This window comes from Megalobrama amblycephala, linkage group LG6, assembly GCF_018812025.1.
Source record: "Megalobrama amblycephala isolate DHTTF-2021 linkage group LG6, ASM1881202v1, whole genome shotgun sequence".
NCBI classification, from domain to species: Eukaryota; Metazoa; Chordata; class Actinopteri; order Cypriniformes; family Xenocyprididae; genus Megalobrama; species Megalobrama amblycephala.
In genome coordinates this window covers 5,539,668-5,683,846 of record NC_063049.1, presented here as the reverse complement: position 1 = coordinate 5,683,846, position 144,179 = coordinate 5,539,668, and the positions used below count along the sequence as shown (strand labels likewise).

General features: G+C 38.2%; 3 protein-coding genes across 3 annotated transcripts in view; 2 read left to right on the top strand and 1 right to left on the bottom strand.

Moving 5' to 3' along the window:
* LOC125269751 (sacsin-like) overlaps positions 1-44,965 on the top strand; it is a 61,935-nt gene extending 16,970 nt beyond the window's left edge. Inside the window, exons 4-7 of the mRNA XM_048192713.1 lie at positions 13,854-14,000; positions 19,366-20,809; positions 37,008-37,096; positions 37,193-44,965. Coding sequence (XP_048048670.1) covers positions 13,854-14,000; positions 19,366-20,809; positions 37,008-37,096; positions 37,193-43,626 — 8,114 coding nt within the window. The 3' untranslated portion in view covers positions 43,627-44,965. The remainder of the gene's footprint in view (positions 1-13,853; positions 14,001-19,365; positions 20,810-37,007; positions 37,097-37,192) is intronic.
* A 6,638-nt stretch (positions 44,966-51,603) lies between these two features.
* On the bottom strand, positions 51,604-125,128 carry LOC125269750 (disintegrin and metalloproteinase domain-containing protein 23). The gene is made up of 26 exons (XM_048192710.1): positions 124,862-125,128; positions 122,914-123,110; positions 119,798-119,874; positions 108,324-108,387; positions 100,872-100,954; positions 99,560-99,623; positions 98,768-98,840; positions 94,493-94,539; positions 93,573-93,638; positions 88,014-88,082; positions 87,596-87,762; positions 87,420-87,504; positions 80,975-81,062; positions 80,816-80,867; positions 78,231-78,330; positions 75,725-75,796; positions 75,304-75,390; positions 72,581-72,661; positions 72,435-72,485; positions 71,676-71,739; positions 69,401-69,506; positions 65,073-65,192; positions 64,736-64,904; positions 64,432-64,543; positions 62,717-62,807; positions 51,604-53,786 (listed from the first exon to the last, which is right to left on the bottom strand). Exons 1-26 carry the CDS (start codon positions 124,941-124,943, stop codon positions 53,741-53,743), a joined length of 2,313 nt encoding a protein of 770 aa, XP_048048667.1. The 5' UTR covers positions 124,944-125,128; the 3' UTR covers positions 51,604-53,740.
* Positions 125,129-137,001: 11,873 nt separating this feature from the next.
* Positions 137,002-142,610, top strand: cmklr2 (chemerin chemokine-like receptor 2). The gene is made up of 3 exons (XM_048192709.1): positions 137,002-137,201; positions 138,132-138,224; positions 140,860-142,610. The coding sequence occupies exon 3, from the start codon at positions 140,861-140,863 to the stop codon at positions 141,929-141,931; it is 1,071 nt and encodes a 356-aa protein (XP_048048666.1). The 5' UTR covers positions 137,002-137,201; positions 138,132-138,224; position 140,860; the 3' UTR covers positions 141,932-142,610.
* The last annotated feature ends 1,569 nt before the right edge of the window (positions 142,611-144,179 follow it).

Sequence of the window (144,179 nt, the reverse complement as noted above, 5' to 3'; positions counted from 1 at the left end):
ACAGTAAACCTTTAGAACTTCCTGATGATAAAACTTATCTTCATTAATAATTTAGATAGTATCTAGATAGATAGCTCCTTTGCTTGCTAACATGGTCACGTCGAGCTAGGCGGGCGTGGTTTCAGCAACCAGTCACATCAGCTCAAACCACCTCCCCGCCTCTTTGCCCATTTTCAGTTATCCGGGAGTGACGTGCGGTGACGCGCAGCTAAGATGGCCGCGTCCTCATTTACGCGTCAAAACTGCTGTTCAGAACTCTATGGGTGACGTCACGGACACTACGTCCATATTTTTTTTACAGTCTATGGTTAACATCCAACTCCCCATGCACATAAATCGACATTCGAGGCAATCTTCCAGTAAACAGCAATTATACACTTCCATAAAAGCGTTATACATAGAGATCTGGATGATATCAAATTACACTTGAACAGCAATTGCACACGCAGCGAAACTCTGTTGTGTGTTCGATATCGGCTGAGGCTGGATGCAACCATAGACTGTAAAAAAAGATGGACGACGCGACGCCGCTTCCTTCCATTGTATTGAACTGAAGCCAAAACGGACGCCGATGGGCGCTGACACGTTACGCAAAAACGTCATTTAAAAAAAGTTTGGAGCCTGGGCATGTGCAGAAAGAATCGTCAGTGGAGCCCGGAGGCGGAGTCACGGTATCAAACTTCCGCCGAGACGATTGCGTCATCATTGATGTATTTTAAATAGGCTATATAAATTATACACAATTTAAAATTCTACCTATAAAATAATAGGCTATTCTGTTTCTAGAGCAATAATATTTTTGAAACAGCAAATTCAGTTGATAAACTTAATATAATGTGCCACTAGAAACAACTCTAAAAACATTCATAAACGGTCCTGCCATTTTAAATAAAGGGTTAAACTAACGTTACAGGAGATCGATTGCTGTAGACAGTGCTCTATAATTTATTAGTGTAGGCTATCATTAGTTTTATCCTAATTATTTTTATTATTTTTATTTTTATTATATTTTTATTTTTATTATTATTATTTATAATTATTATTTTATACTCATAAAAATATTGTAACTGCCAGATAACGATCACCTGCTTTTTCCCGTCATGCTGAACGATAGGCGTGTTATCTTAACTAATAACATTTATTAATTAGCTTATGAAGCCCACATTTAACATTACCGAGAAAAGCTCAGATATCCGTCAGATCCTGTAGGTCAGTTAGTACAGTTTACTGCTGAACAGCTCATTTTGTCGGTGTAAAATAACACAGAAATTGAAAATTAATCGTTAGTTATATATCTTCAATCTCCCCTCGAAGCCCCAACAGTCCTCAGACAAGCTGTCAATCAACTGTGAATCACGACGACACGCCCCGTTTCCATAGCACCAAATTGCTAGTAAAAATCAAACTTATCACAAAAACGAACAATTGAATATAAATCAGAGTGATTACAACTACCTTAAATGACCAAAACTATCTTTCGGAAAACTTTATTTGAAGCATAATTTATTTTTAAGTTTTCACTGAAGTCTCATTCGTCTGCATTGAGAGGGTGGGGTTTATGACATGTACTGCATCCAGCCTCCAGGGGGCGATCAAAGAGCCCGCAGCATCACTTTTCAGGATGTATGAGGCACACCCGGATGCAACCGATCGGCGAGAGTAGCCGCGTACAGGCGGGGAGGAGCTGAAAACGGAGACGTGAAGTCAGACACTTTCTGCTTTTCGTAGTGACGCTCGTGCTGCGTTTGCATACTTTATCACAGCTGAAGTGAAATAAATGCAATATTTGACTAATACACTGATGTTTCAGAGACATTTTCAATTCAATACTTTATGTACTGCTTACAGCGTCTGTTTTTACAAGAATAAAGTTCAACATAAGCATATGTTGTATAAATAACAATGTAGTGGGGTTTACTATTTTATCAGTTTTATTTTGATAAACATGACACAATATAACATCGCGACTACATGAAAAGAGCTTTAACTGTTATTAAAACACAAATTTGTGAGCATTGGTGGAACTGAAGGCGTGACAATAAACACGAAACACACGTGATCATTGTCATGCGGTGAATCCAGCCAATCATGAAACAGCTGTGTCGTCATCAGAGCTTGTGCAGCTCCTCTTGAGAAACTGCGCTGTCTGCATCAGGCGGCTGATCTCGAATCGCTCTTGCGGTACTTTGAAGCCATACGTCACAGTCACATGACGTCGGCGCTGTGTCAAGTCGGACAAAATTTCTTACCGTCATGCACTGCTTCAAGTCAGCCGCCGATCGGTCTGTGCAGCGCTGCATCAAGTCGAACAAGCCTTGTGACTTCCTCATCGTGCGAGTGCTCACACTTTCATACAGATGCCACCTGACGTTTCTTAAAGGAACCTCTCATTACATTCTCCGCTGATATATACTTCACAAACATTAAATGTATTTAAACCCCCTTAACCATCACCTGGTTACAGATTTTTTGCTATAAATCACAGGCATGGCATTAGAGGACTAATTTGCTTCATTTCCAGATTCAATCAAATGCTTGTTCTGACGTACTAGAACAAGTACGCACTCTCCAAAAATGGTGCTTTAAATCTCTTGAAAAACTAAAATATATAAATAGGCTTGTTTGAAATGAGCAAATTCTGCGCAGAACCGATCACCGGTGATCACTGCGAGATGCATGCCGGTTAGAAATGTGTCCGAGGGTGGTCCGCCTTGCTCTGATGTCATGCTGACGTGTGTCAAAAACCTCTCGCGAGGGCGAGGCGGACGTGTCGGATTCTGCAGTCGGGCACAGTTGCTCTCCACCGACTGTGCTGACCAAAAGCAGGATGGGAAACGACTTGCTGACGACACAGCTTAAAGCTTATGTTTAAACAAGAGTGATATATTGATCTTATAGCTTATTGTCGGGAATTTGTTGTGTTGCATCACGCCGCATCCAGTGTAGACAATATCACAGATTATAATGGGTTCTATTATTAAACATGCTGAGAAGATGGTACTGTTTTATGTGATCACAGATATCCCGTACATCACAGCACACACAAGCTTTGAGGCAGTCTGTCTCAATCGAGATGTGTTATAGGCTGCTCACGATAGGCGCGGCAATATCCATTGGCAGCTGTAAGCTCTTTCAGCTGTGGTCTACTAAAAGCCTCAAAGGCACCAGGGCTGAAGTGAAGAGAACAAAGATGCAGATCTTTAGAAAGTTTTATTTGTCCATATTCTTCACAGCTTCCCATTCTTTTCTAGTAAAGCAGTAAAGACTTACATTGCTCCTCTTGAACTAGAACGTACTGTGCACCTAAACAAAATGGCGCTACCCATTGTCCAAATCGGTCCAAATATGTCATGGAGTTTTTAAATAATGTATATCTTCCATGGGTTTTCTACTACAGTGGGTACGGAAAGTATTCGGACCCCCTTAAATTTTTTCACTCTTTGTTATATTGCAGCCATTTGCTAAAATCATTTAAGTTCATTTTTTTTCCTCATTAATGTACACACAGCACCCAATTTGACCTCATGATTCTCATTTGCTCTGACATGCACTGTGAGCTGTAAGGTCTTATATAGACAGGTGTGCGGCTTTCCTAATCAAGTCCAATCAGTATAATCAAACACAGCTGGACTCAAATGAAGGTGTAGAACCATCTCAAGGATGATCAGAAGAAATGGACAGCACCTGAGTTAAATATATGAGTGTCACAGCAAAGGGTCTGAATACTTAGGACCATGTGATATTTCAGTTTTTCTTTTTTAATAAATCTGCAAAAATGTCAACAATTCTGTGTTTTTCTGTCAATATGGGGTGCTGTGTGTACATTAATGAGGAAAAAAATGAACTTAAATGATTTTAGCAAATGGCTGCAATATAACAAAGAGTGAAAAAGTTAAGGGGGTCTGAATACTTTCCATACCCACTGTACATATTTCAGTAAGAGACATCATTTACGTTATATTAAGCCATACAAGTCTTAACACCAGGGGATCTCTTTAAAAGCCGTGCTTGCAGAGTTTCTGCTTGACCCTTTTCATCATTACTGCTATCTGGGTCTGATTTAGGCTCAACTGGATATGGCAATATAGACACCATTATTTACACTTCCACCGAAGCACATAAAATAGTGTTTTTTGTTTGTTTGTTTGTTTGTTTTTTAAACAAAGCATTAAAACACCCATAAACACAATCAAGCCTATAAAAAAAAAAAAAAAACAGTGAACCACCCCTTTAACCCTCTGGAGACGTATAGGCTATTTTTTATGATGGATGGATACATTTATTTTGGGCTTCAAAATGTGCCCCATTCACAACCATTATAAATCTTTGGAGAGCCACACTGGAAAAAATGCTTTTCTTACTTAGTATTTTGTCTTGTTTCCATTCCAAATATCTGGAAATTCTTAAATCAAGATGCTTTTACTAGATAGTTAAAATGACAAAAAGATATTTTTTTCTTGCTTTCTGAAAAAAGTTTTTGCTTAAAACAAGCTAAATGATCTGCCAGTGGGGTAAGAAAAATAATCTTGTGTCTATTTGTGACTTTCAAACAGATTTTAGATTTTTGAATTTCATCTTGGGATTTCAAACAGAAACAAGAATATTGTTCTTGTTTTAAGCAAAAACTCTTTTTTTCCCAGAAAACAAGAAAAAATATTTTATGTAATTTTAATTATCTAGAAAAAGCATCTTTTTTTTTCTTTCTTTTTTTTTTTTTTTTTTACGAAAAAGGCCTGAAGAATCACAGCTCCAAACGCTAGAGATTACATCTCATCTGGTAACAAGAGCATAGTACAGCCATAACTGTAATGATATCTTTACCCCCTGATATTGCATTGATATAAATTCAAACATATTAGAGGCTAAGAGTATGAGCAATGAGTAAGCTGCCCAGATTTCTGTGAAAAATAACTTACATGCCTAAAGTTGTCGACCTGTCTTTAATGTTATACCTTGTTAGATGTGCGTGAAGTCCCTCAGAAATACAGGCGGCCCCGCCAGTTCATCTTATTTGCAAATGCTTAAACACAGCAAGTCAGAAATGAAGACCCAATGTTCCAATCTTTAGGATAAAACCTATACTATTGCGACAACAGCAGCTCAAAAGTATTGAAAAAATATATAAAACAAATACTGAAACAATTGATAAGCATTTATAATTAGCAGATCACTCTCAATTGGAAGCATAGTCAGGGGTTGAACTTCTTTCCATTACATGGACAGACAGTAAAATAGGACTCTTTCAATCGGATTTGTTCAGTGTGGATGAAGAACAACACAGAGGAGCAGAGAGAAAATAATATATGGGTGAGGGAGAGGAATAGATGGAGGAAAGAAGTTGGATTAGGACAAGGGAGAAGAAGAGGTATGGGAGAGGAGGAAGAATGTGTGCTGGATTGTGCATTTCTATGGTTTTCCCCCTTACACATGTAGAACCTATGATAGCTTATTTCTGCCATGAATAGAAAATAAAATTTCACAATTCTGACTTTTTCTCTCAATTCCTATAGTTTATATGTCACAATTTTGAGGAAAAAAGTAGAAAAAAATAGAATTGTGAGATAAAAAGTCACAATTACCTTTTCATACTTTTTTTTTTTATTCTGTGGTGGAAAAAAAGCTTCAACAGTAACCAAAGACCATGTAAGTTGGATTTGTTGTTGATCAATGGCATCAATGTCATGTTTTCATTTCAGTAAAAGCTTCATACTACAACAGTTTTACTACAACAATTCCTCTACCACTGTTCCATATATCCAGAATATGTGGTCTGTGTAGGGCACTATACCAAGGGGACACCATCCCACACTCTATGAGGGCAACATCAACACCACACACCCAACCCCAGAAAGAGATTTCAACCAAGGGGCCACTGAAGTTCTGCATAGGGGACTCATTTGACCAGTAGCTGCCCTGAGCAATTCTGTTACTTTTTTTTTCTTCTATTTTTCTACTGTACATTCCATAAAATAATGACTCGCTTCTGCCAAGAATGCACACATTTAACACTCCAAAAATGTAGAATGGCTTGCATGCATTATACTATTACTGCAGTAAAAGGAAACGGAATTATAAAAACAATGGATTTCATATTTTCTCCAGTTAGAACCAAAACATGACAAGCAATGCAGTTTTCATAATGCCATAAGCTGTTAGTATTTTGACAGTCATTGCGCTGATTGACTATTTGTTCATGTTGGATAGAAAACTAGTGCTATGTTTTGACAGAACGACTCGATTTTGAATCAGGTTTGCTGTGTTTTGATAGGCTAGTGTTAATTTGTGTTGAAAAAGGTTTTTAGCTTTTTGATATGTAGAGTTTAAGTACTTTAAGTATTGCTAAACACTTGTTAGTAACTGAAAAAAACGTCTCAGGTTACGCATGTAATCATGGTTCCCTGAGAAGAGGGAACGAGACTCTGCGCTAGACTGCACTTTGGGGAACCGTCACTCGTGACAGATGTTCGAAATGCCAAGAATCACAACACTCCAATCCTGTTGGCCGGCGACAGCCTATGACGTCGAACGACGCGAACAGTGACGTTTAAAGGGAGCGCCTGAGGAAGCAGTCAACACCTTCTCGTCTTTGAGGGACTGTTCAGCAGGCATCCTGAAGCATGGCAGGGAAGTGCAGAGTCTCATTCCCTGTTCTCAGGGAACCATGGTTACATGCGTAACCTGAGATGTTCCCTTTCTGCGCTTTGGGGAACGATATACCAACGCCGCCATGCTTGAGGAGAGTGCATGCCCAAAATGTCTGGACAAACATCTGGCAGTTCCAGGGAACCATACTGTAGGCACATAGCCATGGAGGCCGACCAGAAGGGGCCTACAACATAACTAAAGTTCTTATAAATGAACTAATATCACAACAAGAACCCAATCTATAAGGTGGTATTCAGGATGGCCCATAAGGCCATTCGACTGAAAACATAGCATGCTAAGCGCATGACCAACCAAATAATTAGGTAGCTGTGAGTGCCCACAAAACAGCCCGTCCAACACAATCCAAGGAGCAGTGTACTCGGTAAAAGCACCTTTCTACTCTTTAAGCAAGAGGAGTACAGCGTACGCCATCACGCTCTAAAGAAGGCCCCATGGGCCTATAACCTCAGCAGACACATGGCATCAGCTTGTTGCAGTGTTATCAAGCTCCAGGCAGAACAAACCGACTACAAAAGGAGGTCATCAGTCAGCCCGAGCCCCGGCCAGCCAGCGACACAAATCCTTTTACTGCTTCAGTAAAATAGTCAGAGAGAAAAACTTTGACAAAGGTAAATGCCAGCATGCTCCCAAAGGAGGCCCTTAAGGCCTACCCATTGCACACGGCATCAGCTAGCGGCCACTAAAGTTCTAGGAGCAAAATAGAACCGAGTAGCAAACAAGGTAGCTACTTAGCTCAACTAGAGCTAAAGGAAACCAGACAAACAGTTGGTTTTAACACAGGAGCTCACCTCGAGATGCAAGCCACTCAGAAATATACTCAGTAAAAGCACCTTTTACTCTCTAAGCGAGAGGAGTACAAAGCCAAACTCCAGCGTGATACTTAGGAGGCCTGTGAAAGCCTACGACTCATAAAACACGCAGCGTCAGCTAGTGGCAGTCACGACTCACCCATGGTGATGAGTCATACAGAAACCCACACAAAGCTGTGTCAACATGCAGACTGAAAGGAGGCACTGATGGGGGCCTACAACCTTTATGAACACATGGCAACAACCAGTGGTAGCTTCATGACTAAGGCCAGCCAACAGGCCAAGTACTCGAAAAAACCCTTAGGTAGGAGAAGTACACACTACGCCACAGAACTCAACGAGAGGCCTGACCTAGGGCCTATTCATACAGAGGTGGGCGTGGCCGATGGCGCCATGAGTCATAAGACATGACTCAACCATGGAACGAGTCTAGATATAACCAACCCAGCTGGGCCAACACAGAGGCTACAAAGGAGGCCTGGCAAAGCCTACTACTTTTAGCACCATGTGGCACCAGCCCGTGGTCATAACAGGGCCCATGCTCAAAGGGGACCAGCTCTAGGCCCTACCCGATAACTCTGGGTAACTAGCTACACAACCTGAGCTTAAGCCTACACATTCCAACAGGCAATGTACCAGTACACATAAATATGCTATCACGGTCTAAGGAAAGCCTATAAGGCCTACCACCTCAAACAACGTGAGCATAAGGCTGAGGCAGTGCTAAAATATGTGAGCAAACTTGTGATTGTAAACCATCAGCACCCAAAAAACAAGCTGTATTAAGAGAGAGGCTACAATAAAGAGCCAACAATCTAACAGCAAATGCAAAACAGATGCTGTGGTCATGATCGACTGGGAGCTAGCAGAGATCATACTATTCTAACCAGAATAAGACTCTCTACACTCAACCTGAGTGTGCAATCCAACAGGTGATGCACTCAATGAAACATAAACCCTAACTGGGGAGTACAACAAAACACCACGTTCATAGATAGAGGCTAAACACAGCCTGCTATCACAGAAACAGGTGTTAACCTGTGGCAGCACTAAAGTAAGCTCACATATGTATGTAGGGCTAAAGCTTAGAACCCAAAGCAAACATGAATGCTTTGTAATACATGCCATCCAAACAGGATAAATGTTTCACAGAACAGATCTGAGATCTGTAATGAACCCTCAGAGAACGAAAGCTAGAATATTTAGCATCGTAATCTCAAACTTGAATATAATTCAAGGGGCTCATGCGAAGACATTATAAGCATGACAAAAGTTCTAAAAAGTTGGGCCTAGCAGCACTGCATAACTCATCTTCTCAAAGATAAGGGCCTACGACCTAGGAACAAAGCACCAGAAAGGCTAATAACAGCCTATAACCTTAGCTGTTAACCTCATAACCTCATAACTTCATTAACCGCCATAGCACCTACATTTTCACATCGAAGGGGAAATGGGCATATGGCCAGCAACTCCCTCAGGAGGAGGCCAGAACTAGGAACTATACAACCTCACAGGGATAGTAACAATAAGGGTGATGTATCAAACAAACACCTAAACCTAGCTCTAGCCTAGCCGCTAGCTAAGGCCTACTGGGCCAAGCAAAGCTTGGGCTTCATTGAAACCTTGTTAGTAATTCATTGAAGCACTGCAAGTAAACACTGCAAGCTACTTTTCTCCGTGTATGTCTATGGCGAGTCATGCAGTTACTGTGATACTCCTCGGCGAGTCCTACCAGTCCGGTCTGAAGTCCGAATATGAACACTTATTATAAGTGTACCATAATGATTCAGGGTAAGACAAAAACACGGTTTGGAAAATGGATTCATGTTGTACATTCTCATGATATAATTTTTGTAAATTTTGAACACAAAAAAAAAGTTATGGATAGCAGCTTTAAGAAAAGTATAAGGAACAGTTTTACATATTATTTGTGTGATTTTATGGACTAAGCTTACCTAAAAGCAGTGAAAACAACGGAGTCTTGCTGCTTGACGTTTCCCCGTTTCTATGGCAGCTCAGACCCGCTCAGCGTTTTGAAAGCGATTTGCACACGCATTAAAACATGCCACAGTCACGCTGCATTTACAAATATAAACATGTAGAATTATAACATTATATAAATAAATACATCTATTATTAAATAATTATTAAATCATGAATTTCAAAAGCATTTTGTAGTTATATCGACTCGTTTGTGCAAAATGAAACAAAGTGAAACTTTAAGAAAAATAACTTTCATTAGAACATTTTATTTGAAAACGTGCCTGGAGTATTTTTATGCCAACACTTTACTTTTGTTAAATCCAGTTTTTCGTGCTTTCAGATTCTCTTTAACTGTAAAAATAAAATAAAAATAAATGTACAATATATTTTTTAATGTCCACTACAATGGGCACCAGTACTGAAGCAAAAAAAAAAAAAAAAAAAAAAAAAAAATCATATTTTAACCATACAATATTATGAGCTAGAGTTCAAACACAGTATGTGAACTAGCGGTGAATATTTTGAATATAACACATACTGAAACAATTGAGTAATGGCAATCAGAATGAAAAAATGTTAGATAGGATGGAGTCTCAAAAAATAATTTTGATTCTTTTTTGTTGGTTGAATGGGTGAACTGAAGTATGTGTGTATATGTCTGAATGTGTGTTTGAGTACTTGCTGGTTTTGATATATGATTGTTTGCATATAGCACTGAGGCATCAGTGTGTGTGTGTGTGTGTGTTGCTTTGTATGCACTATCATTTCACATTTGCTGTTTCTGTTTTTACAAAAACTCACTTGTGAATAGGATTTTTTTTTTAAATATATTTTTTACATATGTACAGGTCTATTTATACATGTAACATGAAGATCAATTTTTAAGCTTTTGCATTTTTAAAATACAAACAGTGTATATATATATATATATATATATATATATATATATATATATATATATATATATATATATATATATATATATATATATTTATAAATACACACACACACACACACACACACACACATATATATATATATATATTTATATATACAGCTCTGGAAAAAATTAAGAGACCACTGCAATTTTTTCTTAAATCAGCATCTATACAAGTATGGAAGCCATTCCATTCCAATGTCTGTTGAATTCCAACACAGGCACACCTCATTCTACTGAATGAGGTGCTGATTAGGTGATCACCTGAACCAAATCTTATTTAATAAGGAAAAGTATAAAAAAAAACACTTCTGTGGTCATCACTATCCTCTTGCAGTGGGACCAGCTGGATGGCAAAAACAGTGCTAGTAGTACTTCAAAAGTAATTGGAATCAAAAAATAACTATTGACCATGCCAAAAAAGTTGAAAAGGAAAGTTTTGAGTGAGGAAAAGAAGGGTTCAATTCTGGCTTTACTGGCAGAGGGATACAGTGAGCGTCGGGTTGCTTCCATCCTTAAAATTTCAAAGACGGCGGTTCATAAGAACAAGGTCAAGCAGCAGACATTGGGGACAACAAAGCTACAGACCGGCAGAGGGCGAAAACGACTCTCCACTGACCGGAATGACCGCCAGCTCATTCGAATGTCACTCAACAACCATAGGATGACATCAAGTGACCTACAAAAAGAATGGCAAAAGACAGCTGGGGTGAAGTGCACGGCAAGGACGGTTCGAAACAGGCTCCTAGGGGCAGGGCTGAAGTCATGCAATGCTAGAAAAAAGCCCTTCATCAATGAGAAGCAAAGAAGAGCCAGGCTGAGGTTTGCAGGAGACCATATGGATTGGACTGTAGAGGACTGGAGTAAGGTCATCTTCTCTGATGAGTCCAATTTTCAGCTTTGAAAATTCCAACACCTGGTCGTCTAATGGTTAGACGGAGGCCTGGAGAGGCCTACAAGCCACAGTGTCTCGCACCCACTGTGAAATTTGGTGGAGGATCGGTGATGATCTGGGGGTGCTTCAGCAAGGCTGGAATTGGGCAGATTTGTCTTTGTGAAGGACGCATGAATCAAACCACGTACAAGGTTGTCCTGGAAGAAAAGGTTGTCCTTGCTTCCTTCTGCTCTGACAATGTTCCCCAACTCTGAGGACTGGTTTTTCCAGCAGGACAATGCTCCATGCCACACAGCCAGGTCAATCAAGGTGTGGATGGAGAACCACCAGATCAAGACCCTGTCATGGCCAGCCCAATCTCCAGACCTGAAACCCATTGAAAACCTCTGGAATGTGATCAAGAGGAAGATGGATGGTCACAAGCCATCAAACAAATCCGAGCTGCGTGAATTTTTGCACCAGGAGTGGCATAAAGTTACCCAACATCAATGTGAAAGACTGGTGGAGAGCATGCCAAGACGCATGAAAGCTGTGATTCGAAATCAGGGTTATTCCATCAAATATTGATTTCTGAACTGTTCCTAAGTTAAAACATTAGTATTTTGTTGTTTAAAAATTATGAACTTATTTTATGTCCATTATTCGAGGTCTGACAACACTGCATCTTTTTTGTTAATTTGACCAGTTGCTGCTTTCAGCAAATAAATGCTCTAAATTACAATATTTTTATTTGGAATTTGGGAAAAATGTTGTCAGTAGTTTATAGAATAAAACAAAAATGTTAATTTTACCCAAACACATACCTATAAATAAAACCAGAGAAACTGATAATTTTGCAGTGGTCTCTTAATTTTTTCCAGAGCTGTGTATATATATATATATATATATATATATATATATATATATATATATATATATATCATACAGTATGTTGGTTTTCATTAACGCTCCTTCTCGTGTGTTTTATGACCTATCTGCGCTACTGTTTGAGCAATCTTCAGTATGTTTCATTTTAAAATGGATGGCATCCGACAAAAAAAATCACGGAAACTTCGAGGACTGCACATTTTCTCAGTGTCAGTAAGAGCCTAGATTTCACTGCTCATTTATGTGGGTTTATTATAAATAGCCACTTCTATAAACTTGTTTAGATTACTTAAATAGGGTTTTTATAATTAATTAAAATTATATCAGTAAATAAGTCAAAAGACATGTACGTCCTATTCCGTCTGAAAAGGGCTTCATAGTGTACGCAATGTCCGAAGTTTCAACATATATTAGACGTTATGATTTCGATCATATGCATCGGCGTAGCGATCTGTTAATGAAACAACCTCATTTCGACATTGAATCGATGTTATTTTCGACGTAATAATGTTCTGATATACCGATCAAATAGTGAACGTTGAATCAACATTGAAATTTGATCGACGACTGATACTGATCTTTACAACCAAAAATAAATGTTGAATCGATGTCTCTTTGCTATCTTTCTAATGATACTCAGTTTGTCCAGATGAGGAAAGTGTGTTATGTTTTAAAGTGCACTGAATGTTAAATAACAATAATCTGGGGCTGTTGGCAATCATTGACCATTAAGAGGTTAACAGAAGCCAGTGCAGTCAGGGACACCAACAGGATTTTATACTCTACTGACTGCAGAGATCACGGGATCTCAGGCGAGAATCCCAAATTATCAGTTGCTCTGATGTAACATTGAATGTGACTGACTGAAAGGGAAGTAGACTTAAGCTTTCAAAATTATTTTAGAGCCTGCAACAAAAATATTACACCCTAAGACTTTGCATTTGTCCTCATTTATACGTAGTTTTGCAACTCTACCTTCTGCTTTTCTTTTTAATTTTTTTTAAAGGTGCTCTAAGCGATTTCACACGTTTTTAGGCCAAAACATTTTTTGTCACATACAGCAAACATCTCCTCACTATCCGCTAGCTGCCTGTCCCCTGAACACACTGTAAAAAAACGCGGTCTCTGTAGTCGCGACAAGCTCCAAAAACGGCAACAAAAACAAACTGGTGCAGTCTGGACCACGAAACATAATAAACATGCTCCAGCCAATAACTGACAAGAATGATTTGGGGGTGGAGTTTTGGGGTTAGTGCACGTTCGGAGGAGGAGGGAGGGTCTAGCTAGCCTCTGTTTTGTTTGACAACACTTCGAACGTCAACAGGAAGTTACTCACTCCACCCAGGATCGCTTAGAGCACCGTTAATGGGAATAGAGTTTTGATTTCTGAAAGTTAGAGAGTATATTTTGATGCTAAATCTAACTTTTTTCAACATAATCAATATTGTTTTCTTGATATGTAGCCTAATGTGAAAATATGTGCATCTAGTTTCATTTATTTTACAAACTGTTTTTTTCTTTCTGTTTAATTAATAAAAATATAGGTCTAAAATATAAGCCAGCACTATTGCATTTTTCGTTCAGTTAATATGATTGGCTTTATTCTATGTGAATATATCAGTTGGAGTGGATTACTGCTTAATTGAAGTTTTTGACATTTTTGTGTGATCCGCTGTTTGTATCTTTGATCTGGCAGGACCTGCTCTCTATGCCTTCAATGATGCAGCCTTCACAGAGGAAGACTGGAAGGGAATTCAGAGAGCTGGCAGAAGCATCAAGCAGGATGACCCAACAACAGTTGGGAAATTTGGGATCGGCTTCAACTCTGTCTATCACATTACAGGTGAAGTACATTACATTAACAGATTACCTCATACAGAACTTTTTTGTGTATTCTGCTGCCAACTGATAGGAAATCCTACAGCATGTTGGTTTGTTGGTTTATGTAGCATTAACATTGTAAGAGTGGACCGCCTTTAGTTGCAGAGTGACTAAAGGATCGTTATCAGTAAGATGGTCCAAAACTGTACCTTTCTTGTCTATTACCACCCACTGCAACTTATATTGACGACGAAAATAAGCAAAGTTATAATAGCAAAATATAAAAAATCAAAATTATATACCATTAGTCATACACAGCATGTATGTAAAAAGTTACTTGAGAGAGAGAGGGCCCGAGAGTACTCAAGAAAAGCCAAGAATCAAAGAGCCAGAGCAACAGTTACAATCTTCTTTTATCCCTTCCTTGACCTTCAAACTGACTAATCAGAAGATTAAAACTTCCCCCACTGTACTAAAGGTGTGACCATTTGTAGACCCCTGATGTACACACAGGGCTTGATCACTATCAATACCTTTGTGCCTTCCAAATGGCCCTTGTAGCAAGAGGGTTATGTAAAGCAAATGTCTTTGTTCATTTTAAAATATCTTTGGATATTTTCAACCTTACAACATCACAAAATGCCACTTATATTATATATTACACATCACATTAATGATCAAATTAAGCATGTCTTTTTTGTATTGCATTTTTATTTTTATCTTTCTGATGTTTGCATAATCTGTTAGCAACAGATTAGCTTGCTAAATTAACACCATACACAAGTTACAAAAAGGTTAAAATTCTTTCTAGAATGAATAATAATTAATTTTCTTTTTGAATTTTATTATGATGTTAAATTGTCAAAGGTTTGGCCATATGTTTAGCATTATTATGTTACAGATTACAGTAACCTTTTTTCAAGATCCGTCTATTATTAATAGTAAAATGTGCATGCTCATTCCCTATTTTTTTACATTTACTCAAAGTGGTCTTTAAAGTGGAGGTCTAATGCTGTTTCAAGCATTCTGACTTATTTACACTGTTAAAGAGTTGCATTCTCATGCTAAACATGGCCAAAGTTTCAAAACATGAGTTCGACGTATGACAGAATTTTTCTGTGCCAAATACACTACTTCCGTTTTTGAAAAGTTTTTTTCAGAGTATGGCCCTGTATCACGTCTTAAAGGGTGGAATTCTTTGTATGGGCACTTCTCCCTGATAATTGTGCGCAGAGTCGCACACATCACCCAGGGGTGCGTTTGCCGAACAACGATTTAACTCGCAGCTGATCTACCATAATACGATGCATCATTGAACAAATCAACTAGCTAGTCACGACTGTTTCCTGAAACCGTATTGTCGCAAACCTGTCGTTCAATCACGTTGGTGAATGACGTCACGCAGGTGGTGGAGTAATAACTTATTTAAATTAATCTGTTTGAGATCGAAATAATAATATAATTTCTGCTATAAATTACGGACATGGCATTAGCGGACTAATTCTCATTTTCCTCAGTTATTTTGCTTTTTTCCAGATTACGTCGAATGCTTGTTCTGACATACTAGAACATGCGCACTCTTCAAAAACGGTGCTTTAAATCTAAATTGACAAACTAAAATATATAAATGTCACTTGTATATATTCAAAATAAAAGATATACATTGTACTTAATGTCAGCTTGCTTATTTTGCTGACGGTAAAGATTTATTAAGTCCACATGTCATAAAAACAGGAAACTATGCTTCTAACCACAGCTCGAGAGCTGTCATTCCAACCACACAAGTTTGCGATGCAGTTTGTGAATGTTCATTTAAACTATGGTTGCGGGAAACACCAAATCGTTGAACTATGTAAGTAACGACTAGGCTTGGGTATCGAGTATCGAGTATTGATTGGAACCGGGACTAGCTTTGCGATTTTCCCGGAATCGTTAAAAAGTTTAAATTTCGATTCCTAGTTTCGATTCACTGTCCGCCGACTGGAAGAAGAAACCGCTGAAAACCAACAACGAAGCGTCCACCAGAAGTGTTGGTATAACCGAGCTAGTCGAACATGGATAGCGTGCATCGGCGGTCCGCACGCTAGATCTGCCCGAAGTGTGGCTTCACTTTTCTAAACAAAACAAAATCTTGGCAAAATGCAACATTTGCGGCAAGATTGTTTCGTGCATAGGAGGGTGCACGTCGAACATGATAAAGCACCTCCGAGTTCATGAAGTAGAAATAAATGTGTGCCCCGTCTTTGACGCGCTGCGCCGACCGTCCTCCGCTGCCTCTTCCTCTGGCTTCGACCCCCAGCCTGGCACCGCAGTGACTGCACTGCAGTCCGAATCTGGTAAATAAAACAATACATATACAATAAATAATATGTCTTGCGCCAACATTGAGGCAGCTAACAAATTAGCCCACGTATTTTTTCATAGACAATTTACGACCTGAGATTGCGAATGTTAGCCAGGCTGGTGACTCCATGACTCTGCGATGTGCTGAGCCTCATAATTTATAATATTTATATTCAAGTTCATAGATTTGATATTTATATTGTAGTTGAAAACAGCCCTGTGAGAAATTCATAGTAAAGTTCATAAAAAGTAAAAAGTTTATAGAATTAAAATTGATGGAGAAGGTCAGACTATTTCCTTCATAAAAACCATTGGTTAGCTAGCTCATTTAAAATATCCTTTTTATATATAACTTTTATATATAAATATAACTTTTTTTGACCCTGCCTCTTAAAAGAATCAGAATCGAGAATCGTTAAGAACCGGATTCGAAACAAGGAATCGAAATTGGAAACGGAATTGTTCAAATTCAAACGATACCCAACCCTAGTAACGACGGTACTTGCGATGTTAGTTGGCTAACGATGCTTTTGGGAAACGCACCCCAGAGCAGGAGCAAGAGCACACACATCAATGTGGCTCGTTGGGGTTATGGAAGCAGAGAGATTTTTCTACAATGTCACCAAATGAGTGTGTTTTTGGTTGTGAGGGAGAGATGACCTTTTTCAGTTTCCCAAAAAACCCAGCGTTAAGGGAACAGTGGATGCAGTTTGTTTTTCTGGCGCAGTGTCAGGGTATGGTGAGGGAAGGAACGAGGACTCAATAATGCAGGTTGAAGGGCTCTTTCTTTATAAATAAAAATAAAACAAAAACAAACAAAAACTAACCTGTGGGGGAAAACAAGACCAGAGACAAGGCAGCAAGATTGGCATCAAGGCTTGTCACACGAGGGTACCTTAGACCAGTGGTTCTCAAACCTGTCCTGGGGACCCCTAACCACTGCGCATTTTTGATGTCTCCCTCATCAGACACACCCCATTCAAGTCTTGCAGTCTCTACTAATGAGCTGAGTTGAATCAGACATGTTAAATGAGAGAGACATGCAAAATGTGCACTGATGGGGGATCCCCAGGGCTGCGTTCCACTCCAGTTTTAGACATGCACTCACAAACTTCCCTAAACACTTCCCTTCAGGGGAATCCCTGTCACCATTTTGAAGTGCGTTCCACTTCGTGAAGTGGACAAGGGAAGTTTATATGGACAGACCCTCGCTCCCTTGATTTAAACCAAGGGAGCGAGTCTACTTCATATGTACACTTCAGGCAGCTCCATAGCCCACAATGCAACACGTTTATGACGTCACTGCATATCGTGTTTAATTTACCCAACCACAAACAACTCTAAGCTCAGAGACAGAATTGTGGCAAGGCACAGATCTGGCCAAGGTTACAAAAAAAATTCTGCTGCACTTAAGGTTCCTAAGAGCACAGTGGCCTCCATAATCCTTAAATGGAAGACATTTGGGACAACCAGAACCCTTCCTAGAGCTGGCCGTCCGACCAAACTGAGCTATCGGGGGAGAAGAGCCTTAGTGAGAGAGGTAAAGAAGAACCCAAAGATCACTGTGGCTGAGCTCCAGAGATGCAGTCGGGAGATGGGAGAAAGTTGTAGAAAGTCAGCCATCACTGCAGCCCTCCACCAGTCGGGGCTTTATGGCAGAGTGGCCTGACGGAAGCCTCTGCTCAGTGCAAGACACATGAAAGCCCGCATGGAGTTTGCCAAGATGGTGAGAAATAAGATTCTCTGGTCTGATGAGACCAAGATAGAACTTTTTGGCCTTAATTCTAAGCGGTATGTGTGGAGGAAACCAGGCACTGCTCATCACCTGTCCAATACAGTCCCAACAGTGAAGCATGGTGGTGGCAGCATCATGCTGTGGGGGTGTTTTTCAGCTACAGGGACAGGACGACTGGTTGCAATCGAGGGAAAGATGAATGCGGCCAAGTACAGGGATATCCTGGACGGAAACCTTCTCCAGAGTGCTCAGGATCTCAGACTGGGCTGAAGGTTTACCTTCCAACAAGACAATGACCCTAAGCACACAGCTAAAATAACGAAGGAGTGGCTTCACAATAACTCCGTGACTGTTCTTGAATGGCCCAGCCAGAGCCCTGACTTAAACCCAATTGAGCATCTCTGGAGAGACCTAAAAATGGCTGTCCACCAACGTTTACCATCCAACCTGACAGAACTGGAGAGGATCTGCAAGGAGGAATGGCAGAGGATCCCCAAATCCAGGTGTGAAAAACTTGTTGCATCTTTCCCAAAAAGACTTATGGCTGTATTAGATCAAAAAGCTGCTTCTACTAAATACTGAGCAAAGGGTCTGAATACTTAGGACCATGTGATATTTCAGTTTTTCTTTTTTAATAAATCTGCAAAAATGTCAACAATTCTGTGTTTGTCTGTCAATATGGGGTGCTGTGTGTACATTAATGAGGAAAAAAAATGAACTTAAATGAAAGCAAATGGCTGCAATATAACAAAGAGTGAAAAATTTAAGGGGGTCTGAATACTTTCCGTACCCACTGTATACTTCAGCCTCTGGAGTATGACAATGCTCCACTCCATGAGTATTCCTACCGGTACGGACACAGAGACTGGTGCATACACCTGTTCAATTCTCCGGGATAATTGTGGCCTCAGGATTTTGCTCCATGTGGAAATGATGACTGGCTTACACACCTGGTCAGACTTGCCACTCCTAGGTACTGGTTTCACATGCCTCTAGGGCATCTTGGGACAGGAAAAACACACAGAGCCTGTCGTAATGAAAGAGATGGACCAGATCTAAAAACCTCTGCATATGCACCTCGAGGGAAAGATCCTCCAGGGAGAGGAGGAGGATCCAAACTGCTGCTATATTCATATTTTGGTCTGATCTTCTGATTTTTTTTCTAGTTGCAAGTAGTTTCTTTAATGAAAACAAACATTATGAATGATGGATTGCACTTAGACTCAAATACTGACTCTGACATAGAATTTGGCATAACACTGCAACCCTAACAATATTTAAAATTATTATTGTTGTTGTTTATTTACAGATTTGCCATGTGTATTCAGTTCTGAACACCTTGCCATTTTTGACCCACAAGAGAAGATGTTTGGAGATGATGAAAAAGGCTATCGATGGTCTTTGAATGACGAGGAGGATAGAAAGATCCTTCTGAAGTTGACAGATCAGTTTCAGCCCTTTCAAAATGTTGTCAGTAAACTCAGTCAACAGTCTCAAGTCAACAGTTGTTCCTGGGAGAAGGTCATCAGCGAGGAGCAATACTTCAAAGGAACGCTTTTCCGTTTCCCTCTGCGTAATGAGCCTTCTGAGATCTCCGATAACTTGTATGACTCCAAAAAAGTTACACAGCTTTTTGACAGTTTCATTGCTGATGCAGACATCAGTCTTCTTTTCCTGAGAAATGTGTCATCCATTACTTTGCTGCATATTGACACCAATGGCTGCAACAATAGGTTAAAAGTTTCAGTGTCGAATCAATTTGACACTGACCTTTTTCATGACAAGCAGGAATTATTTGACAGAAAAACTTGTTTCAAAACAGCATCACATATTTCCCATCAAAAGGAAGAAACAAGGTCCCAGTGGCTTGTGACAACTTGCCTTCTGAAACATGGATATAAACCAGAGATTGACTCTCTAGCCAGTAAGCTGAGCTTCTACCCTCAAGTTGATGCAGCTTTTCGAATAGATGACGACAGATCACTTTGCAGTGGGCGACTAAGTTGCTTTCTGACACTTCCAAATAATGAATCAAATAAAACTGGGCTTCCCATTCACATCAATGCTTGCTTTGGCCTGACAGATGATCGGAGGTTCATTAAGTGGCAAGAGGAGGATCAGAAGAATGATGAGTCTGCAAAGTGGAATGAGCTACTTGTAAAAGATGTTCTTCCTCATGTGTATCTTATGATGATCCTGGATGCCATTCAGTTATCCAAAAACTCAACCCTGTCTGCTGCCACTGTGTACAATCTTTGGCCTGACCTATCCAAGACTGTACATAAAGACAGATGGCATGAAGTTGCAACAGACACTCTGAAGGGTCTAATTGAGTACAAGATCTTTCACCTTGCCGAAGATGAGAAAATCTGGGTGTCTCCCTCAGATGCAGTTTTTCCAGTCAACAATATATGTCGTGCAAAAATGTCTGCAATATCAAGATTACTGATTGCTGAAGGAGAGAACCTGGTCACACTCCCAGAACATGTTTTGAAAGATGTTCAAGAAATCTTCCCTGAAAGTGATACCTTGACATGGGTGACTCCGTCTTATGTTAGAGATGTCCTTCACAGAAGTGAGACTGAAAACCTCAGTAAAGATGACAAGTACTCTCTTCTTGAATTTGCTCTCAGTGATGAGAAGTACACAGAACTACAAGGCCTTAAGCTTCTGCCTCTCAGTGATGGAACCTTCACTTCATTTAGCAAAGGAACCCAGGACACTGTTTTGATCGACAATGAGAAGTTTCCAAGGTAAAGTGTGATATACAGTCAAACCAAAAAATTATTTAGACACCAGATATAATTTTTATATATTTTTACTAGTGGGTGCAGGACACTATAGTTAATTTATGTAAGTGAGGATAGCACACATATTATGACATATTATACCCAAAAAATCTTCATACAGTGGACTACCATTAAAATTGATAAACATTTGGGACCAACAATTTTTCAGACACTTTGACCTGATCATGTTTTACATAAGTGTTTTCTTTAATTGCTAATGTGAACTTTTTACACCACAGACTGAAAAAAATTAAGCATTGCTTGGTAATTGGTAGACCTAAACTAGAGCGAATAAACTGTGATAATGTGTGAAATGTTGAAGGTGTCTGAATAAATTTTGGTTTGACTGTAGTTGTTACTCTCTTATTTGAATTCTTTAGTGTGTTTATGGGTTGTTCTGCAACTACAGGCACTTTTAAGTCCCAGGAGTGAAATGAAAAGTTTATGTTAAAATATGTCATCTAAAGCTTTATAAATATAAACACAGTGTCACACACCTTGACTTAAAAAATAATGAATGAATAATATGATTTAATGAAAAACTATGAAGCATTTATAGGTAAGTCCCAAACCTGTGGTTTCAATGCTGAGATGTGTAAAATTAGCTAATTCTTTTACAATATGACATTATTTTAAATGAATTAGTTTCATATAAATGTTACTTTACACCATCTTAAAGTTCTATTTTGTTTACTAATCATTTATATGATTTACTTTTCATCTAAATACACCTGTCCTACACTTTATGGAGTCCTTACCGCAACACTGAGAAAAGACTCTTAATATGATACTGGTTCAAAGTCAAACAAATCTAGGTTCTATGGAAACAGAAATTTGCATGTGAGCACATGGCTTACATATTGGGCGACCCCCATTAGGTCACTCACAAAACCCAGAAAACTAAGATAAAGATAATCTTTTCTTCACAAGTATTTATTATGTGATTCTGCTTAGTAATTGTGTATTTTAAACTACATTATAAAAATGAATTTATATTACTGCTGAATACATGTATATGTGGTGCTAAAAGTCAAAACTCATATATCAGACCTTGCTAGCTGCCGGTTATCAGCAATATTAGCAAAAATGTAATTTCCGCAACATGTCTTTACTGCAGCATTTTTAGATAAGACCTTGCGTTGCGGTAGAGACAAATTCAAGTTTTGGGCCATTCCACCGAATGGGTGACATTTCCTTGTAAAAACTCTTCAAAATTACATTTTTTTTTTTTTTTTTTTTTCAACACTGAATCTAATACTACACATATTTAGCTATTAAAATGTGTATTGGTCTATCTCAGGCAATTTTATTTATTTTTTTACAAGGTTTCTAAACAGAAGATGCATGTTTTCTCAGTTCTGTTGCCAAAACTCATGTGCTGTTTATAAAGCATGTTTAAAAACATGTCAGTGAATTCCTTTGTGTTCACCTCAAGAAAGTGTTTATTTTAAAGAAATGGTTTGTTATTTGTTCAAATAATTGAATAATTCAATAATAATTGAATAGTTCAAATAATCACTTTATATTAAGGCAAGATGTATTTTACAGTTTTTTTCAATTGCTAACATACTTTTGTCCAGTCTGTAATCACATTTTCAAAACTCTAAACACATTTAGCAGAACATCAGTCTGTTGTGACCATACCATTAACATTCATGTCGTTTTCACAAAAAATGCAGTCAATTAACACGTTTTTTAAAATGATTACATTTTCTTTTCATATAAGCTTGCCTCATACCAAAATCATGGATCTTTCTCATCTTATTTGCAAACGCTTAAACACAGCAAGTAGAAAAATGAAGACCTAATGTTCCAATCTTTAAATATAGGATAAAACCTATACTTTTGTACTGGAAAAGTACTGGAAAAAAATATAAAACAAATACTGAACCAATTGATAAGCATTTTAAATTAGCAGATCAATCAAATACTTAGCAGATTCCAACAGGAGGGGTGCAAGTATTGAACATTGAGGGACTCCACATGTCATGGATGTCCACTTAGACTTATGATCACTGATACTCACATAATAACCTCTCCCTTCTAAGTATGACCTGAACCATTTAAGGACCATCCCAGAAAGCCCAACCCAGTTTTCCAGCCTGTCAAGAAGAATGTTGTGATCGGCAGTGTCAAACGCAGCACTGATGTTGAGTAGAACCAGCACTGATAATTTACCTGAATCTGTGTTTAGGTGAATATCATTTATTATGAGCACCGTCGCTGTGCTATGATGTGGTCGGAAACCAGATTGAAAGTTGTCAAATTATCCATTCAAGCTTAGAACTTGTTCAGCTGATTGAAAACAACTTTTTCAATGATCTTGCCTATGAAAGGAAGATTTGAGATTGGTCTGTAGTTGCTCAATATGGTGTTATCCAGATTGCTCTTTTTCAGGAGGGGCTTGACAACTGCAGTTTTCAGGGATTTTGGAAAAGTCCCAGAGAGAAGTGACGCATTTACCACTTCTAGGAGATCTGCTCCACCAACTGCTTCAAAAACAGACATAATAGCTGCTTTCTGAGGTTGTGATCTGATCTGTTTTACCCCAGTGCAGCTCAAGGATGTGCTGATCGCCTTTCTGATATTATTAATTTTCTCAGAGAAGAAGGAATCAAACTCACAGCATTTGCTGTCTGAGAGCATTTCACTGGGAATCTGACTTGGGGGGTTTGTTAGTCTCTCTACAGTAGCAAAAAGAGTGCGGGTGTTGTTTAGGTTTCTGTTTATAATATTTGAGAAGAAGGTCTGTCTAGCTTTGCCTAGTTCCACATTGAAAGCATGAAGGATATCTTTATAGATGTTATAGTGGATTTCAAGTTTTGTCTTTCGCCACATGCGCTCAACTTTTCTGCATTGTCTTTTCATATTTTGCACTGCTGTTGAGTTTCTCCAAGGAGCTTTTTGTCTGCCACTCTTCTTCCTGACTTTCACAGGAGAGATATAACTAATAGTTATGAAAAAAGAGCAGATAAGCTAACAAATCAGAAAAAAGACAGTGGAGGATAAACAAATAAACCAGAGGACAAAACCATGGGCGTACGGGACACCCCCGCAGCCCCCGCGGTGCATAGGGGCCCCCACTCAATGATGGGCCCTGTCACAGATTGACCTATTTACTACATAGCCTTTGCTTTTTCTTTTTTTTTTTAGAACTAAACTCAGTTGACTATGAAGATGAAAATAAAGCATCCAAGTGAAGCATAATGTAAAATGCAAGCAGAAGATTATAGAAAATAGTGCTAAATTTCTATTGCATAATTGATTAATCAGTGTTTCAACCGCGGAAAGACATAAATAAAACAGCTTGAGAACAATGCCACATTTACCTCAGAAAAGCTATTCAATGACCATAAACTGGATAGTTAGTTAGAAATAACCCTAAAATAGTATTTAATATACAGCACTGTATATTCATTATATTTTGACTTAACCTGTTGTTGTCTTCGTTAATGTGTGTTAAATATACAGCCATCATTTAAATGTTTATATTTAACCAACAAATTGGAGTAGAAACAATTATGTTATTAAAGCTGTGAGCAGCATTTATCGGGGTTCAAGCATTTGAGGCAGATTACATAAAAAGGAATTGTCTTATTTAGCAAGCATGTAACCACTGAAATCATATATGCTAAAACAAACACACATAAAGAAAAGGTTTAAACAATAATACTTGATACATACGAAGCATGCTTACACACACATAAACAAAAAAAATCATCATTTTCAGGTCTCAATGTAATTGTAATGTTGTATTACTGCAAAGACAAACGTCACATGAACAAATGAAGTGGTAAACATTGACAAATATAATTTGTAATGTTATTATAAGGATTTATATAGTTTAGAAGGGATTTAAAATGGCTAAACCTTGAAACCTTGAGCTATATTACAGTTTTTTTCTGATTGCTTAAGCACAATTTTGAAATTAGATCCCGGTTTGTCAAAACACTACACACAATTAACACAACCCTACACCAAAGTAGCACAACACTTCAGATCATTTGCAAAATGGAACACTTTTGTCAAAACTATACACAACTTTATAAAAACAATATTTTGTTACCATACGAAATTTCGAAACCACACTCATTTCATATGACTTTAATCTTTTTGAACCAGTTACACACTGCTGTTGCTAACCTAAAACACTTTTAGCAAGTCTAATTCACAGTGATTAGAGTACTGTAAATGAAGTACACAGAGAAAGTGCAACTATACAATAGTTCACCAAACACTACACAAGACCAATGCTGCAGACTGAGGAAAATATCACTGATTTCTCTCCATATACCCAAATCAGTCAACATGGAGAATCACGACAAAACATGTCCCTGTTGTCATGCTGCTGCAGTAGTGTGCATAACACTGTTAGCTCAGCAAACAACAGGCAAATGTAAAATACTGTATCCAGTACAGGTTACAATTACAGTAAATAACAACAATAAATATTAAAAAAAAAAAAATCTGAAAAAACTGACAATATTGTACAGAAAATACTACAGTAAACATACTATACATTATCTCATCGCCTAGCTGGATCTGGCCATAGTACTTCATCCACATCACAGGTGATGTCCTCTCTTACAAGACAGTGAGGGAAGAATCTTCTTGAATGGCGAATCCATATTTGCACAGATCCTGCATCAGTGAGGTCAGGCCTTCTCCATGGCTTGAATGAGGCACATCCTGACACAGGGCAGGAGACTGTAAACCTTCCATGCCAAAAAAACAAAAAAAAAAACCCTCCTCAATGGGTTTAAGGAAGGGACAATATGGTGGGAGGTATTGGAGTGAAAATTGTGGATGCTAATGAAACCAGTTTTGGACCAGAGCAGAAATTTAGGCGGAAATTTGCATTGTCCCATATGACAATGTATCTCATCTGCTCTGCATCCATTTGGTCTTCTGCTGTGACGATTTTGTGCAGTCTGTCTAAAATGTGAATATGTGGGCTGTGTTGTAAGGGTCTAAGTTGGCATGCTGGTGGAGGACCCTATTCTGCATGATTGCAACATTCAGGTCCTTCTCAAAAAATTAGCATATTGTGATAAAAGTTCATTATTTTCCATAATGTAATGATAAAAATTAAACTTTCATATATTTTAGATTCATTGCACACCAACTGAAATATTTCAGGTCTTTTATTGTTTTAATACTGATGATTTTGGCATACAGCTCATGAAAACCTCAAAAAAAAATCTCAAAAAATTAGCATATTTCATCCGACCAATAAAAGAAAAGTGTTTTTAATACAAAAAAAGTCAACCTTCAAATAATTATGTTCAGTTATGCACTCAATACTTGGTCGGGAATCCTTTTGCAGAAATGACTGCTTCAATGCAGCGTGGCATGGAGGCAATCAGCCTGTGGCACTGCTGAGGTGTTATGGAGGCCCAGGATGCTTCGATAGCAGCCTTAAGCTCATCCAGAGTGTTGGGTCTTGCGTCTCTCAACTTTCTCTTCACAATATCCCACAGATTCTATATGGGGTTCAGGTCAGGAGAGTTGGCAGGCCAATTGAGCACAGTAATACCATGGTCAGTAAACCATTTACCAGTGGTTTTGGCACTGTGAGCAGGTGCCAGGTCGTGCTGAAAAACGAAATCTTCATCTCCATAAAGCTTTTCAGAAGATGGAAGCATGAAGTGCTCCAAAATCTCCTGATAGCTAGCTGCATTGACCCTGCCCTTGATAAAACACAGTGGACCAACACCAGCAGCTGACATGGCACCCCAGACCATCACTGACTGTGGGTACTTGACACTGGACTTCAGGCATTTTGGCATTTCCTTCTCCCCAGTCTTCCTCCAGACTCTGGCAGCTTGATTTCCGAATGACATGCAAAACTGAGCAACAGTCCAGTGCTGCTTCTCTGTAGCCCAGGTCAGGCGCTTCTGCCGCTGTTTCTGGTTCAAAAGTGGCTTGACCTGGGGAATGCGGCACCTGTAGCCCATTTCCTGCACACGCCTGTGCACGGTGGCTCTGGATGTTTCTACTCCAGACTCAGTCCACTGCTTCCGCAGGTCCCCCCAAGGTCTGGAATCGGTCCTTCTCCACAATCTTCCTCAGGGTCCGGTCACCTCTTCTCGTTGTGCAGCGTTTTTTGCCACACTTTTTCCTTCCCACAGACTTCCCACTGAGGTGCCTTGATACAGCCTATTCGTTCAGAAATTTCTTTCTGTGTCTTACCCTCTCGCTTGAGGGTGTCAATGATGGCCTTCTGGACGGCAGTCAGGTCGGCAGGCTTACCCATGATTGTGGTTTTGAGTAATGAACCAGGCTGGGAGTTTTTAAAAGCCTCAGGAATCTTTTGCAGGTGTTTAGAGTTAATTAGTTGATTCAGATGATTAGGTTAATAGCTCGTTTAGAGAACCTTTTCATGATATGCTAATTTTTTGAGGTTTTCATGAGCTGTATGCCAAAATCATCAGTATTAAAACAATAAAAGACCTGAAATATTTCAGTTGGTGTGCAATGAATCTAAAATATATGAAAGTTTAATTTTTATCATTACATTATGGAAAATAATGAACTTTTATCACAATATGCTAATTTTTTGAGAAGGACCTGTATATTGTGATGTTAACACCAGGTTGGCCCGGGACATTTAAAATGATGTTTCTCCCTCTTACTGCAACATTGCCTTTCATTTTGTTGAAGACACATAAACTCACCTTTTGCCTTTTTATAGTACTTGCACCTGATTGTTGAGTTTACAGTTAAGCACCTAAGTGTCTTCACACCTGACGGCTATGTTTGATCAATTTGTTTATAGGTGTGGTATTTTGGAAAGCAGTGGCTTGAAATGGCAAAGAAGTGACATTATGTTAGATTTCTGTGCCTAATGTAGAGAAGTGTGTTTAGTGTTTTGCAAATCATTGTGTGTAGTGTTTTGCAAACAGTGTGAAGCTGACAATGTGCTTACAGTTGTGCAAATCTAGCCTTGTGTTTTGCTCCTTTTTTTTTTTCTTCTTTTTTTTTTTTTTGTGTGTGTGTGTGTTTTGCTCCTTGAGTGTAAGGTTTTGCCAGTTGTGGGAAAAGTTTAATTTTAGTGTGTAAGCAATCGTAAAAAAAAACTGTAATGGCCTAATGCTGCCATCTGGTGGCGCTAAATGACAGTATCAGGCAATTCACTATAGACCCTTTTACAGCCCACATGATCAAATAGTTGCCCGCGCAATTTGGCAACGGAAGTGGTGTTGTTCCCCAGTGGTTCTAACGTGTTAGCAACTCCGAAAGTTATGTATATATGTGTGTGTGTATATATATATATATATATATATATATATATATATATTATAGTTTATGTATATATATCTGGCCACTGTATATTTGGCCATCTGCTATCCACTCCACTATAGTACACAGACTTTTTAAAATAACTTTCTCTGTCTGTGTTGCTTAATCCGCTCGTGTAGCTTGACACGCTGCTGATTCTCGCCAGTTTCGTTGCCAAAATGTGCACGCATACGTTGCTACATCATCATTGTGTACAAACAGTAAAAGGGTCTATAGAAAAATATGGTTTTAAAGGTTTTTTGACAGGTATAGCTCCACCTATTGCCCGATCTCCACCACTTTTTTGGCTGTCCTCAGAGTGTGTCCATACATATGTGTGTAATTTTTGGTGAAAATATCTCTTTTCGTTTTAAAGTTATAGACACTTGTATATAAGAGAGCATAAAAAATTACTCATGAGAGACTTTGACTGGATTTTTTTGCCACTTCCCATAAAAATTTTGACATTTGGAATTTTAACATTTAGTAACCCATCTTAAGTTCCGTGCACAAAGCAAGGCGAAACCTACCTTGGCAAGGATTCAGGAGTCTAAAGACGTGACTCCCATGAAAATAAGTCGACCACATCCAAAGTTATATATATTTACCTTTAAAACCATTAAAAACATATGTTTTTTAAAGTTTTTTCACAATTATAGCACCACCTCAGGTCCAATCTACACAAAAATTGGCGTGTTTCCTTAGAGTCATATGCATGTGCTCACCTATTTTCATGAAGTTCTGAGTTTTTGTTTAGGCTTTATAGGCTTTTTGGGATATTTATAGCTATCTCAAGAGGCTTTTCAGATAAAAAATGCTTTATTTTAGCAAGTAAACGAAGTGGAACATGTTTTTCTAATGTTAGCCGGCTATCTAAGAGAACACCAAGATTCCGTACACAGTTTGAATTAAAAGCAGACAGGTTACTCAGGGCAGAATTATTAAATTCAAATTTATCAGATGGACCAAAAACAATAATCTCCATCTTGGAGTCATTGAGAGTTAAAAAGTTATTGGCTAGCCAGAGTTTAACCTCATTGAGACAGGAAAATAGAGTATGTAAACCAGAAGGGTCGTTTCTTTTCATTGGCAAGTAGACTTGAGTATCATCGGCTCAGTGGAAAGTGGAAAGATACTCCAAACTTTCTTAGAATCAAACCTAAAAGAAGCAAATAGAGAGAAAAGAGCAATGGTGCAAAATGGAGCCCTGAGGGAGTCCAGATTCAAGGGTAGCAGCAGAGGAGGTAAAGTCGCCAATCCTGACAGAAAAGGATCTCTCAGATAAGTAGGATTTAAACCAGTTAAGAACAGAACCTTTTAGCCCCACAAGGGATTCCAATCTGGACAGAAGCAATGTGTGACCAATAGTATCGAAGGCAGCAGATAAGTCTAAGAGTACTAAAATCACAGAGTCACCAGCATCAGTAGCCACAAAATTATAATTTGAAACTCTCAGCAGGGTGGCAATAATTTCAGTGAGATAGGGTAGCGATATAGAATCGAAAACCTCCCAAGAGGCAAGCAGCTGAATAGGAGCACAAGGCTCATTTTGAGAAAATATCATCTGCGATCGTAAAATTTGAAATTTTATCAATGAAAAAACACAAAAAGGATTCACAAAGAGCATTGGAGGAATTAGGAATATGGTTAACAGGAGGGTTTAAAATAGAGTTTATGACAGAATACAAGACCTTAGGTCTATGACAGTTGATAGAGATTAAATTAGAAAAATAAGCAGCATTTGCAGCCTTCGCAGCATTCTGGAAGTCCCGAAAGCTGTCCTTAAACGATTTGTAGGAGGATTGGAGTCTGTCCTTTTGCCATTTTCGCTCTGCTTTCCTACAGGTTTGTCTAAGTAAGTGAGTGTCAGAAGTAAGCCAGCAGTCAGATTTTGGTTTTGATTTAAACAGTTTAAAAGTAGCAGTCACATTTAAAATGTTCAGCCATGCATCGTTTAGCAACTTGAGATGTTTGGTTGACATCCAGATCAGGAAGTGGCGAATCCAGGAATAATTGTGAACTCAGATTATTAAATAACACATTAAAATCAGAGTTAAAGTGAGATGAATAGTACCGAGACTGAGTTTGAGCTTCAGCAGATGAAAAGGTTAATTCAGGGAGAGAGAGAGAAAATAAAATTTGCTTATGGTCCAATAACAATGAGTCAGATATTACTAGCTCAGAGACAGAGAACCCATAAGTGAGCACAAGGTCCAAACTATGACCATGAATGTGAGTAGGATCTTTTATCCACTGGACCAAGTTAAAAGACTTAATAAGAGTTAAAAACTCCTTTCATAGTGTATTTAACGGGCAGCATACATGAACATTAAAATCACCAACTAATAAAAATCGATCAAAGTTAGTAGTGATAAACCCCAGCAATTCTGTTATTTCGAGGATAAAATCTTTAACGAGATGTGGAGGGTGATAGATCATGGCTATCAGAACCGGGACCCTTCCATTCAAGTCTCAGTAAATGAACTTCAAAGGTAGAGAATGCCCTTATAGGAACCATTTGACAGCGAGAGAGAAAAGTCCGTTTTAAAACAGTCACCAACCCGCCCCTCGACCATTTTGACGTGGAGAGTTAAAAACTGTCAGTCTAAATGTCCGATGTATTATCTTGTCCTTTTAACAGTTAAGGGGTTTTCCTGTGACTGACAGCGCTAGTCAAAGCATTTGTCAGTTGCGTCTTGTTCTGTGTTCACAACAATTCAGTCTTTTCAATGTAAAAGTCTTTGCTACTGACTGACACACTCATAAAGACAGTCTTTGCCGCCATCTTGTGGCATAAAAATGTAACTTCTGTTGCTCTTCATGGTCAGGGACTATTTTTTTCTGGCGGACGGAGGGCTTTTAGTGAAAGTTTACTTCATGAAAGTTGCATTGATACATATTTTTGCCTGTAATGATTGTATTGGTAACCGTTTTATAAAAGCAATAAGGTACTCGAGGCTAGTGCTGTATCATGAATATGTCACGGCTGAAGGGGTTTCATATAATAATATTTCACACTATTACAATTTTACAATATTTGTACTGTATTTTTAAACAAACTTGGTGAGCATAAGAGAATGCTTTTAAAGGTGCCCTAGAATGAAAAGTTGAATTTACCTCGGCATAGTTGAATAACAAGAGTTCAGTACATGGAAAAGACAAACAGTGAGTCTCAAACTCCATTGCTTACTCCTTCTTATGTAAATCTCATTTGTTTAAAAGACCTCCGGAAAACAGGCGAATCTCAACATAACACCGACTGTTACGTAACAGTCGGGATCATTAATATGTACGCCCCCAATATTTGCATATGCCAGCTCATGTTCAAGGCATTACACAAGGGCAGCCAGTATTAACGTCTGGATCTGTGCACAGATGAATCATCAGACTAGGTAAGCAAGCAAGAACAACAGCCAATTCAGAAAAAGAACTTAGATCTCCCACCTGTGTCCATGATTTAGTTATAAACATAAAATCCAACTTGTGAGAGGAGAAGTCGTTTAGTAGAAAGGTCTTGTTTGCCACTGAACAAGCACTGATCAGAGCCATTTTCAGTGGAGGGATGGCGCTAGGCGCAACCGGAGTTTTTCTCAGAAGAGAAAGATTCGCATGATTTACTGTACTCCTCGCCAAGAGTAACGGCCGATGCGGGCAGCACCGAACAGTGGGACCTCATACGAACAAGTGGGAAGGATAGGGCGAAGCCAGCGGCAAAGAAAAACCAGCGAATGCCAGATGTCAGACATTTCGCACGCTGACTTCCCAAACGGGACAGAAAGGCTGAAATCACATCCAGCTCGCAGGTGAACTTTCCGATGGGCAGAGGCCCCAGCCCATTTCCCACGTTCCCCGTTTCTTCAACTGGTGCAAAATGCTGCAGCTAAATTTTTAATGAATAGTCATAAATACAACCATGCCACTCCCATTTTACAAGTGCTCCACTGGCTTCCAGTTCAATTCATGATCAATTTTAAAATTATTTTATTTGTCTACAAATGCTTAAATAACCTCGTTCCAAATTATCTGTCTGATTTATTGTGTCCCTACAACCCTCCCAGAAGTTTAAGATCTGGTAATCTTAACTTACTTTCAGTCCCTTGTTCAAGGCTAAAACACAGAGGAGATAGAGCCTTTTCGGTGGTGGGGCCGAGACTGTGGAATAGCTTGCCTGTCCATCTTAGAGCAGCTCCTTCCTTATCAGTTTTAAAATATCTTTTTAAAACTAATTTATTTCATTTAGCCTTTGATACTTGTTAATCTTTGCTTTTGCTTTGTTTGTTTTACTTCTTACTTATGTACTGCACTTTGGTCAGTCCTGTAGCTGTTTTAAAGGTGCTTTAAAAATAAATAAACTTAAACTTAAGCCATGCCCATTTTTGGTCATGACCAAGTTATTGTGACCCAAAGGGTAAAGTTCAACTTTTTTTGATAATGATTGATCTAGAGAGTCCATAGAATTGTCCTACACTGGTTTCGTTCCGATCGAGTGAAAAAACTAGGACTAGTCCGCCAAAGTATGTTATTAATGAACAATTTGATTGACAGCATTAGTTCTTGAGGCAAAGTTGTTCGACAAGAGGAGATCTATCAAATTATATGCATATTGTGTGGATTTGTGAAACACCACATGATTACTGAGGTGTAAAACTCGTTTGCGCCAACTTGTGGCCGATTTCTTTCAAAATTCTTATAGACCTCTAGGACCATGCCCACTGAGATACACCAATGTCCTCATAGACAATCATGCCCCCTTGGACCAAGACACTACATGCCAAATTTCAAGTCAATCGGCCTAACGGTTGCATAGTTACAGCTGTTTTGGTGCCCCTTAGTAACCGTGAAACTAAATTTAAACTTTTTTTTTTTGATAACTTTTAATATTAAGACTCCAGAGAACAATCCTAGGACTAGTTCGCAAAAGTAGTTTTTGGACAAAATTCAAAATGCCGGAACCTTTTTCCACGCGTAAAAGAAATCGGATATATGTTTTGTTCGTCTTGAGCCAAGGATTCTAAGTGTTATCCAATGATAACACTTGATTCTAGGACAAACGGTCTAGGAGTTATTAGCAGTTTTCATCTTTTGGTTGCCACCTATTGGCCGACTGGGGTCATACTCTGTCAACCTCTCCTCAAATTCTGTACTATCATCTGACAAAGTTTCAAGTCTCTAGGCCTTACGGTTTGGGCTGCACTATCAGTTTTACAGCACCCCTTCACTTACAATCAGTTTTTGAACCCCTAATAAAAATGATTTTCTTCTAAAGGAACCTTGAAGTAACCTCCTGCTATTTTTAAACAATTAAATTGGAGCAGAGGCATGTTTTGCTGCAAAAAGTTCATATAAGATTATTCCTGCCAGGATTTTAGTTCAGCTAAAAAAACTTGGTTGCATAGCCTATATACCTACATATCAAAGTTACATTATGTAATGTTAATAATATTGTAAGCATCAATACAATGATAACTGCATATTTATAACATGTATGCAATTACTGAAGTTCCTTGGGGGGGAGCGGGGAAGATGGCCAGTAGCAGGTGCACGACAAACAACAAATTTTCATACATGACGTCACTGCTGGTGCAGGGGGGCCTCACAGATGTGTGGTACTCCACTAAAAAACCTCAAATTAGTTTGTTGTTATAATATAAGTTCATAAAATTATTAGTTTTTGAAACAAAAAAAAAACAAAAAAAAAAAAATCAGTTTAACCCAATCTTTCCTGCAATACCGCTTTGACAAATTACTTTCTGTTTTTGTCTGTTACTGTTTTTATAGTAACCTAATGTTAAGGTTACATTATTAACATGCATCAATAGCATTGTGCCCTTACTGACACAAACTGTAAAAAATAAACTTGTTCCAGATTAAAATCATAACGTCTACATTCAATTTTGTGTACATTTTTATATGTATTACTATGGAAGTAAATTAATGCCAAATGTTTTTAAAATAAAAAGCTTGTTGAATTGCACTAATTGAAAAAGAAAAAAAAATGCATTACATTTACTGTGCTTGTATTTAGATGCAGTGTATTTTTAAGGCTTGCATTTTTATGGGCTGAAATTCAACATGGTCATATATTTAAGCTGTGAATATTTCAATTAAAAAATATTTCACACACATTTTCATTATTTCAAATTCAATAATTTATATTCACCTTTCAGATTTCACTTCCAAAATATTCATTCTGTTTAAAAATACAACCTATAAAATTTCGACTGCCAATTTTCGGTTCATTTTATTTCACTTTACAAATTCGCTTCCACAAATTCAATGTTTCAAATTCAGCATAAAATTCAACATTTCACATCTGGGAACTGCAGGAAAAGCAGTAGAGTACCGATGCATGTTCTCCATCTGCTGTTAGTCTTCTTCACCAGCAGGTGCCGCTAGCGGCTGTTTACAAAGATGAGCAATGGCTAGTAAATCATCATTCATTCATAAAAACGGATTTACAGAATTAGAGCAAGCGGTAAGTGAATGTGTGATGATTATCAGGGCCAGTATACATGCAGAAAAGCTGATAAAGCCACAAAAGCTGCATTTATGTTTAATTCAGTGTCTTTATGGTTGCTTTCCCTGCATCTAAGCAGCTTTCTCTCCAGTGAATGAGATTATAATGTTATTGCCCGATGCTGATGTACAAATCAAACGTTAAATCTGAGTTAGACATATATTTCTCTCTGTTGTTTAGTTTCCTTAACTTCATATTGCGCCGCTGTGTTGTAATATTAGCGTTTCTCTCATACAACATCGGATTCCCCTTCCATCAGGACATATAAAACCTTTAACACAGCTTAATGGACTCGTACAGTGATATAAAAGACCAAACTCGCACCTCATTTGTGATGTAGGTTATACTATATAGGCTCCAAGGAAGCAGATACTGGCATAAAGTTGGTTTGACGCTGAACGTTTGATGTTCACAAATTTAGGGACCGTCTCTAAAGTTACGACATTGGGATTAGCATTTCTACCTTCAATAGCGTTTAAAGAGAATTACTTATAGTCACAAAACCAACTGTAAAGTGTTCATCTAGGTGTCAGGTATGATGCAAACTTTTAGATTTTTGATGTTTATTAAAATAAAAGGTAACACTTTATATTAACTAGTTCAGGGTTTCCCAAACTGGTTTGCAAGGGAATTGCAGGTGGTTCGTACATTGATGACAAGCAATTAATTAAATTCTAATTAAATTGTTAAAAATCAAACAAATATACTAAATAATATTCAAATAAAAAAATTAAAAAAACATGCTGACAAAAAATATAATTTTCTTTATTCTGCACGTCATGTGACCATTCAGTTACAGAACTGAACGTGTCTGCTCAATTCAGCGTGGGCTGAACGAGTCACAGTACATCTCACCTCACTTCGCCCATTTCGCCTCACCGTTGACTGACAAGATGATGGAGGAAGATTTGATTTCAAAGCGAAATGTAAAAGCGCCTTAAGTGAGTTTTTCATATGTTTTGTTGTGTTTTTCATTAATATTAATGATGAACCAATCATTAAAATGCGTTGCCTGTGCGGACGTGAGCATTTTACTTTCACTTTTAAATTAGCGTTCTAAAAGCTCCCGCCAGTGTTGTTGATTAAACAGGTAACGTTAGGAAAATTTCCCCGCTGTCACGTCCCAAGTTTAAATGTGTAATAACCGTAGCAATGTAAAATACTGATTACTTTAAAAAGGATACTAATAATCAATGTTTTTTGAAGTAAACATACAAATGTGCCATTAAATTATTGAAATATACTTAAAATCTTAGGGGGTACTTCAAGTAAATTATTGGGTCAAAGGGGTTCGGCTGACAAAAAAGTTTGAAAACCCCTGAACCAGTAAATATACAGTTCATTGTTAGTTCATGAGTCAATTAAGCTGTTTTAAGAGTTTTATATGTCCTGATGGCAGGGGAATCCTATGACGAATGAGGGAAACCCTAGTATTACAACACAGCGCTGTGATCTGTAACAACAGAGAGAAATGCATGTCTACCTCAGATTTAATGTTTGATCTGTACATCAGCATCGAGCAATAACGTTATAATCCCGTTCACTGGAGAGAAAGCTGCTTATGTAGACTACACAGGGAAAGTGACCATAAAGACACTGAATTAAACATAAATGTAGCTTTTGTGTCTTTATCAGCTTTTCAGCATGTATACTGGCCCTGATAATCATCACACATTAATTCTGTAAATCCGTTTTTATGAATGAATGATGACTTACTAGCCATTGCTCATCTTTGTAAACAGCCGCTAGCGGCACCTGCTGGTGTAGAAGACTAACAGCAGATGGAGAACATGCATCGGTACTCTACTGCTTTTCCTGCAGTTCCCCGTATGTGAAATGTTGAATTTTCTGCTGAATTTGAAACACTGAATTTGTAAAGTGAAATAAAATGGACTGAAAATTGGCAGTCGAATTTTATAGGTTGTATTTTTAAACAGAATGAATATTTTGAAAGTGAAATCTGAAAGGTGAATATAAATTATTGAATTAATAATAAAAATGTGTGTGAAATGTTTTTAATTGAAATATTCACAACTTAAATATACGACCATGTTGAATTTCAGCCCATAAAAATGCAAGCCTTAAAAATACAATTCATCTAAATACAAGCACAGTAAATGTAATGCATAGTTTTCAATTAGTGAAATTCAACAAGCTTTTTATTTCAAAAACATTTGGCATTGATTTACTTCCATATATTACAGACTATGATGGTTAAAATTGAAATTCATAGAAGTTGATTTTTTTTTTTTTTTTTTTTTTTTTTTTTTAAATTGGGAGAGTCAAAAGTGCTCATAAATGCAGAAGCACCCTTATATTGTGTTGTCAAAGTACTAATATACTATTTGTTTTTTCTTTGTTTAGAACATTGCTGCCATTTTGTAAAGAAAGGTTTTTACCAAATGATCTGAGCCATTTTTGCACTAAGAAACTGAGGGAACTAGCAACAAAGAGTAAGAAAATTGTTTCATTTATTTCATTGGGAATGTTTATAATGATATGAAATTAATATTTTTCGTATTTGTGAAATTTGGTCTAATTTATTTCAGGCACATTCAACATAATCAATTTGGATGCAAATCATGTTGTTGCACTCACCAAGAAGCTCTTACCTATGGATTGGAAGGAATTCCAAGGTCATGTGACATGGAAAACAGCAGAAAATCATCATCCACCAAAGAGCTGGCTGGCTGAATTCTGGAAGTTTCTTAGCACTGAATGGAATGAGTTAAACAGCTTTATTGACATTCCTTTAATACCACTGGAGCCACTACACAGTTCAGGCGATTCTATATTGTTAGCAAAGTTGCAGAGTAACACAACTTTGATTTTTCAGAGTAGCACAGCGTCTAGCTTGTCAGATCATGTTCAGAAAGTGTTAAGGATGGTGGGGTGTACAGTCATAAAAAGAGATGAGTGTCTTAAACATCATGACATTGAGAGGTATGTTCTTCCAGCTTCACCAAGAAGTGTCCTACAAGTCTTTGTGAACTCACACCGAGATCAGGTCATCAAAGGCATTGCCTCTGCTTCATCACAGGAAATAGAGGAGTTGAAAATGTACCTCTCTTCTTTGGATTCTCTCTCAAATGCTGAAAAGAACTTGCTTTCCATGTTGCCAATCTTCAGAATGATGTCTGGGAAATATGTTACAGTTAAATCAAAGCAAGCATTTGTTTCAACCACCAATCCAGCCATTCCAAATAATCTGCCAATGCCTGAGACCATTGTACAGTGTGCAAATGAAGCTGAGTGCAGACTTCTGACTCTTCTGAATATTGAACTCTTAGATGCAGCTAGGGTGGCTGTTCGTTTGGTTGACTGCATTGAGACAGCCTCTTTCCAAAAAAGTGATAAACAGACAGTAATGACCTGGATATTGAATAATGGTAGCATTCTACTCTCACAAAGTGAGCAGCTGCTCATGAAAACCAAAAGTCTCAAATTTATTGAGACAACTCAGGGAGATCACAAACAAGCTTCAGATGTTTTTGATCCAAGAAACGGGACATTTCTGGATCTTTTTGAGGCAGATTTCTTTCCCCCACCTTTTTACACAAAGACCCAAGAAATGCTTCAGAGTTTGCAACGCCTTGGCCTGAAGACAGAGCAAAAAGAAATATCAACAGCAGAAATACTCCAAGTCATAAATCATATCGAAAAGCTTTGTGACCACTCACCAGATAAGGCAATCAAAAAAGCACATACTCTTGTTCGAGTCCTGAATGAGAATGATTTCCTTTCAAAATTCACCAAGGGGCAGATAGAAGAGCTGAAGCAAAGACAGTGGGTTCCCTGTGAAAAGCCAAAGTTCTTGAATGGAAGCATTTGTAACGATCCTAAGAGAGGTCTCTTTAAGCCAGCTGAAGTAAGGGATTCAAAGTATTCTTCAATTGTTGGATATGCAATGCCACTTACATCTGAGCTAACAGAACATGTCTGCAAAAATCTTGGACTTTATGAGCCCCCTCCTGCTGAAAAAGTCTTGGAGAACCTCACTGCACTGAGATCAATGGTCAACCCAAATTCAGATTTTCAGTTTAAACACAAGCTGCATGATATTTACAAATTCATGCAAAACAACATGAGAAATTTCACAAATTTATTGGACACAAAAAGCATCCCCTGGATATGGAATAAAAGTGAGTTTGTCTGTCCAGGAGATATAGTTTTAGCCTATCCACCTGAATTGGATCTAAGCCCCTACATTAAGAAAGTGCCTAAAGAATTTTTGCAATTTGAAAATCTACTAACAAAATTTGGTGTGAAGAAAACACTGTCCGATGAGGAGATTGAAGACATACTCTGTGACATAAAACAAAGAATTGACTGCAGGTGTCCTCCTTATGGAAAAAAGACAGAACTTAAAGTGTCAATTGCCATTCTTGATTGGATGCGAAAGAATGAGAAGCTTTTAAAAGACAGTACCCCTGTGCCTGTTATGGCACAAAATCAAAACTTTACTCTGCAGTCTTTGTCAAAAACAGTCTTCTGTGACATCAGTGCCGAAAGACTTGATGACCTGAAACAAGACAAAGAGGAGATCTATGCCATTCATGAAGAAGTTCTGCCCACCACTGCAAGATGGTTGAAAGTCCCATTATTAAGTACTCGCATCTTACAAGCAGACGTAAAATCATTTGGAACACAACAGTGTGGGCAATTTGAACCAATTACTCTAAGAATTAAAAACATTCTTAAAGAGTATGATGAAGAAAGTGACATTTTCAAAGAACTCCTTCAAAATGCTGAGGATGCTAGGGCAACCACGTGTAAATTCCTCCTTGACTTCAGAAAACACAAAGATCCCCCTGAAACACTCTTTGATGATGGAATGGCCCTCTGTAATGGACCATGCCTTTGGATCTTCAACAATGAGCTTTTTTCAGAAGAAGATTGGAGAAACATTGTCAAAGTGGGATCAGCGTCGAAGGAAAACAAAGTCGATATGATTGGAAAGTTTGGGCTTGGATTTAATGCTGTTTACCATGTGAGTGATATTCCCTCGATTTTAAGTGGAAAAACCCTTCTCATACTTGATCCAAATGTCACCCATTTGGAAAAGCACATACTCAGCAAAGGAAACCCTGGAATTAAACTTGACCCATTCCAGGAACGACTGTACAAAAGGTTTCCTGGACAGTTTAAATCTTATGAAGGAATTTTTGATTGTGATCTGTCAGTGCAAAACGGCAAGAAAGCTTACAATGGCACCTTGATTAAATTACCATTTCGCACTCTGGAGGAAGCCAACAAGTCAGAGATCAGTTCAAAGGTATATGATGAAGAGCAAATTATGAGTTTTACAAATCATTTGACTGACAACTCACAAACACTCCTGCTATTTCTGAAAAACATCACATCTCTGTCCCTTCAAATTGTCCCTGAAAACGCTTCGACTCCTCCATTGAATGATCAGATTCAGACTCCTCTCAAAATATCCAGAGAAGTTATGAATTCATTTCCTGTCTCGAATGACACACTTCTCCAAGAGGTCGAGAACACCTTCAGAAATGGTGATATCAAATGCAACATTATTGATTTCAAGAGAGCACACATTGTTAAAATAGTTCAAGAGCACTCAGAGAAATCCCTCACCCAGTACTGGCTTTTGTACTCATGTTATGGGACAGATGATTCTTTTCAAATGTTCCACAAAAAAAATGAAGAAGAACATGCCTTTTCAATTCCAATTGGAGGTATAGCTGTACCTTTGAGAGGGGAGAGGCAGAGGGAGAGAGAGGCAAAAACTGATGAAACTAACATATGGTCCCCTGATGAAAATCTCTTTGGCCAGGCTTTTTGCTTTCTTTCTCTTTCAATTGAGACAGGTCTTCCAGTCCATGTCAATGGATCATTTGCAGTCGCAGAAAATAGGAAAGGTCTATGGGAAAAAGGAGTGAAGTCTGAGTGGAACAAAGCTTTACTGAAAGATGCCGTAACCTCTGCCTACATTACTACACTGCTTGAGCTGAAGAAAATGGCCCAAAATGGACATATCCAGAACTATTCCTTCCATACATTCTGGCCTAACACACAGAAGGTAAGCAAAGCATTTTTACCCATGGTTGAGTCATTCTACTCAGCAGTTGTGCAGAATGCCAATGGCAAATCTCTGGAGCTTTTCAGCAATGGACAAAATTGGTGTTCAATGGACAATGTGATATTTCTGAAACAAAAAATTGATGAGAACCGAGTAATTCGAGACAGTGTCATGAAAGTGTTCTTGAGTTTAGGAGCTTCATATTCCAGTGTTGTTTCTCTCCCATCATGGGTAAGACAGAGTCTCATCGATTGTGGCTTCAAGCCAATGATCAAAAAGAGAACAATCAACTGGCCTGAGTTTTACAACATTGTTTTTAAGAACTTGAGTGCTGTGGAGACACACAGCAGAAATACTCTTGTGCTGAATGCCATTGACTTGAATGATCCTGCTGTTGATGACCTACTGAAAAGATACCCTTGCATTCCAACACAGAGATGTAAAGAGCTTCAATTAATCAAGCAACTTGTGAATCCTTCTGGCAAAGTGGCTTGTTTGTACGAACTTGAGGAAGGATGCTTTCTTGAAGGAACAACAAATGACTTTCTCTCACCAAAAATGATTCAACGACTTTCAGATTTGGGAATGCTGAGTGACCGCCTCCCTTTAGAGGACATCATAGAAAGAGCAGAGAAGATATCCAGTGTTTGGCAACAGGATCAATCTAAATGCCATAAACGTCTTCAGTGCCTGTTGGAGTCAATGAAAGACTCCACAGAAGATGTGAATTCTCTGCACTGGCAAACACTGTCTCAAATTCCATTCCTTCCTGCCGTAGTTCCTTTAGTTCAGCAAAACAAGAATGCAAATGTTCTCAAAAAACCCTGTGAAGTTTACAGTGACATTTGTCACAATTTAGTAAGCATGACAGAATTCACAGTTGATCATTCAGCCCTTCAAATACACAATGATGATCCAGTTCTCCAAAAATTAAGAGTCCTGACAAATCCACCAGTTGAGACTGTGCTTCAGCAGCTGTTACAAGCACACCAACACTGCAATGAATTTGAAGAGATGGATCTCTTAAACATTGCCCAGTCTTGCTATGAATATCTCAATAATTACTTGTTGGAACAGAAAGATCCAGATCCCATTATTGGCCATGCAAAATCATTTCCATTCATTTTCATAGAGGATCACTTAAATGTGAGGTCACTTGTAAATGTGAGTTTAGTGGCCAGAAGTATAGAATTTGAGGAGAAACCATATCTCTATGTGCTTCCAGTCATCTTCTCCAAATTTGAGAGGCTCTGGGACTGCATTGGTGTCAACAAACAATTCACAAAAGAGCAATTTGTTACTGCACTTGAGAAAATGAAGGCTCAATATGGATCTGATGCTCTCTCCTTGTCAGAACTCCGTAAGTGTATCGCAATACTCACAAATGGGCTTTACAAAATCAAAGTTGAAAAGCCTACAAACTGTCTCATACCTGATGAGAGAGGTGTGTTGACATCTTCTAAAGAGCTGAGATTTAATGACAGCCCATGGATGCCTATTGCAGCTGGTGTCAAGCTCACCCATGATCTGATACCTCGACCTGTGGCCTGTCATTTTGGTGTAATGACAACAAGACACCACACTCTGAAGAGTCATTTAGTCAGTGGGTTTCCCTTTCATGCTGAAGAATTTGGACAAACTGAGAAATTAACTGTCCGAATAAAAAATATAATTGATGCATATCCATCTAAAAAGGATATTCTGAAAGAGCTTATTCAAAATGCTGATGATGCACAGGCAACAGAAATTCACTTTGTATGGGACAAAAGAAAACATAAGACAGAAAAGATATTTGGAAAGAGCTGGGAATCGGTTCAAGGACCGGCTCTTTGTGTGTACAACAACAGAACATTTTCTGATGCTGATCTGGAAGGTATCCAGCAGCTGGGGGAAGGAGGAAAACATGGCACTTTAGGGAGAACTGGAAAATATGGACTTGGCTTCAATTCTGTGTATCATCTGACAGATTGTCCATCTATCCTGACTGGTGACAAATGGCTCTGCATTTCTGATCCAAATCTAAAATATGTGGAAGATGTAACAGAACAGTCCCCAGGCTGCAAGTTGTCAGTTGATGATGAATTAAAAACATATTTTGAGGATGTTTATAATACCTTTCTTCCAGAAATGTTTGCACTCAATTCTGGAACCATGTTTAGGTTCCCTCTCAGGACAGAGGAAATGGCGGGAACATCTGAAATATCTGGACATAAATTCACAAACCGTGACATGAAGGAACTTTACTGTGCCTTGACTGAAGACCCTGAAGTACTAATTGTCTTTTTGAAGCACATCACAAAAATACAGCTCTGGGAGATCAGTGAAGATGAAAAACAACCAAAAAGTTGTTTCCTTATTGAAAAGAAATTCACAGAGAAGAACATGGTAAGCAAGGAAAACTTTCACAGACATGTTCGAGAATCCCTCATGTCAGGAACAGCAGAACCCTGCAAAACCATCTATGACATGCAAATCTCATCTGGAAATGAACAAAGTCAGTGGGTCATTGCAGAGAGCTTTGGCTTCTCAAAACAAAACCATGAGCAAAAAAACAAGCAAGATCATTTTAAAATTCCTCAAGCTGCTCTGGCTGCATGTTGGAAAAGCTCATTTAAACACAAATTTACTGGCAGGGTATTTTGTTCTTTGCCTTTACCTGGACAAACTGGTTTACCAGTTCATGTGAATGCAAATTTTGAAGTAGATTCTTCTAGACGGGACTTGTGGAAAGAAGATGGTGATAGTCTGAAGACAGAGTGGAACCAGTCACTGAAAGTAAACATCATTTCACCACTCTATGCTGACCTCCTGTTACATCTGTGTTCAGTCATGAAGAAGGATACACCTACAGCTGCACGATATTTACAAATCTGTGTAAGACAACAAGATAAATTTTACAGATGTACTGGACACAAAAAACATCCACTGGATATGGAATAAAAGTGAGTTTATTTGTTCAGTAGATTTTAGCCTATCCACCTGAATTGTATCTAAGCCCCTATATCATGAAAGTGCCTAAATAATTTTTGCTATATGAAAACCAGCTAACAAAATTTGGTGTGAAGAAAACACTGTCTGATGAGGAGATTGAAGACATACTTCATGACATAAAACAAAGAATTGACTGCAGGTGTCCCCCTTAAAACCTCAGTTCATACAAGCAGAGCAAGATTCCTTTGGTATAGAACAGTGTGGGCAATCTGAACCAATTACTCAAAGAATTAAAAACATTCTTAAAGAATAGGTCAATGAAATTTTATTATCAAAGAACTCCTACAAAATGCTGAGGATGCTAGGGCAACCACATGTAAATTCCTCTTAGATCTCAGAAAACACAGAGATCCCCCTGAAACCCTCTTTGATGATGGAATGGCTCTATGTAATGGACCATGCCTTTGGATCTTTAACAACGAGCTTTTTTTTACAAGAAGATTGGAGAAACAAAAAAAGTCAAGATGATTGGTAAAGTAAGTTTGGCCTTGGATTTAATGCTGTTTACCATGTGAGTGATATTCCCTCGATTTTAAGTGGAAAAATCCTTCTCATACTTGATCCAAATGTCACCCATTTGGAAACGCACATCAGCAAAGGAAACCCTGGAATTAAACTTGACCCATTCCAGGAACGACTGTACAAAAGGTTTCCTGGACAGTTTAAATCTTATGAAGGAATTTTTGATTGTGATCTGTCAGTGCAAAACAGCAAGAAAGCTTACAATGGCACCTTGATTAAATTACCATTTCGCACTCTGGAGGAAGCCAACAAGTCAGAGATCAGTTCAAAGGTATATGATGAAGAGCGAATTAGGAGTTTTACAAATCATTTGACTGACAACTCACAAACACTCCTGCTATTTCTGAAAAACATTACATCACTGTCCCTTCAAATTGTCCCTGAAAATGCTTTGATTCCTCCATGGAATAATCAGATTCAGACTCTTCTCAAAATATCCAGAGAAGTCATTAATTCATTTCCTGTCTCGAACTTCTTCTCCAAGAGACAAGGTGAAATTTCTGAATCCAAAAATTGAGAAGAACTGAGTAATTCAAGACATTGCCAAGTGTTCTTGAGCTTGGAAGCTTCATATTCCAGTGTTGTTTCTCTCCCATCATGGTTAAGACAAAGATCAATCAGAGAACAATCAACTGGCCTAAGTTTTACAACATTGTTTGGAAACACTTCAGAATACTGTTCCATCAATAATGAATAACTACACAGGAACAAATGAGTAATGCAATATTAACACTCCAGTAACTACTATAAACTAATAAAAAACGTTAACACTTTATTTTACAGTGCCGTAGTTATACATTACTACATATACTTACTATAGTAATAACAGTAAATTACAAGTAACAAACCATAAACCTAACCCTAACTGTAACTGTACAGTAAGTACATGTAGTTAATTAATAGTACTCAGAACTTGAGAATTTGAGTAATTACAATGTAACTATGGCACTGTAAAATAAAGGGTCCCACTTTATATTAAGTGGCCTTAACTACTATGTACTTACATCAAAAAATAAGTACAATGTACTTATTGGGTTCATATTGAATTGCAAAACACATTTTCAGCTATTGAGGTGGGGTACGGGTAAGGTTAGGGAAAGCTTTGGTGGTTTGGGTAGGTTTAAGGGTAGGGGTAAGGGTTAAGGGATGGGTCAACAGTGTAATTATAAATGTAATTACAGAAATTAATTACACATGTAATTACATGCAGGTGTTTTTAAAATATAAGTACAATGTAAAAACATGTATGTACACAATAAGTGCATTGTATCAAATGATTAATTTAAATGTAAGTACATAGTAGTTAAGGCCACTTAATATAAAGTGGGTCCAAATAAAGTGTAACCCAAGTAACTCTGATGAATGAATTAGTAAGTAATAGAGCTCAGGTGAATGTGGTAGTTCACTATTAGCTAATCAGTAACTACTGTTTTTTCATACCTCACTGAGAACTACTATATACAGGTTCATAATTAACATAAATAATGCATAATGTATAATTAATTCTAAAGTGAAGGTCATGGTTCTAAAGAGAAAAACATGATAACTCTAGTAAATACTGTCATTGTACTGTCATTGTAAACCTTTGAGGTTTTTGTACATGTTTGTAAAGTTAGGTGTAGTTATTCCTTTTGATGGTTTTGGTAACACTTAAGAAATTACACTAGTGGGTAACCATGATCTTCACTTTAGATTACTCTTGCAAATAATTAGTAGTTCCTTTAGAATTATGTAGTAACACTTGAATCATTACTATCCAATACTTTACAAAAACCTCAAAAACCAAAAAACCTTCTGAAGGATTTGGTAATACTTCAGTCATTGCTAGTGTGTTACCATGACCTTCATTTTAGAATTAATTATAAATTATGCATCATTAACATTAATTATAAACCAGCAGTTCTTAGAAGTTCTCTGGGAGGTATGAAAAAACAGTTCCATTACATGGAGTTCTTATGGAGCCCCTAAAGGGACCTTTGCAAAAGTAAAAAAATGACAGAGTTTTGCGTACGCATGAGAAATGTATTGCATGAGCATGCGTTACAATTTCCGGTTTTTGTGTATACTATAACCTATTTCATTTGTACATCACTGCCTATGAAGAAGGCGAGAGTATGGATGCACCTGAACTAATAAAGATCATGAAAATTATGAAGAAAATGAGAGTATGGATGCACATGAACTAATAGCGCTGTGTTTGCCTAAAATCTGGCTTTCTTAGACCGATCATCTATGAATCCAGCTAATTTTTTTTTTAATTTTTTTTTTAACATGTACCTCCCTTTATATCTAAAGTCCTTTATGTCAATGGCTCTGCTCGCAATAACGAGCAATAACAGCTCTGCTGTTAGAACTGAATAAAGAAAATAAGCATTTCTCTGCCACCTGTAAGGATGCGTTAAATCTGACAAAGTGGTTTAATAAAAGGTTGTTTTATCTTGTGAAATATGAAATTTTAGTACGCCTACATTTTACAGTTCCAGTATTTTTATATGGGACAATATAAATATGGTGTACTGCCCTAACAAAATACAAAGTTTCATCATTTTTACTGTACCAATGTTTTTTCATGAACCATTAAACGTGGCATTATGACAACACTGAGCCCATTTCCCAGCGCGATTCTCGGATGCCACAGAGTTAAATTTGTTAAAATGGACACAAGTCCTTGAAATATGACGCACTGCCCTAACAAAAGCCACATTTTGAGCACTTTTTACTGTATCAGCCTTTTTTTTTTTCTTGGCAAAAAGAACAATGCACACAGCCATTCATGTCGCGGTTTCCCGACCGTCACAGAGAATGCTTTAAAGCGGACATAAGGCCTTGATATAAACTTTATTAATTTATGCAAATCCATACTCACATTTTCTGCATAATTTTGAGCTAATAGATCATTATTAATTCATGCGGGTCCATACTCTCTTTTTTCTTTATAATTGAGCAATAGATCGTTAATAATTCATGCGCATCCATACTATTCTCTCTTTTCCTTTATAATTTTGAGCAAATAGATCATTATTAATTCATCCAGGCTACTCGCATTTTCTTCATAATTTTAAGCAAGTAGATCTTTATTAATTCATGCTTAATCACTCAACCAAGGTGAACTTCCTGTTATACCCACTGTACATGCTGTTGTCATCTCATCTTTCACTAAAAACAACCACATTCAGAAATTTTAGACAATTTTGCCATACAAGTCAAGGAGGATGCCATACAATTTTAAAATGCATGAAATAAAAGACAACTTCAAATAAGCTCATGTGAAAGTGACAGAAGTCAGTGACCCAGTGAATAGTCAGTGAACTAGTGATTTGCCTTTGCCCATCAACCAGACTTGGATCAATTACAAAACAAGATGTTCAAAACTTCTGAGCCTCTGCTTGACAAATGCCAATGAAAAAAATGTTCATGTCATTTGACAAAAATGTTCATGTCATCCTCATGATTGCCTCATGTCATGTTCATGAGGCAATCATGTGGATATTTTCAAGTAACAATGCTGATCTTTATGTTTCACAAGTTTGCATATTCATTCAGTCTTAATGGTTAATTTGGCTTGGCATTAGGGGTGTAACGATACGCTCAGGTCACGATACGGTACGTATCTCAATACAGAGTTCACGATACGATATGTATCACGATATTTTGAACAAAATGAAACAAAATGAAATTCAAACAAGATTTATTCAAAAAACGAACAAATTTCAATATTTTTCCTTACAATAATTGTACATACAAGATCACATTTCAAGGTTTAATAAAAACCTTCTGTATTCAAATTAACAGTTGAATAGGGCTGTCTGTCACTGAAAAAAAAATGTTAAATTTAACATGAACTTAGAATTATGAATAGGGGCCGTTCACATATCCCGTCTAAAAACGCGTGGAAGGCGCGGCCACACCGCTTCTCCTTCTTTCCAAAGCACTTGCGCTCCCGTGGCGTCGGTCGTTGCTATGCAACCATGAACTGAGCTCTCCAAGAGGATCAGGATGTTTCTGCAAAGGATAAATGATTTCTAGCCCTTGTATTAGTTTTACTAGCTACGAGATATATTGATGGAGATAAGATATAAAAACCACCATGTACAGCTATGATCAGCTGTTCGGCTGAGCTTTTGATGTTTTGTTACGGAAAGGCCATAGCTGATCGGTTGATTCTTGTCACACGACCTGCGGTGCGCTTGCGGCATTCTGAGAAGTTGAGAATTGCATGCGCGTCGCGACCGCGTTGATCCCATTATGAGCGCGCCTGCCGCGCGGCTACATTTGAAAAAAATAACTGACTTGCACGCGGAAAAGACGCAATAGGCCTATGTGAACGGCCCCACAGAACTTCTTAAAGCAAAGCATCGCAAGCGTCTTTTGCTTTTCTGTGAGCACAGCTGTTGCTGTGCACTGCGGTGAAAGAAAGCCACGACTTTTCTCACGCGACCATGCAAGAGACTGACATGAGAAACGTTTAAACCTGCTTGCAAGATTCAATGTGTGCCCGAAACACTTACTGAACTAGAGAGCTGATTGAGACACACCATTTATATGCGGTGACAACCGGCTTCTCTCACTGCCACCTTGCAGAGTAGGTCACGTCGGCAGCTCAACCAATAAGATTAAACTGCCGTCATATCGTAAAAGTATCGCCATCACTCTACGATGCATATCGTAACATGTTTGCATCGCGAAATATCGTACTACGATAAATCGTTACACCCCTACTTGGCATGGCAAAATAAACTTGGCTTGCTGTCCTTGAACGAGGCTCTGCTCGAGCTCCGGGCTAAACCCCCTTATAACAGTACGTACTGTGCAGAGGGAGAATAAGAGGAGGGATGGGGAGGAGGAGGGATGCTGGAAGAATTGTTGCTGGGACGACGCAGTGACTGCTGCTTATATACGCTCATAATGATGATTGACAGGACTGAATGTTTAGGTTCCTCCCGAACCTACATTTGGAACTACATTTTGTACTGCTACCATACATATTAGAAATTCTTAATTCTTTGTAATCATGTTTTGATAATTCTGGTTCCATTTCTGGTTCTCCTCTTGCTTACATTTATATGCAACATTTATATTATTGGACATTCCTGTAGCAAACAGTAGAGTAATGACAAGGTCATGGGTTAGATTTCCAGGGAATGCATTAAATAAAATGTATATCTTAAATGCAGTGTAAGTTGCTTTAGATAAGGTGTCTGCAAAATTTGCATTAAAAATGACTTTAGATTCAAAACGTTTATGCCTATCATTTTTATGCCTATCATTCAAGCTTGTTTTTTTATTAAAAAATATTAAAGCTGTGTCAACCAAATATTATCTTAATGACAGAACTGCAAAAAAAAAGAAAAAGAAGAAAAAAAGAAAAAGAAAATTAACAGTCACACAATCATTCTGTGATACAGATGTTGTATGTGCTTTACAATCCATTTGAGTCTATTGCAATAAAAACAAAAATAATGTAAATTTAAGCAGAATTTGTTTGTTTTTTCAAATTGTGACTTGGCTACCTGAATAAAATTCTTCATCTATTCACTGTTATTACCCTAATTCCTATCCTGCACAGTCTAAAAGCTCACACATAAGTAAAACATTTTAAGTAAGAATGGTTAAAAGAAATTAAATACAAATAACAAACAATTTACATGCATATGAACACACACAGGGAACATTCAACACGCATGTGTCTTATGTGCAGAACAAATGTGCTTGAATAGAACATAATAACTCATAATTGTGTTGCACAAGAAACCAGGAGATGAAATCAAGTCATTTGCCCTGACCACTGAATCAGAGTTTTATTTTCAAGGCATTCTGACAGTTTGATATAAAAAATAAACTGCATAGCTCCATCAAGGACTCTTCATGTTTGTGGAGGAAGAGGCAAGGCTGTCCAAATACTATATCCATAATACTATATGTTGTTAAGGAATTAATACATGATGACACATTTAATTAGGAAACAATTTATATTACTTAATCTATTAATCAGTCCACAGTGTTGGGCAGTAGCTAGCTACAAGAAGCGACTTTCTTAACTTAACTACATTTTTCAGTAGCTTGACGTTACTTTTAGAACAGTGTAGTTTTTCCAGTAGCTAACTACTTTTTCCAGCAAGTAGTGGTGTAGTGCGACCAAAAGCTACATTCCGTTTTGGATTCAAACGAGTCACGAGCCTGTAATGCAGTGAAACAGTGCAGTTTTTTCTTACTAGATCACAAACTAAATTTGTTCACTACCACCATCTGTCGTTATATCACAGATCTTGTGGCTTTACAGTCCTTCCACCGTCAAGAGATCATCTGATGATTATGTAAAGGACGTACAGGAGTGGATATTTCACGAGTCGACTGTAGTCTACGTTGAAGTTGTTCGTTCATCCCATGACAGCCCCATAGAAGAGGCTACTGTCTGTACCAGAAAGAGAAATGATTAGTTCACCTCCCGGGTCTCCGGAGTCAGAAACTAGTTAATAATAGAGATGAGACGTTTACGGATATCCACTATTAAGAGTATTTATTAACAAACGAAGGAGAGATTTCACACAACAACACTTTAAACTAACAATAGGAAAGACAAGGAGTGAAGGGAGTGAGTTCATTATAAAGGGAGTGCAGATGATCAGGAACAGGTGCATGTAATCTGTGATGATGGGGAGACGACGAGGGAAGTGAATGCAGATGTGGAGACAGGAGGATCTTGGGAAATGGAGTTCAGGAGACAAGGGAACTGTTTATTGTCGGGGATTTGTCGTCTTGCGCCCCATTCAGTAGATTGCAACACTGATTTTAATTGGTTCTATTTACTTCTATGTTGCACCGCTAGCATCTGGTGAAGATACGTTGTTTTGGTATTTTTGAATTTTACCTGGCACTGGCAGTCCTTTCACAAACTTGTCCATGCTTAATGCAGAACCATTCATCTTTTATCTATATTTTTACACAGCTCCCTGCAATACTCCATTCTGATTCTTCAATTTATGACTTCTGTGTTTTGTAAAGTTTACACTGTTTCACAATCAAATACTTATTTAATCCCTGCGTGCCACAAAGTCCACAGCCCAGATGAAGTAGCCCTGATGTTTTGGGCACAAAAAGTAGGAGGTTAAGTCCCGCTAAGGCCGGACCGTACAAGCAACCATGTGTTTACCTCCCAACCCCCTGTTCAGTTCCAAGCATTAAAGACATTGTGTTTGTTGCTGATGCTAGGTCCGCACACAAGCTCCTTACTGCTGTTATAACAACTTAGGAAATGAAAATATAAATCATCAACAAGCAGCACTCCACTCTCCAGATCATTAACCAGTGATGGACTATTCACAACTCACCATCTTAAACCATGGAAAATATCCCAGATTAAATAAACATGAGAAACCACAGGCAGAGGTGCAAAATACTGTTGATTTTATTGTTTATTTTGATGACTTTCTCTATACTTCAGAGTAACAGCAGCAGGTAAATGGAGGAACATTTAGGCTAATGAACAGAGATGATGAAATACAGAGAAAATATAAAAGGCAAGTGTCCAAAATCGCACCTGAAAGGCAGAAACCTCGAATGTGAAAAACCTGGGAATTATTTTTATTTAAGGGAAATACATTCATTCCTTTTTATTAAAGGATAATGAGCAACAAAGATGTTATTTTTCCTGATATGTGAAGCTCAGCATAACTATCATATCATGGCTAAAAACAGAGTCAACTGTGATACTTCATTGTGGTATTTTACTGTTTTAACCCTTCACTTTGTGCAGCAAATTCTTTTGCATAGTACGGTAAATAAAATTTTGTAGCTGACATGCACAAACAGCACAGCACAGTCTCTGTATATAATATGGGGTTGGGCACTTGTCCTTCATACTTACAGAGTAATATGCCCACTATAGAGAATTCATGCAGCAAAGCAATCATTTCCAGTAGGGTTAGCAGCACTGACAGCTGAGGGAGATGGACGAGAAAGGCCATATAATAAGGTCTGAATAATGTCTGGACCAACAGATTAGGCGTACAATTGCAATTACGTTAAGCAGATGAAACAAGGTATATTTAAAGGACTGATCAGGGTTATTGCATGTATTTCAGGTGATCAGTTACCATAATAATACCTCGCCCCATCAGGGGAAACAATATCACTGTAAAGTGCTGTGTATTACATCCTAAACTTACATTTTTACCCTAGATCTTTGGCTTAGAATCACCTCCTCATTCAAAGTGCAGCATCTATAGATGTGTTCACTTATATTTAGCTGCACAGCCCCATACCAGAGCAAAACACTGACAAATATCAGACAGCTTACAACATACACACACTATTAAATGAACAGGATTTATACAGTATGAAACCAACTTTCACTTATATTAATGTTCCCTAAAAAAAGTGTAACAATTTAGTCATGAACATTCCTAAAAATGGGCACCAAATGTGCTCCGCAATAAACAAACATAAAAAAAATCATTAATTATGAAAGAACAAAATTATGTTATAAATTATGTTATTCATCTTAAAGGCATAATTCACACAAAAAATGAAAATTCTGTCATCATGTAGCCTTAAGATTTTTTTAAAATTGAGTTATTTTGTATGGAGCCCTGCACATGACATGTGGAAACAAGAGATCTTGGCCATAAAATTTGTTCCCACAATTGAACTATATTAAAATAATGGAATGGATTTGTCATGTTTATGTTCAGTTTTGGTTTAGTTTTAGTGTCCCTTGTCCCTGTTTAAATGTGTGACCATTTGTTTCTGTGCAACCCATTGTGATCACCTGTGTTTCGTTTAGCTCCATCATTTGGTCTGTGTATTTAAATCCTCCGTTCTGGTGTCTTCTACATAAAGGTTGGTTTGTGCAGTTCTGCTGTGCCTTATGCCAGAGTGTACTATGGTCCATTCACTGTGTTATTTTCACCTTATTAGAGCTTATTGCCATTCACTTTCACAGTATACAAAGAGTTGCCAATATATTCTGCTTGACATCCTCTTTAGTTCCCCACTGAAGAAAGAAAGACACACAGTTTTGGAACAACATGATGGTGACTAAATAATGACACAATTTTTACTTTTGTATGAACTATTCCTCTCTGGCCATTTATATGTAGAATCAAGTCCATCCCATAATTCTACTCAAAATGTCTCTCTAAGGCTAAGCCATGCAGCTATCAATTACTTCTGTCAAATAAACAATTGAGAAATGATGGGGGTCTGAGATCGTGTTGACAACATTTATATTCTTCATAGGTCGTTATGCTGTATTCTGCTGAATATGGGCATCAGCCATGCAAACTCTTCAAAGAGGTGCCAAGGCCAGGCTGTTGTGTTGTCATGCTTCTGTAGTGTAAGAATGATCTGATTGGCTGTTGGGGGAGAGGGGGATATATCAATAAATTGGCTCTGAGAGAGAAGGGTGGAGCATATAAAAGGGGGTGGAGCTACACAACTAAGGTATTGTTGGTTGAATTCATCACTATTATGTATAATATTTTCAAGTATAACTAATGCCAGAATACAGAAGCTCTGGAGATTGGAGCGTTCCTTCTGTCCACTAGATGGCAGAAGCATTTGGATCATATCCTCGCCGTTTGACGTTTCTTGTTGTTTGGAAGAAGAGGAAAGAAGAAAAAACGTTATTGGGAAACAAAACACTGCTGTTTTTGAGATAGAAATGTATCATAACCAAGACTGTTTCAGCTCCACAGTACCCAAATAAGAAGAGAATCAAATTCTACAGTTTAATACAGTTTTATGTATCTGCACATGGTCACTGAAATGTGTTGCTTATGTAGTGAATTTGTAAACACATTTGTTACACATTGTGGAACTGAAGCAGAACAATGTGCACTACAGAGAACAAGCCTTACGTCAGCAGACAAGGACATACAGAGTGACAATGGACTATTTCAGTGGAAATGCACTGCTTTAAGAAGAACAGACCACACCCATGTGACCTACTGAAGTGGTGTCGGTCTTGAGGGCGTTTACACTGACAGCAAATTGCAGGGACCAAGCAACCAGTTGGAGTTTGAGGTGACAAAAGCAATGATGTGACATAAATGTGAAACCTTTATACATTGTTGTACAAGTTTTTTTTTAGTTTTAAATTGAATTACTCTAAAATGTCATGTGCTCTAGCCATCCAGTAAAAAGTAAAAGTGAGACTTTACATTTCATTTTTTAACATTATTTAACTACATTAGTTAACATGAGCTAACAATTATTTTTTTTTAACTATTCATTATTAATATATTGGCTAATATAATAATGTTAATTAATGGGACCTTATTGTATAGTGCAGTGATTCCCAAACTGGGGTACGCGTACCCCTGGGGCTATGTGAGGTGACAGAGGGGGTATGCGAACAAAATCCCCACTTTAAAATAACCGAATTAAAACCGATCATGTATTTCTAATAGGAACAATGCCGTAAATACATAACATCCAATCAAAATACCACATCTGTAGCATTCCTGGCTGAACTGATGCAATTTACTCTCAGGAACTGATGTTTATAAAGAATTTAATTTCCAAAAACACCATAAGAGCTGAATAAAAACAAACAAACAATCATTAGATATCATAAAAAAATGAGTGCCATGTCATTGACCCTACTATCAAAATGAGTAAATCGAACATGATCCACCTACAGTTGACGCACACCGCAGTCGAGCAGAAACATCTACTAACAGTACCGTGACTTGCCAACCTCCAGCAAATGTAGTGAATTGCTGTTAGTGTGAACGCCCATCCAAAATGATGCATTTCCTGGACAGCCCCATGCAAATGGTGTAATTGTGCGTGAGAGTGAAATGCCAGCATTTCTGGACGTGGTCATGCAGACCAGTGCCAGTGAGAGCTGTCTGTACCAGGTGGGTTTGCCAGCCAGCAGCTCCACACGGAGACAGGAAGTGAACAGCACATGTCATGTCACAAAGGCTGATACCCTGCTTTCCTCTTGAGTTTACACAAGACTGAAAGAGAGTGTAAGTTAGAGTGAGTGCTGAAAGATTGTTATCATGATATCTCGCCACACTCCTCCATTACTTACCAACACACTTCATCATTTAAAGGAACAGTGCACTCAAAAATGAATATTCGGTCATCATTTACTAACCCTCCAAACCTGGATGAATTCATTCTTGTCTCTCTAGTACTCTGGGCATTCTGCTAAACATTACCTCTTATTGCATGGATGAAAGAAAGTCATACATTTGGAACGACAAGAGGGTGAGTAAATGATGAAAGGATTTTCATTTTTGGGTGAAATAGCTCTTTAAAATTGGTTGTGAATATGAAGCTCATTGTAGAAACTTTGTATGCATAGATAGCTATCCTAGATACCACATTAGACTGCTCCAGATACACCAACGCGTCCGCCATCTTGGAACATCAAAATTTCAGACAATACTCATGTCACATTAAAAACCAATGAATTTTCAAAAATACCACATTCCCTGAAAAATAAGTGCGCTTGGTTGTATTAAATGTGCACTTGTAGTGATCTTCAATTTTTTTTTAAATAAGTCATTTAAGTGTTCTTAAAAAGTGTATACTTTCATGACCGTTTTTAACAAACTTTAGTACACTTTTAAAAATGCTCTTTGTAATAGTAAAAATTTTACATTAAAGTACTCATTTTGATGTTTACTAACATGCTAAAAAACATGTAAAGTACTTGATTGTAACTGTAATGTGTTATTTGATATTACATTTAAAGTTAATTTTAAATGTACTAATTATTACAAATGTGTATTTACAAATATATTTAAATACACAACATTCAAGTTTTAATAGAAATGACATTAAGGTACATTCTAGTTTATCAGCAGTACACTAACCATATTTCAAAGACAATAATTATGAAATCACATATTAAGATTTACTTAAGTGGGTCAAAAAGCACTCTAAAGTTAAGCTAATTGCATTTAATATAAATTTAAACTATTAACTATTAAATTATAACTATTATATAGATTTCAAATATAACTATTAAACTTTTATGCTGAATATGGTAAGGAAAGGTTACAGCAGGGATGGGCAACTCCGGTCCTGGAGGGCCAGTGTCCTGCAGAGTTTATCTCCATCCCTGATAAAAACTCACTTGCCTATAGCTTTCTACTAATTCTGAAGACCTTGATTAGCTGGTTCAGGTGTGTTTGATTAGGGTTGGAGGTAAACTCTGCTGGACAGTGGCCCTCCAGGACTGAAGTTGCCCATCCCTGGGTTACAGGATTCAGTTTGCCTTCCGCCCACCTTGATTCAATGACGCAGTAGCTAAATTGGTATGTCAGAAGTCAGAAAAAGTTTTCTTCAAACAAGAACTACAGACTCTGTTGACAAAAGGGGCCATGGGAAGTGTCTCCCTCCCAGAGAGGGACTTGGGGTTCTTTTATTGTGCCCAAAAAGGACGGGTTGCATCCGATTCTAGATCTGAGGGGCCTGAACCATACTCTTCGGACATACAAGTTCAAGATGCTTTCCCTAAAGTTAGTTGTGTTGCAAATCCAGTTTGAGGACTGGTGTGTGACAATAAATCTAAAGGACAATAAACCTATTTTCACATCAAGATTCTGCCAGAACACAGGAAGTATCTCAGGTTCGCTTTCGGGGGTGAAGCATACCAGTATCGAGTTCTTCCCTTCAGCCTAGCTCTATTCCTCACACATTCACCAAAAGCATGGATGGTGCTCTGGCTCCTTTGAGACTCCAGGGCATCCGTGTGGTAAACTACATAGACGATTTGCTGATTCTGGCTCAATCACAACATCGAGATGTTGTGCTCACCCACATGAAAAAGTCAGGGTTGAGATTGAACGCCCAGAAAAGTGTGCTTTCTCCAGCTCAGAGAACCACTTTCCTTGGGGTGGTTTGGGACTTGAACACGATACAGGCATGTCTTGTTTCCTGCATGCGTAGGATAGTTTCTAAATGCTATGAAAGATATAAAGCTAGGTCAGGAGCTCTCAGTTTTTCAAGTTCAGAGCCTGTTAGGTCTCATGTACTCCTATTCCACCAAGGCAGTTTGAGTGCTGGTTCGGAGCCAGAGCCTAGTTTCAAATCAATTCTTTGTCTTTCGACACCCAAAGCACCAGCTCTGAACCAGGAAAAGTGGTTCGTAAGTAGCACCAAAACATTGCTGGTCTAGAAGTAACAACTGCTTGCATCAGGGGCTGGGAGTGGGGTTACCGTGACCAACAAGAAACTTGAGACCGCCATTTTTGAAATAGCAGCTAATCAAGCTAATACCAGCTTGATTGTAATCTCTGTCTATACAAATTATGGCGAGCCGTGTTTGAATGCCGATGTAGGTTCACAAAGCAATGAGCATCAACAGTAACGAAACGTCTTCCATTGTTGATGGAAGGCTTGTTCGAGATGCATCGGAGCTGCGCAGACTGATCAGCGTCTGACATCGGAGTGCCGCGTGTCCGCGGGAGTGTTTCCAAAAAACACACAACTCCTTGTGCTTTTGGATCACTCTCGTGGTCCTTTGATGTCATGCGGCGATCACAGATGCAACACGAACAAGCTTGGTGTGTTTGTGTTTGGTGATGCCACGCTAGCGTTTCTGTGAAAGATAAGACGTATACAGTGACATAAGACCTGGCTCTGTGTTGGCTCTCTAGCCCATGGAAAAGCAAACCAGTTCTTTTAAGGCTCTTCAGTTGAACCAACTCTGAACTGGCAATAGAACTAGCTCTGAACTAGCACCCGGTTTGTGCTTGTGCAAAAGGGGTAATGGTGGCAGCGGCCAACATCATTCCACTAGGCCTACTGCTGCACATGAGACCATTTCAGTTCTGGCTCAAAAGCAGAGGATTTCATCCTCTGAACCATCCCTTCAGGGTTGCAAGGGTCATGTGCCATGGGCTATGTGCTCTATGACTCTGGAATAAGTCATGGTTCCTGAACAAGAGCCAGGCTCTTTGGGAGTGTTGCAGTCACAAGACTTGAACAGTCTCCCACAGGATGGGGTGCGGTTCTTGACGGTAACCCAGCCAGTGGGCTTTGGGCGGCCTTCATCTTCATTGGTACATTAATTATCTAGAAATCAGGGAAGTCCACTTTCTCTTAGTGGCTCCGTTTTGGACAGCCTTACATGGGACATTCCAGTTCGGAAAGGTCTTGTATCTCAAGTGCAAGGGACAATCAACCACTCTAGGCCAGGGATCTAAAATCTTTGGATCTTGCCCCTGAAGGGTGCCAGCTCATAGATTCTGGTCTCTCAACTGGGGTTGTTGAGAAAATTTCAAGCTCCAGAGCCCCATCCACCAGGAAGGGGTATGCTCTGAAATGGCGACTTTTCATTTAATGATGTGAGCAGCACTACTTGGACCCAGTCAACTGCCTGGTCAGTTCAGTGCTGGAGTTCCTTCAAGAATGTTTGTCAACAGGTTTGACCCCATCTACACTAAAGGTATATGTGGCCACCATCTCAGCTAGCCATATACCTTTTCCTCTGGTGTCTCGGTTCTTGCATGTAGGGCTGGGTACCGAGTTCGATACTTTTTAGGTACCAACCGAGATGCCTCGGTACTACCGAGTATCGAAACATGTCTTGTCGTTCGGTACTAAATTCCGATACCTAAGGGGTTAACTTGTCAACGCCGGTTATGCCTAGACACACCCAGACATGTGGCTCACGTGAAGCGTGTAAGCGTCCCAACCCCCATAGATGTGGCAAAATCAAAGATCGAAAGTGTGGCTAGATTTCATCAGGCTCAATGCCGACAGCGTGCGATGCAGTATTTGCGGTAAGATAATAGCTGCCAAGAGTGGCACTACAACAAATATGATGAAGCACTTGACAGTGTACAAAATAAACATAAGAGCAGAAAGTTGCTCCGTCTTTGACTGCAAAAAGACCGAGCAGGTGCAGTCACACTGCCCTCCAGCTACAGAGCCTTCAACATACCCACCACACGACTCCTCCAAAACTACCGCTAAAGGCAGTGCTATGAGTGGGACTCTGACAGGTAAGATTAATGTTTAGTAAACAAACAAACAAAATCGTCTAACTTACTTGTAATGGTACATGTTTGTGTAACTTACTAGTTAACGTTTCTGTGCACGGTGACTATGCTTTTGCGTGCTTTTGGAATTATTGTAAATGAGTAGTACTAGTTTCCTAGTTAAAAAATTGGACATGAACACCCTTTCAAATCAAAATTTGAATGCAATGAACTAGTAATCACAACTTCATAAAACTTCATTTCCCATAGCAGGTGAAGGCATAAACTGAGACCTACGTAACATTAGATACTGCTTGAATGTATGGCTATAGATAGTTAGCTAAATCTATACTAAAACGCTTTAAGGTTGTCAGTAACTGATCAAGTGAAACTTACAGTAAACTAGTTATCTGTTAAATCGTTGTTAAAAATCTTTTATAATATTAATTGCTGTATTTTTTTCTGTTTTGCCATGAAGATATTCACAGATACTGACATGGCATTAAATAAACTATACTGATAATTTTAATGTGAGCTTATCCTTAAGGTTGGCTGCATTAACAGTTAAGCTTTCTTGTTTTTCCCCCCTCTTCACATTAATGTTATAGCCTCTGCTCCTGCCGACCCTGGCATGATGAGGAGACCATCAAGTGTCAATCCGTTCACACTGGCAGAAAAAGGAAAAATGATAAGAGAAAAGCTAGATGAGTGCCACAGGGCAGTCACAAACTTCATTGTTAAAGGTTTGCTGCCGTTTTCTACAGTGGAGGCTCCATGGTGGAGGTAAGCTGTAAGTGGTGGTGTTGTAGGTTGTTGGCCAGGTGTTTAAGTGATTTCTTAACCTAGATGTTTTTTTAGGGTTTTTTTTTTTACACCTTTTATAGTAAGCAACAATGATAAAACAATGCTATTTGTATGTTTTGTGTTCTGATGATGTCAATTATAGGGAGATGTTAAGGGCCTTAAACCCCAGATATCCGACCCCCAGCCGAGACATGCTCTCAAATACCCCCATACCTGCATGGTATGCTGTAGAAAAAGAAAACATCAAGAAAGAGTCACAAGATGTGAGGCATGTGGCTGTGACTGCTGATGGCTGGACGTGCATTGCACAAGACCACTATCTGACAGTGTCAGTCTGGCTAAACCTGTCCTTAAAGAGAAGCAGCATCTTCTTGGTAAGTAGAAATCAAAATAGATCAACCTTAGTACAAAACTCTGGCCAAATAAATAGTTTAGAAAAAAATCCTTTGCTAAATCATTTATTAAAACATCTCAAATGGCAACCACACACACAGAGACCAATTACTCTCTCTCTCTAGGCCTTGCAGAACATCCTGGATGTGAGGACGACATGGAACAGCCTGTTCCTGGAGCAGTTCCCTGCCATCCAGGCCGCCTCCATGGACCCTCGACTTAAGAAATCAATGAAGGACGGGTAAAGATCTTTGTCATTAGCTTATACCATTTTCAGTGTGAATCATGCTCATAAAACTATAGTCCAGCTAATGAAACTGATTCTATTTTTCAGACTACAGAGAGTTTCTGATGATGACTTCAGAAAAGCTGAAGAGTTTTTAGAAGTGTTAAAGATACTTTACACTTCAACTCTCTGTGTCTCTGCCGAAAGAAGCCCAACGCTGGCTCAGATTCTGCCAATCTTGAATAAACTCCAGCACCACTTCACAGTTACTGATGTTGACTCCTCCTTCACAAAGACCATCAAGAACACCATCTGGAATAACCTCTCAAGAAGATACCAGGTGTGTAATGTAATCCTATTTATTTGATGTCTCACTTGTTTTCATTAGGATTATTCAGGTACTATGTTTTTGCCTTGCAGGTTGACAGCATCAGACAGTTCTTGGAGGAGGGCACAGCCTTGGATCCATGATTCAAGTCAAAAGCGTCAGATGAAGTGTGGACCAGAGTGGAGGAGGAGCTGATCAGAAATACCTCTGAAGAACAGGTGTTGAATCTTATTGGTAATCTTCTACTTCTCTTCAATTGTAGATCAATATATATGGCCCTCATATTCTATTAAATACAGACTCAGGCTCAGGAGAAGGAACAGGGAGAGAAAGAGAGAGCAGATGACCAAGCTGACAGCTCATATGATGAAGAAGCATCTGTAGTAGCAACACTGGCAAGAAAATATAAAGGCATCCTATTTTTCCCCATTTAATTTTCAGAAGAAAATTACCTCGTTTGCATTTACCTCGATAGTGTTTTATATCTCTTTACTCATTTGTTCACAGAAGAAGACAAAGCTCTCTACCCTTGAGGGGCTGTTTGCTCTGGAGGACATGGCAATTGAAGTAAGATCAGAGACCACTAAAGAGAAGATTCAGGCAGAGATAAATCACTACAGATCACTTCCATCAACGCTGTCCTCAGTGAGTGAGTGATGTCCCTGGTGGTGGGACATGAAGCACACTCTGCCATTGCTTTCTGATTTGGCAACAAGGTATCTCTGTGTGCAAGCATCCTCCTCACCGTCAGAGCATACATTTTCTATTGCTGGGGACATATCAGTCAGGAGCGCAGCAGTGAGCCTCTCAAAACTGTTAATTTTGCACTAAAACTTTGTTAAATCTATTTGCACTGATGTATGGTGTTAGTTACATTTTGCCTCTTTGTGCTTTTGTTTATTGTTTGTGCACTGGCTAAGGAGATGAAATTAAGTGTGTTAAAAGAAACGGAAAAACTGAAAAAATAAAACCAAAGTTTTTCTGAGTTAATGTGTTATGTCACCATGTTAAAATGGATTTCATACATGTAAACAGTTTTTTTTAAGATATCAAAAAAGGTATTGTTTAGGTATTGGTATCGAAAATTTCTGAACGATACCCAGCCCTATGAATGATACACTAAGTCCAGTGAAAATCAGTTGCTAAAGACTATTGCGGTTAAGATACTGATGAATGCGAATAACTAGGTTGCAGAGTCACAATTAACTTGCTCTCAAGTGCTCATGGACCGGCTTTGACTGTTTCAATATGGCAGACAGGTTATGCATGGAGCACTGTAGAAACAGTTGCTAATGTGGTATGTGTTGTATGACTAGTTGTGCAAGATGGGTTTAAAAAGTCTAAAAAGATTTCAGCAGTACAATACTGTAGCTGAATTTAATTGTATGTTTAATTGCATTGAACATCTATTACAATTCACTAAATTATTGTCAGAAAGTTTCAGCTGATTCTAAACTATCTATTCCCCACATCAATCGAGAGATTTTCTGCAGCATGTAGATTCAGCCTCCCTAGCTTGTGCTGTGAATGCCAGTTTGTGAGGCTTGTGGTGAATGACAACTGAAGCTGTGTGTCATTTTAACATGCAGGTCAGGATTTCAGCTGGGCCCTACAAGCTGGTTTGAGTTTCTGCTGCAGTGAAATTTAAACCAGGTTTTAATGCTCAGAGTTCTGCATTATTTGCTCTGGCTATCAGTCTGCATCTGCAGAGCGTTTCTCTCCTGGTACAGTGTCTGCAGCAGAAAGCCAAACCGTGTGTGCAAGTGTAAGCTGCAGGTATAGTGTTGCCTAGAGCGTAGAGACATGCAGACTGGTGCTTACTTAAACCCCCAGCCAGTCCCACCCAGGACTATAGCTGCCACCAGGATGGCCCCTGCGATGGACCCTATGATGAGATTGGTGGCACTAGGACCTGTTTGGGCAAGTGTGGTTAGACGGGACATGAGCTTTGATTAGCTAGAACTCTAAATATCTGTTCCAGCAAAACAGATGGTGTTTTCAAAAGATCCAGCATTTTTATGCAATGCTTGCTGTTTGTTATTTCAATTCTTCTGGTCAGACCTAATAACACTGCATGTGATGACAAAGGATCAAACTGTTTTTTTGTTTTTTTTTTACCTTTTGGACTTCCTGTTTATGCTTATTCATTCTATGTTGATCATTATTCAAAAGTTTGGGGTCGGTAAGATTTTAAAATGTATTGACAGAAGTCTCTTTTGCTCACCATGGCTGCATTTATTTGATCAAAAATACAGTAAAAAAGCAATATTGTGAAATAATATTACAATTCAAAATAATTATTTTCTATTTAAATATAATTTTAAATGTCATTTATTCTTGTGATGACAAAGCTGATTTTTTTGTAACTTTCGTTTTATCAGTTGTTAAACAGTTGTGCTGCTTCATATTTCTGTGGAAACTTTTTTTTTCAGGATTCTTTGATGAATAGAAATTTCATTTATTCGAAATATAAATCTAATATAAATAATATAAATATAAATCTCTGAAAGGTAGTACAGTATATCTATGTTAGCCTGTAATGGCCCTGCCTCACTGTAAGAAAAAAAAATGAAGAAAAACAGAAAAGGTATTGGTAATAATTTTGGCACTGCCAGAATATTATCCTTTAAGTTTATAGACATTTTCTTTAATGAAATGTGTAATTCAAAATATTAATTTGGAAAATTCCTTCATATTAACAGTTTATTCATATTACACTGTGCCCAAATTTTTACTGACTTTTCTTAGAGTGAAGTTTCCCTCTCTCCGATTTATTCTTTCCTGTCCACTGGGTGGTGCTTGTCTCTGTTTCTTACATTATGACTTTAGGAATTTGATATGTATTAACTAATATATTTGAAATACATATATGCGCTGCAGTGGACACACAACTAAATTACTAAAATTACTATTACTACTAAAACGATTACTGTTCAAAAGTTTGGGGTCAGTAGGATTTTTTCCAAAATAATTCAAAGGGACAGTAAAGAGTTTTACATTATTTCTATTTCAAATGAATGCTGTTCTTTTGAACTCTCTATTCAAATAATCCTGATTTTTTTTTTTTATATATATATATATATATATATATATATATATATATATACTTTAGTTTAGAGTCCAATTCTTACTATGAGCTAGTTGCTTATTAGCTGCATATTACAAGAATATTGGCTGTTTATTAGTACTTATAAAGCACATAATAATGCCTTATTCCGCATGATCATATTCTACATCCCTTAATCCTACACAACACCTAAACTAAACAGCTACCTTACTAACTATTAATAAGCAGGAATTAGGAATTTATTGAGGGAAAAGTCATGGTTAATTGTAAGAATTGGACCCTAAATTAAAGTGTGATGGAAAAATCTAACCGGCCCTCAAATTTCTAAACTTCTGAGCCTGTGTAAGTCGATCACATTTTTTTTTTTTTTTTTTTAATTTAAAAATGCTTTAAATTGAAATCCTTTCTGCTGGTGTTTTATATGTGTAAGACTATGACTATGTGTTTGTGTAAGAGCAAAGCAACAAACCCTTGGGTTCCTCATCTTCAGAAGGGGCCGGTATTTTTGGAGGGTCAGGCATGCTACAGTCTGTCCCCGCCCACGTTGTGTCACATGTACATGACGCCTCATTATTGCACACCTTTTTACATTTAAAATAACCAAAACAATGCATAAAAAAACAATCACATTAATTATGTCTAAGTATTACTGAAAGTATTACTTTCTAATTATAATGAGACATGGATTTTGAAAAATGTACATCCCGCCCAGAATGACTGAGTAAACCTCAACATGGCATGCATTCAGTGTGTGTAGTCAGGAATGTTCTCACCCCATGACTGGAACAGATGTGTCCGTTGGGTCCGGTGGGACAGGAGCTCAGGTTCAGATACTGAATAGGGAGACACTTCCTGTCCAGACACATCATTGACGGACCACATGGAGTTCCATCCTCCACATAACCATGATCAGTCTGATCATCCAGCAAGACGTGACCACCACTGAGAACACAGTGTGTGTGTGTGTTCAGGTCAGAGCATTCTGATATTGGCAGCATAATCTCAGTATTAACGACTGTGATGTATTGCAATTGGTTGCTACTGAAATGATGCTGATTAACATACACGATTTAAACTTATCGATCATAAATTTGCCTCTGTGCTTCTCACCTGCAGTCGATCAGTCTGCCCTGATGGTTGAAGTTTGTGGGAGTGACTTCTCCTTTCATAATTCCAATCCGTGGGATTCGGCCAGTGTTAGTGCACAACAGATACCCGCAAAACACATCACTGCAAATACAGAGATCACAGTGACACTACTGTACTCAAATATTTAAAAAAAATTACACCAATAGCACATGCTTCTGCTGAAAATCAGAAATCAGTTTACAAGTTTACAAAGTTTATAAAAGTTTACAAGTTTACAAAGCACATTAATATTCAATGCCATAATAAACTCACAGAACTGAAGCTGAATGATCTTTATGTTGTGTCTTGATTTAATGTGTGTAAATATGTGTATGAAAAATAGGAGCAGGTTGTTTTAAGAATTATGATGTGTTTCAAACAGGTGTCTGGGGGCCACAAGAGGGTGCTAGAGGGTCTGAGAAAAATTAAATGGTACTGGTAATGTTTTTGGCATTACCAGAACATTGTCCTTTAAGTTTATAGACATTTTCTTTAATGCAATGTGTATTTCAAAATATTAATTTGGAAAATTCCTTCATATTAGAAGTTTATTCATATTACACTGTGCCCAAATTTTTACTGACTGATACCCCTTTTCCACCAAGGCAAATCAGTTCTTTGTCTTTTGACACACAAAACACCAGCTCCGAACCAGGAAAAGTGGTTCATAAGTAGCACTAAAACATTGCTGGGCTAGAAGTAAGAACCACTACAATGTCAGGAATATGAGACGGTTGAGCATGTTTTAATATCTTGTGGGAGGTTTATTCAAGAAAGACAATAAATGATGACCCAGTTACAGAGTTTAGGACGGGTAGAGGGAAGTGTTAAAAGTATTTTAGAGTGTGCAGAGAAACAAAAAGGCAGGAAATACTTATTAGGTTTTTTAAAGGGGTGGTTCAGTGTTTTTTTTTCTAGGCTTGATTATGTTTTTGGGGTGCAGTTTAACATGTCTTAAAGGGATAGTTCAGCCAAAAATGAAAATTTGATGTTTATCTGCTTATCCCCAGGGCATCCAAGATGTAGGTGACTTTGTTTCTTCAGTAGAACACAAATGATGATTTTTAACCAAACATTATTTATATCATTTTTTACCTCTAATACACCACTATGTCCAACTGCGTTCAGCACTCGGTTAGTGAGGTCTGATCGCGCTCTGTCTGTTCGGTTTCTCGTACAAACCAATCGTTTCGTGTCTTAGGACATCAATGTGTCGTCATGAGCCGCAGGGTTTAATTTGGATTTGTAAAGTTGACTTTGCTATGCTTAAATTACTTTATTTTGAGTAATTTTACTTGATTTAGAAGATTTAAAACCCTTTCAAACTTTTAAATGCAGACTGACCACCCAAATCAAGACTACACTGTATATCAGCTGGTATGTACAGGTGGGCAAGAGGTGGACAATATGAGCATGGGCTAATATGTTATTTGTGTTAGGCTATATAAAAGAACAAAGAAGCAAATTACAAAAACAATATGAAGGAATTTTCCAAATTAATATTTTTAAAAAATACGCATTGCATTAAAGAAAATGTCTAAACTTAAAGGACAATGATCTGGTAATGCCAAAAACATTACTAGTACCATTTCATTTTTCTCAGACCCTCTAGCACCCTCTTGTGGCGAGCTGTCACAAATTACAGTAATTTAAGCAAATTACAGTAAATTAAAACTAGATTAAAAAGTTTGAAGACAAACTTTAAGTTGGCTTGAAAAAGCCTAGCTAGAAAGTTTGAAGTAGTTTTAAAAGTTTGAAGTTTGAAAGTTTAGTAGTATAGATAGAAAGATAGATAGAGTCTCAAGGCTAGGGTACTCAAGGTGGTTGCTAGGGTGTTGCTATACGGTTGCTAGGGTACACAGGGTCATTGCTAGGGTGTTGCTATGCGGTTACTAGGGTACTCTGGGTGGTTGCTAAGGTGTTGCTATGCGGTTGCTAGGGTACTCTGGGTGGTTGCTAAGGTGTTGCTATGCAGTTGCTAGGGTATCCGGGGTGGTTTCTATGGTGTTGCTATGTGGTTGCTAGGGTACTCTGGGTGGTTGCTAAGGTGTTTCTATGCAGTTGCTAAGTTGTTTTGGGTGGTTGCTATGAGATAGATAGATAGATAGATAGATAGATAGATAGATAGATAGATAGATAGAGAGGTTTATGAGTTTCAATTGATTAGAAACAGTACATAGAATGGCACTTGAGTCTAATTGAGTTTGAGTCTAATGGGCTTCCGTAGTTTAAATTTGAATTTTGACAGTAGGAATTTGAAAGTCTTGGCTCATTTGAACATCCCGTCAATGAAAGTCAATGGGATTTTTCCGAGCTTTAATAGTCATTTTTAGGAAAACCGTAAGTCGGATCAGTTAGAAAAGATATAGCACACTAAGTCTGAACAGTCTGAAGGTCTGACCCGAGTTTGGAGTATGTAGAGTTAAAGCTCTAGGAGGAGTTAGAGTTGGAAATTTTAGTCTCAGAAGAAAATAGCATAACAGTAAGTTGGCTTTTTCAAGCCAACTTAATTATATTTTTTTCAGAGAGAGCGCTTCTTTTGTGTCATTCAGCGCAATTCCGCCTATCCCTCCTTCACTAACTGCACGTAAATAACGAATTGTATGATTGGATTGTAATTTTGTGCTATGACGATCTTCGACGATCATTTGGCTGTAAACTGAAATTATATTCAACCCGCCAAAATGGCTAGTGGGAGTGGCTGTCTTACCCGTCACAGCTGAAATCTACCCGCATTTGGCGGGTTGGCGGGTGTTAATGTCAAGCCCTGAATATGTCACTAGAAACAACTCTAAAATGTCAGAAACGGTCCTGCCATTTTAAATAAAGGGTTAAACTAACGTTACAAGAGATCGACTGCTGTAGACAGTGCTCTATAATTAATTAGGCTATCATTAGTTTTGTCCTGCTAATTATTATTTTATAACCATAAAAATAATTAGTAACTGCCAGATAATGATCACCTGCTTTTTCCCCATCATGGTTAACATTAGGTGTGTTATCTTAACTAATAACATTTATTAATTAGCTTATAACGCCCACAATTAACGTTAACGAGAAAAGTTCAGTGATCCGTCAGATCCTGTAGGGCGGTTAGTACAGTTTACTGCTGAACAACTCATTTTGTCGGTGTGAAATAACACAGAAATCGAAAATTAATAGTTAGTTCAATCTTCAATTTCCTCTCAAAGCCCCGACGGTCCTCAGAGAAGCTGTTACTCAACGATCAATCATGATGACACACCCCGTTTCATAGCACCAAATTGCTAGATAAAATAAAACTTACAGTATCACAAAAACGAACAATTGAATATAAATCAGCGTGATAACAACTACCTTAAATGACCAAAACCATTGAAACCAAATTTTATTTGAAGCATAATTTATTTTTATGTTTTGACTCAAGTCTTATTCTTTTGAATGGAAAGGGCAGGGTTTATGACCTGTACTGCATCCAGCCACCCGGGGGTGATCAAAGAGCCTGCAGCTTCACTTTTCAGAACATATGAGGCACACCTGGATTGTTCTCGCGGTGCTTTAATGTCATGTGCCGATCGCTATGCAAGAAGCCGATGCATCTCGAACAAGTGTGTTTGTGTTTGGTGCTGTGGCCCTAGCTTTGCTGTGAAATATGAGGCGTATTCAGTAAGACCTGGCTCTGTGCTGGCTCTCTAGCCTGTGGAAAGGCAAACCGGTTCTTAGAAGGCTCGTCAGTTGAACCAACTCCGAACTGGCACTAGCACTAGCTCTGAACTAGCACCCAGTTCGTGCTGGTGGAAAAGGGGTATGGGTGGTTCTTGTCTCTATTTCTTACATTATGATTTTAGGAATTGTGTAGTTTATTAACTAATATATTTGAAATACATATACGCACTGCAGTGGACAGACAACTAAATTACTAAAATTACTATTACTACTAAAACGATTATAGTACATTACTGTTCAAAAGTTGTGTAAGTAACCTTTTGGGGGTAATGTACGTTAAAAAAAATGCATACATTTGATAATAATACCATTTCATTCTGCTCTCTAAAGACTGTCTAAAGCTGTAGATTAATTGTAATGATTTTATTCTTCAGAGAATAAAAAATTCTTCCTAGTATTTAACAGAGAAATAAATCTGCTTATATCTGTGTAAAAAAATTATAGGTTAACTAATTGCTAGGTGCTCCTGATATCAGCATGCTCACAGTTGGCACCCAAGACCAGAACATCACAGAGAGAGGTGGGGTCTTCAGTCTCTGGTCAGTAAGCATCCACCCAGAATGCTCTATACTGCAGTGGCAAGTTTTGCATGGTTTAGAACTCACTGCTTACTGCACTGGATCCATTTCTTTCCATCTTGACCACAGTTGCCCTTCTCTGAGCCCTCTGTGTTCAGCTTCTCATAACAGAACTTCTCAGAACTCGCAGCGTCTGTATGAAAACATAAAGAAAAAGAGTGAAAGGAGAGAAACAAGGGGGAAATAAAATAAAATTCAGGATATATAAACTTTGACTAACAGTAGTTGTCTGTATGTAGATCTACTCTATAGTATTCAACTTATTTTTAACGTAAGACCAGCGTGGCCATTTGTAACTTGATTGTGTCAAGGCTTCCGGTGTCATCCGCTTACAGTTATTTTGGCTGTACAACAGCCCAGTATGATATTGCGAAGTAGTATTTATCATATTATTTTATTGTCACAATCATAAATGCACTGGTTTATAGAGCAAGTAGTTCCCTTTTGAAGTGAAACTTTAATACTGCATCTTGAATTGATGCTATCAGCATGACCGGTGTCTGAAGCACGTGTGACAAACACACTATTTTCATTGGCCAACGACGGTCCGTGACGTCACTAGTGGAGCAGCCGTGAGTATAAGAAGACAGCTGTAATACACATCATCATCTTTTTTTGTCTTCAGTTTTGTTTATAATTGCATGGAAATGGAATGGAAAGCTCAAGCAAGCATCTCAGGAAATGTGTATCTCTGTGTTTTGACACCTTTTGTTTTGTGCTTGGGTGAGGACAATGGCAGACTGAGATAATTCAGTCCGGGAATTTTACTCCATCCCGGGCCACCTCCGCTACTGCCACAACGCTTTATGACACCCATGTAATCCATCAGACAGCTAATGTTGTAGGCTAACCATATTAGTTGATGTAACAGGTAGACTACCAGACGAATTACAAATTTGGCCACTGAGTTCATCTGGGAGGATTTTGTTACAGATTACAAAATACAAAAAAATGGGACTGACCAACAAGTGTTCTATCTTAATACTAAGTTGTCAAGGTACAATGTATATGTCTATAGGTGAACCCTCAAAAACTCACTAGGAATACAGCATCTATACTACCATAATCTAATATAACCATAAAAACCATGAATTACAGTTCTTATACAGGTACACAAAACAAAAATATTTTATTTTATAAAATTATAAACTTCACATTTCAGCATTTAAACCATTTTTAAAAGGGATGAGTCAAAAGTTTCACTTATATTAATTTAATAACATATAAATATATCTTAGTGTCTTAATTATTTAGATTTTTAAAATGTATTAGCATTAGCTTCTTGTCGATCCACCGGTTCACATTTACAACTGTGTGCTTGCTACGTAAAAATATAGGTCGATTTTCTCAGTGGTCTGTACAAAAACAGCAGAAGGGTTTATTGAAAATGCAAATGCATTCTCTGCCAGCAGGTGGCGCTTTTGGAAATATAGCGGTTTTCCCGGTAACGTCTGTACACAAAGCAATGCAGCACCTGACTTTGTAATGTGCAGCGTTAATTTTTATTCAATGAAATCACAGCCTTTTGAAATTTAATCATAAAGCTATATCGTAGCTTATAGTTATATATAATACCGCCAAACAGCTGAAATCACATGACTTTGGCGCTCCGAACAGCTGTTTTGATACACTGATTCATAACACTCCGAAGCTTCATGAAGCAGTGTTTTGAAATCGGCCATAACTTTATAAGTCGTTATTTTGTTTTTTTGGCGCTCCAAAAATATTCTCGTCACTTTATAATATTAATATTGAACCACTGTACTCACATGAACTGATTTAAACATGTTTTTAGTACATTAATGGATCTTGAGAGAGGAAATGTCATTGCTCCCTATGGAGGCCTCACAAAGCCATCGAATTTCAACAAAAATATCTCAATTTGTGTTCCGAAGATAAACGAAGGTCTTACGGGTGTGGAACGACATGAGGGTGAGTAATAAATGACAGAATTTAAATTTTTGGGTGAACTAACCCTTTAAAAAGCTTATTTTTCAGGTTAGACCAGCCAATACATGTGCAGTTTTAAGCAAGCACCTCAGAATACTGACTGTTTCTATAGCAACCTGGAATTTTTAATGGCACCTGCAGTGATGCGATGACTTTACCAGTCAGCGATTGGCTCTTTTATTTAGAAGGCAGGATTTATTCCGCCATATTGTGTGTTGCACTTTCTCCCATTCATAAGCAATAACAGTCTTTGTATATCTAAAGTCTTTGTATACTCCGTTCATAGGGGAGCAGAGTGCTGGGTTTAAGTGTTCTGATTGTCTGTTTATGATGACAGGAAATGGTCACTCACTTGGACCCCACACATATTTACACTGACTGTCTCTCGTCTTGCACTCTCCAGCGTAGCAGCGACCCTGCAAAAACATCACAGTTCATCTCCCTAATCAATAGTAAAAGACCAACATATATCGATCAGGCAGATTAATCAGCTGAATACTGATGATTAGCATCGACTGATATCAGTGCCTGCTCTGCTCAAATATGCCAACTCTTTATGCCAATGACTAATGCACAATTTTAAATATTTTGTTAAAACATTTTATTTAGCCTAACTATCAATTTAATGCAATGAATGCAATTCACTACCATTATATTTGTTTTTAATTGTTTTTTTTACTAACATTACATTTATTTTATTTATTTACATTTCATTCATTAACTTATCCATATTATAAAATTCTACCTATAATATTACCAACAGAATTGTAATAAAATAAGCAATAAAAGCTATGAAATTACAAAAGTGGAAATATGTGTATTATGCAATAATAATAATAAAAAAAAAAAACCTGGTTACATGGAAATAAGTTTTGTAAAGAAATGTAAATCTATGCACAATTCGTATTTGTCTACAAAACTAATTTCTTGTATTAAAACATAAGCTTTTACATCAGAAGCTCTTTAAGATCATGACAAATTTAGTCTGTCCAGATTGGCCGTTGCTCACCCTGCTTTCTAGATACTGTCATTGGCCATAAAACTTACTGGCCAATCCCTAATAAACAACAAAACCATGTTTGAGTAGAGTAACAGTTTGTGGTGTGTGTACCTGGTTGAGAGAGCAGAAGTAACCGTCCTGCTTGTGTAGATTGGGAGGGCACTGGACAGACACACACAGACACACAAAGAAAGGTTCAATAAAAACATAATTAATCAGACCATTATACTGTATGTGTATAGTGATATGTCACTGACCTGCCCTGAGTCTCCTGAGCACGTCTCTGAAATATCACAGTCATTTACTGCATAGCGGCATGTGAAACCTCGCGGGTAGAACTGAGACAAAGAGAGAAAGAGAGAGAGCTCTCAGACCCCTTGTGAAGAACTAGTACATACTCTACTAGTACACTAGTACATTTTTTTTTAATCACTGTGTTTAAGAATTTTTGTCATATTTTAAAGAAGTACACTTACTTTGATGTGCTTTGATGTGTTATAATTTTAACTGTAATGTGTTATTCGATATCACTTAAAATTAATATGTTAAATGTATTCATTTACAACTTCACTGATACAAATATGTAATTACAAATATGACATTCAAGTTTCAGGAGAAATAACATTAAAGTATATTTTAGTTACCATAAATGATTTTCAGTACATTCAGCTACACTTTAACCATACTTCAAAGACAATAGAAGTAATTATTAAATTATATATTATATATAAAGATGTACTTAAGTCCTACTTAAGTGGGTCAAAAGCACTTTAAAGTTCAGCCAACTGCATTTAACCCTCTGGTGTTGATCGGTCGTTTTAGACCAGGAAAAAAAAGTTTTGAAATTTTGAAAAATCACTTCTTCATCGGAATCGTATGAAACTCAGTGTCTTTTATGGCAGTCGCTATGTGACCACAAAAACATAAAATAAAAAACATTAAATAAAATAAAATAAAATAAATAAAAATGGTGGACTTGATTAGAAAAAGCTAAATTGTCATTAAAAAAAAAATATATATATATTAACACTTGTTCTGTACACGACTGACCGCCACTGGAAATGCATGGGAAATATGCAAAAATATGAAAATACAAAATTTGTTTTGTGTACAATCTACAAATCATCCATGATGTAGAAAAAAAATGTGCACAGCAAAGAAGGGGTGATACTCTAAAATATCAAGAGTGCAAAATAGACACATTGCACCAACCCACCACTGCCCCACAGACACACATATATGGAGCTAGTGTGACTGAAACACAAAGCAAGTTTTTGCAAATGCCTGAAATAAATTAACCTCTGATAAAGCATTTCTGTTTTGGTTGAATTTTGATGTTATGTGTAACAAAATGTCTTTCTCTGTGTTTAGGTTTGACTGTTGTAAAATTAATGCAAAAACTGACACTTCAAATCAACATTTCAAAAAAAACAAAAAACAAAACAAAAAATCTAAAATGTAATGGAAATACATTTATTTTTGTGGTACGTATTCTACAAATACTTTACATAGATATGTGCTTAATTAAAATTACCCTGCAATTGTACTTTTGGTATACTAAACTGGTATATTTAAAGTCTGATTGTGCTAAAGTAGAACTATTGCAAGTATTCTTCAGGTACACTTTAAATATCTTTTTAAAGACTGATGTTATACAAAGACCATACAATCCTTACTAATAGTGATATTAAAACACTTTTTAGGCATAATAAGAAATGTGCATTGTGCAATAAAGAAATACTCCAAATAAAGTTTAAGTATAGATTTAAATAAGTAAGTCTCAAGGGATATGTCAATAAATATGTTAATGGATTTGAAGTATACTTAATATGAAATAAATTTATTTTAAATAGATTTTGGTATAGGTTTTTGGTAACAATAAGGTTAATTAGTTTTTTTTTAAAAAAGGTGTTTTTTTTGTTTGTTTTGTTTTTTACTAGGGTAGAGCTATAAAGGAATCTAGTAGTTACACCATGGCATTAGATGTTTTTCTTTTTTACCCCCACCTGATGGCACTAATCTGCCTTCAAAAATTGGATTTGAAAGGCATTGTCTTTATTTTACCATGAAATACTGCTTTAACTGAAAAGTAAAAAAAAACTTTTTTTATTATTTTCAGTGGTAAAGATGATCATAATTGTTGCATTAGTATTTAGTACAATGACATTCTCTCAAAAATGAACAAATTTGAACAAAAATATATTACATTGAATTAATTGAGAAAAAAAAAAGTTACATTTCAGGTGTTCGGTCACTTTTGACTGCAAACAACACAAGTGTGACCCCCGAATGAACAATACCAGAGGGTTAATATAAATGTAATACATTTTCATTTAATTGTAAATAACATGTAAGTTAAATAAATTAAGTATTAGAAAACATCACATTTAGTATATTCTTTTAAAGTATATTATTTCTATAAGTACTGTTTTTAAAAGTATGTGCCACATTTTAGTTTAATTTTGTTGTTGTCTTGGATTATCTTTTCTTTTTTTTTTTTTTTAAATGAATAAATAATATTGCTGCATTTAGATCCTCCATTCTTGTTTATGACTGACCCACTGTGAAAGTATACTAAAGTGTACTTCTTTTTCACAAGGGACATAGCAAACACTTTTAACATCACTAACGCCACAATGCTTGCACTTTTTGGGTAAGCAATTTACTAAATCTTCACTTACAAGTTGTCTCTGCATATCAAGCTAGGATAGGATATTTTTGCATTTTAACATTGAAAAAATGTCATACTTCACCGTTAACATGTTTTAACCACCCAGCTAAGCATATAAGTAAATGAAATGGACAGATCTGAATATGTATGAGTGTTTCTATAATAATAATAATAATAAACTTTATTTTATATAGCACCTTTAAAAGAAGCTTCTTAAAGAACTTCACATAGTAAAATCAACCAATACAAACACAATTAAAATATACATAGATGAAAAAAAAAAAAAACTACTGTATGACTGACTCTCACCAGACATGTGTTATTGCAGCAGGGTCCGTCACTGCAGTGTGCACCGTTAGACAGAGAACACTTTTTACAGCACTCTTTAATGCACGCCTATGACACACATACACACACAGAAGACACACATATACACAGCTGAATACTGCCACGACACTGTAGTGAGCTTATATAATATCCATGTGTAAAATATAGAAGTCATTTGAGTAATGCCTAGAGCAGCGGTTTTCAGTCCTGGTCCTGGGGACCCATGCACCACTCTGCACATTTTGTATGTCTCCCTTATTTAACACACCTGATTCAACTCATCAGGTTATTAGAAGCAACTCTAGGACATGAAATTGGTGTGTCAGCAAGAGGAGACTTTCAATGTGTAGTGTTGGGGGTCCTCTAAGACCAGGGTTGAGAAACACTGCTGACGTAAACTCACTTCTCTTGGTCCACAGTCACACTCCTCTCCCACTTCTACAAATCCATTTCCACACTCTGTCTCTTCAAACAGCTGCAGGACATGCATGCAAACAACATGAGGATGAGTAAATAATGGCAGAATTTTCATAATTTTTGTTTCCCTTTAATTGTATTGTGATGTACTTCAAATCTTCAAAGGTAAAAAACTGGGATACACTTTATTTTGATGGTCCACGTTAGACCCTATAAGTCAACTAACAATTAGAGTATTAGTACACTGTTAGTAGATTGTTTGGTTAGGGTTAGGTGCTAGGGTTCGGGTAAGTAGAATAAGTTGACGTAGTTGCAAAGCTACTTCTAGCTACCTGTAGTAGAACGTCTATAGTGGACCACCAAAATAAAGGTCATTTAAACTAAAGACAGTACACTTTCATTACTACGTCTTTAAACACTTAAGTACACTCAAAAGTGCACTTTGTAATAATGTCAAATTACGTTTACTTTGAAGTACATTTTAAATGTTTTAATAAACTTTTGTCATGCTTTTTGATGTGTTGACTAACATACTAAATTATAATTTTAACAATTATTAGTGTTATAGTGTTATTTGATATTACATTTGAAGTTAATATATTTTGAATGTATTAAATTGTAACTTACTTACAAATGTGTAATTACAAATATATTTATGCATTTGTGTCATGTATTAAAATATGTATTTTAATGCATGACACAAGTTTCAATAGAAATTACATTAAAGTATATTTTAGTTTATCATATATGCTTGTCAGTACATTCAGCAGTAACTTTAACCATATTTCAAAGACAACAGAAGTAACTAGATAAAAAAGTTTGTCGAGACAAACTTTAAGATGGCTTGAAAAAGCCGGTCCAGAAAGTTTGAAACAGTTTTAAAAGTTTTCAGTTTGAAAGTTTCAGTTTTAGTTTAGTAATTTTGATAGAGTACTAGGGTGCTCTGTGTGGTTGCTAAGGTGTTGCTATGCGGTTGCTAGGGTACTCTGAGTGGTTGCTAAGATGTTGCTATGTGGTTGCTAGGGTACTCTGGGTGGTTGCTAGGGTGTTGCTATGCGGTTGCTAGGGTACTCTGGATGGTTGCTAAGGTATTCTGGGTGGTTGCTAGGGTGTTGCTACTCGGTTGCTAGGGTGTTGCTATGCGGTTGCTAAGGTACTCGGGGTGGTCGCTAGGGTGTTGCTATGCGGTTGCTAAGGTACTCAGGGTGGTCGCTATGGTGTTGTTATGTGGTTGCTAGGGTACTCGGGATGGTCGCTATAGTGTTCGTATGCGGTTGCTAGGGTACTCGGGGTGGTCGCTAAGGTGTTGCTATGCGGTTGCTAGGGTACTCGGGGTGGTTGATAGGGTGTTGCTAGATTTAGTTTGATAGATAGATTTAGTTTGATAGATAGATAGATAGATAGATAGATAGATAGATAGATAGATAGATAGATAGAGTTTCAATGAGTTTCAATGGATTAGAAATAGTACATAGAATGGCACTTGTCTAATTGAGTTTTTGAGTCTAATGGGCTTCCGTAGTTTAAATTTGAATTTTGACAGTTGGAGTTTGAACAGTCTTGGCTCATTTGAACATTCCATCAATGAAAGTCAATGGGATTTTTCCGAGCTTTAACAGTCTTTTTTAGGAAAACCGTAAGTCGAATCAGTTAGAAAAGATATAGCACACTAAGTCAGAACAGTCTGAAGGGCTGACCCGAGTTTGGAGTATGTAGAGTTAAAGCTCTAGGAGGAGTTAGAGTTTTTCAAGCCAACTTAATTATGAAATTACATAAAGATGTACTTAAAACCTACTTAAGTGATTCAATAAATACATAAAGCGAACATTCAGTTCACACTTAAGTATATTCTCTTAAAGGGTTCTGGACATGAGAAATCAAATTTGCCTTGATCTTTTGACATATAAGATATCTTTGTACCATTAAAATGTCTTGGGTTACGACTGTAACCTTTACGCTGCAGCTTGATGCTGCATCGTATGACGACACTTTGGGGAACGCTCTCGGAGTGCAAGTATCTGAAGCACGTGTGAAACTAGTTCAATCTTGATCGGTGCTGTGTCATGACGTAACTAGTGATGTGGCTTGGGACAGCGTACACGGAAGCTACAAAGGGATGCCGGCACACAATAGTGTCAGTATCTGATAGGCCGAAGCAAGCTGCTCTAAGGCATACAGAGGTGAGGCAAAGAGATGCAGTGTCTCGTTCCCTTCTCAGGGAACAAGGGTTACAGTCATATAGTGATCGACCGATATTGATTTTTTAGAACCAATGATGTGTTTATGTGCCTGATAACCGATATACAGCACCGATATTCATTTACTGTTATACTATACTATCTCATTATAAACAAAGCATTTAATAAAGCTCCAAAGGCAGCATTTCACAGATGACCAGGGCAATTTAAATGAAAGCTAGGACCGCCTGTCTCCTCCTTATACTTTCTCAGGCTGTTTCTTATCAGTTTTGGATGATGTTTATGATATCTGACCTTGGTGGGTTTGTTAAAGAGGCAGGATCCCCCTCCCTTTAACAGGAACTCTTTATAACCAGTGATACTGCACTTAGAGAAAATCCGCGGGGTCTGAACCCTGAGTAAAAAGACAAATGGAGGACAAATTTCTGTTTACTCCTCTGACAGACCCATTGAGATGCATGTTATTTGAAAACATTTATTAAATAAAAAGGAAATAATTGCATATAGTACAAATACAATAATAATAAATGTGTGTTTTTATAGATTGTGTGCATGTGTGTGGTAAAAGGTGAGCTGATATTAATTTGCATATGTCTTAAAGTGCCCCTATTATGCTTTTTCAAATATTACTTTTCATGCAGTGTGTGATATTGCTGTGTGTGAATGTGAAAGAGTTAAATGTTTAAAGTCAAAGTGCACAACAAATACAGTTATGGCCTTCTAAATGAAAGAATCAATTCTGAACTGCTGAAACGAGTCATCAGTAATTCTAGTCTCACTTTCGTAACATACCTTCGCATATTTGTAACATATTTGCATAAAGCCAGCCTATTGTGTTCATTGGCTGCCTGAGAACAATGTCTACTTTGACCTTCAAACACTGTAATTGTAGCTGGAAAGCAACTTGTTGTACCAATATGTTGTGTTGTACATGATGAGAAGATGCTGTTTTTTAAACCAATCACGACAGACTGGGTCATCTGACCAATCAGAGCAGAGTAGACCAATTACAACAGACTGGGCCATCTGACCAATCATATGGTGATGCAGCAATGTATATTATTGTCACAATCCTAAGTCACCAGTCCAGTAACTTTACCATCACCGGTCACCACCGAAGTACATTTCCCATAATTCCTCCTGGCTCACACCTGCATACACTTCACAATCATCCACACCAGCCATCATTCTCTCTCATCAGCTCCACTCCATTTAAGCAGTCAAACAATAGTTCACAATTGTTCTACACTGAACCTCTACCTGACCTCTTACCTGTGGATTACTTACCTGTGCATCAAACTGTCCCGTCCTTAGTTTTATTCAGTCTTCTGTGTATCATCGTCTGCCAGTCTTCAGTCCTCCAGACACTTCTCTTCTCAACCTGCAGCAGATAAGACTTCTCACTCACTTGTGAGTATTCACCTTAACGATCTGCAATCCAAAGACTCACCTGCAAACTTCCTGTGTGTTATTCAATAAAACTCTGTTCAGAAGTTACCTGTGCTTACATTCTTCTGTCCCAGGAAAGAAGACTAGACCACAAAGTGAAACATAATGGCTGAAGATCATCTCCTTTCTCTGCGTCAAGATGGTCGTCCTCTGGAGCGATATGTGGAGGAGTTTTTAGAGTCTTCACATCTGGTGAGTTGGAGCAACACTACTCACAAAGATGGGACTTGATGATGAGGTATTTTAGTTCCTGTCTCCATTGCCATTCACCATTAGTCCATTCAATTAATTTCATCCTTTGGCTAAATGGTTCTGATTTCTTGGTGGAAGGAGTTAAAGAGAACAATTACAACCCTCATCCAGTCCCATCCTGAAAGCGGTTGGGCACTTCAACTCAGCACAAGCCTGCAACCAAACCCTCCCTTAACACCAGGACCATCTCAAGTGCTCCAGAATCCTCTCCAGCCCGAGAACCCACTACAGGATTCAGCCATGAGTCTGTTCCACTGAGAGAAATTCACCAGTCTGTTTCAGTAAGAGAACTTGCCCAGTCTGTTCCTGTGAGGAATTCACCAGTCTGTTCCCGTGAGAGAAATTCACCAGTCTGTTCCTATGAGGGAAAGTAACAAGCCCGTTCCAGCCCCAGAGATCAGTTCTGAGCCAGCTCCAGCTCTGCCCAAAGAAGGAGGCAGAGGAAGAAGAAACGGTCCTCTACCGGGCCAGCCCCTGACCACAGCCCAGTGTCTGTAATTCCAGCCCCTGACCACAGCCAAGTGTCTAATTTACCACTGAACAGAGCTCAGAGCTTAGTCTAGTGATGGCTCCAGCCACTGAGCACAGTACAGAGATGGCACTAGTCCTTTAGTCCGTACGAGAATTCCTCCCAGACCAAGAAACCGCTTCAGAGCGGAGTCCAGGGCAGGCTCCAGCCCCTGACCAGAGTCCAGTGCCCACTCTCATCACAGAGCTCGGCCCAGTGCCCACTCTCATCCCAGAGATCAGCCCAATGCCCGATCTTGTCCCAGAGCTTAACCCAATGCCAGCTATCATCCCAAAGATCCACACAAAGAACCCTCTCCTACTGATTGCTCTCCCTGTTACCGCAGTGGCCATAATGTGTGTTTGGGTAGTACACTGCTCTCATACTCTTACTGAAGCAGAGGTTATTCCCAAGTCTTCTGCTTCTCTAAATGTGACCACGGAGGTCATTCATGAGTTTTCTGTTAAAGTGATGTCAGAACTAAAAATAGCTGTCTAAATGATCAATACCTATCACAACCTTTGATTCACCCCCCCACCCCACACACACACACACACCCACACACACACACATACCCACAGACATAGAAATTGTAATGATAGAGTACTTTGTATATGGACTTTGGAGACTAGTCATATATCACAAAATATTTTTGTGTGGAGTAACTCACCCATTGTCCTCCATGATACAGCCTTGCCACGAGTTCATGCACCCACAATCATCTGATAAAACAGAACACACACATACACACAAACAGTCAGTTAATGCTCAATATTTTAAATGTCAGTATCAAAGTAAAGTCAGCAAGATTCTGAGAAAGAGTGTGTACTTTTTATTGATGTTGTATCCCACTGAATCCCAAGATTCTGAGCCAAACTCTGGGACAGCACAAGCGCCAGTGTCCACAAAGAGCCATACTGCACATACATTACACAGAGAGAGAGAGAGAGAGCGAGAGAGAGAGAGAATTAATCTCTATATAATGATCCATATAATGATTTTTATACTGTACAAACTGTATATTCTCTCCCCTAACCCAAACACTACCCCTAAACCTACACATCACAGAAAATTTTCACATGGGGACCAAAAATGTCCCCACAAGGACAAGGATTTGGGATATTGCCATCTATGTGAGGACATTTTGTCCCCATAATGTGTGGTTTAACTAAATTAAAAATAAAGGTTTTGAAAGGGGAGAACAATTTTTAGTTCCCCAAAGAACAGGTCTTAAAAGAAACCTTTCTTAGTATGAAGAAAATTTAAAAAATCTAAAGAAACTTTTGTGCAGTGGAAAAGTTCCATGGATGTTAAAGGTACTTAACTGAGCCATCAATGTCAATAAAGAACCTTTATTTTTAAGATTGTACATACAGGAGTAGAGTAGCTATGAGTAGCATACACTACATGTGATTTTTTTTGTAGTTGTTGTTGTTGTTGTTGATTTTCTTCACTATTGTGATGTGATTGTTGTCCCGCCCTCATGCTGATGCACACACCATCAGAGAAGAAAAGAGATGTCATTGCAAGGAGGAGAAAAAGCTTATGTTTTTATGTATTAAAGATTATGAGGGCACATTAATAAAAAAAAGTGTACAGATAAATAATGTATAATAAATACTGCAATACTCCAGAAAAATAAGATATAGTTGATGTGATAATTAAATAAAAATTGTAAAAGGTGGAATGGGGGAGGGTGTCAAAATTAATTAAATCAATACTTTTATTCAACAAGAAAAAGTGACAGTAAAGGCATTTATAATGTTAAAACAAAAGATTTCCAATTCAAATAAACGCTGTTCTTTTGAACTTTCTATTCATCAAAGAATCATGAAAAAAATGCATCACGGTTTCCACATAAATATGAAGCAGCACAACTTCCTATTCAAGGAAACTCATGCTGTATCAGAAATAGTGGGACAGCTTCTGTGTGATTGCGTCTTGAAGGACGTGTGTAAACAGTCATGACCAGGAAGATCTATAAATACTGCCCAGACCAAACAATGTCAGTTTCTGTGTTTCAAACTGTGTATCTTAATTGATGTTGTATTGTCGCAATCATATATAATAATGGTGAGCAAACAAGTGTACCTCCCTGCCCCTGCTACATTAAGGGCGGTGATACACATTGTAGAAGAGGAAAGTCAACTGCGCCATCTTCTGGACACTTTTAGGCATTCAGGTTAACAAGCATCCAGGCCACCATAGTTATCATGCACTGATCACGCGAAGGGACAGCCAATCAAATCACCGCATTGTAGGGTGACTGTTAAATAGAACCGTAAGTTTAGTTTTTGCTTAGTCAGAAAGAGATGGTTCGTGTGTTGTTTTTCTGCCGATTCCTGTCGAAGTTGTGTGCGTTAATGACCAAAAGTAAGTGTATTCATCTTGTACAGTGTTGTTAATGTTGATTAAGATTATTTGTCGAGTTGTTTATAAAAGTAGACTGATGCACGGAAGACCCGCGGTCTGCATTAGCGATCGTTTATGTAAACATTAAGCACTCTAAACCAAATACATGTATGTAGAATGATAATAATTCAAGTCATTAATGCGATTGTGAGATATTTCCGCCTAATTTAGAGAGTAGTTAGTTCAGAGGTGTGGTTAATTTGTCAAACTTATACTTAATGTATACATACTTTCATTTATGCTGTTCAGTTTCTAAAGCTTATATGTTTAATGATGCACATTATATATGTATATATATTGCATTACAGTACTGCTTACAGTTTACATCTAATGATGTTATCTGATAGTTTACACGTGATAATCTTATCCTGTTTGTTCCAAATCACTTAATTTATGTAATTTTATTTTTCCTTTCCTTTGTTTAGACCACACTTAAAACTATACACAACCATGCTCAAGATTGTATACCAATGTAACCTATGAAGAACATTAAAGTAACCTAACTGGTCTTCCTGTCTCCGTGTCCTTACCGACACCCCATGGCGATGACCAAGTTAACCTAAGAACTAGCACACCTTCCCTACACACATGATTTGTTCATTGTTTGTTTGGAAGCGGAGCATGCACAGTCAGCTCTTAAGCAAAGTCAGCTTTTTAGTGCTCACTGGGAGTGTCTGCTGCTGAGGACGCTTTGCTCATGTCGGATGCTCTTTGAGAAGAATGCCCAGGCTCATGTTCCCTGTGGTCCAGGCTTCTGCCAAGGGAAAGGAGGGGTTGGAGATGGGCTCTGCCTTTTCTCTGTCCTCACCCACTAGATCCAGTGCCCTCTTTCAGAGATCGGAAGCATGCCTTGTGGTTTCTTTTGCCCCGAGTGAGGGCCCAGTGCTTCAGTTATTCAGCTCAAAGGAGGTGGATGTGCTAAGAATCTGTTACAGTAGACTGGAGACAGACACAGATGTAACAGGTAACAGTTGCTTTATTAGACCACAGTAGAGCAGGGTGAAACACACAGGTGAGTGAACTGATTGCAGATAGACTTGAGCAGGTAATATGAAGTATATTTACTGTCCTTTTCTTTGCAGGTAGATACACGCTGGAGCTTGGAGATCGCTGGAGAACTGACGAGCTGACGGAAACACACTCACACAGCAGACGAAGCACACAGAAGGAAGGGACACGCTGGAGACAGGTGAGTATGCGAGGAGGAGTCCTTGAGGTAAGCATAGCATTGAGGGTATGCGAACGAGACCGGACGTGGAGTGCTGTGTGCGTGTGTGCTTTGTAGTGCTGTTGATGAGTTGAGTGATGAGGTGCAGGTGGTGGTGATCAGTACTCTGGAGAAGGTGCGCGCTGTGATTGGGTGATGTTGGAACCTGACGTGTCTGTGACAGAATCAAAGCACGGAGTGAGGACTTGCCACCTCACTCTCTTGATTATAAGGGGCTGGTGGAGATTGTGACTTGTGCTATGTCCAAATTAAAAATCGACTGGCTGGCTGAGAGGCAGGACGTTCATCCAAGAAGCAAGCTGGACGAAAGTTTTTTGCCCACATAAATACAACCTCCACGCAGGGGCCTGCATTTTTCCCATACAGAGGTGTCGTGTCATCCTGTCTTCGGCCTCCAAGTTACAAACTATTCTAGAACACGTGTATGGGATGATGCTCAGGGTGGAGCAGATGTATGCAAGCTATCTGTCTCCTCATACAGCATCATCCCTCAAGGCCCCAACATTGTAAACCAGGCCATGTATAACAACTTCGGCCTTGGTGGGTAAAGCTTATAATAGGCAGGGCAGGCCAGTGCATGCCTGCACATGACAGCTATCTAAGTATCGAGTTCTTCTTTCGGCCTAGCCTTATCACCCCGCACTTTCACAAAATGTGTGGATGCAGCTCTGCGACTCCAGAGCATTCACGCATTAAATTACATAGACGGCTGGTTGATTCTGGCTCATACAGAGCATATTGCAGTTCAGCATCAAGATGTCATCCTCGTCCACATGAAATAATTAAGGTTAAAGCTGAACTCCAAGAAGAATGTACTTCCTCCAGCTCAGAGGACCACTTTTCTAGGCATGGTGTGGAATTGAACGACTATGCAGGCACGTCTGTCTCCTGCTCGCAGCCATAAATAAAATAAAGCTAGGCCAGTCACTTATTGTCAAACGGTTCCAGAGACTGTTAGGCCTGCTGGCAGCTGTGTCCAATGTGATACCTTTTGGCCTGTTGTACATGAAATCTTTGGAGTGGTGGCTCAAGGTCAAGGGATTTTCCCTGAGGTGCAACCCATTTTGCATGATCAAGAATACATGCAAGTGACTTTGTACCTTGGTGATGTGGAAGAAACCTTGGTTCTTGTCCCAGGGCCCCATGCTGGGAGCTCCTCGTCATTGTGTAATGCTTACGCTTCCCTCACAGGCTGGGGAGCGATCTTGCGAGATCTTGGAGGGATCATTGTCTCTCCTGGCACATAAACTGCCTGGAGATGATGGCTGTTTTTCTAGCTTTGAAACACTTCCTCTCAGACCTGAGGGGCCATCATGTGCTTGTCCGGACCGACAACACATTGGTCTCCAGGTCATCAGGTGGGTCTGCGGTTGCACCCACTTTACAAACTGGCATACCAGATCCTCCCTTGGGCTCAGGGAAAGCTGCTTTCTCTCAGAGCAGTGTATAACCCTGGGTATCAAAATCAGGGAGCAGACATCCTGTTGAGGCAGGGGCTGAGGCCCGGAGAATGGAGACTCGACCCGATGTGGTAGAGTTGATTTAGAGGGAATTCGGCCAGGCAAATGGACTTATTTGCATCTCAAGAAATGACACACTGTCTGTTCTGGTACTCCCTTACACATCCAGATATACTGGCGCTTGATGCCATGTTGCAGACATGGCTGAGGTTGCATCTTGCCTTTTCCCCAATCGCTCTGCTCCCGGGTTCTGGAGAGAATCCGCCAGGATTACAAAACAGATAGCCTTGTTCTGGCCGTCCCGAGTTTGGTTGGTTGTTTGATCTTGTGTCCCTTCTCAACGGCTCTCTTAGGAAGATTTCGGTCAGGAGGGATCTTCTGTCCCAGACAGGGGGCTTGATCCTTCACCCCCACTTGGAACTGTGGATTTGGTCTCTGAGGAGGTCTCTCAATTGAGGTTGTTGAGACCATACTTCACTTCAGAGGTCCCTCCATGAGGAAACTGTATGCCCTGAAGTGGAGAGTCTTCACTTCATGGTGTGGAGATCACCAGTGGGACCCCGTTAACAGCCCGGTTGGTACAGTGCTGGAGTTCATGCAGGGTTGGTTCTCCCCAGGGTTATCGCCCTCCACTCTGAAGGTCTACATGGCTGCCATAGTTGCCTACCATGCATCTTTGAGTGGGGAATCTTTAGGGAGAAACCTGTTAGTGTTACATTTCCTCTGTGGTGCTTTGAGGCTGAGGCCTGCAAACTGCACAAGGGTACTGGCCTGGGATTTGGCCGTTGTTCTTGTTTGAACTCATTGAGGAGGTTTCAGGAATTTTTTAACATTTAAAACAAAGTTTCTTCTGCCATTACGTCCCTAAAGAGAATAGGAGACCTTCAAGCCCTGTCGGTTGCCCCTTCATGCTTAGAGTTTGCACCTGGTAAGGTGAAAGCCTTTCCACACCCTAGACCAGGGTATGTTCCTAAGGTCCACACTATCATGAGGCGATCTATAGTTTTGCAGGCCTTTTGTCCTCCCCCCTTTAGATAGTTGAGGCTATCTCTATTGCTTATGAGGTGTCTGGACAGCGTTCACCTATGGCTGTCAGAGTCCATTCAACTAGGAGTATGACGGGTTTTAAAGCCTTATTGTCAGGGGTGTACCTACAAGATGTATGTGATGATGGCAAACTAGTCCTCTCTGCAATTATTTGAGGTTCTATGAACTACACTTGGACTCCACTCTGGGGTCCCAGGTGCTCTTGTCCTATTTGTGATTGTCATGATTCACATTAGATAGGCACATGTCAGTACAGCAAAGTGTGTATTATCATTCCCATAGTGTCGCTATTTACAACACAGCACAAGTTTCCTTGAAAGGGAACATCTCAGTTTACGACTGTAACCATGGTTCTCTGAAAAGGGAACAAGATGCTGCATCGATTTGCCATACTTCCAGCTTGCCTGTGAGTGACTGGTTCAGCCTATCAGAAGCTGATATTGTTTGGTCTGGGCACTATTTATAGAGCTTCCTAGTCATGATGTCACACTCAGCGGGCTGACTGTTTACACACACGCTTCAAGACGCAATCACGAAGAAGTGTTCCCATAGCATCGCTATTTCCAACACAGTGCCTCGTTCCCTTTTCAGGGAACCATGGTTACAGTTGTAACCTGAGGCATTTTCAACACTGATAATAAGCAGAAATGTTTCTTGAGCAGCAAATCAGCATATTAGAATGATTTCTGAAGTATCATGTAACATTGAAGTAATGATGCTGAAAATTCAGCTGTGATCACAGGAATAAATTATATTTTACAATACATTCACATAGAAAACAGATTCTTTAAATTGTAATAATATTTCACAATATTGCTGTTTTTACAGTATTTACTGTATCAAATAAATAAAGCCTTGGTGGGCAGAAGAGACTTCTTTCAAAAACATTAAAAATATTACCAACACCAAACTTTTAAACGATACTGTAGTTTTTGTAGAAATTTTATTTGATTTCTGTACCCTAGTTCACACTAAAAGTATTGCAAACAAAGACTTAGATCAGTGTGTAAAATCAGCTGTAACATTTACTACTATAAAGAAAACTTCATTTCGATACAGACTTTGATGAGTTCAGCTCCTTCTGGATATTTGCTGAGAGTCAGTCAATCTACATGTGATTCACTCACCTCAATGACTCCAACCCCATGACTCACAGAACACATCCCTCCAAAATACGCCGCACAGCCCCGAGGATAGTGAAATGCCACGTTACTGCAGATACACACAGAAGCTCCATTAGGCATAATTCATTTCTGCACATTTGAGTGTGTATGTAAGCAGTCATGCGCAAATATGAACTCACGAAAACAGATGCACTGCATCTGCATGCTGCCTGATGTGCTGCTGTCGGTATTTGGAAAAGTTTCGCAGCATATCGAATGGAATCGCACTAATGGGAATGTGGTCCTTATCCGTCCAGATCTCTATGGCGACCAGGACTACACGGGTGTACAGGTGATCTTTAAAAATCTTCCATTAGACAGAGAGAAAGAGCAAGAGGGGAAAATTAACAACAACTTTCCATATAATCTCTCTCTCTATATATATTGTTAACTTAAATTGGAATTGGCATTTCTCATCTTTACGGGCCCACAAACCATTAGGGGTTTCTGAAATCCAGCTCTATGGGATGGGTCAAATTACCATTAACACAAGCTATTCACTGAAAACTGATCAATAATAGGTTACTTAAACAACATTAGAGTCATTCAAAAACTCACAGCATCTGCCTGGTTGACCACAGATTTGGCAAAGTTGAGTGTGCGCTGCTTGGTTCCCAGTCTCTTAAACTGTGGGATAATATTAATATAGTTATAGCCTAACTATAAAAACATCAAACCAAAAGATCAAACAAACACTCAAACTCAGTACAATTAAATGTGCCTTTACTGAGGCCATTCAGCAAATGCAATGCTAATACTGCATTCACTGCAATAGATTTAATGAGGAGAACAAACTCCAGTGCCCTCCAGTGGACACCACTGCACTGAATCCTTCTGAAACAATGGGCACAGTTACTCAAGAAGATTGCATAAACATTTTTTTTTCAAACAATAGTCATATGCCTATCCCTAACACCAACTCTACCCCTTAACCATTGTGAAAATTTTAAAATTTAAAGTACATTTTAAATAATGTTTTAATAATCTTTTTAAAGAAGTTCACTTATTTTGATAACTATAGTGTGACCACCTGGCTATTGCTCTGTTGCAGGTCAGCAGACCTGATTTTGCAGGATAATGCAGGACATGAGGTAGAGATAGCTTACTATTATTATACCATGTCTTTTTGCAGTGATGTTAAAGGATTAGTCCACTTTTAAATACACTTTTCCTGATACATTTACTCACCCCCATGTCATCCAAGATGTTCATGTCTTTCTTTCGTCAGTCGAAAAGAAATGAAGGTTTTTGAGGAAAACATTCCAGGATTATTCTCCTTATAGTGGATTTCAATGGCTACCAACAGGTTGAAGGTCAAAATTACAGTTTCAGTGCAGCTTCAAGGGCTTTAAACGATCCCAGATGAGTAATAAGTGTCTTATCTAACGAATCGACATTCAGCGTAAGCGTTATGAAGAATGCGGAAGCGGAAAGTACGTTCAAGGCGATATTTTGTTTATAAAGCATAAACGGTTGTATTTTTTTCGAAAATGACCGATCAATTCGTTAGATAAGACCCTTATTACTCATCTGGTATCGTTTAAAGCCCTTGAAGCTGCACTGAAACTGTAATTTTGACCTTCAATCTGTTGGTAGCCATTGAAATCCACTGTAAGGAGAAAAATCCTGGAATGTTTTCCTCAAAAACCTTCATTTCTTTTCGCCTGACGAAAGAAAGACATGAACATCTTTGATGACATGGGGGTGAGTAAATTTATCAGGAAAAGTGTATTTAAAAGTGGACTAATCCTTTAACATGCTTTAAATCACTAACAGTCTTTATAAAATGTTAATGATGGTGCTGACTGGCACTGTGAAGGCCACTCAGTTTGGCTAAATATAATGAAGTAAAAAAATAATAAAAAAAGGACATTTCCAAATAAGCACATAAATTCCATTAGGAAAGACTAGAAAGATTAAATGCATTCTTTTCGGATTCAGTGCATCTTGAATAAATATTTTTTGTCTGATCTGGCAGCTTCGAGTAGGGCCTTCTCATTCATTATGTCAAGTCACCTTTACTTATATAGTGCTTTTTACAATGCAGATTGTGTCAAAGCAGCTTTACAGTGATAACTGGTATATAATTTTGGCTGCACAGCAGCTCTTAAAGAAAATGGTGTCAATGCAGGCAGATGCAAAGCACAAACTCTTGGCAGGTGTAGCTGCAGTTCACTTTCATCAGGAGTTCACTTTTTATGAGGTCCACAATTGCTCGGTTCCTTGTCTCTGTCCACGCAGGAATGCTCAAAGCCAAAGATACCATAGCTGTCATGTTTGGGGCACTGACATGCATTTTGATGCAACAGGATTTGTTGTTGTTGCGATTTCCTTTATGCGTGGCAAAAGAACAGCTGGTTCATTTCCAGCTTAAAGCTCATTTTTAATGCTTCAGCTGCTCCACGGAGGTCTTGGAAGCTAAATTTCCTCTTGATAGCCAGGCATGAGATGTGCTTTAGGTAGTTGCCATCAATGAAATCAAACCACTTGTTTATGTAAGCAAGCGCTCTTTGTAGAGCATAAGAAAGTCCTGCTCTATAACAGCAGCCTGTGCAGTGGGAAACTATTGTAGGAGAATGCTGGTCTCCAATCCAAAGAATCAATCCTTTTCCTTTTGTGCGAGTTTCAATTTGAGATTTGTTAAAGTTGTCTCGTCTCCCTCAACTTTAAGCACTGCATAGAAAAAAACTTTGAGGCTATTTAGCAAAAACATCAGGTATTCCTGGAGTTCACAGGGCACGTCCTCTCCATCCTCAACATTTGCGAGCAGTTTCCAAAGTGCTGATGGACAGCGCTCTTCTCCAAGAGATAAAAAATGGCCTTTGACAGCTGGCCAGGAGTCGTGCAGACGCTTGACTACAGGCCACAAACTCAAACACTCCCTTTAATTCTTGCACACGTTTAGCTGAAGACGAAAAGTGGGTTGTAAACATTTGTGACTATGTTCTCAATGTCAACTCTCAGCTTTTTGCCTACATGCCTCGCACAGTTGTGTAGAATATGGGCCACTCAGTTGTCCTTGATAATTGAGGCATTCTTGTCTGTTAGTTATGCACACCATAATTAATCCTGACGTTATCAGCCGAGTATGCAGAGATCTGTTCTAACCGCAGGTTTCTCTCCTCAAGCCTTGAAATGACCTGGAGTTTTTGTTGCAATCATCATGAAAATCCTAAAATTTGTTCTGCATTCCTAGGTCAGGTGTGTAATATCTTAATGCTAACAGGCATAACGTGGTTGTTCCATGGTAAAAGACCCAATTGAGAAAGGTGGAAGAGAATCTGGTCTCCACCCCGGATTATTGTCAAACCTTCATGGACTCCATTCCCCATAATCCTTTGCCTAGACTTATCAGCCATGATTACATACAGCTGTTACTCATTAGCCTCATTAGCTCTGTCTATACAAGCCAGGTCTACACAGTCACTCATCACTAGATCTTGAATGTGTTTGCTTTGTGTATCTGAGCACTCGCCTAGTTCCTCTGTTTTCATGTTTTTTTTGTTTTTTTTTTATGTATTCATGGTTTTTGTTTTCTGCCTGGTTCTTTGGATTACTCTATTTGCCTGTGCCTTAGGTTGCTCTCCTGTGTATGACCTTTGTCTGTTTTTTGACTCTAGTAAATAGTAATAGAATCTAATAAAGATTGCATTTGGATCCTCAATCTTTCATGCTTGGAGCAGTACATAACAATCGACTGCACTGCGCATATTCAGTGTTTTCTTATTAATGTTTTTTTTTTTTATTATTTTGGTATTGTAATTTAAAGGACTATTAAAGAAAATTATGCAGAAATAATAATAATAATAATATTAACAGACAAAATTGAAATGCGAGACACTGTTTATGACTTGCAGGACGCTGGACAAAGCTTCCAATTTTGGGACTGGTGGTCACCCTAGTTGGCTAACATACTAAAACACATGTAAAGTACTTGATTATCATTTTAACTTTAGAGTTTTTTTAATATTATTTGATAATTTAAGGTTAATATTAAGGTTATTAAGGTTAGTTGTTTAATTAGGGTTAGTTGTTTAATTACAAATATACTTAAATACATGACATACAAATTTCAACAGAAATTACATTTTACTAAATAAAATAAATATATTTAAGTTTACCATAAATGCTTGTCAGTACATTCAGCTACACTTTAACTATATTTCACAGACAAATACAAAGTTCTGTCATGAAACTCTAGATGGTGCAGGCTAATAGGTCCTTTAACTCAACCTGCTCGTAATCACATCATTATCTGTAAGGCACAGCTAATTGATTGGTTCCTGCTGTATCAGTAGCCAATGAGCTTGCATGCTCAACTTTCAAAAACATGGGTAGCATTTTCCTCCGCAGAACAGCATGTTTTAAGAAACCCCCCACCTTCCCCAGCTCCACCTGTATAGATCTGCTACAGGTTATTCATGTACGCTATATTGTACAGCAGCAGCATGTTTTACTTGCTCACAGCAGCGTGTTGTGTATACACTCACCTAAAGGACTATTAGGAACACCATACTAATACTGTTTGACCCCCTTTCACCTTCAAAACTGCCTTAATTCTACGTGGCATTGATTCAACAAGGTGCTGAAAGCATTCTTTAGAAATGATGGCCCATATTGATAGGATAGCATCTTGCAGTTGATGGAGATTTGTGGGATGCACATCCAGGGTACAAAGCTCCCGTTCCACCACATCCCAAAGATGCTCTACTGGGTTGAGATCTGGTGACTGTGGGGGGCATTTTAGTACAGTGAACTCATTGTCATGTTCAAGAAACCAATTTGAAATGATTCGAGCTTTGTGACATTTAAACAATGCCAAATTGGCACTAAGGGGCCTAAAGTGTGCCAAGAAAACATCCCCCACACCATTACACCACCACCACCAGCCTGCACAGTGGTAACAAGGCATGATGGATCCATGTTCTCATTCTGTTTACGCCAAATTCTGACTCTACCATCTGAATGTCTCAACAGAAATCGAGACTCATCAGACCAGGCAACATTTTTCCAGTCTTCAACTGTCCGAGTTTGGTGAGCTCGTGCAAATTGTAGCCTCTTTTTCCTATTTGTAGTGGAGATGAGTGGTACCCGGTGGGGTCTTCTGCTGTTGTAGCCCATCCGCCTCAAGGTTGTGCATGTTGTGGCTTCACAAATGCTTTGCTGCATACCTCGGTTGTAACGAGTGGTTATTTCAGTCAAAGTTGCTCTTCTATCAGCTTGAATCAGTCGGCCCATTCTCCTCTGACCTCTAGCATCAACAAGCCATTTTTGCACACAGGACTGCCGTATACTGGATGTTTTTCCCTTTTCACACCATTCTTTGTAAACCCTAGAAATGGTTGTGCGTGAAAATCCCAGTAACTGAGCAGATTGTGAAATACTCAGACCGGCCCGTCTGGCACCAATAACCATGCCATGCTCAAAATTGCTTAAATCACCTTTCTTTCCCATTCTGATATTCAGTTTGGAGTTCAGGAGATTGTCTTGACCAGGACCACAACCCTAAATGCATTGAAGCAACTGCCATGTGATTGGTTGATTAGATAATTGCATTAATGAGAAATTGAACAGGTGTTCCTAATAATCCTTTAGGTGACTGTATATTGGCAATAGCAAGTCCCATACTTGCTCTGCAGAAACATCAATAACCTACAGCAGTAGCAGCAATAACAGCAGAAATAGCGAAGCAGGTCTATTCCACCAAGACCAAACATATCAACATTGTCATACCCATTACCATGCCAAACACACCAAGCACTGAGAGTTGTCATGACAGAAATGCAATTAACATGAAATTGTTAATTGTGATCCCTCTAATTCTATTTAATTTTTTTTATGAATAATTAAATTGGCTGTACTTTTTTTAAAAAATCTTGCCTAATTGAATCTTGTATAACTTAAAAAAAAAAAAAAAAGTTAAATTATTTTGATGAGTTATAGTGGAAAATGGAAATACACGTTGCCATGGCTTATTGATCATATCATTTTTCATAATTTTTCCTGTAATAAATTCTCTTTTTAAGTACTGCTAAATTGTAGTTCTTCTTCACACAGGAAATCATGGGCCAAAGACACACTCACATACTATTATATTCAAACAGCATTCAAACACACCATGTGGTGGTCAATGACAACCATCAGCTCTATGTACTTCATCTCCTCAAACAGGTTCCTTGGGATCTGGAAGAGAAAAAGGACAATACAATCACGGTTCAGCTGCTGCATGAAAAAAGTGTCCTATAATCACTTTCATACATTACAAACTCTCATAATGGGCTACTGTTACATTTATGGATAAAGGAATGTGCCTTGTTCTGGATCAAAGTTTTTGGATAGATCCCAATTTACATACTTCTGCAACGACATAATTTAATTTATGGACTTTCATTTAACTTGACTTCAAAAACTGACTACATTTTTGCATACTGAAAGCTTGCATTTTTCTGGTCATGGGAAAGTAAACTTCAAATGTTTGGGCTTGGTAAGATTTTTTTAATGTATTTAAAAGGAGTCTCTTCTACTTTGATCAAAAATATAGTAAAAAAATACAGTAATACTGTGAAATGTTGTTTTAATTTAAAGTAGCTGTTTTTTATTACCTAATTTAACTTTAAACAATTTTTATGTTCATGTGTTTAAAAACTGCTCCAGTAGTTGCAGTCTGCATTTTTCTACAACTGAACAGTCGAGTCACTCGTCCTCCTCAGTAATAATGCCAAGGGTTGTGTGCAACATTAACCTAAAAATGCATACTTCCGAAGTCCACAAATAAATCTTGTATCCTCCCATCCAGACCCCAGTGTAAAACTGTTTTTACTTTACTAATGTTTGAAATACATGAATACAATCTAGTATGAACATTATGCAAATTGGGATGTAACCTTTGTGTACTAAAAGTGCCAGTACTAAGGCTGAGGCTGTGTCTATCTGTTTGGCATTATGGGATGTGTGTTGGTCTGTCATTGACAGTGTTCTGTTCTAGATCACTTTGTGGCATGTATCCAGGATCAGCTGCATCCCATTCAAACTCTTACAGCTCGCTTTTTCCTCCGTCGGAGCCAAGACAAATCCTCCTCCATGCCTGCACACACATACACACAAACATATGTTTGTTTGCCAGCTCTTCCTAAGTCTGAGTCCTTCCCAAAATGAAATTTTAATCTTATAACAACAGTGCAATTGTTTTCAGTGACACAAAAAGCACAATCTCTCTTCTCTAAACAACACAGACTATGATAAAATCTGAACATTCAGTGCTCTCAGCAGAAAGTTATGTGGCATGACATTTTTTGCACTCAAAACTCTCATACTGTAACAGTTATGTTCAGTTAGTTTCACAGTTAGTTTCAGTTAAGTTTTCCCCTTAAGAACACTCTTCTTTTTGCTGTCTAGAGCAGTGGTTCCCAACCATGTTCCTGGAGCCCCCCAACACTGCACAAATTGCATGTCTGCTTTGTCTGACATGTCCATTTCAGGTCTTGGAGTCTCGACTAATGAGCTGATGATCTGAATCAGGTGTGTTTGATCAAAGAGACATGGAAAACATGGAGTGTTGGGGGGGCTCCAGGAATGTGGTTAGGAAACCCTGGTCTACAGTATCATTCAGAAGACGTATGCAGACATTTTATCTGTATATTTGGATGTTTCATTAAATAAAGTTCACTCCAAAATAACAATATTATATTGACAAGTCTCAGGTTGTGTATGTGACCCGGTTCCCTGAGAAGAGGAATGAGGCGCTGCATCTTGGTGTTGATGTTATGGGGAATGCCCTCGGCATGACCAGTGCCAGAACGTGTGTAAACACACGGCAGTTTTATTGGCAGACGGCAGTCCATGATTTCACACACAGAGTGCCTATGCAGGCATTGCAGGGGAGCCCGCGATAACCCCCCTGTGCTGGGTTGCGTCAATAGACAATGATCATGTATCGACAATAGCCAAAGATGATGTCAAAAGTATTAAATATTGGCAATAATAATAATAAGAGGATTTGGCATTTTCAATTAATTTAGGCCTGTTACAATCTTCTACTCTATTACTATTACTATTAGGGGTAACACTTTATTTTACAGTTACACGTTAATACATGTACTTACTATAGTATTAACAGAAAATTATGCATAATTACAAGTAATTAACCCCAAACCAAACCCTAACTGTAACTCTATAGTAAGTACATGTAGTAAATGAATAGTACTCAGTACTTATTTGAGTAATAACAATGTAACTACAGCACTAAAATAAGGTGTAACCCTATTAAGTTACTTTTATTATTAAATTAATAATATAATAAATTTGCCCCACAATAATTTTATAGCGCATAACTTACATGCTGTGAGGATAATGAAAGATTAGGCTATTAGGTCCTCTTTGAAAATGTTTTTTTTTTTTTTTTTAATTTCTATGATATTTCCTAACACTGCAGTCATCAATGAAAATTAAGAGTAGCTTTACTTCACGCACCGACTTTAAAAAACCACCTGTTTAACACAAAATACAATTCTTCTCATTTGTTTCACTACATGTACGAGCCACAAGAGACAATCCAATAAATTAAGACCAATAAATTGTATACCGTTAACAGCATGTTATGTTGAAATTTGTTAATGCAGCGTCAGACACCTACAGCTCCGTCACTTTTTACTTGAACTTTCTGTAGTGAATACTGACCAAGGTTGAGACTTTTTCACCGGCATAACTCTTGCGCAAAGCTTGCACGTCGCTTGTGTGATATCCCCTGGCTCGCCGCCTTGGTTTAAAATGGAAAGATTTGCAATATTGTGACGTAACCATTCCCCTTCCCCCCCTTTCGGCTTTCGGGGTGGCCCTGTGGATTTGCACTATGCCACTGGTCTTGATGTTGACACTATAAGAACTCAATATCCACTACGCCTTGCTAATGAAATGCCTGTCCTAGGCTGTGAATATACACAAACACAGTGGACATAGCAAGTAAGTGACTCTACGGAATCACACAGGAGTCAAGAACGCGTCAACACCCAAGGGCACATCCTATGTGACTTGTGCAAAAAACGGCAGAGTAGCACTACTTTCTAAGCCAGTATCCCACCTACATAAATCCCACCTACTCCCTTTTCCGAGACAGGTCTCAACCTAGAGCTCCATCAGAGCTATAAGGGGGAATATACAACATAGCTTCTAGTTATGAATCACTAGCACCTCAGCAAGTATTTTCTGAGAGGCTTCCAAGGAGCATCCTTCCAAAGACAGCATGCGAGGTGCTAAAAATCTCAGTAATCAGTATCTCCAGAATGAGATTACTGAAAAAAGGCCACAGACTCTACTTTGCCCGTGCTATAACCTTCAGTATTGCCACCCATCCACAAGAAAGCATATATCCCTACCACAGAATATTATCAAGGAGGAAGGTAAACAAGAAAATGGGACGTACTGCAATTTACCCAAAAAAACTCTCATTAACCAGACTCTACCCAATGAAATTGCAGGTGAGCTTAGGCCCTACTTAAAACCATGATAAATAATTGGAGAGAGATTGGGATGATTATGCTGACCATCCATAACTCTCTTTACCAAGCTCACATCCTGAAAGAAAAGGCACGCTCCTGAGAACCATTATGAACAACGATCTATTGAAAGCACCAATCCCAATAGGAGCCTATATCCCTGCTTCAAAACCCGACAGTAGTTGGGGAGGGAGGTGAACGAAATAGAGGGACACTTTTGCAGGCTGCCCACCATAATCCCATTTACCTTTCATCAACCCTTAGGAGGTATCTGTCTAGACCAGGGGTTCTGGAGGACCCCCAGCCCTGCACATTTCGTATGTCTCCTTTATCTGACACACCTACTTCAGGTCTTGCAGTCTCTACTAATGAGCTGATGAGTTGAATCAGGTGTGTTAGATGAGAAAGACATACAAAATGTGCAGGGCTGGGGGTCCCCCAGGACAGGTGTGAAAACCCCTGGTCTAGAGGGAGGTGTGTAGCCCTACTTAAACTCCAAATTAAATAAGTGAAGAGGGTGGTGATAAGAGCATGGGAGGCACAGAGCTCTGGCATTTACCAAGCTTCACACTGAGTGCAACTTATCCACAAGGGAGCGGATTTTATCCACAAAATCCTACTTAAGATGCTGACCAAAGGGGGGAATATAAAAGATACTTTCAAGGAATCTAAGCAGAGTGACTGACCTAGGCAGCAAAAGAGCGATGCCGAAGGCAAACTAATTCTGCTGTGCCAGTCCTCCTCTTTACAGACCCACTGAAAAAAACACTCCACTGGAAGCAGGTGAAGGGGGCAGGACATCCTTAGACATTTCAACCATCCTCCAACAGTGCCAACTGAAAGTATCTTTGCCGAATATAAGAAATATGTGCATAACATAATTTAGCACTGCTTTCAGCACGCAATATGAAATAGACGACAGAGTTTTGGTTCTTTCTTTTTTAAAAAAGACCAATAACCTGCTCTATCTTTTTGCCTAATATTTAGAGACAGTTACTATACTACCACAAGTCAACAAGGGAGTGCAAATGTTTTCAAAACAACTACGAATTATGATTTAGGGTTTGAATAGCATGGTCCCTGCCCATCCTCACCTAATAACCTCTAGGCCAATATACTGAAGGGAAACTGATGAGAAATGGTCATTTTCCTATTCTTTTTCTCCCACCATTGTCCCACCTCTGAAGACTCGCAATAACCTTTAGAAGTACTGGAGGGAGTTCAAAGAAAAAGAAAAGATTGCTTTTTTAACAGAGACAGCTTATGATGGAGTGATAAAGCGAAGAGGTCGCACTAATCATTCACAAACAGTTTGCCAGATACCTACCTAGGTGTGTTGGACAAAACATAATCTATTTCATCATCACTGCCTAAAACCTCCAGTTGTGAATAAAGAAGGCAACAAAAGGAACAAAAGGAGGTTGCATCATTTCACTTTGACCAACCTTTTTAAAACAGTTACCCCAGCAATGCTCACATTAAGCATTGCCTTGGATCAGACAGCCGCCTCATCTCACCATGACACAGCACTTTGCATCATCACTCCAGATTCTTAAGCGCTTAACTTGTAGCCCATCACAAGGGGGAAGGGGTGATCTGCTTTTTTTTTTCCTGTCAGGGAACTAGTTATTTTACTTTTTAAAGTTTTAAATATGGATATTTTTCTTACACAAACACATTGCTTCACTTCAGAAGGCCTTTATTAACCCCCTCTTTTTTTAAACAAGGATTTTAGTAAGGATTTTAGTGGGTGAACTATTCTTTTAACTATTCTTTTATCAGGATGTCCTGACAGTTCATAGAGAGCTGTGTTGTATGTACCTTTTTCTCCTGTAGGTGGGGTTTTCTGAAGGATAGTCGTTCTGTGCAAGACATGTGGTCTCGCTGTTCCCTCCTAATGAAAAAAACACAGAGTATGAGCAGCCAAATCTCACTGAGTTCATCCAAAGTGAATTCAGCTGCACATCTCAAAGACATTTACATTTTCATCACGTTTCCCAAAGATACATTACCGTAATGTTGCATTATTGATCCAAAAATACAGTAATATTGTGAAATATTATTACAATTTAAAATAACTGTTTTCTATATGAATATATTTTAAACTGCTAATTTATTCCTGTGATCAAAGCTGAATTTTCAGCATCATTACTCCAGTCTTCAGTGTCACATGATCCTTCAGAAATCATTCTAATTTGATGATCTGATGCTCAAGAAACTGCTTTTATTTTTTATCACAATTGAAAATGGTTATGCTGCTTGAGGAAGAGTGAAAAACACAATAAAATATGCAGGATTCTTTGATGAATAAAGTTTGAGCAGCATTTATTTGAAATATAAATCTTTTTGTAACATTATAAATGTCTTTACTGACATTTTTTATTAATTTAATGCATCCTTGCTAAATAAAAGAATTAATTTCTTTCAGGAACATCACATCTAGCTCTATGAATTTACTATTTATTTATCATCACGTATGTTCTGGTAAAATTTGTCAGAATTTTCACATAAACATAATAGAATTGGATAATATGCTTGAGTTGTATTGTACATAAATGTTGGTCTGTGGAGCTGATTAAGTGTATAAAAATGAAATTTAAAAAGAAAACTTACAATAGGGTGAGTCTGCTTAAGTGGCTCAATTGTGTACATATGGACTCCATCATCAAACATGCCACTGGGAACCAGAGAGAGACAAACAATTAAGTTTATTCATTTATCTGCATTTATCCAAAGCAACTTTGAAATGAGGAAAACAGACACACAACAAACTACACTACAATGAGTTTGAACATAATTTGTAGCATAAACATTAGTGCCGTCAAAACGATGAATCATGATTAATCGCATCTAACAAAATTTTCTAAATATAAAATATATACAATCATGGTCAGGAATTATTCACATCCTTGGTAAATATGATCAATGGTTATCAAATGGCTATGAAAACAAATCTGCATTGTTTATCCTTTTGATCTTTCATTCAAAAAATGAGAAAAAACTAAAAAAAGAGCTTTTTGGCAGCAAACCCACCAGATGGGTTTGGTGCAAACAGGGATAAAAAGGGCCTATTTTTTGCCGGAGATCCTGAACATCTTGTTCAGATATATAGCATCATGGATTCTATCAAATATCAACAGATAAAAAAATCAAAACCTGACCACCTCTGCTAGAAATCGCATAATGGGCCGTGGTTGGATCTTCCCTCAGGACAATGATCCAAAACAAACATCAACACAAAACTGCAACATGTCGGAAGTGCCAGTACGCTGACAGTACGCTAAAGGTAAGAATAGAGAAGCCGAGTACCGGCCCATTTCAAGCACTGATCCCAGTCCATGACCTGAACCCTATGAGTGGAGTGAACTGAAGAGGAGAGTGTACCAACATAGAGCTGGGAATCTGAAGGATTTGGAGAGATTCTGCATGAAGGAATGGTCTCTGATCTTGTCAGGTGTTCTCCAAACTCATCAGGCATTAAAGGAAAAGACTGTTATCTTGGTGAAAGTTAATTAATTGTGGCCAACGTGTATTGGAGAAAAACATTTATTTCATTAAGAGATTTTTCCCACATTTACAATTCATGTACTACAATGAAAAGTTAGATTTTTGTGCATTTTTTAAATAAAAGATCAAAAGGATTAACATTGCAGATTTATTTTTACAAGCTTCTTTGTTCATATTTATCAAGGATATATATTTATCAATTTATATATATATATATACAACATTTTTATGTTAGATGCGATTAATCGTAATTAATTGATTTGACAGCACTAATTACACATACATCTTTAAGTTGATTAATAATAAAAAAAAAAAAAATACTTAAAAATTAGGAAAATATACAACACAACTGAATAAGTCAGTATACAGTGGAAAAAGCTGTATACTGACTTATTCATGGATTGACTCCAGTACTCACTGTAAACCGTTACAGGTGGACAGAGCGGCATGTGAGTTGTCGATCCCTCTGATCTGGCCGTGGTAGTAACAGTGCTCTCCACCCTGACAACACACAGATTTAGGGCCAGTTTACACCTGGTCACTTCATGTGTTTTCTCTGATTGGATGGCTATCTGATCATGAAAAGACCAGGTGTAAATGCCCTCCAAAACGCTTTCAAGATGGATTTAAATCCGATCACTCAGACCAATTCAGACGGTGGTCTGAGACGCATTCCAGATGAAACTGGACAGGTGTAAATGCATCTGGTTTTTGAAGCCATATATGTAAATTTTAGTCCTCCCAAATGGTTTATTATAGGCTACCGGCTCTGGTAGCCAAATACAGCTCTGTTCACACCGACAGTGACACGCAGAAACTAAGCGACATGTTCCCATTCGTTTCAATGGAGAGTTAGAGATTTCCGGTGACAGTGAAGCCCAGTTCACACCACCAGTGATTTTGTCGCTGCATGTCGCCTGTGGCTGGCAGTCAGGTCCCACTATTGGTTACCTAACAACATTTGTGAATGAGTGTCACAGATGTTATTACACGTTGTAGACAGCGAATAAGTTCTCTAGCTGCGAAAAACAAACATTTCAGAGAGAAAAGTCTAAATATAAATGGAATCAGTACTTAAAATGCTTAATATTAAAGATGAAGGAGAAACAGCAAGTGCTATCTGGATTCACAAAACTATTCAAGCTCAGAGTCAGCATGGCGAGTACCACCGACTGATGCAGGAGCTGTGGCTGGATGAGGTCAGGTTAATTATAGAGAATTTTTTAATCCCTAAAATTAACTTTTCAATCTTGCCGCAGACACTTCACTACAGGATGTAGCGGTGGATCACGTGCACTCCTTTGACTTCACTCTTCATTTGCATCAAGGAAACGCCTACATTCTGTCGCCAAAGGAAATTACCAGCTCTCCAAATGAATAGGATCATGACGCCGTGTGTCGCTGACAGTGTGACTTGATGCAAATGAAGGGAGCGACAACCAATAGGACTGAAGTAAGTGGAGCACACGTGATCCGTCACTTCGTCCTGTAGTAGAGTGTCAGCATAGACATATAATAAACACTAGACGCCCTATTGGCCGCTTTGGACTGTTGCTGCGATACGTCAACGAGTCCGCCATATTGTGCGGGGCAAGACTGCGCTGTTAACAAACAAGTAAACGGACGAGCTGCGGTTTTTCTGGATAAAAACAAAAATAACGTTTACATTTATCAACCGATTTCAGTGGTTTATAATGTACGTGGTGTACAAAAAGTTCTAGTTACTTAAGATCTCTATAGTTAGACATATAAAATATTTATTTTAATAAGAAATAGTCAAAGCTCAGGCTTGTCATGTATTTGACTGCTTTGTTCTTGCATAAGAATTGTGAAAACGCCCATACTGAGATATAATTTAATTTTCACATTAAATTAAATAACGTTTTCTTATTGTAAAAAAGGGATTTTCTGTCTTTAACGCAATTTTAGCTTTTCTTGAACTTAGAATTGACCACCATTGATAAAATGAAAGAAAAATCATCAAATACAAATCACACAGGCTGCTTTCTGTATTTTTATAGCACTAAAATGATACAGATAGATACTCCAAAAACATACAACAACAAAGATAACTGATGGATCCTTTATGGTAATACATATGATATGGTACATCTACAGTGCAATGCAAATAAAGAAACTGAGAATAGTAAATAGTTTGTTATACACTATAAGAAATAGTTTATGTAGTATATAATAATATAGTCAATAATAAAGTATACAGTACAGTCCAAAAGTTCGGAACCACTAAGATTTTTAATGTTTTTAAAAGAAGTTTCGTCTGCTCACCAAGGCTACATTTATTTAATTAAAAATACAGTAAAAAACAGTAATATTGTGAAATAATATTACAATTTAAAATAACTGTGTACTATTTAAATATATTTGACAAAGTAATTTATTCCTGTGATGCAAAGCTGAATTTTCAGCATCGTTACTCCAGTCTTCATTGTCACATGATCCTTCAGAAATCATTCTAATATGCTGATTTGCTGCTCAATAAACATTTATGATTATTTTCAATGTTGAAAACAGTTGTGTACTTTTTTTTCAGGATTCCTTGATGAATAGAAAGTTCAAAAGAACAGCATTTATCTGAAATACAAAGCTTCTGTAGCATTATACACTACCGTTCAAAAGTTTGGGGTCAGTAAGAATTTTTATTTTTATTTTTTTGAAAAGAAATTAAAGAAATGAATACTTTTATTCAGCAAGGATGCATTAAATCAATCAAAAGTGGCAGTAAAGACATTTATAATGTTACAAAAGATTAGATTTCAGATAAACACTGTTCTTTTGAATTTTCTATTCATCAAATAATCCTGAAAAAAAATATTGTACACAAATATTTTGTACAATTGTACACATTAAATGTTTCTTGAGCAGCAAATCAGCATATTAGAATGATTTCTGAAGGATCATGTGACACTGAAGACTGGAGTAATGATGCTGAAAATTCAGCTTTGCCATCACAGGAATAAATTACTGTGAAATATATTCAAATAGAAAACAGTTATTTTAAATTGTAATAATATTTCACAATATTACTGTTTTTACTGTATTTTTAATTAAATAAATGTAGCCTTGGTGAGCAGATGAAACTTCTTTTAAAAACATAAAAAATCTTAGTGGTTCCAAACTTTTGGACTGTACTGTATATCATATTGTCAATAAACAAACAGTATACAAAAAATAAAATAGTAATGAATAGAACATTTATAAAATAATATAAGTACAATAATATATCATGATAATATATTGATAATAGCATATAGTATAATAATACTATAATAGCAATAGAATATGTAGTATCATTTACATAATATAGACAATAATATAACATCATAACTATAATAGATTGATAATATTGGTATAATAATAATCGCAAATACAATGTAATATCAATTGCAGAATAATATAGACAATAATAAAAATAGTAAATTAAATAGTGACTAGTACAATAATAACATAGTATTGGTATAATAATAATAACAACAAAAGGCTATATATTTTCCATCAGTCTCTTGGAAATGGTGAGAACAGTCCACTGACAGGCTCTCCTTAGCTTTTCTTGAGGCTTGTGTAGCCCTGGTTGCAATGGGCTAAAAAAGAAATAAAAATATAAACAAATCAACATTTAATGGCGAACTTTTAAATAATGTAGATGAGTCGGGAAACTTCCCTTCTAGCTACTTACCACTGTCTCCTCAACTCGTTGTCTTTGTGAAATCTTAAATGTGTGAAAAGCTAGCCCACTAACTAACCTTAAAGTAAGGGTTAGATTAACAAAATATCAGTCACCTAGCCGTAACGAGTACTTGTCATAAAAGTCGGTTTTAATAAAATAGAGATGCATATTTAAACTTTAGTTTATAAAATAACATAAGCTAAAACTATTAGAAATCATGTAAACTCACGTCTCAACTTTCACAGCTAATTAGTGACATCGCTAGCTATTTTAGTCTAACTGACTCCGGTGGCCAACTACTATCAATAATATAGGCTAATGACCAAATACAACCAGAAACAAATGTTCAGTCTTACCTGTGAAAGGTTATTCCCCGAGACCGGTTTTCAATTGTGCAGCGATTTGTATACAGCCCCAAGTAGCACACGAAGCAGGCATTTTTCTCAATTCCAGTTATGAGCGTAATGCGAACGTTGCCCCGCACAACATGGCGGCGCCGTTGACGTACGGTCCAGCAGCCAATGGGGCGTCTAGTGTTTATTATATGTCTATGAGTGTCAGCGGCAAGATGGAGGAGAAGTTATTTTAGCGGTCAGTAACTTTCCTATAGACCCCTTAAAAGTCTGTAAACATTGCAACGTTTCCTGGTGGGTGGGGCTTAGCTGGAGGCAAAAAGAGGCAAGCGTTGACAAGCGTAAGCTAGCATGTTTTAGGAGGGATTTATTAAACATAAATGCAGAAGAAGGTTCAGAACTGTCCGAATATGTACAGTCACTGACTCTGCGGGACCGTGACAGCTATTTTTGTAAATTAAATTAAGTTTTGGATATTTCCTAGACAACATATAAATTACTTTCGGGTGGTTCGGGGAATTTTGTCAAGGCTTATTGTCTAATGTAACCTAACGCTGCGCTAACTATGATTATGGCTAACAATGTGGATTATTTTAAGAGACCATTCAAAGGATGGCGCACACACATCTATCGCTGTATGTTTGTTTAACATTTAAGCTAGCTAGTGTGCTGAAGATTGGCGACTTTTCACCTATAAAACAGAAACTTGCTGATTTGTACTAGATAAAACCAACACACCATTACATATGCATCGATTATTTTACCTGATATGAAGTGTGCACTGCAAACACGAGCATTATGTATGATCGTCTCCGTCCAGTCTGTACGCCGTATTGCATTCAACCACAATTATCTATTTGATTTCTGTGAAGGAATGTCAGCCGGGATCTGGTAAAACTTTAGTTTTGAACCAAAAGTTCTGTTCCTTCTTTTCTGGCAGCCAAAAACACAACAGGACGACATTTTAAAGTCAAAACCTCAAACTATTAGCGCGCCTGCTATGAGTTCATCCTTATGTTTTGCCTCGAGCTAGAGCGGTGACGTCACAGTGATGTAGTCGATTAAGGGGTCTATAATTTTTGTTATGTCTCTGTGTACATACGGTGATACTCGCTGTGCTGACTGGTGCTTGCGCTTTCACTGCAGATAAATAGCCGCGATGGCAAACATTTCTCGTTCATCTTTAATGTTGAGCTTTTTATGTATTGATTCTATTTTTATTTAGCCCCTTTGAAATGTTTGTTTTAGCTGCAAGAAAACTGACTCGTTGTCTACAAAATGAATAACATCCTTGAATGCAATTCATAAACGTTACTAGCGACCTCAAAGTCACCAGTGGTGCGAACACAGTTACCGCAACACACATCGCCACAGATGTAGCCTGTCACAGAAAAGCAGCTCAGTATCTCTTCATCATATCGACGTGCAATCTGCCGCAAATGAAACTGAAAGTTTGGCATCACATCCTGAAGCTCAACACACAGTCATCTTCATTTACAGGAGTGAGATAGTGCTGATGCTGCTCTCTCTCCATGTCACTTTCTTTCATATGAACTCAGTTAAATTTGCATATAGCGCGGGAAGTGAATTTGAATTCATTTTGCTGAGATATATTTAGGTTGCTAAGTGTAAATGGAGCACTAATTTAACAAATCAGATAGCTATCCGATCAAGTAAACACTTATTAAGTGGCTCACATATGTGTTCAGTTTTGCCCATTATGCATTTGTTCCCACAAAAGATGTATTGTTCAGAACCAGTGACATTTTAATTGACAGTTTTCCTGTACGGTGGGTATCTGGGTACAAATGCATGAATGCAAATGTTGAACAGTCTGATGTTTGTATAGCTACTATAAAAGTGATTCTTCATGGAATATCAGAGTGATTGATCTTCAGCTTCTCTCTGCTTTGCTACTGCGGAGTATCGTCTGCTGGTCATGTGACCTGACCTGCAGGTGAACAAGCCGTGCTGATTCAGCAGTGAAGTCTTGATTTAAATGATTTAGCACCTATCAGCATCCTCTCCCCCCCCCCCCCCCCCCCCCTCTGGTCATGCTCTTTTCTGTTACTCTATCCCTCTCTCATAATCTTTGTGTCACATCTGTCATTTTCCAGAAACATCTCATCTCTACCATCACACAACACTGCAGGCGGTTGGATTATTACACTGTAACACCCGACGATTCACGATAACTCAATTGAGGAAACCAACTGCCTCAGTCCATTTAAGTTTAAAAACTGTGAAAACTGCATCAGCGAGAGCAGTTAGTATATTTAAACAAATCCAAGTAATCCAGGGGGTTAATAAAGGCGAAGCATTTTTATGAGAAAAATATCCATATTTAAAACTTTACAAATTCAAATAACTAGCTTTCGGCAGACGACCGTACGCATACTGCGCAAGTCGGCTTGTGCCAAATGAGTAACCCGTGACGTGATGGATGACGCAGGATGTAGGAGTATCTAAGCTTAGACGCCTCTCGCTGTTCAAACTTCTAATCCGTGACCAGTGTTTTGTTTCGCTCTCTCCTCTGAGCCTCCACGTTTGTCATTACGTCATTGCTTTCGGGTCAAAGGTTGCTCTTCCGCCCAAATCAACTTGCACAGTATGCGTACGGTCATCCACCGGAAGCTAGTTATTTGAATTTATAAAGTTTTAAATATGGATATTTTTCTTGCACAAATGCATCACTTCACTTCAAAAATGTGGTCCCCCCATTCACAACCATTATAAACCTTGAAGGACTAAGGATATTCTTCAAAATATGTCTGATTGTGTTCATCTGAAAGAAGATAGTCATATACACCTAGGATGGCTTGAGGGTGAGTAAATCATGGGATCATTTTCATTTTTGGGTGAACTAGAGCACTATTTGAGGGGACAGCCATTTGCAGCGGTGCCCGAAACCATAGATGAAGTTATCGAGTGCACTCATTCAATCCCACAATGCACCTCAATAACAATGTATGCTAAACAGCTTAATAAATTACCAGCATGTACTTTATCCACATATTTATTTTCTAGGGTGACCTGTAACATTCTGCCCAGGAACTACAGATGAAAGATAGCCTTCGGCTAATTCTGGTGCATTTACAGAAATGTTTTATTAATATGCAATGTCCCTGTTAACAAAAAAAAATATGCATAATAAAAATAATAATAATAATACCCATAATGCACTGTGACAGTCGTCTTAGGTCGACATGTCGTCAATGTGACAATCTTTTCATTACTTACTGGAGCTGCCAATTTGCTGTTTCAAATGATTATTAAACAGCAAGCACAAACTATGCCAACACTCAGTGTCTGAATTCACTCACACGTTTTCATTCACTCCTTTAAGTGGACTATATTAGTGGACTAATGTAGGGAATAGTGAATGAGGTATAGGGGAGCGAATTTGATTCTGTATTTAATATTCTGTCCTAGTGTTGTCCAAAGTACCGTCTTCGGTACCAAGTCGGTACTGAAATTTTAAAAATGTGATGATACCAGCATTTCCCCCTAGCATTTTGAGCACTGTTAAGCGGATTCTTAAACACCTCTGATTGGCCGTTGTGTTCACACACTCAACAGATAGGTCTGTGATTGGCTACAATGACCAACGCTTCATAACGCAGTGGCTATTTACATCTGTAAACCCTTGCGTTACCAAGACAACTAGTGATGCATTTGTATTACATTCCAAAAAGCTTCGTTATCAGACCCACAGTGGAAAAAGCAACCATATCTGTACCGACTGTGCCGGATCGGTGCCTTATGGTGGAAAAGCAGCTATACAATTCAGAGTAAAGTGACAAACAATTAATTAAAAATGCTTAGATTATACCTTCCCAAGGACAGGCTTTCCTTCCTCATAGTGTATCTCCACATAATCTGAGGACAGCAGATCACTGGAACACAAAAACACACACAAATGTGAACTGGCACGAACTTATGATCATCTGTTGATTCTGGATATCAGAAGACTCTGGTATTCTGGCTCAAATTTACACACAGAGACTGTCTGTCTGTATGAAAGGAAAGTATCTGAACCCAAGTTTGTTGGACCGGAGCCTATAATTCAGGCTAAATGTCATTGCACTCAGTTCAACATATGTGCAGCACATGTTTTCTGCATATTTTCAGCATTTGTGTTACATACTCATACAAAGAAGAAGAAATTCAAGTGCTATTAGTATACTACAAATAACAAAGTATATCTACAGGATGGTCTTGTACTTATCAGAGATATACTTAACAAAAATGCTTGCCTTACAAGTGTACAGAAAAGTCAAAGTATATTTGGCCTATAATTGTACTTAATCTTTTGATCAAGATATACTTAAGAAAGGTTTATTTAAGTATTGTAGTTTATTTAACATTTTAAGTATGTATTTAGCAAATGTAGTACTTTATGTAATACATAAATCATAATACATAAATGTAATTAACAAAGTCTACTTCAAGTACAGTTAAAGGTTTATTATTAAGTATAAAAATTAATATCTAAATATGAACCCTAGAAGTATAAAGTGCAAAAATAATAAATAAACTGTAAGGCAAGTATAATGTTAAGTACAATTGCAGAATAAAAACTATTAAACTTTATAGAGAATATACTTCAAGTGTACTTCATTTATAGAAGAAAAAATAGCTGTGTACCCAAAGTTTACTATATCCCCCAGTAGACAAAACTTAGTCTTGGCCCGGAAACACTGCAAATATGGCTGCCGAGTGAACAGACTTTCCTTGAAAGGGACTTTGGCCACTCAGGATCACATACTGTATCTGTCGGCCCTGTCATCGCACACCTGATGTGTTATGTCAAAAGAGACGAATCTAACAGGTGTTTTCGGCTGAGACTCAGTGAGTATTTGTGTAAAATGAAGGTAGGCAGTGTTTAGTGTGTGTGTGCATGAGGAGGTGACACTGATTGACCTTCAACATCCTTTGTTCATCACAAGCCTGGACTTGAGTCAGCGAGGCACAACACACAATCATGCACTCTAGCTGACAAACTGCTAACTGTCTCATTCTTAGCTGACTGAGCTTCAAGAGAGGCCCATTTCTGCCAGAACAGCATTTTACTGTAACCTTGTGGAAATAACTAACACACAGTCATGTTTCCTCGTGAGCAAACAGGGCTGAGATTAGAATATTAGCCTATTTTTGGTATTAATGGGTGTTAGGCTGGTGTGCATGTGTATGTGAGGGAATATCAGGATATCCTTCTCTATCCGTGTACATGCATGGCCTTGATATAGCAATGCTATTGTCCCGGCGTGACCCAGTTTACCGTCATGAACTGATAAAGTAACACTACAATAACACAATCTCAGTGTATTCCAATGGCAAGACTTCTTTTATCAGTCACTTGTTATTTGCTATTATTATCACAACCTTTTTTACAATAACATTAACTACCATTAAATTAGTGCTTTGATTGTTGGCAAGATTTTAGAAAGGCTACAACCGCAGATAAACATCTACATACGGCCTAGGTGATCTTAGCTGCCAAGGGGAATTTGTTAGATTTTCATGAATTATTACAAAGGAAAAGATTTATTTTCTCTGGAACAACATCTGGAATCGTGCTCAACTTGACCAGGAATGTGTTTTCAGATATAGGGCAGGGACCATTTTGCTTCCTTGTTGACTTTAATGTCCCACAGCAGCACAGACAGGTTTGGTAAAAACCTGCTAGCGTGACCTGGGCCTTTTTAAAGCAAAGCTTAAAACTTATTTATTTAGACTGGCTTTTAATATCTAGCAGTTGTGGCATTTTTGTGTATTTTATGTCTTTTCTTGTTGTTGGCTTGTAATTTTTGTTTTTATTGGAAAGCACTTTGGTTCACCTTGAGTGTTGTAAAGGGCTGTATAAATAAATAAATGTTAATGTTAATGTACGTGTAGGTTAAAGGTGGGTTAAGGGGGTAAGGGAAGGTCAACATGTTAGCTTGAGAAAGCCAACCTTCTGAAATGCTATTTAAAATTCTTCTTCTTCATCTGAGACAAAGGTTTCTGACTCTAACTCCTAGAGCTTTCAAGCTACAACTACCAAATTTGGGTAAGACCTTCAGACTGTTCTGACTCGCGTTGCTATATTTAAATGGCAATTCCCATATCGGACCAATCCCAAATTCCCATAGACTTTTTTATGTACAAATCCAGCAACATTTCGACGTTTAATGACCGTTGAAAAGAGTCCTTCCGACACGTCCCGTCATGGTTGAAAAATAGTTCCAAATTGAAATTTGAACAGACGTCTAAGATGGTATCTTATTAATTATGTAAGTAAGTAAATACACATAGCTAAAAGTCAAAGTAATAATTATACATGCAACCCCAGAGAATTGTAGACATGTACAAACGTATCTGAAAACATTTTTAGGAAATGTTCTGTGTTGTATATTTTTAATGATTTATGCCATCCTACCATGACTATTTTTGGCCTTTAAGCTGTCTATCAATAGCAAAGCTTAACAACTAGCCTAGGACAACATATTAAAACATGCTAGCAAGCATGCTAATTCATGCTAGCAATATGATAAAACATGTTAGCAATGTGATAAATCACATTAGCAGAATGCTAAAACGTGCTAGCAATGTGCTAATTCATGCTAGACACACGCAAACAATTTGCTAATTAATGCTAGCAACATACTAAAACATGTAAGCAATCTGCACATTCATGCTAGCAAAATGCTAAAACCTTGTATGTGCTAATTGATGCTAGAAACAAGCTACTAATGAGTTAATTCATGCAAACAATGTGTAAATTCATGCTAGAAACATGATAGCAATGTGTTAATTCATGTTAACCCTGTGTTAAATCATGCTAGCAACATGATAAAACAAGCTTGAGCTAATTAATGCTAGGAACATGTTTGCAATATATTTTCTGATCGACTGTATACCCTTCAAAATCTTTAAACTTTAAGTTTTAAAACTCCTTTAAATTTCAAACTACTTCAAACTAAAAACAACTTTCTGGTTAGGCTTTCTCAAGCCAACATCAAATTTTGTCTTGATAAACTTTTTTCTTTTTTTTTAAAACTAGTTACAGATTTAGTTACAAAAATTAAATACAGCTGTAATTATAGCTGCAAGCAGCGATGAAAGGGCCCTCGCACACAGGGCCACCGCCACCTGAGGGCTTAGGAAAACTGTGAACAATGGGATATAGGATATAGGAAATATAGGGAAAATATGGCAAAGTCACACTTCCTGCTGCCAGCAGGTGGTGCTTTAACTGTAACTGAATATTGCCATGTTGATGTCTTCAGGCCAGGACTATTATCAAACGTGAAGTTTGGGGAAGATCGGACATTGTATGCCTGAGTTACAACAACGTCCTGTTTCGTGGTGTTAATAACATACATTAGGACTTAGCCAAGAGTTGTAAGATTTAACGTCTAGTATGTTTGGAACGTCATGACATATTGAAATGTGTTTCTGGAAGTGAGTTACAGTGTAAAACATGCCATTTCCTGCTACCAGCAGGTGGCACTATGACTAACTGAATATTGAGGTGCATTCACGCGGCCTCGTAATTCCTGTAGTTACGAGATTCTAGTTTGTAAAAAGTGTTCACGTCCTCGTAGAGCTCGTAATTACAGCTTGTAAACTGGGAGTTTTCTGAAAGCTCCCACATGTACCACGTGGCCGCTGTACCACCTGTCCGCTGTAGATTCATTTAGGCGTTAATAGTGGTGCCATGGAAACGCATAATTCCCAGTCCGAGGACGTGAACAGCTCCAAATATAACGTCACGTGTTGTCATCTCAAGAATCCGGTAAATACGAGGTGACGTGAACGCAGCATTGGCATATAGATGTCTTCAGGCCAGGACACTTATCACACATTATCGGACATTGTATGCCTAAGTTACAACAACTTCCTCTTTCATGGCGAAACATAAAATTTTGTCAGGCCGCCACGGACACAAGGGCGTGAAAACTCAAGATCTTCGCAAGTTAATATCACAAAGGCCTTTAGATTAGACAGACCAAATATGATGTTGATCTGATTAAAGCTCTAGGAGGAGTTCCTTAAAGTACAATGTCTGGAAATGGCAAAAACTGCAAAGATTTTGCAGAGAAAATTCAAAATATCTGACTTCCTGTTGGGTTTACAGATTTTGAACCCAGGGACTTTTTTGTATTGGGCTGTTACATGTGTGTACCGAATTTCATACTTTTCTGTGAAATGTAGTGCGAAGGGCGCTTAATTGAAATTTTCTAGGTGGCGCTATTGAGCCATTTTGCCACACCTAATTCTGAAACCCATATCAGATGTACATTTTCACCACTTCTGACACATGTGCAAAGTTTCATGAATTTTTGAGCGTTTAGTACAGTGGCCCAGTAGTGCACAACACAACGAAATTAAAAAAGCAAACATAAGTTCACAACACAACCAAATAAAGCCACAACACAACGGAATCGAGCCACAACACAACAGAATTAAAAAAGCAAACTTAAGTTCACAACTCAACGAAATCGAGCCACAACACAACGGAATAAAGCCACAACACAACGGAAATGCTCCTGACCACTTGGGGGCTCTCAGAGCTCGGTAATATTAGTATTCCTTTGCCACTGTTCTATAAAGTCGACAGTCTTACAAAGATATCAATACCATGATTAGTTTTAAGTATGTAAACATTGTATATCGACATGAAATATTAATTAAAAATCAACTACGTGCACAACAGCTTCATATTTATACTTGTGAATGATTTGACGCGATACCACGGCGCAAGATGAAGGGAACATCCACCAATTCCACCAAGTGGTTAAAACGTATAATTTGTATTCATTATAATGACTTTGTTTAACATTTAAAAACAGACATGTTCAAATTCCAAAGTTTGTTAGTTCCTGTTGGTAAGACTGACAAGTTTGGAATTTGAATATGTCTGTTTTTAAATGTTACAAGTAATTTACTGAATACAAATTATACGTTTTAACCACTTGGTGGAATTGGCAGACGTTCCCTTCATCATGCGCTGTGGTAGCGCGTCAGATCATTAACAGGTATAAATATGAAGCTATTTTCCATGTAGGTGATTTTGAATTAATATTTCATGTCGATATACAGTGGTTACATACTGTTGAAACTAATCGTGGTATTGATATTAGTGCCGACTCTATAGAACAATGGCAAGGAAAACTAACTTTACCGAGCTCTGAGAGCCCCCAAGTGGTCGGGAGCATTTCTGTTGTGTTGTGGCTTTATTCCGTTGTGTTGTGGCTTTATTCCGTTGTGTTGTGGTTTTATTCCGTTGTGTTGTGGCTCGATTCCGTTGTGTTGTGGCTTTATTCCGTTGTGTTGTGGCTCGATTCCGTTGTGTTGTGGCTGGATTTCGTTGTGTTGTGGCTCGATTCCGTTGTGTTGTGGCTCGATTCCGTTGTGTGGTGGCTTTATTCTGTTGTGTTGTGGCTTTATTCTGTTGTGTTGTGGCTCGATTCCGTTGTGTTGTGGCTTTATTCTGTTGTGTTGTGGCTCGATTCCGTTGTGTTGTGTTGTGGCTCGATTCCGTTGTGTTGGGGCTTTATTCTGTTGTGTTGTGACTCGATTCCGTTGTGTTGTGGCTTGATTCCGTTGTGTTGTGGCTTGATTTCGTTGTGTTGTGGCTTTATTCTGTTGTGTTGTGGCTCGATTCCGTTGTGTTGTGGCTCGATTACGTTGTGTTGTGGCTTTATTCCGTTGTGTTGTGGCTTGATTTCGTTGTGTTGTGGCTTTATTCCGTTGTGTTGTGGCTTGAATTCGTTGTGTTGTGGCTTTAATCTGTTGTGTTGTGGCTTTATTCTGTTGTGTTGTGGCTCGATTCCGTTGTGTTGTGGCTTTATTCCGTTGTGTTGTGGCTTTATTCTGTTGTGTTGTGGCTCGATTCCGTTGTGTTGTGGCTTTATTCCGTTGTGTTGTGGCTTTATTCTGTTGTGTTGTGGCTCGATTCCGTTGTGTTGTGGCTCTATTCCGTTGTGTTGTGGCTTGATTCCATTGTGTTGTGGCTTTATTCCGTTGTGTTGTGGCTTTATTCCGTTGTGTTGTGGCTGGATTCCGGTGTGTTGTGGCTGGATTCCGTTGTGTTGTGGCTTGATTTCGTTGTGTTGTGGCTTTATTCTGTTGTGTTGTGGCTCGATTCCGTTGTGGCTGGATTCCGTTGTGTTGTGGCTCGATACCATTGTGTTGTGGCTTGATTCCGTTGTGTTGTGGCTTGATTCCGTTGTGTTGTGGCTTGATTTCGTTGTGTTGTGGCTTTATTCTGTTGTGTTGTGGCTCGATTCTGTTGTGTTGTGGCTCGATTCCGTTGTGTTGTGGCTTTATTCTGTTGTGTTGTGGCTCGATTCCATTGTGTTGTGGCTTTATTCCGTTGTTTTGTGGCTTTATTCTGTTGTGTTGTGGCTCGATTCCGTTGTGTTGTGGCTCTATTCCGTTGTGTTGTGGTTTGATTCCGTTGAGTTGTGGCTTTATTCCATTGTGTTGTGGCTTGATTTTGTTGTGTTGTGGCTCGATTCCGTTGTGTTGTGGCTTGATTCCGTTGTGTTGTGGCTTTATTCCGTTGTGTTGTGGCTTGATTTCGTTGTGTTGTGGCTTTATTCTGTTGTGTTGTGGCTTTATTCTGTTGTGTTGTGGCTCGATTCCGTTGTGTTGTGGCTTTATTCCGTTGTGTTGTGGCTTTATTCTGTTGTGTTGTGGCTCGATTCCGTTGTGTTGTGGCTCGATTCCGTTGTGTTGTGGTTTGATTCCGTTGTGTTGTGGCTTGATTCCGTTGTGTTGTGGCTTTATTCCGTTGTGTTGTGGCTCGATTTTGTTGTGTTGTGGCTCGATTCCGTTGTGTTGTGGCTCGATTCCGTTGTGTTGTGGCTCGATTTCGTTGTGTTGTGGCTCGATTCCGTTGTGTTGTGGCTTTATTCTGTTGTGTTGTGGCTCGATTCCGTTGTGTTGTGGCTCTATTCCGTTGTGTTGTGGCTTGATTCCGTTGTGTTGTGGCTTTATTCTGTTGTGTTGTGGCTCGATTCCGTTGTGTTGTGGCTTTATTCCGTTGTGTTGTGGCTTGATTCCGTTTTGTGGCTCGATTCCGTTGTGTTGTGGCTTTATTCCATTGTGTTGTGGCTTTATTCCGTTGTGTTGTGGCTCGATTCCGTTGTGTTGTGGATTGATTCCGTTGTGTTGTGGCTCGATTCCGTTGTGTTGTGGCTTTATTCCGTTGTGTTGTGGCTTGATTCCGTTGTGTTGTGGCTCGATTCCGTTGTGTTGTGGCTTTATTCCATTGTGTTGTGGCTTTATTCCGTTGTGTTGTGGCTCGATTCCGTTGTGTTGTGGATTGATTCCGTTGTGTTGTGGCTTGATTCCGTTGTGTTGTGGCTTTATTCCATTGTGTTGTGGCTTTATTCCGTTGTGTTGTGGCTCGATTCCGTTGTGTTGTGGCTCGATTCCGTTGTGTTGTGGCTCGATTCCGTTGTGTTGTGGCTTTATTCCGGTGTGTTGTGGCTTGATTCCGTTCTGTTGTGGCTTTATTCCGTTGTGTTGTGGCTCGATTCCGTTGTGTTGTGGCTCGATTCCGTTGTGTTGTGGCTTTATTCTGTTGTGTTGTGGCTCGATTCCATTGTGTTGTGGCTTTATTCCGTTGTTTTGTGGCTTTATTCTGTTGTGTTGTGGCTCGATTCCGTTGTGTTGTGGCTCTATTCCGTTGTGTTGTGGTTTGATTCCGTTGAGTTGTGGCTTTATTCCATTGTGTTGTGGCTTGATTTTGTTGTGTTGTGGCTCGATTCCGTTGTGTTGTGGCTTGATTCCGTTGTGTTGTGGCTCGATTCTGTTGTGTTGTGGCTTGATTTCGTTGTGTTGTGGCTTTATTCTGTTGTGTTGTGGCTTTATTCTGTTGTGTTGTGGCTCCATTCCGTTGTGTTGTGGCTTTATTCCGTTGTGTTGTGGCTTTATTCTGTTGTGTTGTGGCTCGATTCCGTTGTGTTGTGGCTCGATTCCGTTGTGTTGTGGTTTGATTCCGTTGTGTTGTGGCTTGATTCCGTTGTGTTGTGGCTTTATTCCGTTGTGTTGTGGCTCGATTTTGTTGTGTTGTGGCTCGATTCCGTTGTGTTGTGGCTTGATTCCGTTGTGTTGTGGCTCGATTTCGTTGTGTTGTGGCTCGATTCCGTTGTGTTGTGGCTTTATTCTGTTGTGTTGTGGCTCGATTCCGTTGTGTTGTGGCTCGATTCCGTTGTGTTGTGGCTCGATTCTGTTGTGTTGTGGCTTTATTCCGTTGTGTTGTGGCTCTATTCCGTTGTGTTGTGGCTCGATTCCGTTGTGTTGTGGCTCGATTCCGTTGTGTTGTGGCTCTATTCCGTTGTGTTGTGGCTCGATTCCGTTGTGTTGTGGCTCGATTCCGTTGTGTTGTGGCTCGATTTCGTTGTGTTGTGGCTTTATTCCGTTGTGTTGTGGCTTTATTCCGTTGTGTTGTGGCTCGATTTTGTTGTGTTGTGGCTCGATTCCGTTGTGTTGTGGCTCGATTCCGTTGTGTTGTGGCTCGATTTCGTTGTGTTGTGGCTCGATTCCGTTGTGTTGTGGCTTTATTCTGTTGTGTTGTGGCTCGATTCCGTTGTGTTGTGGCTTTATTCTGTTGTGTTGTGGCTCGATTCCGTTGTGTTGTGGCTTTATTCTGTTGTGTTGTGGCTCGATTCCGTTGTGTTGTGGCTTTATTCCGTTGTGTTGTGGCTTTATTCCGTTGTGTTGTGGCTCGATTTCGTTGTGTTGTGGCTTTATTCCGTTGTGTTGTGGCTTTATTCCGTTGTGTTGTGACTTTATTCTGTTGTGTTGTGGCTTTATTCCGTTGTGTTGTGGCTCGATTCCGTTGTGTTGTGACTCGATTCCGTTGTGTTGTGGCTTTATTCCGTTGTGTTGTGGCTCGATTCCGTTGTGTTGTGGCTCGATTCCGTTATGTTGTGGCTCGATTCCGTTGTGTTGTGGCTTTATTCCGTTGTGTTGTGGCTCGATTCCGTTGTGTTGTGACTTTATTCCGTTGTGTTGTGGCTTTATTCCGTTGTGTTGTGGCTCGATTCCGTTGTGTTGTGACTTTATTCCGTTGTGTTGTGGCTTTATTCCGTTGTGTTGTGGCTTTATTCCGTTGTGTTGTGGCTTTATTCCGTTGTGTTGTGGCTCGATTCCGTTGTGTTGTGGCTTTATTCCGTTGTGTTGTGGCTCGATTCCGTTGTGTTGTGGCTTTATTCCGTTGTGTTGTGGCTCGATTCCGTTGTGTTGTGGCTTTATTCCGTTGTGTTGTGGCTTTATTCCGTTGTGCACTACTGGGCCACTATAGGGTTTAGGCCCTCAAAAATGCGATACATTTTGGAGGAGAAGAATAATTGACTGAGCAACTCCAATAGGGTCCTCACACCATAATTACATGCAGGTATTTTTTTTAAATATAAGTATGATGTAAAACATATATGTACATAATAGGTGCATTGTATCAAATGATTAATTTTAATGTTAGTACATAGTAATGACACTTAATATAAAGCAGGAACCAGAGCTGTTTATGATTTCAACTTGTAGGGAAAAATGGAAGGACTACAACCACTGTCTGATTCATTCAGCATGTAAACTTGCATCCTTGTGGTAGTTGTAGTCATTATTTAGCAATTTGCTAGCAATTTAAACTAGCATTAAAAAATTTGGTGTTGGAAAAGATTGTTTAATGTTTTTAAAATAAGTCTCTTCTGCTCAATAAGGCTACATTTATTTGATCAAAAAACAGTAACATTGTGAAATATTATTACAATTTAAAATAACTGTTTTCTATGTGAATATATAGTAAAGTGTAATTTATTCCTGTGATCAAAGCTGAATTTTCAGCATCATTACTCCAGTCTTCAGTGTCACATGATCCTTCATGTATTTTTTTATTTATTTATTTTTTTTACTGTACTTGCAGATAATATAATATTAATGAAATAAAATGGCACTTAAGTGCACTTAAAGAGAGTACACTTTCAGGACTGTTTTTGGAAAACTTTTTATTTAGATAATTCACTTTAGACATTCTAACTATAAGTAACTTATAACAAGTAAGTGATGTTTTACAGGTGCAGCGAGAGGACGACGAGTGTCCGAGCGGGATTCTCTGGACTGCATGCTGTGGGACGGCTATATTTAGATCAAGACTATCGCACAACCACAACACCGGCCACACGCACACAGAATACAGACACACACACACACACACAGAGGCATTGCGAGAGAGACAGTGTGTCTGGGAGGTAAACCGCTTATCAATCAAAGCAGTCTGACAGACAGACGCCACTTCCCTTTCACAATTACAGTATTTTTAGCCTCTCAGGTCTCGTGTCAAAATCGCCTCCTCAATCAACTAAAGAGTAAGATGCAGCAACGCAGCCATGACATTGACTTTCAGCAAGTTACTTTGACTCAGGGCACTTCTTTAATTAATTTTTTGCTCGATTTATCATTCGGCAGGCAGAAATTTTAAGTCAGATTGCTTAGAAAAGTAATGTCACTTGTCATCAGCAAGCAGCATGATTTGAAATATCACTGAAGTGCTTAACACAAATGGAGTGGCTAAAGTTAGACAATGAAGTTTAATATTTTGAGTAATAATATGCTTTAGCAAGCACTAAATACGAATAATCACAATTTGGGACATTATTAATGCATCATTTAATACAAAGTGCACTTTCTTATGTGTGCTAAGAAACAGTGATGAAAGTGCACTCTTTTTAGGTACACTAAAGTGGCGTTTTATTTAATTAATATTATATTATCTGCAAGAAGTTTTTTTAATAATATACTTTTAAGATCTAAACCTGCACAAGCACAATATTCAGTGCTGCAAATAAAGAGCACTCCTTTTTCGCGAGGGATGCCGTGTCTGTGAGTATGCGCGTGTTAACCAAAACCACACATAAACACATTCCCGGCAGATGAATGTCTGGCTTTGGAGATTCTGGATAATGTCTGGAGGATGTAGTTATGTAGTGTTTTGGTTACAAAACCTGCAATAACCAGTCAGGCGCTCAATACCATTTTTTTATTGTGGGGACAAAGAGATATGGAGTTATTTCCCGTGTAAATCCGTGAAGCTGAATGAAAATGGATCCCAGCGCATAAACTTCCAGTAACACACAAGACAGGACCTGTATTCCCATAAGTGCATGTGTTAGGCTCACAGAGACACAACACATCGATAGTCTGGCACATCAACAGTCATGAGAGACACGCTCATGTCATGAGACCGATGAGAGTCTGCACATACAGCCACAGTCAAGCTACTTTATACTGAACTGACTTCGCAATACTCACTTGTTTAAAGTGAGGTCCAGAATAATTTGGGATCCAAAGGCCTGAAGTTGAAATGAAGCCTGAGCGAGATGAACCTCCTGTTGAAGGAAGAAAAATGGAGTCAGGCCAGATGCTAGAGTGAGCAGACCTCACTGTTTACAGATCGAGTCCCGATCGGAAATGAGCCCATTTTTATGGGGCTTTTATGGTACAATCACACCATTGTGAAGCAATATCTGCATGATGTCATTATCATAGTAATAATCACAAACATGTCTTTCTATCAGGGCTGGTGAAATGTGTCTCACTCAGTCAGTGCGGTCTGCATTCAGCTAAATGTTACATAAAGTGAAGTTGTTTTGAACTTATCTTTTGTTTTGCATCCATTAAGTTAATAAATAAGAGAAAGCAATCAAATGATAAAGTGCCCCCCCCCCTCTTTTTTTAAGAATACTTTTAAAAAGAGTAAATATAATGGAAATAATATACTTTAAAAGAATATACTTAAGCGCAAACTAAATGTAACATTTTTGGACACTTAACTGTGTGTTAATTACAATTAAATGAAAATTTATTATAGCTTACATTTTTATTAAATGACTTTAGAGTGCTTTTTGACCCACATGAGTATGACTTAAAGGGTTACTTCAGCCAAAAATGAAAATAATGTCATTAATTACTCACCCTCGTGCCGTTCCACACCCATAAGTACTTCGTTCATCTTCAGAACACAAATTACGATATTTTTGATGAAATCTGATGGCTCCGTGAGGCCTGCATAGCCAGCAATGACATTTCCTCTCTCAAGATCCATTAATGTACTAAAAACATATTTAAATCAGTTCATGTGAGTACAGTGGTTCAATATTAATATTATAAAGCCACGAGAATATTTTTGGTGCGCAAAAAAAAACGAAATAATGACTTATTTAGTGATGGCCAATTTCAAAACACTGCTTCAGGAAGATTCGGAGCGTTATGAATCCGTGCGTCGAATCTGCTGTTCGGAGCGCCAAAGTCACGTGATTTCAGCAGCTTGCTGGTTTGACACACAATCCGAATCATGATTCGACACAAAAGATTCATAACTCTCCAATGCTTCTTGAAGCAGTGTTTTGAAATCGACCATCACTATATAAGTCGTTATTTTGTTTTTTTGGCACAGAAAAATATTCTCGTGGCTTTATAATATTAATATTGAACCACTGTACTCACATGAACTGATTTAAATAGGTTTTTAGTACCTTTATGGATCTTGAGAGAGGAAATGTCATTGCTCCCTATGCAGGCCTCACAAAGCCATCGGATTTTATCAAAAATATCTTAATTTGTGTTCTGAAGATTAACGAAGGTCTTACGGGTGTGGAACGACATGAGGGTGAGTAATAAATGACATTATTTCCATTTTTGGGTGAACTAACCCTTGAAGTACATCTTTATATGTAATTTCATAATTACTTCTATAGTCTTTGAAATATGGTTAATGTGTAGCTGAATGTACTGACAAGCATTTATGATCAACTAAAATATACTTTAAGGGTAAGGGGTCATTTCTACTGAAACTTGTGTGTCATGTATTCAAATATATTTTTAATTACAGATTTGTAACTAATTTACATGTACTTTACACATTAAAGTGTACTTCTTTGAAGCACAACAAAAGATTATTAAAATAATGATTTAAATAAATCTTTTAATTTGACATTATTACAGTGTACAGTGTTAAGAAACAGTCATGAGCGTATACTTTACTATTAAGTGGCCTTTTATTTATTATTACATTATCTGCAAGCACAGTTTTTCAATGTACTTTTAATATATAAAGTACACTACAAGTACACATTCAATAAAATTAAGCACACTTCTTTCTCACAGGGATCCTGAGGCTAATAAAGGGATCCTGTGTGAGTAGCTCTGGCTTACACCTCAGCCGTGTGGTGCTTATTTTGCCCACTAGAAGGATCTGCTTGCTACAGCAGCTTTTAGTCATCTTATCATTCATCTTCCTCTACTGTTACCTCTACCTCTACTTGTGCTAGTTTTGCCATTGTTGTGAGGCTAAAGCCCATATAGTAATGGGTGTCAATATGCACACAGCAACAGCAGAACATAAAAATATACAGATCCTGGCAATCTTTAGATGATGCACATATTTGATTTAGTTGGATTACAACTGTCAAAGCCCACATATTGTTTTTGTTGCGCAGTTATTACTCAATGAGCGTTAGTTTGACTAAATCTAATGTATAACGGATGGCATTTAAAATTAATGCAGTTAAAGGGATAGTTCACCCAAAAATGAAAATTTGATGTTTATCTGCTTACCCCCAGCGCATCCAAGATGTAGGTGACTTTGTTTCTTCAGTAGAACACAAATGATGATTTTTAACTCCAACCGTTGCCCGTCTGTCAGCCGTATAATGCATGTCAATGGGAACTCCATCTATAAGAGTCAAAAAAACATGCACAGACAAATCCAAATTAAACCCTGAGGCTCGTGACGACACATTGATGTCCTAAGACACGAAACGATCGGTTTGTGTGAGAAACCGAACAGTATTTATATCATTTTTTACCTGGTGTGTGAGGTCTGAATGCACTCTGACGGCGGAAGTGATCTCTCATTGAAGTATACGCGCGAGACATCACTTCCGGCATCAGAGCGCGTTTTCAGACCTCACACACCCGATGCTCAAGGCAGTTGGACATAGTGGTGTATTAGAGGTTAAAAAAATGATATAAATTCTGTTCGGTTTCTCACACAAACCGATCGTTTCGTGTCTTAGGACATCAATGTGTCGTCACGAGCCGCAGGGTTTAATTTGGATTTGTCTGTGCATGTTTTTTTTGACTCTTATAGATGGTGTTGCCATTCACTCGCATTATAAGACTGACAGAACGCAACGTTTGGAGTTAAAAATCATCATTTGTGTTCTACTGAAGAAACAAAGTCACCTACATCTTGGATGCCCTGGGGGTAAGCAGATAAACATCAAATTTTCATTTTTGGGTGAACTATCCCTTTAAATCAGTCCCCTATCCTGCCTCAGCAGTGACTTCCATGCACATTTCTATAGACATAAGCTGATGTGTCATATTCTGTAACAGATGCTGTGCTGCAGTGAAGCGGCTCTCACCTGTCCGTGTGGGTCAGGAATCTTAGCGCAGGTGTTCAGGTCATGGTAGGTGCTCTCAGAAGCTTCGTTCAGGTAGTAGATGAGGCGAGAGGGGTATGTGAGCGTGCGCTGTGACTCCTGCGGGCCGCTGGCATTGTGCTTCTGTCCAGATGCAGTATCATCTGACACCGCCTCCCCGGAGATCTCAGCCTCCAACACTGACAACACACACACACACACACACACATGACTAAAACCATCTCCACATTTAATGAACACTCCTGACACTAACACCATCTAAACTAGGCCAATCTGACACTGAACCTCAAAGAAATCAGTGAGGAATTACAGGAAGACTTTGGTGTCAGGTGTGCTGTATGCAGACTACAGTTCATGCGTCATTGTGCTGTTGTGCTGTTATTATTATTGGTTGAAAAGAGTGAGGCAGGACATACGGGTGCCTTGCCCTTTTCCCCAGGCCCATTGAGGACTTTTATTGGGATCGCTCTATACAAGCTGGAAATCCCTGGTTTTCATGAAATTTCCTCTGAGAAATGAATCCAGACTCAATGTGAGACACATGTGACACTTCTAAAGTCAATTTCTCAAGATATAATTTCGTCAGGTATAGGTCATTAAAGGAACACTCCACTTTTTTTGAAAATAGGCACATTTTCCAACTCATTAAACAGTTGAGTTTTACTGTTTTCGAATCCATTCAGCCGATCTCCGGGTCTGGCGGTACCACTTTTAGCATAGCTTAGCATAGTTCATTGAATCTGATTAGACCGTTAGCATCTCGTTCAAAAATGACCAAAGAGTTTCAATATTTTTCCTATTTAAAACTTGACTCTTCTGTAGTTACATCGTGTACTAAGACCGACGGAAAATGAAAAGTTGTGATTTTCTAGGCCATTGCGCCTGCTGCACCCATGGTACGGCAGCAAAGTTTCTTGATTATTACGCCGTAATGAGAGTATAGTTCCTAGCCATATCAGCCTAGAAAATCACAACTTTTCATTTTCCGTCGGTCTTAGTACACGATGTAACTACAGAATAGGAAAAATATCAAAATTCTTTGGTCATTTTTGAGTGAGACGCTAACGGTCTAATCAGATTCAATGAACTATGCTAAGCTATGCTAAAAGTGGTACCGCCAAAAGCGGAGATCGGCTGAATGGATCCGAAAACGGTAAATCTCAACTGTTTAACTCTAGGGGAGTTGTAAAATGAGCCATTTTTTCAAAAAAAAAAAAAAAAAAAAAAGTGGAGTGTTCCTTTAACATACAAACTGAAAGGACCCAATGTTGAACCTTGAGGTACACCAAAAGGATTAGTGACTGTTCATGAAGTTTTATGATCTACTCGAACACAGTGTTTTCTATCAGTAAGATATGATCTTATCCATTACCTTGGGTGATTAATTATAATTTGATAACTTGTTAATGCATATGATAAAATATCCCATAGCATCCCTTACAGTAATATACAACGGTATAAACATTTCTGGTTATTTTAAGAAGAAAATACATGGGACTCCAAGCTCTACGCAATAGTATCAATTGAGGCATTAACCGTGACGGGCTCTATTGAATTTCAATAGCAAAGCAAGAAGAAATAGACGCATTTCAACTTCTGCAGTCTCCTCTGTGAGCCCAGACCATATCAAGTAGCAGAGACACACCATAGCTGTATTTGCACGCACATGTCTGTCTCTGTCCCTCTCAGGACACTTTGCTCTCTGCGCTGCTGCTGTCCTCCGCATACACACACACACACACACACACACACACACACACACACACACAGGATGTCCTTGCAGAAGCTCAACTCACTGAACACATCCCATACCGGGCACTCGCGAAAGCACATCACATTCCTTAATAAAACACATTAAAACAGTCAGATTTCGCACTGTCTGTCTGTACAAGTTCAATACAAAGTGATTCAGTTAAGGTTAAGTACGTACCGGCTGACGCTGACGCCACGAATGTCTGGAGACAGGAAGCGAGGATGCACGCGAGCAGATTTGAAAGTACTAGCGCATACATGATTCATAGTTGGTGGCGATTAAACGTATGGATGCGGTGACTCGCTAGGGGCTCATTGTCCTTGATGGTCCTGATGCTGCTGCAGCGCGTGAAGGCGGTGGCCAGCCCGAGATCTCCGCGAGCACGCTCCAGATAATGATGCGCCCGCGCGCAGGTGCCGTACATCTGCCCACATGGTCGCCCTGCCCTCTAGACCAGCTGCTCTGCCTACCCTTATTTGCATAAGATTATATTTGATTATCTTGTACACAGTTCTTATATAAATCTTCGTACAATGTTATGCAGACTTCTCTAGTATCTTATAGGTGTATAATATCTAGGCCTGTATACATCTTTTATAGGCCAATAGAAGATATGTTTGGCAATATGAATAAGGAGCTATGTATCTATAATTTTATTTTAATCATGACAGCTCTCCAAATAGCTTTAGCATGTTATTGAATATGTCAATGTTAAAAGATTAGCTCACTTCAGAATTAAAATTTCCTGATAATTTACTCACCCCCATGTCATCCAAGATGTTCATGTCTTTCTTTCTTCAGTTGAAAAGAAATTAAGGTGTTTGAGAAAAACATTCCAGGATTTTTCTCCATATAGTGGACTTCACTGGGGTTCAACGGGTTGAAGGTCCAAATGTCAGTATCAGTGCAGCTTCAAAGAGCTCTACATGATCCCAGACGAGGAATACGAGTCTTATCTAGAGAAACCATCAGTCATTTTCTAAAAAAAATATATATAAAAATGTATATACTTTTTAAGCACAAATGCTCATCTTGCACTGCTCTGCGATGCTCCACACATTACATAAACATGTTGGAAAGGTCACGTGTGACATAGGTGGATATGTATAAGATAACTATATTATCCTATAATATATGTTCCGAATAGCTGTGATACCTTTAGCTTTCCAGTCTGTGTTTGAAAGAATCGGTTGAGTGAATAATTCAATGACTCATTCATAACCTGCAGAAAGGGTCAAATAAAGCTACACTATGGAAGATCTTTCGTTTAAAGGGTCATGAATATTTTGCATATAATTATATATAATTCATATAATTATAATTCATTTGAAGAAGACTTGATGAAATATGTGTGCATACACCGTGCTGGTTCATGTTTGGTGCAGGAGAGTATGTGAAATATGTCTATAAAAACTTTAAACACGGATACTTTATTCTGTATATGAGCTAGGATCCACGTGGTTAGTGTTGTTAAACACAAAGCGGAGCTCCGCGCTGAAACCGATCATATGCGCGCTCAGCCTGTATATCATAATAACAATTGTATTGTTCATGTGTTCGTATTCAAATTTCAGTTCTGACCGTATCGCGGGCAAAATACAAACAACACTCATGTGCTGCTGTGCTAAGGGAAACATACACACGGCTCATGTGTCCGAACGCAGAGGCAGGGCTCTCAAGTGTCACGCATTGAGCGTGACAGTCACTCATTTCGGTCTTTTGTCACGCACTCCCGCCACACATTGTATTTCTCACGCAGAAAAACTATTTATCATATACTTAATATGCCGCAGCGCCCAAAATGTATCTGGCCGCGCCGCTCTCTCTATGGAACCGGGCAGGAATCAAGCGCGTCTCGAACCTGCCACTTATCAGCCAATCAAAAATAAGAAAGAGGCTACACAATAGCCAATCAGAAAATAGCACTATTGTATCTGGGTAAGATTTAACGCAACAACCAATGAAAAAAAAGCATATCCTGGAATTGTTCACCATCATCCTCGTTCACCCACAGAGGAAACCACTGGAGCATCACTTTGAGCACAGAGTAAGTCATGATCTCCTGTTTTAATGTTACAACAAATTCACAACTTGTTTGACACAAACAATGACAACTTGACTGCTGTTAGATAATCAGATAATCAGCTTCAGTTTTTCATGAGTGTGAACTTAGACAACAGTTTTACAGCCTGTTCATTGACACCTGCTCAGAACAAGTAGTCTAGGCCTAGTTATATTTTGCTATCACACGATGACTGACATTTTGTTACATTAAACATCTCTCTCTCCAAATAGTTTTAATAATTTTATTAGCACTAAATAAATTAAAGTGTATTGCATTGTCGATGTTATAGGTCACTTTTAAAATCATGTCACGTTTTATATCCTGGCCATGGATCAGTGTTTCCCATACATTGACTAGACTGTGGCGGCCCGCCACATTCTAATTGGTCCCGCCACAGTCTCAGACCTGCCAACCTTGGCAATTTTTTTTCGAGTACCAGTGTGACGGGACGGGGCACAGGTTTTTTTTTTTTTGGGGGGGGGGGGGGGGGGGTATTTTTTTACATTTTTGAGAATACAATACACAAAGCACACACACCCATCTTCGTTAATCTAATTTTGACTGTTAAATTTGTTTTTAATTTGACACAATTAAAAATTTTACTACACCTGCTCAAAAGCATTTTTTTAATTCATGATTAATCTTGCATTGCATATTGTGTTCTTATACAAACTGACAACCACAACTGAATCGCATTCATATATTTAATATGGACTAAAATTTTTTGTTTGCAATTTCAAGAAGGCTATATTTACATACAACTAACCTGACAGTTGAGTCGTTTATACAGGTTTTGTAATGAAAACTAGTCTACAATTAAGAAACCCTTACAAAATAGTAAACATTGAGTTTACATGTGATTCATTTAAAATACTTAATTTATTATTCCAAAATCCAAATACTATACTAAATCCCACAGAATAAAAGGGTTTCTATTTGTAGCGTGCTGTCTTTGAATTATAAACAAGACAAACATTCACTGAATAAAGGTTAGCCAATACAAACATATTTATAGAAAACAGTTGACAACGAATAGAAAGGACCAATAAGAGCAAACAAATTGAGTATTCAAGAATATCAAGAAGTTAGTCATATAACGAGGGGTTGTGTTAACTAAAGCGTCCGTCATTTAACAAATCTTAAAAACACGGGTGGATAATTAAAAATCTTTTCTGACAAAAAAAATAACACAAGCAAGAACAAATTTTAAACCAAACACGGCAATTTTCATTTTACCTCTCTGTGCGCGCGCGCGCGTTTGTGTTTATGAGAGAGGGCTCGCGCAGCATTGAGACAACGGTCATTTTAAATGCAGAAGTAACTAATGTGCTAGTTTTCATACAAAATAAGTAACGTTAGGCTATGTAACATAATTAGTTACTTTAGTTAGTATTAACACAATAACGCAACACATGTAGTCTATACGTTTCTGAACACTGAGAATAAATAAACGCCTGTTTCTCCAGACTAGCGCTTGTCAGTCAGTCACACATCACAACATTTTCATAATCAGCGATTTCAATTTTATTTAGATTTGTTGTTCAACATTACTTGTGCATTTTATACCTGTTTACCTTAAGGAGTTAAAAGTGCGTGAGTGTGCTGTCCTCGCTTGAGAATTCAGTCACAGACGGCGGGAGTGGAAGGAGGGATTGAGCGGGATTTTGTGTAGCTGTCAATTTGCAGTGTCTTTTTATTGATAGGCCGTACGCATTTGTCAATCATCCCGCTTGCTATTTGGGGAAATAAACCCAGTGCTGATTGGTCGAACTCTTTTGCTGGATTTGAGTACTAGGCGTGCACAGAGGAGTCACCGGGTTTTTGCGTAGTATAGAGTGACAAATCGTACCAGCGTACTTTGAGGTCAAAATGCGTACCTGGTACGCAAAATGCGTACATGTTGGCAGGTCTGCAGTCTCAAAATATGAATACGGATATGACGCAATATTTAATTTACCGTCTGATAATTGCGCTCCTTTATATGGCAAAAGTGGGAGTCATAGAGCAAAATAAGTAGACTAGCACCAAATAAGTTTTCGTGCACTATATTCAAAGTCATCTGAAGCCATTCCATAGCTTTTTTTTTTTTCTTCCAAGAATTAGGCTAGAATACTTTTTGCTGCTTAATTATATACTCACCTAGTTTACTTATGTATTTATTGGTCAGCTTATGATTATATATTTTTATTCATTTTTTATTTTTATCTATAATGAAGTGGTGTGTTTAGTGCATTCTGGATTGGTTAACAAATCAAAGAGTGACCATTAGTTCCACAAATACAGACACAGGCTCCCACAAATAAATTAATTCAACAAAGGTACATATTTTTTGCTACATATTTTTAATGGTTTAAATGTGTACTCTACATGTTTGACCACTTATGAACTCTCATTTAGCCTATTATATGTTGTGTACATGACTAATGTGCCCAACCATCAGCAATAAATAAATTACTTTTAGAGCACAAAATTGTTTACAAGAGAACAAATTTCTTCATTGATCTAGTCACTTAATTTTGCTCTTAGAATGCACTAGATTCATGCATTTAAATTTAAAATGTACAAAATTTTCCTCCGGGGGGGGAATACCCCCGGACCCCCCTAGAGGAACCGATGTCCACCCACTACAGACTCACAAAATCATGTGGGAAACACTGTGGATACATTAATCATTGCATCTGTCTTTCAAAGGTGTCAGGTAAAAGGCATCTAATAAGCATCATCTCATTCACCCTGAGGGCAGGTTACAGGATGTTGGCCCAGAGAGGGTGGCAAAAGTTTTTTTTTTTTTTTTTTTTTTTTTTTTATTGGGGGGGTTGGATATGTCACTCTTGCCTGTCTCCAAAACTTGAGAGCCCTGCAGAGGTGATGAACAGCACTTTAGTGACATTTGAATTCTCTGCTGTACTGCGATCTCATGCGAACATATTTTCCATTTGTGCTGGTAGATCACAGCAAAACAACCCACATGCACCCAAACTTTAGCTCTGGCCGCGTCACAGGAAAATGCATTTTATGTGTTGTAGCACTGAGGAAACGAACACCAACGATATAACAAGAGACGGAGGCGAGAGAAGTGATACTTCCTCATGCATAATACCTCAGTTATAATCGTATGCATACTACAGCGCAGTGATTGGATTGAATGAGCTTTAAGTCATGAATAAATACAGAAACTGTTGACGTCAGCATGTTCGACCAGCCCATACTGGAGCCAACCAGCACTCCGGATCTTGCCGCTAGTACACGATAATGTCAGATTTTGTGACGTTGCTCCGACTTTGCTTTTCAAACTGGAAGAATCGCTCTGAAAAATGCAAAAATAGCTAATTTCAACTTTTAAATAAAAGTACCTTTAGTGTTTTCAATGATGTGCAGCCTATACATATCTGTTCACAGCTCAAAAAATGTGTTGTGGGGTTTCATGACCCTTTAAAAATGAACAAAATTCAATTACTGAGTGATTACATAGTGTACAAAACTGTTTTCAAATCCATGTTATTGCCTTACCCTGATTCACTATGGTAAACTTACAATGTTGATTTACATTTTCAGCTTTTAGGGGAAATTCCAGGCTTACATCATTCAATATTGCATGTTTACATCATGTTGGTAAACACAGAAGAAGGTCTGGCTACTATCCATGTGGAATTCTGTAGGAAGTTGAAAACAAGTAAAATGGAACATCTTTATCATTATATGTATAATCTCCTATCATCCTAGTTCATCCTAGAAAGTAGGTGATGAAAAGGGCTTCTTCAGTAACAGCAGTTCAGGGGATGTCATACATTTGACAAAGTCATCTAGCAAATCATGTTAAGGTTATAAAATGTGATGGATAGTTTGTGGTTGTGGTATATTTTGATATATACTGCAACAGTGGATAGGAATGTACTAAAATCATTCCCTTCTAGTTTGTTTGTTTGTTTTTTTAAAGTCATTTTAATGCTGAGTTTGCACTTCACAATCCATTACTTTAACACTAAAGTGCCAACTATGAGATTAAAACCATGTGTTATACTTAAGCTTGTTAGTTCTGTTGGTTTGACGATTCATTCACTCTAAACCATTCACTTCTGAATCCAGTAGCAGGGAACAAACAAACAAAGGGAAAAGGAAGAAGAGGGCAGACCAGCAGTCAGTGAAGACATAAAATCAGAGGAAATTAAAACTGCAAATCTAATAAGACAAAGACAATTTGTTGACATGCATTCTTTTAATTACATATGCAATTAAATGATGTTGTGCTTAAAATGGAAAAAAAAAACTAGGCGTCTCACTTTGACAATAAATTAAGGTGTTGAAGTTTGGACAATGTCAAATTATGGTTTATGCATCATTTTAAGTTAATATTATTGTAAATAATTTGTTTTCTTCTTTATTTATATAGTGGAGATATTTAGCATTTTTTTTATTTAGCATTTTTCTAAGCCATTTTGCATCATATTTTTATATTTCTAATTACAAATTTTAAATTTCTTTGTTCTGCTGTACACAAAGAAAGATATTTGGATAATAAAAAATAATAATAATAATAATATGGTAGTCAATGGGGGTGAGATCTGCTTGGTTACAAACATTCTTCCAAATATCTTCATTTGTGTACAGCAGAACAAAATAATGCATACAGGTTTGGAACAACTTGAGGGTGAGTAAATGATGACACAATTTTCATTTTTGGGTGAACTATCCCTTTAAGTCCATTATGTAAATCAGTGGTTCTCAACTCCAGTCCTCGGGACCCACTGCTCTGCACATTTTGTATGTCTCTCTTACCTGACACACTCAGTTCAGGTTATGGAGTCTCTCCTAATGAGCTGATGATCTGAATCAGGTGCGTTAAATAAGGGATACATACAAAATGTGCAGAGCAGTGGGTCCCGAGGACTGGAGTTGAGAAACACTGATGTAAATGTTACAGATTTAGCCATGCAGGCTAACTTTCATCTGTAGTCACTGGCACATTGATGGTAAAAAATAAAATGTCCATGAGCATACAATTGGCAAAACAAGGGTATTTCCATATAGTAAACAAGACATTAAGAATCATATAAAAACACATTCCAGTAAACATAGCCATAACCAACACAAGCACAAGATTACTTAAAATATAAGCATACAGAAAACAAGCCACCACTCCAAATTACCACCAATGGGCACTCCATGCCGGACGATTGCCACATCCGATAACCCACTGCCCAGACTAATCGGCCATGATTGTCTTCAGCTGTTCCTCATTACCATGTTTAGCCCAGCCTATATAAACCCTGTTGACTCAGTGATCATCTGTGAAGTCTTGTAAGTGGTATCACTGCATTTCTGAGCGCTCTGTCATTTGTTTCTCTCGTTCATGGTTTTGACTTCCTGCATGGTTTCTTGGTTTCCCTTGTTTGTCTGTGTTCCTGTGACTCTTTTGACCTTTTCTTGTTTTTGGACTGTGATTATGGATTACCCTTTCAATAAATACTGCGTTTGGATCCTTAAATTTTCGTGTCTCGGAAGCAGTTACATGACAATGTGTGGGAAGGTCAAGGCATTAATGTATAACTTCAGTAGTTAAATTATTACTAATGTGTCTAAAATGCAGATTAAACTTAATTCTATTCCCAACATTTTTTTTATTATTTTTTTTTTAATGTAAGTTGAGAGTCCATTAATATGCCTAAATATTTATGCTACTAATAATCTTCTTCCTGCTATAACATCTCCTTCTGGATCTTTATGTGCAGACTTTGAAAAAAAAAAACATAGATAGAGTTGTTCTTACACAGTGGACCAGCTAATCACAGTGTTCAGGACTGCTTGATAATTACAGACAGGTGTGTTGGAGCAGGGTCGGAACTGAAATCTGCAGGACGGAGCAGGGTTGGACACCTCTGTTCAAACATTAAGCTGTAAACATATTAACCACACTGTAAAAAAAATCCTGTTGTTTCTACGGAAAAATACCGGCAGCTGTGGTTACCAGAACAATACTGTAAAAATGACATCAAACCGTAAACATACTTACACTGTAAAAAATGACCGTGATTTTAACAGTAAAAGACTGTAAAAATGCTGCGGTTAAAAACTGTTAATTGGTTTACAGAAAGTTTCCGTACTATATACGGTGAATAACTGTAATAGATCTAACGGTACATTTAATGTAATTTTACGGTAAAATACCGTTAAATTCACAGTTTTTGAAAGTGAAAAATAACAATTCATTGTAAAATTTACAGTGAAAAACTGTAAATTGACATTCCCACAATTCCCTGCGTGACACTTCACAATTGATATATTTTTGTTGAAATAACTCTGTTTCTTCTTAGTTTTTCTCATTTTTTTCTAATCAGTTATGTACATTAGGGTTTTATGTTACATCTAATGTTGTTAAATTAATGTTTATTGCATTTTTAAAATTTCATGCATGTTACCATGATGGTGTTTAGTGTGTGTGTGAATGACACTGTGTGCACCTTCTATATATTAGTATTGTCCTTCTCAGTTTGTGGAAAAGCTGCTTGTGATGAACTTTGATTCATCATGTGACTCTTATCACCACTGGGTTTGGTGACTGTCAGTGTATTATAAAGATACAAAACAGATATTAGTACTTCATTAGGTTGGTAAATTAACATTATATCAGTTAATGAAATATGTTATTTTACCGTAAATTTTACTGGGATTTTTTTTTACAGTGTACTGAAATCCAATGTTAAATATACATATTTAAAATGTAAAATTCACATGTAACTCCGTAAGTATGTTTACGGTTTGATGTCATTTTTACAGTATTGTTCTGGTAACCACAGCTGCCGGTATTTTTCCGTAGAAACAACGGGATTTTTTTTACAGTGTACGGAGTTACATGTGAATTTTACATTTTAAATATGTATATTTAACATTGGATTTCAGTACACTGTAAAAAAAAATTCCAGTAAAATTTACGGTAAAATAACATATTTCATTAACTGATATAATGTTAATTTACCAACCTAATGAAGTACTAATATCTGTTTTGTATCTTTATAATACACTGACAGTCACCAAACACAGTGGTGATAAGAGTCACATGATGAATCAAAGTTCATCACAATCAGATTTTCCACAAGCTGAGAAGGACAACACTAACATAGAGAAGGCGCACACAGTGTCATTCACACACACACTAAACACCGTCATGGTAACATGCATGAAATTTTAAAAATGCAATAAACATTAATTTAACAACATTAGATGTAACATAAAACCCTAATGTACATAACTGATTAGAAAAAAATGAGAAAAACTAAGAAGAAACAGAGTTATTTCAACAAAAATATATCAATTGTGAAGTGTCACGCAGGGAATTGTGGGAATGTCAATTTACAGTTTTTCACTGTAAATTTTACAATGAATTGTTATTTTTCACTTTCAAAAACTGTGAATTTAACGGTATTTTACCGTAAAATTACATTAAATGTACCGTTAGATCTATTACAGTTCACCGTATATAGTACAGAAACTTTCTGTAAACCAATTGACAGTTTTTCACTGCAGCATTTTTACAGTCTTTTACTGTTAAAATCACGGTCATTTTTTACAGTGCAATTAGAGATACTGAACATTGCAGCTGATAATACTTCTGCAGCTTGCTTTTTGCTTTTAGCATGCATGTATTGCCTATAACCGTATCATCAGCATACATCTGACAATTAACAGTAGATGGACAAACGTCGGGAAGGTCATTAATATACGAACCCAATAACAAGGGACCCAATGTTGAACCTTGAGGTACACCAACAGGATTAGAGACTGTTCATGAAGTTTTATGGTCTATTCATGAAGTTTTCTCCAGCCATAAGATATGATCTTATCTATTACCTTGGGTGATAAATTATAATTTGATAACTTTTTAATTCCAGTGAGAATATATAGTATAAACACTTCTTGTTATTTTAAGATTTAACTGAAGTGGGTTACAACATAAACTGAGGAGGAAATGAATGAATATACAAGGTTAAATATTTAAGAAAACGTGGTGGATTGTGTGTGCTTATAAAGAATTCAAACAAAATGGTTTAATATAAAAATGTTTTCCAAAGTTATATAATACATAAATAATGCATTGCAGGTTATTAGTGTCTACTTAGTGGTTGTGTGTCCTCTAAATATCTGTCTCAAACATTATAAAATTCCAGGACATCCTGTTAAAATTATAAGACCCCAGTGGAGCCACTGCAGCGATGGTGGAAACAGATCCCGGAAGATCAGATTTCTGTGTTCAAATGCTGTATGCCACGGCCTTAAACTATGACTCTCAACCAAACAGCCCCTTCCTTCCCAGTTCAGATCCCTGGCCTGACCTCTTAATTTCCTCAGAACAAGCTGTTTACCTTACGTACACAAGCCACAGTGATAGCTGAATGATTAATGATTCATTGCAGATCATTGAGATAAAATAGATGATTTAAAATGAGTCACAGCCAAACTGCACTGATTACCTGCCAGACAATCACATCTCTTTGAAGTGTGTCCAGTGTGGAAGTTACAGATTGTGATGGTTATATGTTGGGTTACAGCTGTCTCTGTCTAATAAGCAGGCTAGACCACATCTGAAGACATTTACTGTGATCATTTTAGGGGTAAACCTACACAAGTTTGTTGTGTTAGAGAAAAAAAAAAATGAAAATGTATTAAAATTGCCTGCTAGACACTGAAAGCATAACTAAATATGCAAAGTATTTTACAAATGAATTAAAGATCTCAGTCGTTATGGGCCTAATGAAGGCCTAATAATGAGCTTTTAATCAACAACAGAGCGTATAAATTTAACTCTTAATCTGTATTCCATATCCCAAGGAATAGGAAGTGACTCACACACATCCTTAAGGTTTGAATTAAATAACATATACATCCTGTTTATGTAAAGCCAAGCTTCAGCTGCAGCAGGGGGCAGTGATTGCTCAGAAATGTAAATCTGAGACTGTGTCCTGACAGACTGCACAGATTAGCACTGATTACTATCCACAGATGTCATTTACACATGAAAGAGCTGTGATCTGACTGCTGTATTTAATATATGATGGGTACAGAGACCCGAGGTTTATAAAATGTATTAACTGTTTACTGCAATGTATGTTCTGGTAAATACGGTGAAACAAACTACTGGTGCTTTAAATCAAATCATTATAGCAGGAAATAGGGGTAAACTCAGGCAAATGTCGACACTTTCGTCATTGAGATGACTGGGGAAAATGTCCCAATTATCCTGAATTAATCATATGTAATAATAACTTTCTTTAATCACTATTAGATCAGTGTTCTTTGGCATGAGCCTTTGTTTTTGGTGATATACAAAACCCTGCAGAAGTGTTTATCTTTATTCTAAATTCATACAAATTTATATTTTGCTAATATTTAAATTCATAAATTATCAAAAGTTTAGAGTATAGGTACAATTTTTTAAAAATATTTTTGAAAAAAGTCCCTTACGTGTTTACCAAGGATTCATTTACAGTGGCATGAAAAAGTATGTGAACCCCTTGCAGAATCTGTGAAAATGAGAATTATTTTAATAAAATAAGAGGGATAATAAAAAAATGCATGTTATTTTTTGTTTAGTACTGTCCTGAGTAAGATATTTTACATAAAAGATGTTTGCATTAGTTCACAAGACAAAACAATAGCTGAATTTATTAAAATAACCCCATTCATAAGTATGTGAACCATTGATTCTCAGTACTGTGTGTGGTTACCTGATGATCCATGACTGTTTTTATGATTTGTGATGGTTGTTCATGAGTCTCTTGTTTGTCCTGAGCAGTTAAACTGAGCTCTGTTCTTCAGAAAAATCCTCCAGCTCCTGCAGATTCTTCAGTTTTCAAGGATTTTTGCATATTTGAACCCTTTCCAGCAGTGACTGAATGATTTTGAGATCCATCTTTTCACACTGAGGACAACTGAGAGACTCAAACACATACTTTTTCATGCCACTGTATTTGATTAAAAAAACAGTAATATTGTGAAATATTATTACAATTTAAAATAACTGGTTTATATTTTAATATATGTTAAAATGTAATTTATTCATGTGATCAAAGCTGAATTTTCAGCATCATTACTCCAGTCTTCAGTGTCACATGACCCTTTATTATCAATGTTGAACATTTTTCACGATTTTTATTTATTTTTAATTTTTTTTGACGAATATAAAGTTCAAAAGAACAGTATTTATTTGAAATAGAAGTATTTTGTAACACACACACACACACACACACACACACACAGAGAGAGCTCCTTTGTAGCGCTGGGTTCAGTCAGTGCAGTGATTTATCCGCTCTCAGGAACGGCGTGGTGAAGCGTGAAGTCTCCACCAAACGACACTTTACATCGCTTATAAACCGCTTTCAACAAATGGGGCAAACATTTGCGTAAACTTTTGGGGCTTGCGACCTACTCTAGCAAACAATATCCTCAACGACAAACAAGGTACGGTGATGATTTACCTTTAAGTTTCTCTCACTAGACTAGTTTAAATGACAAAACTGCCTTCACTAAATGCATTATTCATTACACAGTGAAAGTACCTCAGTCGGTCTTTTTTGGCAAAGAACCGTCTTCTCATTAAGAAGGTTTTTTTTTTTTTCTTCTTTTCCTTTTTTTCTTCTTTTTTGCTGTAGGTTAAGCTATATTTGCTTTGGAGATTTGGAGTTGTATATTCATTGGATGCTGGTTTCTGGATTATTTAAAGTGTCATTATGGATGGTTTTCCAGAACTTCTAGCCAAAACGCTTTGAGGGACTTGAAATCTTTGTTTGGTTCTAATTGAAACCAGTTTTATTCTGAAGGTCAGGCAGTGAAAACATCTCTTCCCTTATTGCTCAAGTTTGGATTAATTCTGCAGTGGTGTGGCATAATTACTTCAGTTATTGCTCATTCATTGCACTGTAAGGTTTCCTAGCAATGACAGCTCAGTTGTCTAACTAGTTTCTAACTTATGATGAGCTGATTTGTGTTGAGCCCATCATAATTACAGCCATGTTCATTAACAGATCACATTTCCAGAGAGAGAATATCATGCGTCTCTCATTAGGATCATAAAGTCCTCTGGATGCACAGATGGAAAGATCCTGCTGTGATACATTCCTGTTCAGTGAGAGGTTTGTGAGTTAGTGACAGATTTGAATCATAAAAAGCCCTCTGTGTGCATGCTGGCAAAACTCAGACCACAGACCCCAGCGCTCCTGAAACACAAAACAAAACATAGCAATGAGTTTATGAGGGACAAAAGTGTTTGTTTGTTTGTTTGTGTGTGTGTGTGGAGGGGCCAGGCATAGTCCAAATCCTTTCTCCTGCCTCTCTTTCTTCACCTCTCTTACCCTCTCCCTCTCTCCCTCTTTACTTTGGGAACAATAACAGGGGAACACCCAGCAGGGACAACAAAATCTTTTCGTGAAATTGGCACAGAAATCTTTGCAGAGGAGCTGAAGTCTGTGAGCACGACGCAGTCAGGTAAGTCATTCTGTAACTCTGAAATGTCTTTCAAATAGTGTGTGTTTGGATTGAGGCTCCATGATACTTGCAGAATCTGGGATCAATTTTGATCTAGGCTTACTGAGAGAAAATAGCATCTTAATAACATGTTCAATATTTCCATGAACTGAGTGTGACTGTTAGAATACTTGTGTTAGCGGCTCTGTGAAATTCGCAAAGCAAAACCGTCTTGATCAACTGTGGCTCTTTCATAGCTGGGGTGATTTAATGCACATCTCAGTTATTTTTCTTAAATCATTTTCTTATTAACTTTGACTCAGATATTTCACTTAAAATCTTTTTTGAAGAAATAAATACAAGAGTACTGATCTTAAAATGAATTTGACAAGAATTGTTGCAATCTCTGGCTTCTGATCGAGGCTTTGGTATGCTGGCGATTTATCAGCACAGCTTGAGACATTGTTGAGATGCTTGAATTTTTTTATGTTAAAATACTTTCTCCTAATATAGAGTTTTATATAATATGTTTAGTAAATAAGTAAATTTTTCGCAAAGGAGCTTCCCTTGAAAAGTGTAAACACTCTGTGGTGCTACCAAATCTCCTAAAATGTACCTATACTTCCAATTAAATGCTGAAATAAACACTATAAACGCCAACAACTTGTATTCCTTTTCACATTAATTATGATTACAGGGGCAGATTATCTGTTGACACAGACTTATTTCTGTGCAGCTACTTGCACAATTCTATGTTAAAACACTTTTGCCATGATGTATTATCTGTAAATAATACACCTTGATACATTTTCAAATGTACTGTCTAGTTTTTCTGATGTAGTAAACCTGTTCAAAATACGAGTCACCATAAAAGAGCTCAAAACTCGCAGAAGCAATGCATTTTTATCGATCGGATCACAAGTAGACAATGTTAAATACAGCTGTAATTGTCCACTTTTGACCACTTCCAGAGGTAGTCGGGAACGTATTTGACCAGATTGTTTCTGTAGTGGAAATGCTCATATGGTTAAATGCATTCCAGCAGCCTCTAAAGACCGCCTACTCTCCACCTACTGACCTAATGTGTAGACGTTACGGGAAGCGTGCTAGCCAGGCAGGATTTAAAGGGGACCTATAATGCCCCTTTTTACAAGATGTAATATAAGTCTCTGGTATCCCCAGAATGTCTCTGTGAAGTTTCAGCTCAAAATACCCCATGGATTTTTTTATTATACCATGTTGTAACGGCCTATTTTTGGGTGGGAGAAAATATGCGTTGATTTGGTGTGTGTACCTTTAAATGCAAATGAGTTTGTGATTCCAATATACGCAGGCATAAACAATACAGGAGAAGCTCACACAGCAAATATAACTCTCAAAATGGATCGTTATAAATGCAGCACATCAGCTTTCTTTCAAAAACCCATTGCTTCGCTTCAGAAGGCCTTTATTAACCCTCTAGGGCCAGTTGTTCAAACGTAATCTGATTTCGGCTATTGGATTGGATAAAATCTTGAAAATGGGTTGTTCAAAAGGAAAAAAAGATTCTAAAATCAGATTAGATCACAAAATCCAATCTTGGTTTTGATCTGGATCTGAATAGAATCATCAGTTTGTTTTGTTCAAAACTTTTTAGTAAGATTGGGATACCTTTAATCCAAAAAATCTGGATTAAACTGATCCCATCATAAGGGTGGATTTCAGGAACAAAAATGTGATAAAACTTTAAAACTGGTCAAAAAAATACAACATTTATATCATGTAATACACATTTTATTTATTTTGCTCTTGATTAGTTTAACTGTTAAAGTAATAAATTAGAAGTAGACATTAGCCTACATATTTAGCCTTTCGGTAACCTACTGTAAAGTTAAAAAGAGATTTTGGTGCCATAAAACAATCCTCAAACAGCTGTAAATATCCAACAAAAATATTATATTTAATTCAAAACCCATATTCTTTCTATCAGCATGTCCCTTTAGGGGCTCCGTAGAGCACTGGTAATCCAGATTTGGTAATCTGGAAAAGTGTGTATATGGATCAGGGTGATCCAATCCAATTTTTCTTTGAAAAACCAGCACAAAAGTAAGACCTGATCCTGGATGGCAAAACAAGGGATTTCCAAATCCAGATCATTCTGATCCAGATTAAATTTTTTGAACAACTGGCCCCTGGAGTTGTATGGATTACTTTTATGATGGATGGATGCACTTTTTTGGGCTTCAAAATCGTGAGCGCCATTCACTACCATTATAAAGCTTGGAAGAGCCAGGATATTTTATAATATAACTCCAATTGTGTTCATCTGAAAGAATGGGATAATTTTGGACATTTCGCTTTGAAAGCGTCGCAAAACATGTAAGAAGCAACGTAATATTATTTTGCTGAAACTGGCATGTTTTTCCAATGAGCCTGGATTTTCTGTTTGCTTGAACATCCCTAGCAGCCCGACACAGGATCAACCAATAGTGGGAGATGGGGGCGTGGCTATCTGTTTGACCGACCAATGGCAGAATGGGGGAGTGTTTGGGGGAAAATTTTTTGATAATTTTTACAAAAGTAATAATACCTTTAAACAATTTGCTCTCCTTTTAACCTCATTAAAACAATAGCTATTAAAGAGATTTGTAATTTGTCTTTCCCATTTTGTCTCTAGGATGATGACCCAAGAAGGCATGGACTATGAAAACGACACTTACGAATACTTGGAGTATGGCTATGTAGAGGAGGCCAAAGCTGGCAGCTACACTCAAAGAGAAGCTCTTCACATCATATCAGTGATTATCTACAGCCTGGCATTTACTCTGGGTGTAATTGGGAATGGCATGGTGATCTGGGTGACTGCCTTCAAAAGCAAAAGGACCGTGAACAGCGTCTGGCTGCAGAATCTGGCCATTGCCGACTTTGTGTTTGTGCTTTTCCTTCCGTTCTCCATCGACTACGTGCTGCGGGACTTTCACTGGCTCTTTGGGAAGACCATGTGCAAGCTGAACTCTTTCGTGTGCACCATGAACATGTACGCCAGCGTGCTGTTTCTCACCATCCTGAGTTTGGATCGCTACATCTCACTGGTCCACCTGAACTGGTCGGAAAGGTATCGAAACGTCCGGCGGGCCTGGTGGGTGTGCGCGCTGATTTGGATCACGTCCTGCCTTTTAAGCTGTCCGGCCCTGATATTCCGTGACGTGATCCAACATAACGGGAAGATCGTGTGTTTCAATAACTTTCACGACGTGAGCTCGCACATGGTAGCGGTGAGACACATTGCGATGGTGTCTCTGCGCACCACCGTGGGCTTTCTGCTTCCGTTCGCCACCATCACCGTGAGCGGCGTGCTGCTGGCTGTTAAGATGCGCCAGTCCGACTCGGTGCGTTTGACCAGCTTTTCCAGAACCGTCTCCGCCGTGATTCTGGCGTTCTTCCTGTGTTGGGTGCCGTTCCACACGTTCAGCCTGATGGAGCTGAGCATGCACCACACCACCTACCTGCACAACGTGCTCATCGTGGGCTTCCCCCTCGCCACCAGCCTGGCCTTCTTCAACAGCTGCGTCAACCCCATTCTCTATGTGCTGCTCACCAAGAAGGTGCGTAGGTTGGTGAGGAGGTCGTGTTTGAACTTCACCAAGAACTCGCTGAGAGAGCTGAGTCAGTCTGTGTCTGCTACTGAGATAGACTCGGGATTGGCCAGCTGCTCTCCTGAAGAGCCCATGGCCAACTCCTCCATCTGATGGGCTCAGCCGTCACTCCAAACGCACCCGAGCTCAAGAAAGCCCTAGAGCTCCAACTGAACTGAAAATGGATTTTGACTGATTGGTTGGGAAATAATGGCTTTTAAAGGTACAGTAAGTGATTTCTGAGAAACTCTGTTGATATTTGAAATCAACTCAAACAAGCACACCTCTTCATTGCTCAGCCCCCAAACATGCAATACAAGTGTGGATGCCTCTTTATCATAGCTGAAGAGAAGCAAAATAACGTATGGCGCAGAAAAACATAACCTCGGCGTCCGTTTTCAGACCTTCCCATTTGGGTCCCTCCAGCACTGGAAAGCTTTTCTAATATTAACATGGGTCCTAAAGCCCTTGCCTGATCATAACCCCAATGATATTCCTCTGAGCTTTTCTCATTTGTAATGTGTCTCAGTCTCAGCCATCAGTCTTTCTTCAAATTACCCTCTTGCTCACTCTCTCTCTCCTCCCCCAACATGAGTGGATACGCCCCCTACTTTTGATTGGCTACAAGTTTGTTTTGGTGCTTGGTCCAATCCACTTTCAACAGCATTTTCCGAAAATGGCTTACTGCACCTTTAAACCTTATGCAGTACATTACAGTAAATATGTATTTAATGCATTTTATATTTAGCACAATCAATCTATATATATATATATATATATATATATATATATATATATATATATATATATATATATATATATATATATATATTAGTACTGTGCAAAAGTCTTAGGCCACCACCAGCTTCATTGTTTTAGCAATGTTTTAATGACCATCCATATTTATTTTTTGGTCTTTATTATGATACAAACAGAAAATACAGGAAATATATACACAAAATGTAAAAACATTCTGAACAAAGTTGTTTCTTTAAGCAAAAATCACTATTTAGTGTGACCTCCTGTCACATGTCTCCTGGACTTCCATTTTTTCAAAGGAGAAACTCTGAGAAACTTCTAATCAGATTTCTTGGCCTTCCAGTCCCTTTCCGTTCCTGCTATTGCTCAAGTGTAAGGAGAGGTCAATAAATACTTGCCATTTTAGCCTATAAAAGCTGTTTTTTTTTTTCTGTTTAAGACCAATAATGCTTAAGACAAATAATTATATATGGTCATTATACCATTGCTAAAACAACATCTAATGGTGGCCTAAAGACTTCTGCACAGTACTGTGTATATATATAAATCATATATAGTTTCTCCTGTAACCATATGAAATGAATAAATATACTTTTCTCTACAAAATGTTTCTGAACATTTCTGATGGTGTGTCCCAATGTACTTCTGCACTATTCTATGCCGTTTTGTAGTATAAATAGGGGGGAGGGTTCAGCTCCAACAGAGTTCAGGTCCAACTTGGAAGTTTCTAGTGTGCCTAATTAGACCTTGATTAGCTGGTTCAGGAATGTTTATTTTGGTTTGGAGCTGAACTCTGCAGGACAGTGGCCCTCCAGGACCGGGTTTGGAGACTCCTGCACTAAATAAGGACATAGTGCATAGTGTCATTTGGGACGCAATTTAAGAGTACACTCTTAGAAGAAAAGATTCTATATAGAACGTTAAAGGGTTCCGTCAAGCGCTTCATATGTAGAACCTTTTAGGAGATCCCATTATGGGAATATTGTGGATTTAGTTTTAATTAACTCATTTGGTTTTAATTCATTTTTTATTTTAAATACATTTTATAAATCAAACAGCTCATAAACACTTTATCACTAGAAAAAAATGAAATAACCCATTAATCATGAAGGGATTATGCAATCTCGTTAGATAGAACCTTTTTGGTGTAAAGTGTTCTTTAAAATTGAGTCTAGAACCCTAGAGATCTATATAGAACCCTGCTGAACTATTTTTCTAAGACTGTAATAATGAGGAATGATATTTCAGCTCCTCTTGAAAGAACTCATTACTGTTGTGTCATTTGGATGCACACTGTAACTGAATTAATAAAGTTAGTAATAAATTGCTCATTCTAATGTTTTAGAATCATTCTGCTTTATTAAGTTATTAAATAAAAGCTCAACAACTTTAAATTGACAACATTTTTGGCATAATGTTTTTTGTTTTGTTTTGTTAACAAAAAGCAAAAATCTGTTCTGTGATGAATCGTAAGACTCTGAAGTAGGAACAAAAACAGTCTTTAAAAATCAATTTAAAAGGAAACTGGCAGGAGATTACCAGGAATAAAGCATAACTACCACATAATACTAAAAGAGACTGAACAAAGAACTGAGAAAACTGA

What these genes read in the sequence shown, in the direction of transcription:
- LOC125269750 (XM_048192710.1), bottom strand. Translation starts at nt 124,943, where the DNA reads ATGTATGCGCTAGTACTTTCAAATCTGCTCGCGTGCATCCTCGCTTCC. An exon ending in CTGGACCTCACTTTAAACAA is followed by an intron (nt 108,388 to 119,797) that starts GTGAGTATTGCG and finishes TTTGTGTTCCAG; the next exon opens with TGATCTGCTGTCCTCAGATT. An exon ending in TCTTTAACAAACCCACCAAG is followed by an intron (nt 75,797 to 78,230) that starts GTCAGATATCAT and finishes CATGTCCTGCAG; the next exon opens with CTGTTTGAAGAGACAGAGTG.
- cmklr2 (XM_048192709.1), top strand. Translation starts at nt 140,861, where the DNA reads ATGATGACCCAAGAAGGCATGGACTATGAAAACGACACTTACGAATAC.